This window comes from Salvelinus alpinus, chromosome 19, assembly GCF_045679555.1.
Source record: "Salvelinus alpinus chromosome 19, SLU_Salpinus.1, whole genome shotgun sequence".
Classification (NCBI taxonomy): Eukaryota; Metazoa; Chordata; class Actinopteri; order Salmoniformes; family Salmonidae; genus Salvelinus; species Salvelinus alpinus.
Genome location: NC_092104.1, coordinates 12092924 through 12237102, shown reverse-complemented (window position 1 = coordinate 12237102; position 144179 = coordinate 12092924). Strand labels below are relative to the sequence as shown.

Here is a 144179-nt window from a genome sequence, read left to right as displayed (position 1 = left end):
ACATGATTTTGTTCAAGTGCCAAGCTTGAGTGTGATGTTAAACCAAGCCAGCGATCTACAAAATACTTTCCAGCCAAAGCCTTCAATATGCGACTGACTTAAACTCCCGGCACCGTCTGTGTGTAATAAAGTCGTCTCAGACAGTGGTAAAATATAGATGCTTCTGGAACAATCGGCCTTGTTTACCAAAAGCCCTTGAACCCGAAGGATCAGACATGTTCTGCTATGAATTCTGATGTTCTAAATCCCTGTCCAATAAATTGCCTACATTTTTGTCAAACATCAAAACAACTCCTGTCGATGTGATTTTTTTTTAAAGTAAGTGAGAGAAAAGAGAAAGGGCCTGAGAAAGACATGGAGAACTCAGAGTTTAGTTTATTAATGTCTCTGTGATCATAACAACATACAGGAACTCAAGTTCTTTTGTTCACCTGACCTAGAATTCCTTACAATTCCTTACAATCGACCGCATTATCTACCAAGAGAAATCTCTTCGATTATAATCACAGCCGTGTATATACCCCCCCCCCCCCCCCCCCCCCCCCCCCAAGCAGACACCTCGACGGCCCTGGACTCTATGTAAACTGGAAAGCATAGAGGCTCCATTTATGAGGATCCATTTATTGTAGCTGGGGATTTTAACAAGGCTAATCTGAAAACAAGGCTCCCTAAATTTTATGAGCGCATCAAATGCGTAACCCGGGCTGGCAAAATTCTGGATCATTGCTACTCTAACTTCCACAACGCATACAAAGGCCTCCCTCGCACTCCTTTCGGCAAATCTGACCACGACTCCATTTTGTTGCTCCCAGGCTATAGACAGAAACTAAAACAGGAAACACCCATGCTCAGGTCTGTTCAACGCTAGTCTGACCAATCTGATTCCACGCTCAAGATTGCTTCGACCACTTGGACTGGGATATGTTCCGGATAGCCTCAGACAACAACATTATTGTACATGCTGATTCGGTGAGCAAGTTTATTAGCAAGTGCATCGGTGATGTTGTACCCACGGTGACTATTAAAACCTTCCCCAACCAGAAACCGTAGATTGATGGCAGCATTCGCGCAAAACTGAAAGCTCGAACCACTGCTTTCAATCATGGCAAGGCGACCTGAAATATGACCGAATACAAACAGTGTAGCTATTACCTCCGCAAGTCAATCAAACAAGCTAAGCGACAGTATAGAGACAAAGTAGAGTCTCAATTCAACGGCTCAGACACGAGACGTATGTGGCAGGGTCTACAGTCAATCACAGATTACAAAAGAAAACCAGTCCCGTCGCAGACACCGATGTCTCGCTCCCAGACAAACTAAAGAACTTCTTTACTCGCTTTGAGGACAATACAGTGCCACTGACACGGCCTGCTACCAAAACCTGCGGGCTCTCCTTCACCACAGTCAATGTGAGTAAAACATTAAAACGTGTTAACCCTCGCAAGGCTGCCAGACCAGACGGCATCCCTAGCCGCGTCCTCAGAGCAAGCGCAGACCAGCAAGCTGGTGTGTTTACGGGCATTTTCAATCAATCCCTAAACCAGTCTGCTGTTCCCACATGCTTCAAGAGGGCCACCATTGTTCCTGTTCCCATGAAAGCTAAGGTAACTGACCTAAACAACTATAGCCCTGTAGCACTCACTTCCGTCATCATGAAGTGCTTTGAGAGACTAGTCAAGGATCATATCACCTCCACCCTACCTTACACCCTAGACCCACTCCAATTTGCTTACCACCCCAATAGTTCCATAGACGACGCAATGGCAATCACAATGCACCAGGCCCTAACCCATCTGGACAAGAGGAATACCTAAGTAAGAATGCTGTTCATCGATTACAGCTCAGCACTTAACACCATAGTGCCCTCCAAACTCGTCATTAAGCTCGAGACCCTGGGTCTCGACCCCGCCCTGTGCAACTGGGTCCTGGACTTTCTGAAGGGCGGCCCCCAGGTGGTGAGGGTAGGAAACAACATCTCTACCCCGCTGATCCTCAACAATGGGGCCCCACAAGGGTGCATCCTCAGCCCTCTCCTGTACTCCCTCTTCACACATGACTGTGTGGCCATGCACGCCTCCAACTCAAGTTTGCAGACGACACTACAGTGGTAGGCTTGATTACAAACAGCATCGCGACGGCCTACAGGGAGGAGGTGAGGGCCCTCGGAGTGTGGTATCAGGAAAATAACCTCACACTCAACGTCAACAAAACAAAGGAGATGATCGTGGACTTCAGGAAACAGCAGAGGGAGCACCCCCCTATCCACATCGACTGGACAGTAGTGAAGAAGGTGGAAAGTTTTAAGTTCCTCGGCGTACACATCACGGACAAACTGAAATGGTCCACTCACACAGACAGCGTGGTGAAGGAGGCGCAACAGCACCTCTTCAACCTCAGGAGGCTGAATAAATTTGGCTTGTCACCAAAAACACTCACAAACTTTTACAGATGCACAATCGAGAGCATCCTGTCGGGCTGTATCACCACCTGGTACGGCAACTGCTCCGCCCACAACCGTAAGACTCTCCAGAAGGTAGTGAGGTCTGCACAACGCAAACTACCTGTCCTCCAGGACACCTACACCACCCGATGTCACAGGAAGGCCAAAAAGATCATCAAGGACAACAACCACCCGAGTCACTGCCTGTTCACAGGTGCATCAAAGCTGGGATTGAGAGACTGAAAAACAGCTTCTATCTCAAGGCCATCAGACTGTTAAACAGCCATCACTAACATTGAGTGGCTGCTGCCAACATACTGACTCAAATCTCTAGCCACTTTAATAATAAAAAATTGGATGTAATAAATGTATCACTAGTCACTTCAAAACAATGCCACTTTATATAATGTTTACATACACTACATTACTCATCTCATACTGTCACGCCCTGACCTTAGTTATCTATGTATTCTTTATTATTTTGGTTAGATCAGGGTGTGACGAGGGTGGGTATGCTTGTTTTGTATTGTCTAGGGTTTTTGTATGTATAGGGGTGTTTGTAAGTCTTGGCATATGTAGGTCTATGGTGGCCTGAATTGGTTCCCAATCAGAGGCAGCTGTTTATCATTGTCTCTGATTGGGGATCTTATTTAGGTTGCCATTTTCCCTTTTGGTTTTGTGGGTTCGTATTCTCTCTTTAGTTGCCTGTCTGCACTAGCCATATTAGCTTCAAAGTTCGTTTTGTTATTTTGTTAGTTTTGTTCAGTGTTCATTCTTTAAATAAAGAAGAATGTACTCTTACCACGCTGCGCCTTGGTCTCCTCCCTACGATGGCCGTGACACATACGTATATACTGTTCTCTATACCATCTACTGCATCTTTCATATGCCGTTTGGCCATCCTTCATCCATATATTTATATGTACATATTCTTATTCATTCCTTTACACTTGTCTGTATAAGATAGTTGTTGTGAAATTGTTAGATTACTTGTTAGATATTACTGCACGGTCGGAACTAGAAGCACAAGCATTTCGCCACACTCGCATTAACATCTGCTAACCATGTGTATGTGACCAATAAAATTTGATTTGATTTGATTTGAACAGGTGTATATATATATATATATACTGAGATAATGTGACAGATCATGTGACACTTAGATTGCACACAGGTGGACTTCATTTAACTAATTATGTGACTTCTGAAGGTAATTGGTTGCACCAGATCTGATTAAGAGTCTTCATAGCAAAGGGGGTGAATACATATGCACGCACTACTTTTCAGTTTTTTCACTTCACTAATTTGAACTATTTTGTGTATGTTCATTACATGAAATCCAAATAAAAATCCATTTAAATTACAGGTTGTGAATGCAACAAAATAGGAAAAACGCCAAGGGGGATGAATACTTTTGCAAGGCGCTGTACAGTGCCGTGGTCACTCGCTGAGCGTTGAACACTGACATGCATTTTTTGATGTAGGGCCGGGGCACCACTTTCTTAATTATCCAGCTGGTAGTTAAGAATGCATACAAGAAGATTATCTTTCAGTCAACTTTCAAGCATTGTTCAAATCATCTTACTGAATTATTTTCACCGAAGTCTCATTCGTGAAAGTAAGTTCTTTGAGAGAAGTAGTTTAGTGTAACAGCCAGACTGCATACAATTCCATATCTGGAATGAATAGCAAGGATGTGTTTGTTAGGCTTCATTTCTCGATTAAACCATTGTCGTGTGTGTGAAATCTCGATTTTACCGCTCCTCTGTCCTTTTGCTGGCTAATTAAGTCAGATAAAAGTGGGAAGTAAAAGTGTCAGATTGAGCTGTTAAAAAGTGATTAATAGCTCAAAGCTACAGTTACTGTTTGGGACATCTGCTTGCTTGTTATTGTCTCTAATTAAAATGATAAATAATTAGTCATGTAAATCCATCAGCATATCTTTGGATTTTTCCTGCTACAACAAAATGTGTTGTTGGATTCAAACCACCCCTCTCATCTGCATATATTAGATACACTTGGAATGGAATGTGCCAATAGGATGTTTAGAGTAATTAGAGATGTTTCCACTGGCGAAGCTTTGGCTGCACAAACACCAGAGCCAGAGGTCCAGAGGAGGGTCATACAGCATGTGGGTGTAAGCAAGGCTTTCATTGTAATACTAATCAGGTTCAAGTGGTTGGCCTAGTGCTTGTTATGATTTAGTTCAACAAATTATTAGCTAACATCCAACATGAATTTCAATATTAACATACTGATCTATCCTTTGTAATGTGTGCACTTTAGTTGTTCTGCCCTCACAAGATGCTGCCTTGTACTCAAAGATGGTACTTCAACCTGGACTACTGACACCCAGACCCTCTGAGCAAAAGGCAAGATTTGACCCCCATTTTACCTCGTTACCAGTGAGATACATTTTGTCCTGATTAGCCAGTATTCTATAATATGGGTATAAGGTTTCAACTGAACAGATGGGTGCCAAATGCTCTGACAACAGCAAATAACTTTTTTTTCCAATATCAGGGAACTGCTAATTAACTCAACATCAGAGAACTGCTAACTATGACACCCAAACTTGGGCTTATCCAACAGTTCAGCTGTTTATAGCAGTAAAAAACAAGTTTAGATATGTAAAATATAGTTGCAGTTCCCGTGTGGATATTTAACGATTGTACACTATATAGTTGGTGCCCTGTATGTGTAACATCTGCTCCTGCCACACCATCTACTGCTCGTCCTGTGTCTCCTTGACCTGCAGCCACTCCCCCAGTGCTCTCTCGCTCTCCCGCTCTGTTTGTGTGTGTTTGTGTGGGCAGAGACAGGTGTGCTCGAGTCAGAGCAGATCCCCACCAGCTGCAAGCTGTTCCATAATCAAGACCTCTACAAATACTCAGTCCTGCCACTTCCACACTGCCAGATTGTAATCTTTGCTTAGTCAGTCTACGTTTCTAGCCGTTTGTTACTATTTAGATCCTGTTATCCTGTTGTGCCTGTTTTCCTTACTAGACACGGTTTTCCTCTCTGCTACAGTTCTGCCCGCTCTGACGCTGGTCCCTGTCTCCAGTCCCACATCTCCTCATTCTGCTACTCTGCCCTGGATTCCCCACTCTACTGCTCCCTTGGATTCCCCTCCGGACCTGTTTACCCTGTCCCAACCCCTCTCACTCCAACCTCAGCCTCCGCACCTGGTTTCCTGCAACCCGCCCGAGTTTCCCCTGGCCTGCACTCCATCTTCCCCCTGTGTTTCAATAAATAACTTGATTTCTTCCTCCCAGTCTCCTCGTCTGAGTCTACTCTTTGGGTTTCCCTGTTCCACTCCGCGTAAAAGTATGAGACATACTATGTGACCGACGGGCTTGATTTGGTCTTATGTAGCAAAATTTGAAATATTTTTTTTTACATTGGATAAAAGTAGAGACTAAGAGCTAGACAATTCTATACACCACAGTTAGGGAAAAATGGGAAAGTAATTCTGCTTTGAAAGTTGATAAACTTGTAACCAAAATTTTTTTTTAAAGCATTTGAATGTTTTGGTACCTACTGGAGAGCTCTTCTTTGTCTACACCTATTCAGAATCGTTCACTCCCTTTTAAGCTTTAGCCTCACCCATCTCTTTAAGGATTCACGTGAGGCTATGTACTAAACGACCAAAGATTTCTAGACTAAAGCCTGACTTATACTACAGGTGTGTTCGTACATTTCATCTGGAGTGTCAGAGTGTGCTCTGGGCATTCATAAACTCAGAGCGTTGTCAGATTGGCCATTTGTAAATTCAGAGTGTTTCGCTCTCGGAGCTTTAGAGCGCAAAGTGGACGCTCTGGCCGAAAAGTAGGGTTGATCCGAGTGTTCTGACCTAACAACAGCAGTCAAGCACCCAAACTAACATTGGCTAGCTACTTCCAGACACAAATGAGAGAACAGCTCCCTCTGACCATTTTACTCGCACTAGCAGAGCTGGTTAGGCTGTTTTCATGTTATCCAGAGTGTTGGTGACTGCAACTGTGCTGCTGGCAACAATTTAATTACACTTTTTACTGACTTATTCAACGGGTGTTGAGCATTTCTAAATTCATTAGTTATTCTGCGCTCTGGCACACTCTGAAAGGAGTACTTTGAAATTGGAGTAGATAGCCAGAGCAAATTTACCAGCTACGTCTATCTACCGTTGTTGCAGTGACATCAATATTCTATTGAAATAGTTACTTGATTAGTGGAGTCATTTGTTTAGACATGTAGCTAGCTAAACAATGAACCATAATCCCAACTCAACGTTACTACCCTGCAATAATCTGCAGGTAGCTAACCAAACAGGTTCAATGTTAGCTAGTTAACATTAGGCTATAACTTGCAAAAGCAAATGGCACTGAGATACGAATAATATTACTACACAGATCATACACGTAATGTTAGCTAGCTAACGGTACACTTTAACTAGAAATGAAAATGACTTTCTGACAAAATTAGAAACGTGTAATATCTGAAAATGTAGCTAGCTAGACTCTCTGTTCCATATACATGGATGGACGCTTCTCCCTCTCTGTCATGGATAGCATGGTTGCCCTTAGTTTGAAGATGTAATCCGGGGAGATAGGTGTTTTATACAACAGCCTTCTGTGTGTTCCCTTTTCAACTCCGTCTGCATATTTGCAATCAAATGGCAGAATTTTCTTCATCTCCTTAGCTAGCATACTCTAATTCCACAGATTTTCAAAACTCGGTCCTCCAGAAAGTGGAGAGCAAAACTTATGCTGTTTTACTACGTGATATATAATTTTTTTAAACTGCATTAGAAAGGATTACCTGCACATACTGACCAGCTCACATTATAGACAGAAGCGTGCTTCATGGCAGACCACTCTGAACTCATATCTCAGCATGTCCAGCCCACTCATTATCTTAGCCAATAATGGCTAGTGGGAATGTTGCTCACTTTCTCTATGGCTAAACCAACTAGGCTCGTAATTTAACAATTGTATTTCTATTTACAGATGGCATACAAGTTTGTTATTAATGCACATGAAAATGCACATGTTCTAGAAGGCATTTTGATAGAAATAAAAATACATTCAAATGTCTCTCTTGTGAAGTAGTGACACGCAAAACACGCTTAGTTTCCCAAAATGAGTCATATATTGTAGACTGACTGAAACTGTTGAACTGTTAGATTTCAGCTGGAATCAAAACAGTGTACATGCTGTCCAAAAAAACACTCTCAGATTACGCTTTTTAATCAGATATCCATGCGTTCCCACACAAGCATTAAATGATGGACCAGGATCTCATTGCATTGACGAAGCATTACATTAGAAGTCCCAGTCTAAGTGGATGGCTTGAATATTTCATTATTATTAATTTTCCTGTCTATCTAGAACATACTCTGGTGTTGACTGTCTCATAACAGAGAGGAGATGACTGACCAGACGATGTTCATAAAATCAAAACAAATTTGATAGGTCAGATACACGTGTTTAGCAGATGTTATTGCGGGTGTAGCAAAATGCTTGTGCTTCTAGTTCCGACAGTGCAGCAATATCTAACAAGTAAAATCTAACAATTTCAGAACAAATACCTAATACACACAACCTCCATCAGTACAGTGTAACTTGTGGCTGTGCTGCCTGCAATCAGTATAGTATAGGAGAGGAGAGGTTTATAGATGGATGGTGATGGTGTGGAAAAAGATGGGTCTGCCTACCAAATGGCACCCTATTTACTACATAGCGTACAAAAAAACATGCACCGGATAGGTGCAGTGAAATGTGTTGTTTTATTGGGCCAGGCATAGTAATATGGCGCCACTGGAGCGAATTACGGTTAAGTGGCTTGCTCAAAGGCACATCGGCAGATTTTTCACCTTGTCAGCTCGGGTATCAAATCAAATGTATTGGTCACATACACATATTTAACAGATGTTATTGCGGGTGTAAGGAAATGTACCAAATGCTTGGGTATTCGAACCAGTGACCTTTCTGTTAATGGCCCAACAGTCTAACCTCTAGACAACCTGCCACCATACTATTACTACAAGGCCTGCTACTTTTGATAAGGGCCCATAAGCCTCTGGTCAGAGCTAGTGCACTATATATGGAATAGAGTTCCATTTGGGAGGCATGATGGGTTTGCAAAGCACTTGTTGATGGATGGTCAAACTGACTATCCATCCGAGATCCGACTATGCACTTCCCTTGCTCCATCATGGACGTAACTACTTATAGGATGTGGATGCTTAAGTCAACCTAATATCATGCAATATGTTTGAGTCACTAGCTACAGTTGAAGTCGGATGTTTATATACACCTTAGCCAAAAATATTTAAACTCAGTTTTTCACAATTCCTGATATTTAATCCTAGTAAAAATTCCCTGTTTTAGGTCAGTTAGGATCACCACTTTATTTTAAGAATGTGAAATGTCAGAATAATAGTAGAGAATGATTTATTTCAGTGTTTATTTCTTTCATCACATTCTCAGTGAGTCAGCAGTTTTCATACACTCAATTAGTATTTGGTAGCAATGCCTGTAAATTGATTAACTTGGGTCAAAAGTTTTGGGTAGCCTTCCACAAGCTTCCCACAATAATTTGGGTGAACTTTGGCCCATTCCTCCTGACAGAGCTGGTGTAACTGAGTCAGGATTGTAGGCCTCCATTGCTCGCACACACCTTTTCAGTTGTGCCCACACATTTTCTATGGGATTGAGGTCAGGGCGTTGAGATGGCCACACCAATACCTTGACTTTGTTATCCTTAAGCCATTTTGCTACAACTTTGGAAGTATGCTTGGGGTCATTGTCCATTTGGAAGACCCATTTGCGACCAAGCTTTAACTTCCTGACTGATGTCTTGAGATGTTGCTTCAATATATCCACATAATTGTCCAACCTCATGATGCCATCTATTTTGTGAAGTGCAGTCCCAGTCCCTCATGCAGCAAAGCACCCCCACAACATGATGCTGCTACCCCCATGCTTCACGGTTGGGATGGTGTCCTTCGGCTTGCAAGCCTCCCCCTTCCTCCAGACATAACGATGGTCATTATGGCCAAACAGTTCTATATTTGTTTCATCAGACCAGAGGACATTTCTCAAAAACGTACAATCTTTTTCCCTATGTGTAGTTACAATCCATAGTCTGGCTTTTTTATGGCGGTTTTGGAGCAGTGGCTTCTTCCTTGCTGAGCGGCCTTTCAGGTTATGTCGATATAGGACTCGTTTTACTGTGGATATAGATACTTTTGTACCTGTTTCATCCAGCATCTTCACAAGGTCCTTTGCTGTTGTTCTGAGATTGATTTGCACATTTATCACCAAAGTACGTTCATCTCTAAGAGATAGAAAGCTTCTCATCCTGAGCAGTATGACGGCTGCGTGGTCCCACGGGATTTATACTTGCGTACTATTATTTTTACAGATGAACGTGGTCCCTTCAGGCATTTGGAAATTGCTCCCAAGGATGAACCAGACTTGTGGAGATCTACAATTTTTTTTCCGAGGTCTTGGCTGAGTTATTTAGATTTTCCCATGATGTCAAGCAAAGAGGCACTGAGTTTGAAGGTTGGCCTTGAAATACATCCACAGGTACACCTCCAATTCACTCAAATGATGTCAATTAGCCTATCAGAAGCTTCTAAAGCCATGACATAATTTTCTGGAATTTTCCAAGCTGTTTAAAGGCACAGTCAACTTAGTGTATTTAAACTTCTGACCCACTGGAATTGTGATACAATCAATTTTAAGTGAAATAATCTGTCTGTAAACAATTGTTGGAATTATTACTTGTGTCATGCAAAAAGTAGATGTCCTACCCGACTTGCCAAAACTATAGTTTGTTAACCTGTCTAGCCCCGGGGTTCCGCTAGCGGAACTCCTCCCACATTCCACTGAAAATGGCAGAGCGCGAAATTCAAAAAATATCTTTGAGAAATATTTAACTTTCACACATTAACAAGTCCAATACAGCAAATGAAAGATAAACATCTTGTGAATCCAGTCAACATGTCCGATTTTTTTAATGTTTTACAGCGAAAACACCACGTATATTTATGTTAGCTCACCACCAAATACAAAAAAGCACAGACATTTCTTTCACAGCACAGGTAGCTTGCAGAAAACCAACCAAACTAACCAAGAACCAACCAAACTAACCAAGAAACAACTTCATCAGATGACAGTCTTATAACATGTTACACAATAAATCTATGTTTTGTTCGAAAAATGTGCATATTTGAGCTATAAATCAGTTTTACATTGCAGCTACCATCACAGCTACCGTCACAAATAGCACCGAAGCAGCCAGAGTAATTATAGAGACCAACGTGGAATACCTAAATACTCATCATAAAACATTTCTGAAAAATGCATGGTGTACAGCAAATGAAAGACAAGTATCTTCTGAATCCGGCCAATATTTCAGATTTTTTAAGTGTTTTACAGCGAAAACACAATATAGCATTATATTAGCTTAACACAATAGCCAGAAACACAAGCCATTTACCAGCAGCAAAAGTTAGCGATCGTAACAAACCAGCAAAAGATGAATAATTTTTCACTAACCTTGATAAGCTTTATCAGATCACAGTCCTATAACATCAGGTTATACATACACTTATGTTTTGTTCGAAAATGTGCATATTTAGAGCTGAAATCAGTGGTTATACATTGTGCTAACGTAGCATCCTTTTCCCAGAATGTGTGGATATTTTTCTAAAACTCACCTATTCTGACCAAATAACTATTCATAAACATGACTAAAAAATACATGTTGTATAGGAAATGATAGATACACTAGTTCTTAATGCAATCGCCGTGTTAGAATTCTAAAAATAACTTCATTACGACATCCAGCTTACGTTATAGCGAGAGCGTGCCCAAAATCTGGGCGCTAACTAATAGTACACATGTTCGACAGATATATGAAATAGCATCATAAAATGGGTCCTACTTTTGATGATCTTCCATCAGAATGTTGTACAAGGGGTCCTTTGTCGGGAACAATCGTTGTTTGATTTTAGAATGGCCTTTTTCCCTCGCGAATTAGCAAGCAAAACTAGCCAAGTGGCGCTAAGCTGTCCATCGTCACCAAACGCAAAGAACGCAACACGTCTAAACTCCCGAAAAAATTTCAATAATCTAGTAAAACCATATTGAAAAAACATACTTTACGATGATATCTTCACATTTATCAAATAAAATCAAAGCCGGAGATATAAGACGTCTATAACGATTGCTTTTCAGAAGCCAATACTGGTGACCTTTATGCGCTTCCTGAACAAACGAATTCTGGGGTCATGTCATTCCAAGCTGTCTCTTTTGACCATAGAAAGAGATTGAGACCCCATTTCACCTCTCACAGCCTATTGACATCTAGTGGAAGGTGTATGAAGTGCATGTATAGTCATAAATCTCAAGCAAAATGATAGGGAGGGCCTGGAACAGAGCCTCGATTTGAGATTTTTCACTTTCTGACAGGAAGTTTGCTGCAAAATGAGTTCTGTTTTACTCACAGATATAATTCAAACGGTTTTAGAAACTTGAGAGTGTTTTCTATCCAATAGTAATAATAATATGCATATTGTACGAGCAAGAATAGAGTAAGAGGCCGTTTAAATTGGGCACGATTTTCCCCCAAAGTGTAAATAGCGCCCTCTATCCTCAACAGGTTTTAACAAAAAATTTGTGGAATGGTTGAAAAACGAGTTTTAATGACTCCAACCTAAGTGTATGTAAACCTCCGACTTCAACTGTATTTCTCCAAACACGCAATGTCAGGTTATCATACTGTGTGTAATCTAGCTGTAAACCATATAAGTGCATTTAAGGCCCAATGAATTACATTTTACTTAATGGAAGTGTAAACCAAATTTTGATGTTGTGGTTATAAAAGCTGCAATGGTATTACATTTCTATTGGAGGATAGTTCTAATCAAGAGAGAACTAATGAGAAAGACTATGTTACAGTTATAATCATTAATCATGACACAGCCGATAAGGGAATCATTAGCCATTGTCTTATTTTGACATTTTTAGTGCTTGGATGAGAGTTTTGCCCTTCACCTCTCTTCTCTCCTTTCTTTCAAAATGCCTCTGTCTCTCTCTCTCAGTCACTTTTCACTTTATCTGTCTGCCTACCCTCTCCATCCTCACTCTCTAAACACCCAGCAGGGATGAGATTGGGGAACCTGAGCCAAGAATGTGCGCACAATAGGGTGTGCGGATTGGGGAGAATCAGTCATAGTTACTGGAGTGAACAGTGGGATGGATTGTCCCGTGCCCAGGCACCTGCAGGCCACTGGCCCCGCAATGGTAGGCTTGGCACTGTATATTCCTCTGATAGAATAGAGAATAATAGCCTGTTGCTCTCTGATTGAAAGATGTTTTGTTATTGTGTTATTATGTTATTGTGAGTCAGAAGGTTCTATAAATACTTTATTTTGATGGTGTCTGTATTATTTTGTTTGTTTATACCACAGCATTGTTGAATACTCGTTTCTGATTGGTTGGAATGACATTCTAGACTGGACATTAACACCAGATAACAGGACAGTTGGAAAAGATATCGGGACAGTTGGAAAAGAGGTTGTGAGTGATGAACATGAATTTCTCTGTTCCCTATTGCAGTCATACTGTCAAATACTCCCTCGTTTCTAGGTTGACCAGCTGTTTTAGGCAACTGATATTGTTTTGCTGGCTTGTCATGTTGGCAGTTTTGCTAGCAACGCACTAGTGTCCTGATGAGAAGGTAAACTTTTCGATCTACGCCAGGCAAAATCGGGCATTATTAGCTCATTGTTATGGATGTACTCAACAGCTACTTTGCTGTTATTCTGGCTGCAGAGGTCGTGACTATGTTTAGCCCTAGCTATCTGGTTAGCTAGCAAGTAAGGGATAAGAATGTTGCCAGAGACCATGGCAACAGAACATAAAGAACAAACGACTGGGTAGCGTCAATAAATATGATGAGAAAGTATGAATTCCTTTATATAAATGAAAATATATACCAAAAAATATTGTTTCTACTCGTGTGCTTATAGTATTGTTTTCTTGGGCAACTGTTGTATAAGCAGGATAAACAGCTTAAACAAACGCAACTGAATACACTTTGCTGTTATTCTGGTTGCAGAGGCCATGAATGTGTAGCCATAGCTAGTTGGCTAGCTAGCAGCAAGCAAGGGATAAGAATGTTGCCACTGAGGATGGCAACGGAACATAAAGAACGAACAACTGTGTTGTGTCCAAAAATATTGAACTCATTTCAAGAACGACTGGGTCGCGTCTCTATCAAACAAAAGATTAGATCGTTCTGTACATTACCTTGGAAAGATTAACTCTGCAAAGGGACTCGGCTCCCCCTCTTCCCACTGCGTCGTCCATTTTTGTTGTTGTTGGTAATGTACAGAACGGAGGCGCTTATCCCTTAATTCATCTATACAACTATGTAACAATAAAGTTATCTGACAATGGATTTCCAAAGCCTTTTTGTGATGCCTTTTTGTGGTACTTAAAGGTAGCTTAGTGCGCATATAGTATTTCAATAGTAGAGAATTCTGTAAATCCCACAGCGTGGTAAAAAGAAGTCTATTGACGCAACGTGAGTCAATCTAAATAACATAATAAAAAAATCTCCAGCAAAATCTGTCAATTTAAGCTAGATATACAGTGTCTTCGTAAAGCATTCAGACCCCTTGACTTTTTCCACATTTTGTAATCCACTCCTCAGTAAAAGGCACGTGACAGCCCGCTTGTAGTTTGCCAAAAGGCACCTAAAGACTCTCAGACCATGACAAACAAGATTCTTTGGTCTGATGAAACCAAGATGGAACTCTTTGGCCTGAATGCCAAGCGTCACGTCAGGAGGAAACCTGGCACCATCCCTACGGTGAAGCATGGTGGTGGCAGCATCATGCTGTGGGGATGTTTTTAAGTGGCAGGGACTGGGAGGACTGGTCAGGATGGAGGCAAAGATGAACTGAACAAAGTACAGAGAGATCCTTAATGAAAACCTGCTCCAGAACGCTCAGGACCTCAGACTCTAAGCACACATTCAAGACAACGAAGGAGTTGCTTCGGGACAAGTCTCTGAATGTCCTTGAGTGGCCCAGCCAGGGCCCGGACTTGAACCCGATCTAACATTTCTGGAGAGACCTGCAAATAGCTGTGCAGCAATGCTGCAGAGAAGATTGGGATATTCCCCAAATACAGGTGTGCCAATCTTGTAGCGTCATACACAAGAAGACTTCATGCTGTAATTGCTGCCAAAGGTGCTTCAACAAAGATCTGAGTAAAAGGTCTGAATACCTACAGTATGTAAATATGATATTTCATTTTTTTTGCAAAAATGTATAAAAAACAGTTTGTCGTGTGGTATCGTGTGTAGATCGATGAGGGACAAAACAATGAATCAATTTTAGGATAAGGCTGTAAAGTAACAAAATTTGGAAAATGTCAAGGGGTCTAAAAACTTTCCGAAGGCACTGTATTTGTTTTTTTAGCATGGGCTGCGTCTCAATCCACTGCATCCGTCTAAGCCGGCCTTCAGGATCTGTGGTGGAAGGTGGACGAGGTAGAACGGTGTTTGTCAGACAATGAGCCATCCGGAAAATTGGTTTTCTCACAAAAAGGTTTTGCTCTACGACCCCCACAATTGTCATGGGTATCGTCTGAAGGTAAATGGTACCGCTAAAAAAATTAATGGAAGTACAGTGGCTGCGAAAGTATTCACCCCCCTTGGCATTTTTCCTATTTTGTTGCATTACAAAAAAAATGCTTTTTTTATGGGGGGGTTGTATCATTTCGTTTACACAACATTCCTACCACTTTGAAGATGCAAAATATTTTTTCTTGTGAAACAAACAAGAAATTAGAAAAAGACAGAAAACCTGAGCGTGCATAACTATTCACCCCTCCAAAGTACTTTGAAGAGACACCTTTTGCAGCAATTACAGCTGCAAGTCTTCTGGGGTATGTCTCTATAAGCTTGGCACATCTAGCCACTGGGATTTTTTTCCATTCCTCAAGGCAAAACTGCTCCAGCTCCTTCAAGTTGGATGGGTTCCGCTGGTGTACAGTAATCTTCAAGTCATACCACAGATTCTCAATTGGATTGAGGTCTGGGCTTTGACTAGGCCATTCAAAGAAATGTAAATGTTACCCCTTAAACCACTCAAGTGTTGCTTTAGCAGCATGCTTAGGGTCATTGTCCTGCTGGAAGGTGAACCTCCATCCCAGTCTCAAATCTCTGGAAGACTGAAACAGAGTACCTCAAGACTTTCCCTTTATTTAGCGCCATCCATCAATCCTTCAATTCTGACCAGTTTCCCAGTCCCTGCCAATGAAAAACATCCCCACAGCATGATGCTGCCACCACCATGCTTCACTGTGGGGATGGTGTTGGGTTACACCAGACATAGCATTTTCCTTGATGGCCAAAAAGCTCAATTTTAGTCTCATCTGACCAGAGTACCATCTTCCATATGTTTGGCGAGTCTCCAACATGCCTTTTGGCGAACATACATTTTTTTATAACATATTTTTTTGTAATCCATCCCTGATCTGTACTTCTCCACAACTTTGTCCCTGACCTGTTTGGAGAGCTCCTTGATCTTAATGTGCCACTTGCTTGGTGGTTCCCCTTGCTTAGTGGTGTTGCAGACTCTGGGGCTGTCATTGCCGTCAAAAGAAGTAAACCAAGGTCGCTGGAGGCTCCGGACTGGAGACCGTCGCTGGAGGATTTGTGCCATGACTCCTCACTGGAGGCTTTGTGCCATGGATCATCACTGGAGGCTTCTTGCCATGGATCATCACTGGAGGCTTCGTGCCATGGATCATCACTGGAGGCTTCTGGCCATGGATCATCACTGGAGGCTTCGTGCCATGGATCATCACTGGAGGCTTCTTGCCATGGATCATCACTGGAGGCTTCGTGCCATGGATCATCACTGGAGGCTTCTTGCCATGGATCATCACTGGAGGCTTCTTGCCATGGATCATCACTGGAGGCTTCTTGCCATGGATTATCACTGGAGGCTTCGTGCAATGGATCATCACTGGACGCTTCTTGCCATGGATCATCACTGGAGGCTTCTTGCCATGGATCATCACTGGAGGCTTCGTGCCATGGATCATCACTGGAGGCTTCGTGCCATGGATCATCACTGGAGGCTTCGTGTCAGGGATCATCACTGGAGGCTTCGTGCCATTGATCATCACTGGAGGCTTCTTGCCATGGATCATAACTGGAGTGAGGAGACGTATGGGCAGTCTGGTACGTGGAGCTGCCACAGGGCTCACCAGGCTGGGGAGACATACAGGAGGATTAGTTCTGGGCGCAGGCACAGGCACAGGACTCACCAGGCTGGAGAGACATACAGGAGGCCCTGTCCTTGGCAGAGGCACCGGATACACTGGGCCGTGGAGGCGCACTGGAGGTCTCGAGCTTAGAGCCCGCACAACCCGTCCTGGCTGGGTGGTTATCTTCACCCTGCAAATGCGGGGCGCTGGCACAGGACGCACTGGGCTGTGTAGACGTTCCGGAGACACAGTGCGCAGAGCCGGCGCAGGATATACTGGGCCGAGGAGGCGCACTGGAGGTCTGGAGAGTAGGGCTGGCACAACCCGTCCTGGCTGGATGCTCACCCTAGCCCGGCAGATGTGGGGAGCTGAAATGTGGTGCACCGGGCTAAGAACGCGTACTGGAGACACCGTGCGCTCCACTGCATAACACGGTGCCTGACCAGTACGCGCTCGCCACGGTAAGCACGGGGAGTTGGCTTAGGTCTCCAACCTGACTCTGAAAATATGTTTTGGGGAGTGGCCTCACGGTCTTTAGTGCCAGCCGTGACCCTGTGTAATCCTGGGCCCTCTTTCTCGCTGCCTCCACCTTCCTCTCTGCTTCCAGCTGCTCCCACGGTAGGCGATCCTTTCCCGCCAGGATCTCCTCCCATGTCCAGGATCCTTTGCCATTTAGGATGTCCTCCCATGTCCAGTCCTCCTGAACACGCTGCTCCTCCTTACCACGCTGCTTGGTTCGTTTGTGGTGGGAAGTTCTGTCACGGCCGTCAAAAGAAGTAGACCAAGGTGCAGCGTGGTAAGCGTACATAAAAAGGATCTCTAAGGTCAGGGCGTGACAGGGGCCTTTCAGAACAGGTGTATACATATGCATGCACCACTTTTCCGTTTAATACATTTTTTCCATTTCACTTCACCAATTTGGACTATTTTGTGTATGTCCATTACATGAAATCCAAATACAAATCAATTTAAATTACAGGTTGTAATGCAACAAAATAGGAAAAACACCAAGGGGGATGAATACTTTGCAAGGCACTGTATGGAGGTAGTTTTGTGTCAACAAAAAAAGGGTTAATTATGTGTGTCCCCCCAAAAGGCTTAGACTTTTAGAGACTAACCATAGAGATGTTATTAAATTTCTAGAGGGGCTATGTCATAAACCATCAAAGTTCCATAAAGTCATCTTGGTCAGAGTGTCACGTCTGTTGAAAGGAGCGGACCAAGGTGCAGCGTGAATAGAGTTCCACATACTTTATTACAAAGTGAAACTTAACAAAAACAACAAAGAATCAACGAACGTCCAGTACAGAGTCCAGTACAGAGTCCAGTACAGAGTCCAGTACAGAGTCCAGTACAGAGTCCAGTACAGAGTCCAGTACAGAGTCCAGTACAGAGTCCAGTACAGAGCGCACTAAGGCACTAACTGAAAACAATATCCCACAACGCAGGTGGGAAAAGGACCACACTAAGTATGATCCCCAATTAGAGGCAACGATCATCAGCTGCCTCCAATTGGGAACCATACTCACACCAAAATAGAAATATTATACTAGAACACCCTCTAGTCATGCCCTAGACCCCGAGGGCTCTCTATGGTCAGGGGGTGACACAGAGAGAAATCCAAAACCAGTGTAATTGGAATGAATTGAAGTAGAGGCATAGGTCATGCATTTCCTGCTTTTACGTATGCAGGGGGGAAAAGTAAGGCATGTGATGTATCAGAAATTGTATTCTGTAATTATAGTCAACCTAAAATATTGTCATATAATATCAATACAGTTATTATGGGTTTTATACACATTTTCTGTATAAATAGCCTCTAAAATATATATAAACAGACTATAAATGTCTGTTTACATATATAGCTGTGACGCTATTATATGATACAATATCTGTACTTGTTGCATTTACAACTTGTCTAAGTCCTATCATCAACTGATTTCAGCCAGTGTATTGACTGCATTGTTTGAATGGAATGTTGGCTTATTGGCAGTGAATTATAACAATTAATAGAATAATTCCTCTAAAACTGTCTGGCTAGCTAGTTAACACAGACATAGCGCAGATAAATTCTTCACATTCATTGTTTTATACAATATCTTATCACAGCACTGGCAAACCATAGTTGACCAACTCCCTGACCAACATGGTTGACCTTTGGACCAACATAAGAAGGTTCATGTCCGTTATAGTATTCTAATTTCTAATCCTATGGGTTTAACATTAGCATAGTAAGACCCTGGCTGTCAGGAAGAACTCTATTTTAGAACTCCTTAGCTCCGGAACATGCTCAGCTCCATTAGAGAGTGAAAATTGGAGGCAGGGACGTGTACAGAATTGCACATAACCCCTCTAGCGCCCCAGAAGTACCTCAAGAGCCTAGGCCTGCCATCCCTCCTGGTTGGGGGTAGAGCATGTTATTCCCACGAAGATGCCTCCACAGTATAATACATTAATGTAACACATTACTGTGTTAGAGATGGATTTTTCCCTCCATATCTCCTGGGCGCTGGGGGGCTAATTAAGAAGGATTGGGGGCTAATTGAGAAGGAGGAAAGGCAGACATTTTGAAACAGTTTTTCTCCTTTATGTTGGAAACAGTTCTGTTAGTTTGAATGTTAAACCAAATTATTCATGGGTTACACATTCCGTCACAATATCGTTTTGAGAGTTCATTTTATGCCTGATGCCCAACTGAGCATTCTTCTCAATACATTCTCAATGGGCACTGACTAAAATTCTGTCTAAAGTGCATTACTGTGGCTTGGAAACAAAATTATATTTCAAAAGGAGGCAAATAACTAATTGGAGAACCTTTTGTCATCATTGTTATGTCGCCAGATTGATTTTAGATATAGCATAACTTTAGCTATCTAGCTAATCCTGAAAGGACAGCACCGAAATTTAGCTAGCTAACGTTAGCATTGCTAGCTATTTTTGACAAACTTTGCTGGCCAATGGTAACTATAGCCATCTCTCTGAAATACATTTGAAAACACCATAAGGATGGCAAGTTGTTACCTACTAATTATTTGTCTACTTTACCAATGTCATAATTTTCCAGGCCACTAGAGTACAATTTTGACAAAACAGTAATTAGCCCAACATGCAGAATGACTGGGCACCAGTCACTTTCATACCTGTAGGCCACTAATATGGCGGAGATGTTTTAAGAACGTTCATAACAATGGCATGTAGCAACCGAGTGACGAAGGTGCAAATCCATGAATATGGTCCGTGGTAGAAATTATCTGTCGAGCCAAGTCTGTCATGGTTACATCTCATTATTTTCTGAAAAGTTAATTAGTGTGTATTCTCCCAGTCAAATAAAGTATATCAATATATAAACATTTCTGTTGGTGAAAATGGTTTTTAAAACCACAGTGTTATGGTTTCAGTCCTGCCCTCAGATGTTCTCTCAGGCATCTGGTTCAGAACAGATTGACATTACTGACTGTGTGCTGCCTGCCTGATTAATGGCTGTGTGCTGCCTGCCTGATTAATGACTGTGTGCTGCCTGCCTGATTAATGGCTGTGTGCTGCCTGCCTGATTAATGACTGTGTGCTGCCTGCCTGATTACTCACTGTGTGCTGCCTGCCTGATTAATGGTTGTGTGCTGCCTGCCTGATTAATGACTGTGTGCTGCCTGCCTGATTACTGACTGTATGCTGCCTGCCTGATTAATGACTGTGTGCTGCCTGCCTGATTACTGACTGTGTGCTGCCTGCCTGATTAATGACTGTGTGCTGCCTGCCTGATTACTGACTGTGTGCTGCCTGTCTTATTACTGACTGTGTGCTGCCTGCCTGATTACTGACTGTGTGCTACCTGCCTGATTACTGACTATGTGCTTCCTGCCTGATAACTGACTAAGTGCTGCCTGCCTGATTACTGACTGTGTCCTGCCTGCCTGATTAATGACTATGTGCTGCCTGCCTGATTACTGACTGTGTGCTGCCTGCCTGATTAATGACTGTGTGCTGCCTGCCTGATTACTGACTATGTGCTGTCTGTCTTATTACTGACTGTGTGCTGCCTGTCTTATTACTGACTGTGTGCTGCTGCATGATGAATGACTGTGTGCTGCCTGCCTGATTAATGACTGTGTGCTGCCTGTCTTATTACTGACTGTGTGCTGCCTGTCTTATTACTGACTATGTGCTGTCTGTCTTATTACTGACTGTGTGATGCCTGTCTTATTAATGACGGTGTGCTGCCTGCCTGATTACTGGCTATTTGCTGCCTGCATGATTAATGACTGTGTGCTGCCTGCCTGATTACTGACTGTGTGCTGCCTGTCTTATTACTGACTGTGAGCTGCCTGTCTTATTACTGACTATGTGCTGCCTGTCTTATTACTGACTGTGTGCTGCCTGTCTTATTACTGACTATGTGCTGTCTGTCTTATTACTGACTGTGTGATGCCTGTCTTATTACTGACTGTGTGCTGCTGCATGATTAATGACTGTGTGCTGCCTGCCTGATTACTGGCTATGTGCTGCCTGCCTGGTTACTGACTGTGTACTGCCTGTTTTATTACTGACTGTGTGGTGCCTTTCTTATTACTGACTGTGTGCTTCCTGCCTGATTACTGACTATGTGCTTCCTGTCTTATTACTGACTGTGTGCTTCCTGTCTGATTACTGACTGTGTGCTGCCTGTCTTATTACTGACGGTGTGCTTCCTGCCTGATTATTGACTATGTGCTTCCTGTCTTATTACTGACTGTGTGCTTCCTGTCTGATTACTGACTGTGTGCTGCCTGTCTTATTACTGACGGTGTGCTTCCTGCCTGATTACTGACTGTGTGCTGCCTGCCTGATTAATGACTTTGTGCTGCCTGCCTGATTACTGACTATGTGCTGTCTGTCTTATTACTGACTGTGTGCTGCCTGTCTTATTACTGACTGCGTGCTGCTGCATGATTAATGACTGTGTGCTGCCTGCCTGATTAATGACTGTGTGCTGCCTGTCTTATTACTGACTGTGTGCTGCCTGTCTTATTACTGACTATGTGCTGTCTGTCTTATTACTGACTGTGTGATGCCTGTCTTATTAATGACTGTGTGCTGCCTGCCTGATTACTGGCTATTTGCTGCCTGCATGATTAATGACTGTGTGCTGCCTGCCTGATTACTGACTGTGTGCTGCCTGTCTTATTACTGACTATGTGCTGCCTGTCTTATTACTGACTATGTGCTGCCTGTCTTATTACTGACTGTGTGCTGCCTGTCTTATTACTGACTATGTGCTGTCTGTCTTATTACTGACTGTGTGATGCCTGTCTTATTACTGACTGTGTGCTGCTGCATGATTAATGACTGTGTGCTGCCTGCCTGATTACTGGCTATGTGCTGCCTGCCTGGTTACTGACTGTGTACTGCCTTTCTTATTACTGACTGTGTGCTTCCTGCCTGATTACTGACTATGTGCTTCCTGTCTTATTACTGACTGTGTGCTTCCTGTCTGATTACTGACTGTGTGCTGCCTGTCTTATTACTGACGGTGTGCTTCCTGCCTGATTACTGACTGTGTGCTGCCTGCCTGATTAATGACTGTGTGCTGCCTGCCTGATTACTGACTATGTGCTGCTGACTGTGTGCTGCCTGTCTTATTACTGACTGTGCGCTGCCTGCCTGATTACTGACTGTGTGCTGCCTGCCTGATTACTGACTGTATGCTGCCTGTCTTATTACTGACTGTGTGCTTCCTGCCTCTTCAGGATTTACAGCTGTGAGAATGAGAGCTGCCCAGCTGTACTGATCCCTCTGCTCTCTGGCAGGTACACAGTCATGGGAGAGTAGTGTGTGTGTGTGTGTGTGTGTGTGTGTGTGTGTGTGTGTGTGTGTGTGTGTGTGTGTGTGTGTGTGTGTGTGTGTGTGTGTGTGTGTGTGTGTGTGTGTGTGTGTGTGTGTGTGTGTGTGTGTGTGTGTGTGTGTGTGTGTGTGTGTGTGTGTGTGTGTGTGTGTGTGTGTGTGTGTGTGTGTGCGTATGTGTGCGTATGTGTGCGTATGTGTGCGTATGTGTGTGTGTCCATCCATGTACACACATGTGTGTATGATTTATTATTTTTAATAACGCTTAGGTGGATCATTAGATGTACCAGTACTACTGTGGTCGTTTCATGAGGTGAAAACTGTCAAATCCTATTGGATATCAGCATAATCTACTGCAAAAGCTCTTCAGCCTCGTACTACAGCGTGTCAGTGGTACGCCGTGTCCCAAACTAGTAGGAATGGCTCTGAAATAGTCTATTAATCTAGGGAATTTAGCTAGAGAACAAATTGCCACTCTACATTCCAAAATCCTAACTGATTGAGAAAGGATGATCAGCTCAGCCCTTGATAACTGGTTTATGGGATTACCCCTGTTGGATACTACACCTCCCCTGTGCAATCAGACCAAAAAATGTTACTAGTCATAATTTACTGTACATAGATATTGTACGCATGTAAAGGCTGTCATAACATGGCGACATAAAGACTGCTTTGAAAGATGTGATGGACATTTGATCCTCTTCAAAGTTCCATTCAAGATTCCTTATACAGGGCACCAATATACAATGCCTTTGGAAAGTATTCAGACTACTTGACTTTTTCCACATTTTGTTACGTTAAAGCCTTGTTCTAAAATGTATTCAATTAAACAAAATCCTCACCAGTCTACACACAATACCTTGTAATAACAAAGCGAAAACAGGTTTTAATAAATGCTAGAAAATCTTTTAAAATGTAAAAACAAAAATACCTTATTTACGTAAGTATTCAAACCATTTTCTATGAGACTCGAAATTGAGCTCAGGTGCATCCTGTTTCCATTGATCATCCTTGAGATGTTTCTACAACGTGATGGGAGTCAACCGGTAGTAAATTCAATTGATAGAAAATTATTTGGAAGGCACACACCTTTCTACATAAGGTCCCGCAGTTGATAGTGCATGTCAGAGCAAATACCAAGCCATGAGGTTGAAGGAATTATCCGTAGAGCTCTGACATAGGATTATGTCGAGGCACAGATTGGAACCACTAAGACTCTTCCTAGAGCTGGCCGCCCAGCCAAACTGAGCAGTCGTGGGAGAAGGGCCTTGGTCAGGGAGGTGACCAAGAACCCGATGATCACTCTGACTGAGCTCTAGAGTTCCTCTGTGGAGATGGGAGAACCTTCCAGAAGGACAACCATCTCTGCAGCACTCCACCAATCAGGTCTTTAGAGTAGAGTGCCAGACGGAAGCCACTCCTCAGTAAAAGGCACATGACAGCCCGCAAGGAGTTTGCCAAAAGGCACCTAAAGACTCTCAGAACATGAGATTGTCTGGTCTGATGAAAACAAGCTTGAACTCTTTGGCCTGAATGCTAAGCTTCACGTATGGAGGAAACCTGGCACCATCCCTACGGTGAAGCATGGTGATGGCAGCATCATGTTGTGGCAATGTTTTTCAGTGGCAGGGACTAGGAGACTAGTCAAGATAGGGGAAAGATTAATGGAGCAAAGTCCAGAGAAACCCTTGATGAAAACTTGCTCCAGAGCGCTCAGGACCTCAGAGTGGGGTGAAGGTTCACCTTCCAACAGGACAACAACCCTAAGCACACAGCCAAGACAACGCATGAGTGGCTTCAGAACAAGTCTCTGAATATCCTTGAGTGGCCCAGCGAGAGCCCGGACTTGAACCCAATTGAACATCTCTGGAGAGACCTGAAAATAGCTGTGCAGCGATGCTCCACCTTCAACCTTACAGAGCTTGAGAGGATCTGAAGAGAAGGATGGGAGAAACTCTCCAAATACAGTTGTGCCAAGCTTGTAGCGTCATATCCAAAAAGACTCGAGTCTGAAATCGCTGCCAAAGGTACTACAAAGTACTGCGTAAAGGGTCTGAATTCTTATGTAAATGTGATATTTCAGTTTTGAATTTTGTATAAATTAGCAAACATTTCTTAAAACCTTTTTTGGTTTTGTCATTATTGGGTATTGTGTGTAGATTGTGTGTGTAGATTGATGAGGGAAAACAACTATTTAATACATTTTAGAATGAGGCTGTAACGTAACAACATTTGGAAAAAGTCAAGGGGTCTGAAGGCACTGTATGTAGGGTTAGATTAAAGCAGTGGTTTTCAAATTTCTCTTCTGAGACCCCACGACGTTTCACAATTTTGTTGTAGCCCTGAACTAGCTGATCTGATTCCCCAAATCATGGGCTTTATAATTAGTTGACAAGTTGAATGAGTTGTTCTAGCTCTGGAGCAGTTCAAATCCATGGAATGGCTGGGGGTCCCCGAGGAAAGGTTTGAAAACCCCTGGTTTAGAGTAAGGACTTACCAAATGTGTCCACTGTACCTGGATGCCTCATGGACAATCCTACAGCAACATAAGCCACGTTTATGGTGGTGGTAGTGTTGCTGTTATTGTTGGTGTTGTTGGTGTTGCTGGTGTTGTTGGCGTTGTTGGTGTTGCTATTGTTGGGTTGTTGTTGGTGTTGTTGTTCTTGGTGTTGTTGTTATTGGTGGTGGTGGTGGTGCTGTTTTTATTGTTGTTGGTGTTGTTGGGTTTGCTGTTGTTGGTGGTGGTGCTGTGGTTGTTGGGTTTGCTGTTATTGTTGGTTTTGTTTTTGAGCCACGTTGTTACCTTCTCACCTGTTAGCCACATTGTGAAGGAGACAAGGCTGGTAGTGGTCTCTGATATCACAACGTCTAAAACATTCTGTTAGGAATTTACCCCATGATCCCATTCCTCACGCCATGCCCCTTTAACCCATTAATATCACCTTCCTGTCTTTCTCTCAGCAGTCTGAGAACTGATGAAGGTTAAAGTTACACACTGATCCCAGCAAATATTCACAAACCTGTCAAATGCTCACAAATTATTTAAATGAGGCTGCTTATTCCACTGTGCTGCGCGGACATCAGAAAGGAGAAAGGTGACATTGATGAACCATCTGTTCACCGAGCATCACCCTAGGCAGCCATGCTGATGGACAGAGCCCTGGGCTTTCTGACTCTGGAAAATACCAGCTCAGCAACTTTGGTGTAATAATTATGTACCAACTGTGAAGCCATCGTGTACTGTGCCCCATCTCTCTGGATTACAGAAAGAAAAGTTGAAAGAATATTTTAGGAAGTTTGTGAGCAATTTTGTTTTTGTGGAGGCTGTCGTTTTCTTTGGGACTGCTTTATGCCACCACTGAACCAATCAGGGCCTTTGTGTGTGTGTGTGTGTGTGTGTGTGTGTGTGTGTGTGTGTGTGTGTGTGTGTGTGTGTGTGTGTGTGTGTGTGTGTGTGTGTGTGTGTGTGTGTGTGTGTGTGTGTGTGTGTGTGTGTGTGTGCGTGCGTGCGTGCGTGCGTGCGTGCGTGCGTGCGTGCGTGCGTGCGTGCGTGCGTGCGTGTGTGTGTGTGTGTGTGTGTGCGTGTGTGTCTGTGGTCCTTATGTGTCTGAGGTCCTTTAGCGGTGAGCAGCATAAACTTTCTCATATAAGCCTACGCCCCGGGCCATGAACTCTAATATTTCAATCACATTCAGTGGAGCTTAGAAAAATGTCTTATTACTCATGATCAAAGTGGTTCTGCGAAGGAGATGTGGAGAGTCAAAGAGAATATGCATGGAGAATTGTAGGCAGATCACTTTTATTGAATATTGAAGAATTTTGCTGGACTGCTGATATTAACTGTTGTTGTAAAAGTCCTTGTTACTTTGTCTTTGAAGCAAGCTGAAATTAATTAATTAAAATATGCTAAATATAAGCAAATTAGAAAACATAAACAACAAATAACTGCGAGCATTCCCTAAAAAATGTGAATAAAAATGCAATTCCAAATGACATCGATCAGGGCAGTTATTGCAATATTGAAAATGATCCGTGAAAGCGTTTATTGCTCTTCCAGAAAATGAAACTTTAATGTAACTTAAAGTAAAATGATGGCTCTCCTCTCATGTTAGTGAAAGTTACAATAAATACAAATTTAAGTGGAAATTAAGATATTTCTTTGTGGTTTGTAGCGAACAAAAAAACAAATAAACATTGAACAATATTTTTTACCTTTGCTCATCAAATTTAATTAAACTGTTTACATTTGTCATCTGAACAAATCTAGAAGAGCTACTATGACTACCAAGCTATACCATAACGACCAAGAGCCATTACAGTATGACTGCACATCAGCTGCATGGTGGGTACTGAAAATGAGTTAAATGCTACATTTAGCTATTTTCCTCCTTCCAACACCAGATATCTTCCCTAGCCCTGAGTTATTTTGTGTTCCCAGACAATATTCAAATCAATGTTGCATCCGGACAACTCCTGCTGCAGATGGGGCACTTATAATTTGTTTAATTTCCTTTTCTCCTCACTACGATAAGAGGATCAAACTGTTTCTTGGAAGGAAAAAGGAATCCACTCCTAGTAGATGTCTGAAATGGCACTCTTTTCCCTATATAGGCCCCTATGAACCTGGTCAAAAGCAGTGCCCTGAATAGGGTGCCATTTCTGACACAGCCTTTGACTTTGAGGTGAGGATTTCAGGCGCAGTGGGATCCAGTGCTCTGCTCTGCCATTTGGGACTGTGGCCTCAGCTTGTCACGGCTCTGCTGGAAGACCTTGCAGCCCCAGCAACTGTTTGAGGGCATGATCAGAAGCCAAGACTGATGGAGATTTGGTCGCTTTCAGCGGCCTGTCGGGAGTGGGAACGAGTTGTTGTGAGGGTTTTGTATGTGTGTCTATTTGAATGTGTGTACTATATATGACAAAGAGAAAACAGCACAGTGTGTGTTTATACTGCAGAGGATTACCTATACCGTGTGCATGAAGTGCATTGGCTCCTAACATGTACATGATTGACATTTAGATGCCTCCTTTCAGGGAGGAGATGGACAGGGTGATGGGATTGAGTAGTTTATTCTGCTGATCATCTTGATAAGATTGAACAGGAGAGGATGGACAATCACTAGGCCTTTCACCTTCACCAGCTACAGTGCCTCGAAACTGGGTTCAAATACTATTTGAACTATTTAAAATAATGTGAGCATTTATTTAGCCTGCCTGGACTGCCAGATGGAAGGGATTTAAGTTTCCATGACTATCCAATCCATTCATATTCCTACTGCGCCAGCCAAAGATGTCAGATATTATTTTAACACAGGTTTGCAAATTTAACAATGAGTGGAAAAGCGAGTTAGTCTATTAGAGGGGAGGTAGAAGAAGAGCATGCCTCTTTCTCCTGTTGATTCCCTCTCCAGATTGATATCGCCGTGGCTCTCTTGGGTCCTCTCCTCTTCCTCCTCTCACTCTCTTCTCCTCTTCCTCTCATGTTCCTATCCTCTTCCGCTCCTCCTACTCTCCTCTTCCTCTCCTCTTCCTCTTCCTCTCCTCTTGCTCTCATCTTCCTTTCCTCTTCCTCTCCTCTCTTCCTACTCTCCTCAAGTCTTCCTCTCCTCTCTTCCTACTCTCCTCTCCCTCTCCTCTTCCTCTCCCTCTCCTCTTCCTCTCCTCTCCTTCAATGAAAATTGCCACGTGAGTATTTTTTCTCTGAATATACAGCTAGGTTGTCATATGTGTTGAATCATTTAGTGAAATCATGAGCAATATAGAGATCATGGATTGCAATATACATAAACCTTATTTTGTGTTCCTGTCATTTGCCCTGAGGCATCTTATGCAAGTGTCATACTGCGTTTGAAGTTACTGATAAAGCAAGATCTTTCCGCACGCAAAGCATATGAACAAAGAAACAGTGGTATGGCTATTCCAAATGTTTTTTTATGACCTATTGGTCCGTATATATCTTTTTCAAATAGCTTTCCGAGGTCATACTAAAATAATATTTGGACAGGAGGTGTACGAATAAGTCTGTGTGAATCATTTCATGTCACTTTTAGAGGTAACACCAAAAGCACATTGATGAAAGATGTGTAAGGGCAGGATTCCTCTTTACAGACAAATCAGCTTTGGGGACATTAGACCAGATCAACTCCCCCCACAAAAGTAAAAAGCAGAGAATATAAAAACTTTTTAGGGGTCATATCGAAAGCATTTAGGGCAATCCTGTTGACAAAAGGTGTATGGGTACTCTTTTTAGTCATGTCAGCATTGGTGGCATAAGAGCTGGTGCCCTTAGACCCCCCTACAAAGTACAGAAACGAAAAAGACAAAATATAGTGAAAGGCAGATAGGACATGTGGTCTCCAGGAAGCTTGATGCAGTGCAGTCCTGCTTTAGTAGATTAATGAAATCTGTTTCATGAGCGTATTATGGGGATACCTAGTCAATTGTACAACTGAATGCATTCAATTGAAATATGTCTTCCGCATTTAACCCTGAATTAGAGAGGTGCGGGGGGCTGCCACAATCGACATCCATGGCGATCGCCATCCTCAACATCCTATTGGTTACTGGCCCATCGCGCTAACCACTAGGCTACCTGCCGCCAAGTGAGCTCACGCTGGTCACATACACACACAGCAGAGCAAGCGCGTCACTCACCCGGGCAGCGGGCGCCAGTATCCCGTGGAGGACCGAGAGGAGAAATAACTAAATGCAGAGTACTACCGGGGCTGAAATACCGAGATCAGGCCAGGGTTCACAAAGCACCACAAAATATGAGCCTGCCCTGCCGCTATAGGCCAGGCCCAGATATGAACAGTCCACAGGGCAATTCAGGCAAATGCCAGATGGGCTGGTCCATCTTTAGCCCAGTGGGCCTGTCAATACTGTTTATTGTAAAAAAAAAATGCATAGAATAGTTGTTATCTGGCTAATAATTGGGGCCTCCAGGAAACAAATTAGCTGGAGTAAGGGCCTCGAAGGAAATAAATGGGCCAGTATGTTAGAAATGGGCCGATTTGTGGTCCCAGTCCATCCCTGCCTGGCCTGCCATCTGTTTAGATGGAACTGGGGGAGAAGTTAGGGTCTACTTACTGTACGCTTAGGTGATATGTTATGTGAGTGAGGTGACACTAGCTGCTGTTCACTGTAGATCTCAGGGCCATTTTTTTTACAACATCTGAGGGATCTTTTTAGAGCATTATGGGGCATATATTTTTCACATACCTCATTAAAATAGCATAACAGAATGTTGTTGTACATTTTTATGAGTGTTGATGATGTAATCCCTGTGTTGGCAGTGCAAGAGGAAACCTGCCTCTGCTATTATTTATGTTATGCAATATGTCCTTGTGTCCTTTAGATCATAGATCATCAATGTACATTAAGGTTTCATATGTCTATGTGCGAAGGAATTCAGACACTGCCAAAGGCCTACTATACTTTTGGACATGTATTACATTACATCGTGTTCATGAACAATAGTCTGAAGAAGCAAAATACGATTGAGCAGTTATGAGTGATTCTGTTTGAGGCTGTTGAATTCTGTGTGATTGCGTTACTGGTTATACTGAAGAGCTATACTGAAGACTATACCTCTAAGGCCTAAAAAGAACACATCAATAACCAACCAGTTATATGAAAGGAGACCTTTTATTCATAATATATTCATACTTGTACACAAGTAAAATAAAATGCATATCTATGATTCCATTGCAATCTCTGTAAAACACTTAGCCAGCCTTCTATTAGCCAATGCTACCTGTATCCATACTGTGATGAAAACAGAACTCAAACTGGGGAACAATAAACATTTGTCTTTACTGAAATACGTATAAACATAAAAAACATAACAGTACCCAACAAATGCATCACTTTTTTATAAATAATGGGGGGAGGGGATGAAAATCTATTTTTTAATAAACGTTCTTTGTGTGCGTTCAGCCGGCCCTCGGAATTCATGTTTTTTCCTATTTTTTCAGTGGTCTGTCTCAGCAGTCACTGTTGTTGCAGTAAAAGCTTTTTGAGAGGGAAATAGGAATAAGGAGAGTCTCCAAAGTGGTGTAGCTTAGACACGGTACAATAAAGTACATACAGAACAAACAATTTGGGCACCGATTTATTATATACATTAGATATGATGTGTTCTGTAAAGGCATCCATTTTGTTAAATTGTATTTTAACTTCTTTTGTAGTTTAACTTCAAGGACTTAGTCCTTGTTACCCTGGTAATGTGTCCAAACCTGACATCCTGGTTATCAGTCTCTAGGCTATTATTGGAGGTCAGAGGTCACTGCAGAAAGATTCTATTATTGTCATGAGCATTAATAACAATCTGGGAGTCCCAGCAATGTATATTTAGCATGTGATCTAATCCCAGCCAGGCCCTAAGGTCCTAAGACATGGCCAACGAGAACCAGATCCAGATTATGGACATGAAGAGAGAACTCAGCGCCACCTGCATTGTAGATCCATGGCCTTTGAGACACTGGGCGTCAGATTTTGGCTTTTTAGTGCACTTCTTTTTCTTCCTGGTTGGGGCTGTAGAAGGTTCCAGGTCTTCAATTTGAACCAATGACTGGTCAAGGTTGTTGGACAGGGTCCCCAGTGGCCCGTCGTTGAGACTCTGCTTATTCCGGATGGTCTCGTTTTTCGTTCGCTCCTGCTCTCTGAATTTGGTCTTGGATATGTTCTCCTTCTCCTTGAGGGGGTTGTTGGTGATCTGACGGCTGTTGTAAGATGAGGGGTCAGCGATCGTTTTCCCGGAGATGATAGAGGACTTATCGTTGTCTGGAAGACAACATCTGGGAATTCCATCTCCCAGAGGATTTTCAGTGGAGGGGAATTTTCCGGAACGCGGCTTGGAGCTGAAGAGCTGGGTCTGGATCTGGGGTGTCTCCACACACCCTTCCAGGTCGTTACTCTTCAGCCGTTTCAGGTCCTTCCCGAACAATTCCAAGGGGACGTTACATTCGAGCTCAGAGCTGGAGCCCTTGAAGCGTTTGAACCAGTCCCATAGGGTACTGGCCCGACAGTCACACACCCACTGGTTCCCATTGAGGCGCAGGTATTGCAGGGACACCAGCGGGTCCATGGTCTCCCCGGTCAGCACGGTAAGGTTGTTGTAGAACAGGAACAGCGTGGTCAGCTTCCCCAGGTCGCTGAATGCCCTCGGCTGGACGTAGATGACCCGGTTCTGGTGCAGCAGCAGGCGGTCAAGGTTGATGAGGCCGCGCAGCATGTGGTCCGACACGGTCTTGATCTTGTTGTTGTGCAGGAACAGATAGGTGAGGTTGGCCAGGTCCAGGAAGGTGTCGTTGTGCAGGGCCAGCAGGTTATTGTCCTGCAGGTAGAGGTACTGCAGGGAGAACAGTCCCTGGAACGCTCCGACAGGTAACTCCGACAGGCCGCACCTGTGCAGGTGGAGGGTGTGAAGCTTGGACAGACCCCTGAAGGCTGTGGGGCTGATGATCCTCAGGTTACTGTTGTCCCCAATGTCCAGCTCCTCTAGCCGCTCCAGACCGTAGAAGGCCCCGGCCTCAATGTGGCTGATATTGTTGGAGTACATCCAGAGAACGGTAAGGTTGTGCACGGAGCTGAAGCTGGTGGAGCGGACCACGGTCAGCTTGTTGCTCTGGAGAAATATACGCTGGCTCCGCACAGGGATCTCGGTAGGAATGGAGAACAGTCCTTGCTGCTGGCAGGCCACGGTGGGCCGTGGCTCGCTGTAACACACACATTTGGCCGGGCAGCCATCCACTCCTCGAGGCACCAGGTTTAACCACACAACCAGGAACAGGAGACGCCCCCCTGGAGGGAGGGAGGGAGGGAGGGAGGGAGGGAAAGAGAGAGACAGAAGGGGAAAGAGGGGGAGGGGGAGAAAGAGAGAAAGAGGGTCAGTTTTACAAACTACGTAAAAAATACTTCATCTTCATCAATGTTTCTCCTAGAAGGTTTCTAAATGTGATGTTTGTCATTTTAACACCTCTGCCTATCTCTTGATTGGTTTTTGATTGTTATTTCCTGTAAAGCAAATCAGCAATATTGCTCTCTGGTAGCAATGGTAATCTTCTGCAATCAGACATTGCCCTAAGATATTCAAATTTTTGCATCAGTACATATCCCTTCCCTCAAATCACCAATGCAGTGCTTTCCTTCACATTTACAAATGGCATATATACAGTTTAAGCAACATTCACATTCAAATCCAGTATACCAGGGCCCTCTGAAGGGAAATAGCTCTCTTTTTACTAGTGATGCAGTGTGTCTGTAAAGAGAGAGCATTCGGTGGTTATTTGGCCCTGGGGACCTATTTCCTCCCTGCTATTGACGCAAGCATGAAGCCCCGGGCAATCGAGGAGAGGGGTCCCGAGAAGCTGATTCATTAAATATGGGTGGGTCGATTTTATGCAGAATTAGCCAGCGCTAATAGGTTGGACATAACTAATGGCATCCTAGAGATTTCTGACCTTTTGACATTTATCGTGTCGCGTAAAGATACGTGTAGTGGGGCTTGGTGCTGGTTGCCAGGGTGGAGAGCTGACCTAGGTTCAAATATTGTGTTTGACTGAGCTTGTCTGTTGCAATATACAGTGGCTCGTGAAAGTATTCACCCCCCTTGGCATTTTTCCTATTTTGTTGCCTTACAACCTGGAATTAAAATAGATTTTGGGGGGGATTTGTATCTTTTGATTTACACAACATGCCTACCATGTCGAAGATGCGAAATATTCTCCCCCCAACAATGTTCTATCTCTACCTAACAATAGAACAATGTTCTAGCTCTAACCTAACAATATAACAATGTTATATATATAACCTACAATAGAACAATGTTCTATCACTAACCTAACAATAGAACAATGTTCTATCTCTAACCTAACAATAGAACAATGTTCTAGCTCTAACCTAACAATAGAACAATGTTATATCTTTAACCTAACAGTAGAACAATGTTCTATCTCTAACGTAACAGTAGAACAATGTTCTATATATAACCTAACAATAGAACAATTTTATATCTCTAACCTAACAAAAGATACATGTTCTAGCTCTAACCTAACAATCGAACAATGTTCTATATATAACCTACAATGGAACAATTTCCTAGCTCTAACCTAACACTAGAACAATGTTCTATATATAACCTAACAATAGAACAAGGTTCTATATATAACCTAACAATGGAACAATGTTCTATCTCTAACCTAACAGTAGAACAATGTTCTATCTAACCTACAATAGAACAATGTTCTAGCTCTAACTTAACAATGGAACAATGTTATATATATAACCTACAATGGAACAATGTTCTATCTCTAACCTAACAATGTAACTTTAAGCATCAGCTGTCAGAGCAGCTCACAGATCACTGCACCTGTACATAACCCATCTGTAAATAGCCCATCCAACTACCTCATCCCCATATTGCTATTTATTTTAAAAAATTGCTCCTTTGCACCCCAGTATCTCTACTTGCACAATCATCTTCTGCACATCTATCACTCCAGTGTTTAATTGCTAAATTGTAATTACTTCGCCACTATGGCCGGTTTATTGCCTTACCTCCCTAATCTTACCTCATTTGCACACAATGTATATAGATTTTTTTTCTATTGTGTTATTGACTGTACGTTTGTTTATGTGTAACTCCGTGTTGTTGTTTGTGTCGCACTGCTTTGCTTTATCTTGGCCAGGTTGCAGTTGTAAATGAGAACTTGTTCTCAACTGGCCTACCTGGTTAAATAAAGGGGAAATAAATAAAAAAACATGCAGACACAGTACAGATACAAGTACAGATATTTCACTAATTCATCAAAGGCAGATCAAAGTGTGACAGCAGGCGAGTCCGAATCCAATATGCCATGTCAGGTGGCAGGTGGCAGTGCCAAATATTGCCCAAATCTCAGTGAATCCGACCCTAGCCCCTATCATAAGTGAGGATTTCCATTCCCAGCTGCCACAACCATCACTGGAATCCCAGGCTCTCTGCCGTGACAGGTAGTGAAGTACTGGAAAATGCATGAGTTTTACCCCTCCCGTCCTCTCCATCCCTCTATCTCTTTTCTCCTCTTCTTCCTCCCCTGCCTCCCTCCATTCCCCGTCCCTCTCTCTGCCTCTCCCTCTCAACTCCTCGCTCCCTCTCACTTTTTCTACCACACCCTCTCCCTCCCTCTCCCATCCCTCCATCCTGCCTTCCTGCTGTTCATGCAGCAGTAGCAGCTCATCCCTGGCCCTTGTTAAATGGAGGCTGTGGTGTGGCCTGACAGCAGCCCTCTGTTGCACTTTCCCTCCAACCTCCCTGCTCAACCTTCAGTCAGATATATTCTGCCACCGGAAAGCTGTCAAGAGTTTTCTTCCACTACTCTTTCGTTCTGCATCGCATCACTTTTTTTCTGTTCCCTCCCAGTCACAGCTCCTACTTTCCTAACAATAGCAATTTATATATATATATGTATTTATTTTACCACTGCAGATAGAGCACTCTTTGTATCTACTCACTGTATGTTCACTCACTGTCTTATTTGTTATGTTCATTAACAGGCTACGTCCGCTTTATTTCGGATATCCGGTATTCTGTGCTCCCGGCGTAATTTTATCTTCATTAGCATCTTCTGACACTAAGCAAGTCAGATGTCCTCAGGTTTTTCTTCACCAATTATTTTTCTATATATGGTACTATATCAATTGCCTCGCCATTAGTTCCTGTCAAAACAAATGAACAATCCAAAGCCATTTTGCACTCATCACGTTGACCTCTTTGGACTTTGTTTTTATTGTGCTTACTCTTCTGTGATTAAAGTGCTACTTTTCCCTCTGGTCTTTCAGAATGACCTCTGTTTGATTTGATAGTTCACAGAAGTTCTCTCACCTTCTTCTTTTGGGAATTACACCATGTCTCAAAACATTGTCAACGATGTAAAAGTTTGCACTCACACGCAGTATTGACCTGCTAAGTCTACTAAACTGTACGTCCTGACCTATCTACCGACCTCTGGTTGTTCCCTCACCTGTTACCTTTGGGAGTTTCTCTTATTTATCACAACATTCTTGCTAATAGTTTGCCCTCGCTATTGAGCTGTTGGGTATATCAAACTCTATCTTTCAACTGTTCTGCTCAATTCCAATCAACTTTACAGTGCTGATATACTAATGTAAAATATTTATGTGGCTAAACTGACATAATGAATGCATATACAGTACCAGTCAAAGGTTTGGACACACCCACTCATGCAAGGGTTTTTCTTTATGTTTACTGTTTTCTACATGGTAGAATAATAGTGAAGACATCAAAACTATGAAATAACACACATGGAATCATGTAGTAACAAAAGACATCACCGTGTCTTTGTGAGACGCAGAGTAGGTGAACAGATGATCTCTGCATATGTGTGGTTCCCACCGTGAAGCATGGAGGAGGAGATGTGATTATGTGGGGGTGCTTTGCTGGTGACATTGTCTGTGATTTATATCAAGGCACACTTAACCAGCATGGCTACCACAGCATTCTGCAGCGATACGCCATCCCATCTGGTTGCGCTTAGTGGGACTATCATTCATTTTCCAACAGTACAATGACCCAAAACACACCTCCAGGCTGTGTAAGGGTTATTTGACCAAGAAGCAGAGTGATGGTGCTGCATCAATGACTTGGCCTCCACAATCACCCAACCTCAACCCAATTGAAATGGTTTGGGATGAGTTGGACCGCAGAGTGAAGGAAAAGCAGCCAACAAGTGCTCCTTTAAAACTGTTGGAAAAGCATTCCTCATGAAGCTGGTTGAGAGAATGCCAAGAGTGTGCAAAGCTGTTATCAGGGCAAAGGGTGGCTATTTGAAGAATCTTAGATATAAAACATATTTTGATTTGTTTAACACTTTTTTGGTTACTACTTGATTCCATATGTGTTATTTCATAGTTTTGATTGCATTGTAGAAAATAGTACAAATAGAGTTAAACCCTTGAATGAGTAGGTGTGTCCAAACTTTTGACTGGTACTGTATAACATTGTACTGGTGGAAACAAATAACAAAACATCTATTTATCTTTATCTTATTTTGCCAACTTTGGTTTCAACATGTTATCTCCCCATCTGTTGTGTCTAACTACAGTCCTGACACACCAACAGTCACAAATCCAAATCTCTAGTGTTCCAGTAAACTGGCATCTCTGTCCCTCTTGAAAAGTCCATTATGGTCTAACAACAATCTTAACTCTGTCTAAGATGAGACAAGAACCTCTTTGTCTTGCGGCGGCCAGACTTCCTTCCAAGCTCTTTATAAACTAACGCACATTGACTCAGGCTCTCCTGCATGTTTGAGAAGCACTTTTCCTCACAAAGGCTGAGTGCTAAATGGCAGCCTATTTCCTGTGTAGTGAATGACTTTGGACCAGAGCCATATGGATCCTGGTGAAAAATAGTGAACTATATATAGAACAGGGTGCCATTTGAGACAAAGACTGGCAGACAGACAGGGAGATAGACAGAGAGACAGACAGGGAGACAGACAGGGAGATAGACAGAGGCAGACAGGGAGATAGACAGAAAGGGAGGCAGACAGAGACACAGACAGAGAGACAGACAAAGAGGCAGACAGAGAGACAGACAGGGAGGCAGACAGAGAGGCAGAGAGACAGACATACACAGAGACAGACAAAGAGGCAGACAGAGAGACAGACAGGAAGACAGAACGAGAGGTAGACAGAGAGGTAGACAGAGAGGTAGACAGAGAGACAGACAGGGAGACAGAAAGAGAGCCAGACAGAGAGCCAGACAGAGAGGCAGACAGGGAGGTAGACAGAGAGGCAGACAGGGAGGCAGACAGAGTGGAGGCAGATAGATAGACAGACAGAGAGGCAGACAGAGAGACAGACAGAGGGAAATAAAGAGACAGACAGAGAGACAGACATAGATACAGACAGGGAGGGATACAGAGAGGGACACAGGGAGACAGAGGTAGAGATATGCCCAGACAGTTAACAACCTAGTGATGAATGGCAGACATCAAGGTTGCTCCTCACTCGTCTAATTGTGTTATTTGCCAAAACAAAAAGAACAATGTGGGAGAACAGAAAACACTTGCGATAATAGCAAGGTGTGAGGAGGGTCGAGGAGGACAGAAGTGGGAGCAGCCAGAGAGAGGTGTTTACTTAACGCAGCAGTGCATGACTAGCCTGACACCCTCCCGGCTCATTTGCATACGTCCCTGGCAGTGTGTTTCTGTGTGTGTGTGTGTGTGTGTGTGTGTGTGTGTGTGTGTGTGTGTGTGTATGTGTGTATGTGTGTGTGTGTGTGTGTGTGTGTGTGTGTGTGTGTGTGTGTGTGTGTGTGTGTGTGTGTGTGTGTGTGTGTGTGTGTGTGTGTGTGTGTGTGTGTGTGTGTGTGTGTGTGTGTGTGTGTGTGTGTGTGTGTGTGTGTGTGTGTTTGCGTCTTCACTACTTCACTACTCCAGGCCCATCCGGTGCTTTGTCTCAGCATGATTGAGGCATCCCAATCTGACCCAGCGACCCGGCCAAGTGCCCTGAGAGCACAAAAGGGCATGTAGGGACAGGGGATCCACAGGGTCTGCACTTCGTCACGCAGGCTTTACTTTGAAGAGAAATAGATTGGGCCCAGATGGGTAACATGACAGTGTTTTCCCTTAGCTGAGAGGAGAAGGGAAGAGAAGTCTCTCTAGGAAATGTATCACACAGTTCATCTCAGGGGATGCAATGGCCTCTTTCCACTCACACAGCGTTAGGGATTCTTGTTGCTGTGTGGAATTTAACCTGTTCCAAATATAGTCGAGATCTGTGTACTTTAGGCTGTTTGATTGTTGAAAATGCATTCATGCATACAAATGCAGCCTAAAATCATGTATAAATCAATAAGCCATGTTCTCAAAGCGCTGTCACAAAGTGGTTGTAAACCCAAGTGATTGTGTATGGTGATAAAGTGCATTACAACCATTGCCGGCTGTCATACTAGGACCAACAGCTTTGACTGGTGGCATTTACTCTTTCAAGGGGAATTCACTTAGTATACGGCATAATGGGAAACCGGATTTGAAGAGTTGGTACCGCTCCTAAATGCTTCCCCCTTTAACACGGATGGAACTATAGTTCCTAATGTCTTCCCCCATGAACATATGCAGCGACAGAGCTACAGTTCCTAAATGTTTCCCTGGCATGAACATACACAGAGATAGAACTACAGTTCCTAAATGTTTCCCTGGCATGAACATACACAGAGATAGAACTACAGTTCCTAAATGTTTCCCTGGCATGAACATACACAGAGATAGAACTACAGTTCCTAAATGTTTCCCTGGCATGAACATACACAGAAATAGAACTACAGTTCGTAAATGTTTCCCTGGCATGAACATACACAGAGATAGAACTACAGTTCCTAAATGTTTCCCTGGCATGAACATACACAGAGATAGAACTACAGTTCCTAAATGTTTCCCTGGCATGAACATACACAGAGATAGAACTACAGTTCCTAAATGTTTCCCTGGCATGAACATACACAGAGATAGAACTACAGGTCCTAAATGTTTCCCTGGCATGCACATACACAGAGATAGAACTACAGTTCGTAAATGTTTCCCTGGCATGCACATACACAGAGATAGAACTACAGTTCCTAAATGTTTCCCTGGCATGAACATATGTGACTCATGTCAGGAAAATAGGCGTATGCCACTACTTTACGGGATTGACATTTGAATGTTAACAGGTATGTTTTATCAAAATGCATTTTCCGGCAGCAATGCATTCTGGAACATGCAAACTTTTACGTGCATTAATAACATACCTGTATGCCATCTGTAAATATAAATAAAATTGTTAAATTACGAGCAAAGTTGGTTTAGCCACGGAAAAAAGGCAGGAACCTTCCCGCTAGTCATAATTATCCCGATAACGATACATATCACGATATAGCACATTTTCTGTAAATTCAAAGAAAAAATAGTTTCTATAAAATGACCACATGTAAAGGCCTATTTCTTATTACATTTTGAAATATAGTCAACAAATAAAAGGTACTTAGTCATAATGTACTTAGTCATATTTGATTATTTCTCCTTTCATTTGGAACCTTTGTGCAAATGTTCAATTAAGCATGTAGCAAAAATTAAATATTGATGTATAAGATCTGAAAAGGTAAATAGAAAACAAAATAAGTATGTTATTTTGGCATTAATATGTGTAACATATCAATTTTCATTTGGTACCTTGGGTCGATTGTTAGCACCAACTCACGAAACCCCTGTTTCTCGACCGTGTAAATTGGGGCCATGTCTTTGCAGATGTAAGTTGTAATGGCAGCTGTTATCTCCTTCCATCTTCATGATACTTTGCCATATGATGTGCTGCGGACAAAAGCCTCTTGCAACCTCTGAGTCGGGGGTTTGTTTTGAGCACTTGACTGTACTTTATTGGGTCTCACCCGTAGACTCTCTCCGTACTGTTTCACATGATTCTTGCGTAGGTGGTAAAAGAGGTTAGTGGTGTTTGAGCCTGTTGTCGGGACCGGCCTGCGGCATATTTTGCAGAGGACGATTTTCTGGTCCGTGTCAGACTTTTCATGCCCAAACCACGTCCATGCGACCGAAGTAGCCCATCTTTTAGGTACGAGCTCCGTGTCACCTTGCTCTGTGTCACGTTCACTCTCCTCCATGTTTGTTTGTGTTGTAAATTTCCTTCCACAAGAACGCAAAGCGTCGTCCAATTGATAAAAAATATTGCCGTAAAGAGTGTGATTTGTGACACAACGAAATAAACGAAAGAGCATAATTTGAAACAAAATACATTTTTCTATCGTCACACGATATACAGTATATCATCACATCGCCCAGCCCTAACATGGGCTGCTCAGTATGTGTAGGTAGTCCATTCTAAAGCAGCTATTTTGAAAGATATCATGAAGAGTCGTGTTTTGACATCAGTGGAATGCCCGGTGGAAGCAGAGCATGATAGCTATGAAGATGGAGAAAATTCTGGCGTTTGATTACAAATAATGCGGAGGGAGTCTAAAATAAAACACACAGAAGAAGGCTGTTGTATAAAACTCCTGTCTCCGGAGGATATCTTCAAACTAAGGTCAACCATGGCTTCCATGAAAGAGAGGGAGAAGCGTTCATCCATGTATACGGATAAGAGTATAACTAGCTACATTTTCAGATATTATACATTTCTAATTTAGTCAGAAAGTATTTTCAATAGAAGTTAAAGAGTATGTTAGCTACCTAGCTACCTTTAGCTGGTTGGCTTGCTAGCTAACTTTAAGTATATGATCTGTTTTAGTAATATTAATCGTATGTCAGAGCCATTTGCATTGCTAGTTATAGCGTAATGTTAGCTAGCTAGCTAACATTGAACCTAGTTTGTTAGCTTTAGCTACCAGCAGATTCATGCAAAGTAGTAACCTTATGAGTTGGGATTATGGTTCATTGTTTAGCTAGCTAGCTACATGTCTAATTAGAAGACTCCACTATGCAAGTAACCATTTCACTTTACTGTTTACACCTTCTGTATCCTGTGCATGTGACAAATACCCTTTTTTATTTGATATAATGTGTGTTTATCAGAGACGGTAATGTGAAGAACAAAATGACCTTCACCAAAGTCAAATTAGGATATAACACTAGGCCAACGAGACAGTGTCCAAGTTCTAAACTTCTCCAGTAGAATGCCCTGCTTTTATTTCATCGCACTGACAACTGTAAGCTATTTTCTGTAATTAGCTCGCCATTTACTTGTAAATAATGATCTTGTTGTGAGTTTATTTTCCTGTAATAACGAATTCAAATAAGCTAAAGTTAAGACATTGTCCGCTATATGAGATGGAAATTTTTAACGTTAGCTTGCTAGCTAACAAGCTAGAAAGGAACCAAAACATTGTTTAGAAATATGCTTTTAATTGCCTGGTTTGCTAGAATGACATTTACTAAATTCATTTTTGAACGGATGGGTTGATTGGTGTTAAATACACCAGTTATGCTATCTTGGACCACCAGGCTGCTGATGTCATGCAGCCTGTCGTTGTCATAATGACAACAACAAGTTTGATGTCGGACGACAATAGAATGTTCATGATGTCACTGCGACAACTGTCTACAGACATGTTGATAGACGTAGTATAAACCAGCCTTTAATCTTGGAATCTTCAGTCGTTTAGTACACTACAGTACTCACTCTGTTTAACACATGGCCTCACATGTGAATTCTTAAAGAGATGGGTGGGACTAAGGCTTAAGTGGATGTGAACAATGCTGAATGGGTGTAGACAAAGAAGAGCTCTGCAGTAGGTGTACCAAAACATTCAAGGGCCATTTTTTCAAAAGTGGGGTTACAAGTTTATCAACATTCAAAGCAGAATTACTTTACCATTGTTCCTCAACTGTAGTGTATGATATACCATATTCTAGCTCAGAGTCAACTCTTTTATCTAATATAAAAAACACAATTAAACATTTTGCTACGTAAGACCGAATCGAGCCGGTCGTTCACATACGCAGGGATAGAACTACAGTTCCTAAATGTTTCCCTGACATGAATATATGCAGGTTGAGAACAGGCCATCTAACAGCACATATAGCTATGTGTATCCTGATCAGGCTGTTAAGGGTAAGATCGTTTATAACTAGCTTTGGAGTGGTAGCCCTTGTGGTGTGCGTATTTGTTTGTGTGTGTGTGTGTGTGTGTGTGTGTGTGTGTGTGTGTGTGTGTGTGTGTGTGTGTGTGTGTGTGTGTGTGTGTGTGTGTGTGTGTGTGTGTGTGTGTGTGTGTGTGTGTGTGTGTGTGTGTGTGTGTGTGTGTGTGTGTGTGTGTGTGTGTGCGAGCGCCTGCATTTGCGTTTGTACGTGCATGTATGTGTGAGTGTTTATGTTTGTGTTTGCACTCATGTGTGTTTCTGGGAGAGCCCATGGTCTAGTATGCAGACAAGGACACAATTAGCGGAGCGGCAGAGGGACAGATCAGGTCCTGTCTGCCACACATCTGCCACAACACTCATCTCATCCAGACAGATGGCTCATGAATAACTGAGGAAACCGGAGGTCGGCGGGAGAGAGAGACAAAAGAGAGAAAGAAGGGAGCAACTGTGTGTGTGTGTGTGTGTGTGTGTGTGTGTGTGTGTGTGTGTGTGTGTGTGTGTGTGTGTGTGTGTGTGTGTGTGTGTGTGTGTGTGTGTGTGTGTGTGTGTGTGTGTGTGTGTGTGTGTGTGTGTGTGTGTGTGTGTGTTTGGTTTTACTATCCTTGTGGGGACCAGAAGTCCTCACAAGGATGTTAAAACAAGGGAAATGATATGCGAGAGGTGAGAAGAGAAAACATTAAATAAATACAAGATTGTCAACTACTTGGATTGCTCATCAGTCGTAAAATAGGAAACATGAAACAATTGAACTATCGAGGGACAAAATGTCAGGGCTGAAGTCGGAAAAACATGTAAGAACTAAAAACCTCTCGACCTGGCATTCAACCAACCCTCACTGCAAATTATGATCACTTTGACATGTGATTTGAAGTCTCTTCCATACAGTTCTCTCTCTGCCCCCTCAATCCCACCGGCATTGCCACTTCGCACATTACAGAATGTATCATGCAAGCAATGTGAGATGAAAGTAATGCAGGCCTCAGTCGAGTGCGTGTGTGTGTGTGTGGGGTGGGGGGCTTCCCAATGCACTCTCCAAACCCCAAAGGAGCCAGCATAGAAGAGTCGGCCTATATCATGTGGTTGGACCATAGAGTTCGTAGCCCTTAGCACATCTCTCTACTTTAACAGCAAGCCTCATTCTGCATGGGCCTATTTCTTCAGTAAATGTAATATGCCATGCAGAAGCATGTAAGTATTACCTAAATATAGTTGCACAAATCCTACTGTTTTAGTATAGTTGCCATCTTCCAGATGTGAGTTTTAGGGAGATACTAAGCATTGCTTTTCTTTCTCTGTAAGAGCATAATTCTGGTATTGGCATAATAAATATTATTTTCTTCAGCATACAGTAACTTAAATATACCAGGTAGCAGTACAGAAGATACTGTATTAAGTATTGTTGTCAAGTGTTTGAAATGTATCACCAGGTAACTCTTTAGGGGGATACTGGGCAAAGGTGTTTGTCCATCTCTGTAAAAGCTTCGTTCTGCCTGGTCTATATCACGCAGGCAGAAACACCGAAGCTACATATCGGTAACTGCCAAAATAATGAAAACACTTGAGTAAATAAAGGAACACAAAGTACATTGAAAGCAGGTGCTTCCACACAGGTGTGGTTCCTGAGTTAATTAAGCAATTAACATCCCATTGGACGACAATGTGCCATGGCCGTCTCAGTGACCCGATCTCATCCTGATTTAACACTTTTGGGAGATTCTGGAGCAGCATCTGAGACAGCGTTTTCCACCACCATCAACAAAACACCAAATTATGGAATATCTCATGGAAGAATGGTGTCGCATCCCTCCAATAGTTCCAGACACTTGTAGAATCTATGCCAAGGTGCATTGAAGCTGTTCTGGCTCGTGGTGGCCGAACGCCCTATTAAGACGCTTTAGGTTGTTTCCTTTATTTTGGCAATTACATGTGCGATTATGACACATCAGCTAATGCATTTAGAGTGCTGGCCAGATGTGGAACGTGTCACCAGCAGCTCATAGGGGGCTACTAGGCACAGGTGTTAGTCCTCTTCTATCTGGGGACCACCGTTAATCATCATTTATATGAAGCCATCACATCTTAACCCTTAAAAAAACATACCCCTCCTCCCCAGCCAAAAATGAAATCACTGTCTCGCATTGCAGACTTTTATTAGCAATCAAGCCTCAATTTGAAATCTGTGAGGATGCCAGACCTGCAGGGTTGAGAGAATACATTACCCTGAAATAAACGAGAATGTGGACTAATGATTCACCGCTGTATTATCAGAGTGCCGTACCACCGGTAGTGTTCAATTAGGGCTGTGATAGGATAGCAATGCTAACACCTCTTGATTCAAAGTGTCTCGTGCGAGAGAAAGCCATGACAAGGTTCACTGATTCACTGACAATTGTCACACACGGTGCACACAGTTTGTGTGCATGACTTAGAATACTTAGAATACTTAGACTTAGAATATGGAATGTGTATGCTGCTGCTTTGTTGTTGGTCACAGTTATGCAGTGCAGCCAGCTAGCCCCTAGCCCCCAGACTAGACAACCAAGCAGTCCCAATGAAAGTAGTTAATCAAGCTGATATGAATCACAGTGAGATCTCTAACATTATCTACTCTGTTCAATTCTGACAGGTACATTACGGTACAATTCTAGTGTTCTAGTGTTTGGCACAGTTATGCAGTCAGTTAGAGGTTATTTAGAAATATTTTCTGTCCCAGAACAAACCAACCCAACAGGTCAAATCAAGTTGTTTGTTATGCTGATAGCATCGCATACACCTCCTTGTGTGAAGTGTTTCATCAAGATAGAGAAATAATCATAGACTATTTAGAAATGCTCTCTGTCCCAGACTCAAACAACCAAGAAGCCCAATAAAGTGGCACTTCGTACTGAAAAGAACCACATGCAGACCTCTAATACTATCTACTCTGTCTGCACCACATGGAGACCTCTAATACTATCTACCCTGTCTGCACCACATGCAGACCTCTAATACTATCTACTCTGTCTGCACCACATGCAGACCTCTAATACTATCTACTCTGTCTGCACCACATGCAGACCTCTAATACTATCTACTCTGTCTGCACCACATGCAGACCTCTAATACTATCTACTCTGTCTGCACCACATGGAGACCTCTAATACTATCTACTCTGTCTGCACCACAGGCAGACCTCTAATACTATCTACTCTGTCTGCACCACATGCAGACCTCTAATACTATCTACTCTGTCTGCACCACATGCAGACCTCTAATACTATCTACTCTGTCTGCACCACATGCAGACCTCTAATACTATCTACTCTGTCTGCACCACATGGAGACCTCTAATACTATCTACTCTGTCTGCACCACATGGAGACCTCTAATACTATCTACTCTGTCTGCACCACATGGAGACCTCTAATACTATCTACTCTGTCTGCACCACATGGAGACCTCTAATACTATCTACTCTGTCTGCACCACATGGAGACCTCTAATACTATCTACTCTGTCTGCACCACATGGAGACCTCTAATACTATCTACTCTGTCTGCACCACATGGAGACCTCTAATACTATCTACTCTGTCTGCACCACATGGAGACCTCTAATACTATCTACTCTGTCTGCACCACATGGAGACCTCTAATACTATCTACTCTGTCTGCACCACATGGAGACCTCTAATACTATCTACTCTGTCTGCACCACATGGAGACCTCTAATACTATCTACTCTGTCTGCACCACATGCAGACCTCTAATACTATCTACTCTGTCTGCACCACATGCAGACCTCTAATACTATCTACTCTGTCTGCACCACATGGAGACCTCTAATACTATCTACTCTGTCTGCACCACATGGAGACCTCTAATACTATCTACTCTGTCTGCACCACATGGAGACCTCTAATACTATCTACTCTGTCTGCACCACATGCAGACCTCTAATACTATCTACTCTGTCTGCACCACATGGAGACCTCTAATACTATCTACTCTGTCTGCACCACATGGAGACCTCTAATACTATCTACTCTGTCTGCACCACATGCAGACCTCTAATACTATCTACTCTGTCTGCACCACATGGAGACCTCTAATACTATCTACTCTGTCTGCACCACATGGAGACCTCTAATACTATCTACTCTGTCTGCACCACATGGAGACCTCTAATACTATCTACTCTGTCTGCACCACATGCAGACCTCTAATACTATCTACTCTGTCTGCACCACATGGAGACCTCTAATACTATCTACTCTGTCTGCACCACATGCAGACCTCTAATACTATCTACTCTGTCTGCACCACATGGAGACCTCTAATACTATCTACTCTGTCTGCACCACATGGAGACCTCTAATACTATCTACTCTGTCTGCACCACATGCAGACCTCTAATACTATCTACTCTGTCTGCACCACATGGAGACCTCTAATACTATCTACTCTGTCTGCACCACATGGAGACCTCTAATACTATCTACTCTGTCTGCACCACATGGAGACCTCTAATACTATCTACTCTGTCTGCACCACATGGAGACCTCTAATACTATCTACTCTGTCTGCACCACATGCAGACCTCTAATACTATCTACTCTGTCTGCACCACATGGAGACCTCTAATACTATCTACTCTGTCTGCACCACATGGAGACCTCTAATACTATCTACTCTGTCTGCACCACATGCAGACCTCTAATACTATCTACTCTGTCTGCACCACATGGAGACCTCTAATACTATCTACTCTGTCTGCACTACATGGAGACCTCTAATACTATCTACTCTGTCTGCACCACATGGAGACCTCTAATACTATCTACTCTGTCTGCACCACATGGAGACCTCTATTACTATCTACTCTGTCTGCACCACATGGAGACCTCTAATACTATCTACTCTGTCTGCACCACATGGAGATCTCTAATACTATCTACTCTGTCTGCACCACATGGAGACCTCTAATACTATCTACTCTGTCTGCACCACATGGAGACCTCTAATACTATCTACTCTGTCTGCACCACATGGAGACCTCTAATATTATCTACTCTGTCTGCACCACATGCAGACCTCTAATACTATCTACTCTGTCTGCACCACATGGAGACCTCTAATACTATCTACTCTGTCTGCACCACATGGAGACCTCTAATACTATCTACTCTGTCTGCACCACATGCAGACCTCTAATACTATCTACTCTGTCTGCACCACATGGAGACCTCTAATACTATCTACTCTGTCTGCACCACATGGAGACCTCTAATACTATCTACTCTGTCTGCACCACATGGAGACCTCTAATACTATCTACTCTGTCTGCACCACATGCAGACCTCTAATACTATCTACTCTGTCTGCACCACATGGAGACTTCTAATACTATCTACTCTGTCTGCACCACATGGAGACCTCTAATACTATCTACTCTGTCTGCACCACATGCAGACCTCTAATACTATCTACTCTGTCTGCACCACATGGAGACCTCTAATACTATCTACTCTGTCTGCACCACATGGAGACCTCTAATACTATCTACTCTGTCTGCACCACATGGAGACCTCTAATACTATCTACTCTGTCTGCACCACATGGAGACCTCTAATACTATCTACTCTGTCTGCACCACATGGAGACCTCTAATACTATCTACTCTGTCTGCACCACATGGAGACCTCTAATACTATCTATTCTGTCTGCACCACATGGAGACCTCTAATACTATCTACTCTGTCTGCACCACATGCAGACCTCTAATACTATCTACTCTGTCTGCACCACATGGAGACCTCTAATACTATCTACTCTGTCTGCACCACATGCAGACCTCTAATACTATCTACTCTGTCTGCACCACATGGAGACCTCTAATACTATCTACTCTGTCTGCACCACATGGAGACCTCTAATACTATCTACTCTGTCTGCACCACATGGAGACCTCTAATACTATCTACTCTGTCTGCACCACATGCAGACCTCTAATACTATCTACTCTGTCTGCACCACATGGAGACCTCTAATACTATCTACTCTGTCTGCACCACATGCAGACCTCTAATACTATCTACTCTGTCTGCACCACATGGAGACCTCTAATACTATCTACTCTGTCTGCACCACATGGAGACCTCTAATACTATCTACTCTGTCTGCACCACATGGAGACCTCTAATACTATCTATTCTGTCTGCACCACATGGAGACCTCTAATACTATCTACTCTGTCTGCACCACATGCAGACCTCTAATACTATCTACTCTGTCTGCACCACATGGAGACCTCTAATACTATCTACTCTGTCTGCACCACATGGAGACCTCTAATACTATCTACTCTGTCTGCACCACATGCAGACCTCTAATACTATCTACTCTGTCTGCACCACATGGAGACCTCTAATACTATCTACTCTGTCTGCACCACATGCAGACCTCTAATACTATCTACTCTGTCTGCACCACATGGAGACCTCTAATACTATCTACTCTGTCTGCACCACATGGAGACCTCTAATACTATCTACTCTGTCTACACCACATGGAGACCTCTAATACTATCTACTCTGTCTGCACCACATGGAGACCTCTAATACTATCTACTCTGTCTGCACCACATGCAGACCTCTAATACTATCTACTCTGTCTGCACCACATGGAGACCTCTAATACTATCTACTCTGTCTGCACCACATGCAGACCTCTAATACTATCTACTCTGTCTGCACCACATGGAGACCTCTAATACTATCTACTCTGTCTGCACCACATGCAGACCTCTAATACTATCTACTCTGTCTGCACCACATGGAGACCTCTAATACTATCTACTCTGTCTGCACCACATGGAGACCTCTAATACTATCTACTCTGTCTGCACCACATGCAGACCTCTAATACTATCTACTCTGTCTGCACCACATGGAGACCTCTAATACTATCTACTCTGTCTGCACCACATGCAGACCTCTAATACTATCTACTCTGTCTGCACCACATGGAGACCTCTAATACTATCTACTCTGTCTGCACCACATGGAGACCTCTAATACTATCTACTCTGTCTGCACCACATGCAGACCTCTAATACTATCTACTCTGTCTGCACCACATGGAGACCTCTAATACTATCTACTCTGTCTGCACCACATGGAGACCTCTAATACTATCTACTCTGTCTGCACCACATGCAGCCCTCTAATACTATCTACTCTGTCTGCACCACATGAAGACCTCTAATACTATCTACTCTGTCTGCACCACATGGAGACCTCTAATACTATCTACTCTGTCTGCACCACATGCAGACCTCTAATACTATCTACTCTGTCTGCACCACATGGAGACCTCTAATACTATCTACTCTGTCTGCACCACATGGAGACCTCTAATACTATCTACTCTGTCTGCACCACATGGAGACCTCTAATACTATCTACTCTGTCTGCACCACATGGTGACCTCTAATACTATCTACTCTGTCTGCACCACATGGAGACCTCTAATACTATCTACTCTGTCTGCACCACATGGAGACCTCTAATACTATCTACTCTGTCTGCACCACATGGAGACCTCTAATACTATCTACTCTGTCTGCACCACATGGAGACCTCTAATACTATCTACTCTGTCTGCACCACATGGAGACCTCTAATACTATCTACTCTGTCTGCACCACATGGAGCCCTCTAATACTATCTACTCTGTCTGCACCACATGGAGACCTCTAATACTATCTACTCTGTCTGCACCACATGGAGACCTCTAATACTATCTACTCTGTCTGCACCACATGGAGACCTCTAATACTATCTACTCTGTCTGCACCACATGCAGACCTCTAATACTATCTACTCTGTCTGCACCACATGGAGACCTCTAATACTATCTACTCTGTCTGCACCACATGGAGACCTCTAATACTATCTACTCTGTCTGCACCACATGCAGACCTCTAATACTATCTACTCTGTCTGCACCACATGGAGACCTCTAATAATATCTACTCTGTCTGCACCACATGGAGACCTCTAATACTATCTACTCTGTCTGCAGCACATGGAGACCTCTAATACTATCTACTCTGTCTGCATCACATGCAGACCTCTAATACTATCTACTCTGTCTGCACCACATGGAGACCTCTAATACTATCTACTCTGTCTGCACCACATGGAGACCTCTAATACTATCTACTCTGTCTGCACCAAATGGAGACCTCTAATACTATCTACTCTGTCTGCACCACATGCAGACCTCTAATACTATCTACTCTGTCTGCACCACATGGAGACCTCTAATACTATCTACTCTGTCTGCACCACATGCAGACCTCTAATACTATCTACTCTGTCTGCACCACATGGTGACCTCTAATACTATCTACTCTGTCTGCACCACATGGAGACCTCTAATACTATCTACTCTGTCTGCACCACATGCAGACCTCTAATACTATCTACTCTGTCTGCACCACATGGAGACCTCTAATACTATCTACTCTGTCTGCACCACATGGAGACCTCTAATACTATCTACTCTGTCTGCACCACATGGAGACCTCTAATACTATCTACTCTGTCTGCACCACATGCAGACCTCTAATACTATCTACTCTGTCTGCACCACATGGAGACCTCTAATACTATCTACTCTGTCTGCACCACATGGAGACCTCTAATACTATCTACTCTGTCTGCACCACATGCAGACCTCTAATACTATCTACTCTGTCTGCACCACATGGAGACCTCTAATACTATATACTCTGTCTGCACCACATGGAGACCTCTAATACTATCTACTCTGTCTGCACCACATGCAGACCTCTAATACTATCTACCCTGTCTGCACCACATGGAGACCTCTAATACTAACTACTCTGTCTGCACCACATGGAGACCTCTAATACTATCTACTCTGTCTGCACCACATGGAGACCTCTAATACTATCTACTCTGTCTGCACCACATGCAGACCTCTAATACTATCTACTGTGTCTGCACCACATGGAGACCTCTAATACTATCTACTCTGTCTGCACCACATGGAGACCTCTAATACTATCTACTCTGTCTGCACCACATGGAGATCTCTAATACTATCTTTTCTGTCTGCACCACATGGAGACCTCTAATACTATCTACTCTGTATGCACCACATGGAGACCTCTAATACTATCTACTCTGTCTGCACCACATGGAGACCTCTAATACTATCTACTCTGTCTGCACCACATGGAGACCTCTAATACTATCTACTCTGTCTGCACCACATGGAGACCTCTAATACTATCTACTCTGTCTGCACCACATGGAGACCTCTAATACTATCTACTCTGTCTGCACCACATGGAGACCTCTAATACTATCTACTCTGTCTGCACCACATGCAGACCTCTAATACTATCTACTCTGTCTGCACCACATGGAGACCTCTAATACTATCTACTCTGTCTGCACCACATGCAGACCTCTAATACTATCTACTCTGTCTGCACCACATGGAGACCTCTAATACTATCTACTCTGTCTGCACCACATGGAGACCTCTAATACTATCTACTCTGTCTGCACCACATGCAGACCTCTAATACTATCTACTCTGTCTGCACCACATGGAGACCTCTAATACTATCTACTCTGTCTGCACCACATGCAGACCTCTAACACTATCTACTCTGTCTGCACCACATGGAGACCTCTAATACTATCTACTCTGTCTGCACCACATGGAGACCTCTAATACTATCTACTCTGTCTGCACCACATGCAGACCTCTAATACTATCTACTCTGTCTGCACCACATGGAGACCTCTAATACTATCTACTCTGTCTGCACCACATGGAGACCTCTAATACTATCTACTCTGTCTGCACCACATGCAGCCCTCTAATACTATCTACTCTGTCTGCACCACATGAAGACCTCTAATACTATCTACTCTGTCTGCACCACATGGAGACCTCTAATACTATCTACTCTGTCTGCACCACATGCAGACCTCTAATACTATCTACTCTGTCTGCACCACATGGAGACCTCTAATACTATCTACTCTGTCTGCACCACATGGAGACCTCTAATACTATCTACTCTGTCTGCACCACATGGAGACCTCTAATACTATCTACTCTGTCTGCACCACATGGTGACCTCTAATACTATCTACTCTGTCTGCACCACATGGAGACCTCTAATACTATCTACTCTGTCTGCACCACATGGAGACCTCTAATACTATCTACTCTGTCTGCACCACATGGAGACCTCTAATACTATCTACTCTGTCTGCACCACATGGAGACCTCTAATACTATCTACTCTGTCTGCACCACATGGAGACCTCTAATACTATCTACTCTGTCTGCACCACATGGAGCCCTCTAATACTATCTACTCTGTCTGCACCACATGGAGACCTCTAATACTATCTACTCTGTCTGCACCACATGGAGACCTCTAATACTATCTACTCTGTCTGCACCACATGGAGACCTCTAATACTATCTACTCTGTCTGCACCACATGCAGACCTCTAATACTATCTACTCTGTCTGCACCACATGGGGACCTCTAATACTATCTACTCTGTCTGCACCACATGGAGACCTCTAATACTATCTACTCTGTCTGCACCACATGCAGACCTCTAATACTATCTACTCTGTCTGCACCACATGGAGACCTCTAATAATATCTACTCTGTCTGCACCACATGGAGACCTCTAATACTATCTACTCTGTCTGCAGCACATGGAGACCTCTAATACTATCTACTCTGTCTGCACCACATGCAGACCTCTAATACTATCTACTCTGTCTGCACCACATGGAGACCTCTAATACTATCTACTCTGTCTGCACCACATGGAGACCTCTAATACTATCTACTCTGTCTGCACCACATGGAGACCTCTAATACTATCTACTCTGTCTGCACCACATGCAGACCTCTAATACTATCTACTCTGTCTGCACCACATGGAGACCTCTAATACTATCTACTCTGTCTGCACCACATGCAGACCTCTAATACTATCTACTCTGTCTGCACCACATGGTGACCTCTAATACTATCTACTCTGTCTGCACCACATGGAGACCTCTAATACTATCTACTCTGTCTGCACCACATGCAGACCTCTAATACTATCTACTCTGTCTGCACCACATGGAGACCTCTAATACTATCTACTCTGTCTGCACCACATGGAGACCTCTAATACTATCTACTCTGTCTGCACCACATGGAGACCTCTAATACTATCTACTCTGTCTGCACCACATGCAGACCTTTAATACTATCTACTCTGTCTGCACCACATGGAGACCTCTAATACTATCTACTATGTCTGCACCACATGGAGACCTCTAATACTATCTACTCTGTCTGCACCACATGCAGACCTCTAATACTATCTACTCTGTCTGCACCACATGGAGACCTCTAATACTATATACTCTGTCTGCACCACATGGAGACCTCTAATACTATCTACTCTGTCTGCACCACATGCAGACCTCTAATACTATCTACTCTGTCTGCACCACATGGAGACCTCTAATACTAACTACTCTGTCTGCACCACATGGAGACCTCTAATACTATCTACTCTGTCTGCACCACATGGAGACCTCTAATACTATCTACTCTGTCTGCACCACATGCAGACCTCTAATACTATCTACTGTGTCTGCACCACATGGAGACCTCTAATACTATCTACTCTGTCTGCACCACATGGAGACCTCTAATACTATCTACTCTGTCTGCACCACATGGAGATCTCTAATACTATCTTTTCTGTCTGCACCACATGGAGACCTCTAAAACTATCTACTCTGTCTGCACCACATGGAGACCTCTAATACTATCTACTCTGTCTGCACCACATGGAGACCTCTAATACTATCTACTCTGTCTGCACCACATGGAGACCTCTAATACTATCTACTCTGTCTGCACCACATGGAGACCTCTAATACTATCTACTCTGTCTGCACCACATGGAGACCTCTAATACTATCTACTCTGTCTGCACCACATGGAGACCTCTAATACTATCTACTCTGTCTGCACCACATGCAGACCTCTAATACTATCTACTCTGTCTGCACCACATGGAGACCTCTAATACTATCTACTCTGTCTGCACCACATGGAGACCTCTAATACTATCTACTCTGTCTGCACCACATGGAGACCTCTAATACTATCTACTCTGTCTGCACCACATGGAGACCTCTAATACTATCTACTCTGTCTGCACCACATGGAGACCTCTAATACTATCTACTCTGTCTGCACCACATGGAGACCTCTAATATTATCTACTCTGTCTGCAATCTCTGCATCTGTCTGAAAGGTTCATTACCGTACCATTCTAGTGTTTTGGCACCAAACTGTTTCAGACTGGTATTTGTTTTCTGCTTAACATTTAGAGACTGTTAACAAATGTTTTCTGCCCAGAATAAACAAGCCAGCAGCCCACATTATCTACTCTGTCTGCAATCTCTACATCAACATGACAGGTTAATTATGTCTTTGGCACCATTTTAGACTGGCACTTGTTATTTTCTTCATTGTCTTGGGCATAGTTATGCAGTTAGTTAGCCTATTTAGAAACGGTTTAAGCCGCAGAAGACCAATAAAACAGTTGTTCATGCTTAAAAAGGCATTACAGTCAGACCTTTAACATTATGTACTTCGTCCAGAACACTTTGATAGGATCATTACCGCAAAATTCTAGGGTTTGGCGTTTGGCACCTAGTCGTTTAAGAATGCCACTTCTTGTCTGCTCGTCAACAACAGAGAGGGAAGTCGAGATGGACTCTGTTTGCGGTCGGGTTACAAATTGGAGGACAATAAATCAAACAAGGCACTAACTCTCGACCTACACACTAAATCTCATCCACTTCTTAAGTGTTCAATTTACAGAGCATTGTGAGCGGTAGACGGTGGTAGAATTTCCTGGTTGCAAGCTGCTTCAACTCTTTCTCTGGAGCTCAACGTGATCTTTCAACCCCTTATTTTCTCTTACAGGATGGAAGCATTAAAAGTGTGCAGTACCAGCCATTTTAAAAGTTACAGTTGCACAGAGTTTCAGGCAATTACTGTTCTGTATCCTGGTTTTCAACGTGACAGGCTGAAATCTGAACTGTGAATGGTTTGAGACACACCACTATCGACGCCTCTCTTATCTATTTAATGTGTCATGTAACCGCTCGCTGTCTGCTCTGGTTCTGCCAGCTCTGCACTTTGGTGGAGGGCTGCGTTACTTTAGCTGACTAAGCAGGGATGCGACAAACGTCTCATCCACAATCATCTCAGGCTTAGCCAGATTGGGACAGGCCCGAAAGGTACGATTCAACTGATGAACCCAGATGAAGTACGTCAGCAAAGCCTAACAAACGGCTAATCCTCCTGCGATGGCTATAGTGTCATACTGGGGTTCAACTTAGAAGCCACATGAATAACTCGAAAGCACAAATAAAATGAACACACACACCGAGTTCCATATGGTTTAGAAACCTGCAGCTTCCACCAGCATCTGCCATTCCAACCTCCACATGCAAGGCAGAGAATGAATGATACAAACGTTTGTTCAATTTAAAGAGTTTTGCTATTCCCCAGCCAGTCAGCGATAGATTCATTGGACTTAGAAGCATGCAATGCTGTAAAAAAGACAAATGAACCTAGCTTTGTTAGATCCAGCAATCTACATGGAGTTGATTGAAATGTGTGCGTGTCTGTGTTCATGAGTGTGTATGTACATGTGTGATGTTTCACCCTCAAGGTAGCAGTAGCACTTGGTCTTGCATCGTACATACAGTAGAATACAACACAATGCTACCATGCCGATCGCTAGGAGGCTTGCTTTACATACCACACAATGGCATGCAGTTGACAGATGGTCTGCCTTGTTTTTGAAAAAGGAACTGAACTGAAGTGACATCTTAGATTCCTTTGTCCTGTCTCTGTGCTCTGGTATTTTATAGGTCAATTCAATTTCTTCCAACACTGTATTTTTATTTATTTATTTATTTCACCTTTATTTAACCAGGTAGGCAAGTTGAGAACAAGTTCTCATTTACAATTGCGACCTGGCCAAGATAAAGCAAAGCAGTTTGACACATACAACAACACAGAGTTACACATGGAGTAAAACAAACATCCATCAATAATACAGTAGAAAAAAAAATAAGTATATACAATGTGAGCAAATGAGGTGAGATAAGGGAGGTAAAGGCACAAAAAAAGGCCATGGTGGCGAAGTAAATAGAATATAGCAAGTAAAACACTGGAATGGTAGATTTGCAGTGGAAGAATGTGCAAAGTAAAGATAGAAATAATGGGGATACTCTGTATGTGCTACTCTGCTTTGTTAGGAGTGTAATGGACAGGCACACAAACTGGATGAATGGGACAGATGGATTGCATAGTGTAGGTGTAGGGATTGATTTACAAGGTTACAAGCTCTTGAGGTGTGTGTGTGTATGTGTGTGTACCCGTGTGTACATATTTTTGTATGAGAATGTTGTTGTTGACATACCGACTCTGCAATAGTTATGGTACTTCAAGTACTGCTATAGCGATGGTATGACAAGTCACTATCCTGCCACCTCAGCCTACAGTAGAGATCCTCATCTCTTCTACAGCATTAGAACCAACAAGGCTCAACTCACATTTGTATTTACATTTTTTAGTTAACCTTTATTTAACTAGGCAAGTCAGTTAAGAACAAATTCTTATTTACAATGATGGCCTACCTCGGCCAAACCCTAACCCGGACGACGCTGGGTCAGTTGTGCGCCACCAACCATAGCCGGTTGTGATACAGCCTGGAATTGAACCAGGGTCTGTAGATACAGTGCCTTAGACCGCTGCGCCATTCGGGAGCCCAAACATAACAAACGTGTTTACTCATGTGGCATCTCAATTGATATCCTTTAGCTATCCGTTGCCTAACACAATGGATATGTAATATGGTTGCACAGCCCAACTGGAGTCCCATCACCAATGCGGATGGCTAACTATGCAGCTTTAAAGGCGCAATCTGTGATTTTCATATACATTTTTGGTATTTTAAATATACCCATTGATTCTTGAAGAATAACACCTATACAGTAAATGCTTCATGAGATGAGGTCAACGTTAGTGGACAGCAAACATCCCTTAATAATCGTAGTATGGATATACAGTGCATTTGGGAAAGTATTCAGACCTTAACTTTTTCAACATTTTGTTACATTACAGCCTTATTCTAAAATGGATTCAAATTAGTATTTTTTTCTCATCAATCTACACACAAAACCCCATAATGACAAAGTAAAAACAGGTTTGTAGAAATGAATGCAGGAGGAGTGATTCCCACAAGGCTTAGCCCCAGCGGATACAGTAAGCTCCCATCACAGATCTCTACTTATTCTGACCATCTATTTCCGATCCTCAAGCAGCACCCTTGAGGCACGTTGACCTGGAAAAGACAGTCCCTCTCTCTACTTTCATCTCTGCAAGCTAACGCATTAGGACCAACCATACAGTAGGCCTTAGTTCTGTTCTGTGATTCTGTCCAATAATATCAGAACTGTTCTCCTCTCTGCTGTACTGTGGTGTTTTCTGAAAAATATTTCCATACTCAAAGATGTTTCCACCCAAGATGATTTGTGAAATTTAAACTTAAATTTCTACTAATATAATGTCAGGCCATATACTGTAGTGTAACGGCAGTCCTCCTCCTCTTCATCTGAAGAGGAGGAGTATTGAGGGAACCAAGGCGCAGCGTAGTGTGATGACATATTGATTTATTAAATAAACAAAACAGACAAAGACGAAAACGAACTATACTTGATAATGATACAAAATAACAAAACGAAAGTAGACAGACCTGAACGACGAACATACATAAACACGAGAACGCACGAACAGGGAAAAACAGCCTACATGAAATGAACAAACCGTAACAGTCCCGTATGGTGCGACAAACACTGACACAGGAGACAACCACCCACAAACAAACCTTGTGAACAGCCTACCTAAATATGACTCTCAATTAGAGGAACGCCAAACACCTGCCTCCAATTGAGAGCCATACCAGGCAACCCTAAACCAACATAGAAACAGACAACATAGAATGCCCACCCAAACTCATGTCCTGACCAACTAACACACAAAACTAAACAGAAAACAGGTCAGGAACGTGACATGTAGGCCCAGTAATAAGAGAACTGTTCTCTCCATTACTGTGGTATTTTCCAACGGTTTCTCTTTTCAAAATAGCAATGTCAAACAGATACATTTACTGCTTAGTGCCTGTAAATCCAATTTGCGTTTGCTCCATTCTGAACTGTGTGTGTGTGGGTGGATAGCTGACATCACGGGGGCACACATTCTCATATCTACTCTTAAGGCTCCACATATTTCCACATATTTCAACATATCGCCATTTACAGTGCCCTCTGGAATAATTTGGTCAGTGAAGCATTTTCTCTTCTTTGGCTCTAAACTCCAACAGTTTGGATTTGAAATCAAGCAATGAGGTTAAAGTGCAAACTGTCAGCGTTAAATTGTGGGTATCGGGTGAACCGTTTAGAAATTACAGCACTTTTTTGTACATATTCTCCCATTTCAGGGGAGCAGAAGTATTGTACTACAAATGCACTTATCTGTATTAAAGTAGTAACAAGATTAGTATTTTGTACAATGTTCATAGCACACAATGACTACATGAAGCTTGTGACGCCAAACTTGTTGGATGCATTTGCTGTTTGATTTGTTTGAGTTTCAGATTATTACTATAGAATGGAAATGAAAGGTAAATAATGTATTATTATAGAATAGAAATTAATGGTAAATAATGTATTATTATAGAATAGAAATTAATGGTAAATAATATATTGTGTCTTTTTCGAGTCACGTTTATAGTAAATAAGAATAAAATATGTTTATAAAGACATCTACATTCGTTATGTCTCCTCCCGTTCTCCCGCTCTGGCGTTTCACGTCACCGGTCTACTAACCACCGGTCCTGGCAACCCATCTTTACGCATACCTGGCAACCATCATTACGCACACCTGGCAACCATCATTACGCATTTATCTCGCACTCTGTTTTGTCAATCATCTGGTAGCATTGATTGTGTTTCTATGTCAACGCTTCTCCTGTTTTCTATCATCTGTGTTCGTTATCATTATACTCACTAATCGCACCTGCTTCCTGACTCACTGCGTCTATGTTACAACATTAATGTGGATGCTACCATGATTACGGATAATCCTGAATGAATTGTAAAAAGTGATTAGTGAGAAAGTTACAGATGCACAAATATCATACCCCCAAGACATGCTAACTTCTAACCATTACAGTATAACAGGGGAGGTTGTCATTTTTGGGGAGTTGTGATATTTGTGCGTATTTATTCAGGATTATCTGTAATCATGGTAGTACCCACATTCATGTAGAAGTGTTTAGAAACATACTCTATTCTCATTTACAATAAAAGTGACTCCAAAACGACACAATACATTACTTACCATTCATTTATATTGGGCACAAAATAATCTGAACCACAACCAAAACAAAAAGGAAATGGAGATTCTTTATCCTCAAATTCTGGGCTCATCTTTACCAGGCTAAAACTATTTTGAGGAAGTGATGAAAAAGGGACCATCTTGGGATGTAGTGAGAAAAGGAGAAGAAAAGAGGAGAAATCCCCCCCCTTTGTGCTGAAATATGACAGTATGACAGGCGGGAAGACAAGGGTTGTAAGTCCCAGACTTGAATTCGATCAGTCCTGCTCTGTTCTGCTCTGAATTCCTTCCAGAGCAGGATGCCTTCATGTGGACGTACTGTACGTCACAGTCGCCATCTGCTCCTCTGTTTGATGTTTGCTGCTGTTGACACACTGCATAGCATCAAGCTGGCCTATCTGGCCTATCTGGCATAGCATCAAGTTGGCCTATCTGCCCTATCTGGCATAGCATCAAGCTGGCCTATCTGGCCTATCTGGCATAGCATCAAGTTGGCCTATCTGGCTTATCTGGCATAGCATCAAGCTGGCCTATCTGGCATAGCATCAAGTTGGCCTATCTGGCCTGCATCAAGCTGGCCTATCTGGCCTATCTGGCATAGCATCAAGTTGGCCTATCTGGCCTATCTGGCATAGCATCAAGTTGGCCTAGCTGGCCTATCTGGCCTATCTGGCATAGCATCAAGCTGGCCTAGCTGGCAAACGGTGCTGGGAACAAGACCCCATTTGTACCGGGACTAGTGCTGGGGACTCTTCAGCGAATGATGCAATCCTAACATCTCCTCGGTCCTTCACAGTAGGGACACAGGGGGGCACTTAGGAGGGAAGAGAGGGGACGGAATGGGCGGCAATCTGCACCACAGATTCTGATTCAATTTTTTTTTGTGAGGGCTGTAATAATGACCGCCTTTGGCCCCCATGCAGTGTGCATTTTGAGCCAGGGATTTTTGGGGGAACGCTCCCCACAAAACACACAGAGAGAGAGAGAGAGAGAACTGGGCTGGTTTAATGAGCCCACTTCAGAGGTTCTGTTGTAGCGAACAGAGCTGAGCGGTCGGTCTCCTTTAGAAGGATGAAGAGAGAAAGACGTGCATTATTTACCAGCTGTCTCTTTATCGCCACGCCCCGTACAGACAAAGAGCCCTGCTGCAGGAAAATAGATTTTCTGCAGAGGAGACTGTATGATAAGGAGGGTGAGAGAGAAAGAGACCTGATCTGCTGTCTCTGCCTCCTAATCTGCTGTCTCCTCTGTCTCCTAATCTGCTGTCCCCTCTGTCTCCTATTCTGCTGTCTCCTCTGTCTCCTGATCTGCTGTCTCCTCTGTCTCCTGATCTGCTGTCTCCTCTGTCTCCTGATCTGCTGTCTCCTCTGTCTCCTAATCTGCTGTCTCCTCTGTCTCCTCTGTCTCCTGATCTGCTGTCTCCTCTGTCTCCTGATCTGCTGTCTCCTCTGTCTCCTAATCTGCTGTCCCCTCTGTCTCCTATTCTGCTGTCTCCTCTGTCTCCTGATCTGCTGTCTCCTCTGTCTCCTGATCTGCTGTCTCCTCTGTCTCCTGATCTGCTGTCTCCTCTGTCTCCTGATCTGCTGTCTCATCTGCCTCCTAATCTGCTGTCCCCTCTGTCTCCTATTCTGCTGTCTCCTCTGTCTCCTGATCTGCTGTCTCATCTGCTGTCCCCTCTGTCTCCTATTCTGCTGTCTCCTCTGTCTCCTAATCTGCTGTCTCATCTGCTGTCTCCTCTGTCTCCTGATCTGCTGTCTCCTCTGTCTCCTAATCTGCTGTCTCCTCTGTCTCCTGATCTGCTGTCTCCTCTGTCTCCTGATCTGCTGTCTCCTCTGTCTCCTAATCTGCTGTCTCATCTGCTGTCCCCTCTGTCTCCTATTCTGCTGTCTCCTCTGTCTCCTAATCTGCTGTCTCATCTGCTGTCTCCTCTGTCTCCTGATCTGCTGTCTCCTCTGTCTCCTAATCTGCTGTCTCCTGACAAGGCAGATAAATGTGTTCTTTACATCTGAGCCCTCCATGGATCAGTCACCTTTTTCATTCCAAAGGTGGACTCCTGGCCATTCGCACATCCTAGATGGGAAGCCATCATCCCTCCACCTCTCTTTTTCGCCAGTGTGAAGGATGAGCCCAGACCCAGGGTGACGCCACATCTCCCCCCTCTATCCACCTATGCCCCCTGGGCTGCATTCAGCGAGATAGAGGAGGGAAGGAGGGAGGGAGAGAAGGGACAGTGAGGGGTGCGGAAAGGAAAGGCAGTTTGGAGAAGCTTGTCGAGAGGGGTGGCTATCTGATAAGGGCAGGATCCGATGGCAGCGAGAAGGCAAGGAGCGTCTGTGTCGCACCGTGGCTCCCCACATCCGTCACGACACACCTCAACTTGTCGCAAGTGAAGTCTGAACATGCCGTGGCGAGATGAGCTGGGAGGATAAACATGTCAGCGACTCCGCTGGCATCCTTCTGAGACTTCTCCAAAGCTTTTCTTTTCTTTCACTATGGCCCCCCTCAGGTCTGATCTAGGATCAGGACCCCCTGTGCATTCTATCTCATTAATTATTCAACTCCAACTATGAAATGCTTTCTGAATACTGGCCCAGGTGTTTGTCCCTGTTCCAAACAAACAGTATACAGTACTGTAACCATGTGCCAGGGTACTGTAGGACGCCCCAGATGATATACAGCACTTGCTGCTGCTATGGAGCCTGGGTAATGAGTCACTCTACCCCTGGAGAAAAACAATTGTGTATTTTTAAACTGCATCCTTCAGCTGTTCTTTACTCCCAGGAGCAGTGCCTAGCTGCCTGCCTGTTAGATCTTGGTTGGCTGTGAAATTAATGAAATTTTCAGCAGTTGGCGCTAATGGGCATACTGGACCCACTCCTGGTCCAACCAATGGACCTGTTGCTGAGAACTCAACTCTAAACACATCACAATGGGCATGAGATTGCATGTATGAGTTCTAGAAGTGACATGTGTCGAAAGCACTGTACTGTAAGTGGTTAGGACAAAACGTCAGAGAATTTAGAGTGCTGATAATGGAGGTTCCAATATTAGTACAGTAAACATGTATGTGAGCGAGTACTTTCCCTAAGCAATGGTTCAATGGGTAGGGGGGCATATGAATCCAATTCCAAAGTCATTACAACTGTCATCTGACTTCTGAATTCAATACTTTCAAGTTAATTTCACCCCACACTGCTCTTTCTGGCAATCGTCAGCATTTGACATTGTTTGACTGAGTATCTGTGTATGCTCATGCTTGCATGCCTGTGTACCTGTGTGCATGCATGAAATATGAAGCAGCAGCCAGCCAGCAGAGGCGAGAGACACACAGAGCAACAAAGCCCACTTGATCTCCCCTCATAAACAAAGCTGTGCTCTGCAGCTGAGGATTCTGCTTACAGAGGCTGTCTGCGTTCCCGCCTCATCACTTGAGCAGACATCACCTGACAGCAGGGATTTCCATCATTCTGCTGAGCTTCAAACACAGCGGTTCCCACTGGGCAAAAACTGGTTGAATCAAAAAAACATCTCCGTCATTTCAACCCCCAAAATCATTGTGATGATGTTGCATCAACGTGGAAAACGTACATAATCAACTTAAGGGCATTTAGTATTCTTTTCATTCTTCTTTTATCTTAAGCATTTGACATTTGTTGTTGATTTCACGTTGAATTCACGTTAGTTGACAACTTAACCAAATGTAAATCAAAACTAGACGTTAAACTGACAGCTGTGGGTTGCTACTTTACACATGAGCGTGCACGCACACATACACACAGACACCAGTGCCCACTGCCAGTGCTACAAGCCCCTGTCACGATGATGTGAACGCTCCAGTTCTAGAGTTTTCACAGGTTCCCTAATGCAAACAATACTTCATTGGGACTCGCTGAAATAGATAATGTGTACCCCCTCATCAAATCCTCATTAGCAAGCCTTTCTTAATGACCAATATGGGTATTCTTATTTATGCACAGTTTTCTTTGCAGGAAATGGCTTTTTAACAGAATCAGGGACAATAGCAGGGCGATATACAACAGTCACTTGATAAGCGTTAGAGAACAATCACAATGCCTTTCTACGTCTATGTATGAAAAGAGCGACCTTGCAGTACAGCATCATGGTTGGTTTCCATAGTTCCATTAGCTATATGGAGGGAGTTGTTGGTGATATACGCTATTCAGCTGGATAAGATATGAATCCCTACAGTATCCCATTCAACTTTAGGACTGAAACGAGCTCTGTACAGTATCTTTGGCTAACAATAGAACATAATGTTTCCCATCCCCTTTCTACATTCATTATCTTCAGTGGATGTTTGTCAATGCAAACTGCCTGTTGTACGACAAAGAATAAAGATGGTATATCATCAATTACAGTGTATAAGTGAACAGCCAAATAACAAAAAACAAACACTTAAAATATGTATTTTTTATAGGCACAAAATGGCTTCAAAACAGATAGCCAGCGCTACAAACAACATAAATGTTTAGATCATTTATACCTACTCATTCAACTTCTTTTATCTTACTAGCCTGCTGCTAGCATTAATATCTCACAGTCGCCAATGAAACCAACAACTGTTAAACACAATTTCATGCCAGCTAAATGTTTGGAGTTGATGTCTTCATCTATCAAAACAACTGAGATGAAAATATACTACAGTAGGTCTTTGTCACTTAACAAATGCCAAAGTCTATACTTTAAAAATATGCTACTGCTTTGTCACTTCAGAAATGCCATAGCCTATACTTTTTAATCAGTTTGAGGACCTGTGTAGCCTCGATACATAAAGGAGCTTGACAAGCACATTATGATTAATGATGCATTACCCTCTGGGTCTGAATAAGAGCTCAATTAGCCGCCAGGGCTAGGAGGGCTAAAAGCTTGTCATTAGCTCCACAGGCTAATCCCATGTCTTTTGTTACACTTGGTAACCGCAGGGGGTTAGAAAGAAAACATGTGCAACATCTGTTAAATACATAGCCTGGTAACTGCTTTTATGAACAACTATTCAACAACATAACAACATACTGTTCGTAGCACAATCCTTGTAGTTGCCATTTGTGTGATGGTGACTGTGTGACATGACTTACCCATATTACCCATCTACCATTGCTCTCCTCTCTTGCCCTTGGTGGCTGCCCGCCTGTGACAACAATCACTGAGAGAAATTAAATTAAACTATTTTAAGTTAAATTAGTTCCTCCATGATGTTAATATTTGATGGAGGCTGGGCCTTCCTGGCCTCCTGAGAGGAATCAGCCATGCTTAATCCACACTCCTTCTCCCTGGAGTCTTTCCGCACTGCTTTAAGTGATAGAAGACTTGTATCTTCTCCTCATCAGGCACAACAGGGAATGGCCGGTGGCTGAATACTTCATATACTTCATACAGTGTCTCAAATGGCACCTTCTTGCCTACATCATGCACTCATTTTGATTAGTGCCCATAGGGAATAGGGTGCCATATGGGACACAACCATAGCTACAGTAGTCTGCACCAGTTATACAAGGACAGCTAGTACATCACATCACAGAACACCAACAATACAGCACAGTTGAGTACAGTTTGTGCTGTTCTCTCTAGTGAGGACCATGCCCTCATGGGAAAACATGGCTTGCCATCTGCTCTACCTGCCTCAGTGGAAACAACAGACAGAAAGAAAGACAGAGAGACCGAGAGAGAGGGAGAAGAGAGAGAGACTGACAAAGACTTAGACAGAGAGAGAGAGAGAGGAAGACAGATAGACGCAGAGAGAGGGAGCACCACTCCAGAACAGATTGCAGAGGCAGTGGCACAGGTACAAGGCAACTAGCTAAATGCAGGATGAAAAGAGCCGTCAGAGTGAGAGGATTTGATCAGGGGGGCTGGGCTGACACTGTAGACCCATGACTGATGCATATTGCGGCAGGCACAGAAAATGAGCCACTGTGCAATGGGGGAGAGAGCAGAGGAATCAGCTACGATAGAAAATGTAGACGTGAGGAGAGACACTAGAATCATGTCCACACGACTCGCCTCAATCAGAATACTAAGTAGCCCACTGATATTTTTAATAGATTAAGATTAATGTGGGCCAACTGACTCACACAGCCGCGCATGCATTCACGCACACACACATGCACGCATGTAAGCATACTCACACACCCCCTCACCCACCACCCCAAACACACACACACACCCACACCCTCACCCACTCACACACACACACACACACACCCTCCCTCACACACTCACCACCCCAAACACACACTACATAGATAGCATGCAAGTATTACGAGACGGTGGAAGAGATCCAAACGTCTCAATGTGTCATGGAGTAAAGTTGTGTGAGAAAAGCTCAAGCTTGCCCCCTAGTGGTCATCCCAGTCCCACCAGACCAACTCTAACATGGTCTCTGCTCCACAGGGACTTCTTAGATGTCCTTCTTCTGATTGGGTGGGCTTGCTGTTACTACTTTATAATGAAATACTCTAAGCACATCTCTGATAAAAAGCCCTATTAAGCATTTTGTCCTGTACAGACCTAAATCCCCACTCTCCAAACTCCTATATCGGTTAACATTGATTACGATTTCATATGAGACTCCATTCCATGTTTGTAGTATAGTTAATACGTCCTCCATGGCAGTAGTACAAGATGTCTGAGAGCCACTGTGACTATGTGATCACACTCTCTGTGCCTTGGTCTCTGTAGCTCGTCTGAAACATGCCTTTCTGTCAGAAGGAAGGAGTGTGTGCGTGCATGCGTGCGTGCGTGTGTGTGTGTAAAGGAGGAGGGGCAGAGATGTCCAAAAGCTCATTATATGGTCTGCAATGAATCCATTAGAAACGGTATTCATTGAACTCATGATTTGATTCTGCTTGACATATCTCTACGAATATGTTTCTGCAGTAAATGGGGCAATCAACAGCACTAACACACACACACACACACACACACACACACACACACACACACACACACACACACACACACACACACACACACACACACACACACACACACACACACACACACACACACACACACACACACACACACACACACACACACACACACACACACACACACACACACACACAAACACACACACACATACACACACAGAGAGAGAGAGAGGCATGTGTGCACACACACTCAAACACAAATGTTCTGGCATCATAAGGTATACTAGGAAGACAGAGGGAGCTAGGCTGCAGTATTTAACAACAGAAGAAAGATACAACCTGTCAAGAGAGGTGTTGCTTATACATTTACATTTACATTTAAGTCATTTAGCAGACGCTCTTATCCAGAGCGACTTACAAATTGGTGCATTCACCTTATGATATCCAGTGGAACAACCACTTTACAATAGTGCATCTAACTCTTTTAAGGGGGGGGGGTTAGAAGGATTACTTTATCCTATCCTAGGTATTCCTTAAAGAGGTGGGGTTTCAGGTGTCTCCGGAAGGTGGTGATTGACTCCGCTGACCTGGCGTCGTGAGGGAGTTTGTTCCACCATTGGGGTGCCAGAGCAGCGAACAGTTTTGACTGGGCTGAGCGGGAACTGTACTTCCTCAGAGGTAGGGAGGTCGAGCAGGCCAGAGGTGGATGAACGCAGTGCCCTTGTTTGGGTGTAGGGCCTGATCAGAGCCTGAAGGTACGGAGGTGCCGTTCCCCTCACAGCTCCGTAGGCAAGCACCATGGTCTTGTAGCGGATGCGAGCTTCAACTGGAAGCCAGTGGAGAGAGCGGAGGAGCGGGGTGACGTGAGAGAACTTGGGAAGGTTGAACACCAGACGGGCTGCGGCGTTCTGGATGAGTTGTAGGGGTTTAATGGCACAGGCAGGGAGCCCAGCCAACAGCGAGTTGCAGTAATCCAGACGGGAGATGACAAGTGCCTGGATTAGGACCTGCGCCGCTTCCTGTGTGAGGCAGGGTCGTACTCTGCGAATGTTGTAGAGCATGAACCTACAGGAACGGGTCACCGCCTTGATGTTAGTTGAGAACAGTGTATGGTACCATACACTAAAAGTGTATGGTAATTTATTGCCCAGCAGCTTGCATTAAGTCAAGAGGTAGATGAATCCTATGACAAATACAATTAAAAGGATCCCAAAAAAGTGATCTACTGTATCAAGAAGGAACACTTTGAAAATCCTCCATAGTTCAACAACACATTAAAATAGTGCTATATGGTTCTTTGCCACAAGGCAAGTGAAACCGGACCACAAACCAATGCCAGAGGATGAGCTTTACATCACACACATGATACAGTGCTACATGATACAGTGCTACATGATACAGTGCTACATACAGTGCTACATGATACAGTGCTACATGATACAGTGCTACATACAGTGCTACATACAGTGCTACATGATACAGTGCTACATGATACAGTGCTACATACAGTGCTACATGATACAGTGCTAGATGATACAGTGCTACATGATACAGTGCTACATGATACAGTGCTACATGATACAGTGCTACATACAGTGCTACATGATACAGTGCTACATGATACAGTGCTACATGATACAGTGCTAAATGATACAGTGCTTTATGTGTTGTGAACATATACAATAGCAACACAAGAGGCGGATGGCATTCATTCAAATCTTCTGCAACCTTCATTTCCTTGCTCTGGCATCACCTGTCACTATGATGTGATGTGGGAGTTTAGGGAATCTCACCCTCACATCCCATCCCTCTATGGAGAATCTCTACCTCACATACTATCGATCTGTGGAATATAGGGGATCACCTCGCCCTCACGTCCCATTCATTTGAGGAATATAGGGGATCACCTCGCCATCACGTCCCATCCATCTGTGGAATATAGGGGACCATCTCGCCCTCATGCCCCATCCATCTGTAGAATATAGGGGACCACCTCGCCATCACGTCCCATCCATCTGTGGAATATAGGGGACCACCTCACCATCACGTCCCATCCATCTGTGAAATATAGGGGACCACCTAGCCATCACGTCCCATCCATCTGTAGAATATAGGGGACCACCTCGCCATCACGTCCCATCCATCTGTGGAATATAGGGGACCACCTCGCCCTCACACCCCATCCACCTTTGGAATATAGGGGACCACCACGCCCTCACGTCCCATCCACCTTTGGAATATAGGGGACCACCTCGCCCTCACGCCCCATCCATCTGTGGAATATAGGGGACCACCTCACCCTCACGCCCCATCCATCTGTGAAATATAGGGGATCACCTCGTCCTCACGTCCCATCCATCTTTGGAATATAGGGGACCACCTCGCCCTCACACCCCATGCATCTGTGGAATATAGGGGACCACCTTGCCCTCACGTCCCATTCATCTGTGAAATTCAGGGGACTACCTCACCCTCACACCCCATCCATATGTGGAATAAATATAAGGAATTCTTGCTGACCCTCATGTAATGGACGGTAATCCGAGGGGATAAGGTAAACACGGCTTGTCTCAACCATCAGCAGTATGTACGGCCATGGTCTCTTTATTTAAGGATCCAGGCTAGCAGATAGCTGACAGCACAAATCCCAGCAGTCAATGGACTGAATATAAAACAGCATCGAACCACATCGTCCGACCGTTAAATGTGGAAGGAATGTCTTCTCTGCTGCCAATGAATGTTTATGATTGTCAATAGAGGGTGTCATTAGATATAATAAATCCCTGAAATCTACAGTTGAAGTCGGAAGTTTACATACACCTTAGCCAAAAACATTTAAACTCAGTTTTACACAATTCCTTTCATTTAATCAGAGTTAAAATTCCTTGTCTTAGGTCAGTTAGGATCACCACTTTATTTTAAGAATGTAAAATGTCAGAATAATAGTAGAGATAATGATTTATTTCAGCTTTTATTTCTTTCATCACATTCCCAGTGGGTCAGAAGTTTACATACACTCAATTAGTATGGTAGCATTGCCTTTAAATTGTTTAACTTGGGTCAAACGCTTCGGGTAGCCTTCCACAAGCTTCCCACAATAAATTGTGTGAATTTTGGCCCATTCGTCCTAACAGAGCTGGTGTAACTGAGTCAGGTTTTTCAGGCCTCCTTGCTCGCACATGCTTTTTCAGTTCTGCCCACACATTTTCTATGGGATTTAGGTCAGGGCTTTGTGATGGCCACTCCAATACCTTGACTTTGTTGTCCTTAAGCTATTTTGCCACAACTTTCGAAGTATGCTTGTTTCTGTCCAAGGTGGCTTAGCCCAAGGTGGCTTAGTCCAAGGTGGCTTAGCAGTTCAGACGTCTTTTTCCGTATTGTCGTGTCGTGTCCTGTATATATATATACAGTGGGGAGAACAAGTATTTGATACACTGCCGATTTTGCAGGTTTTCCTACTTACAAAGCATGTAGAGGTCTGTAATTTTTATCATAGGTACACTTCAACTGTGAGAGACGGAATCTAAAACAAAAATCCAGAAAATCACATTGTATGATTTTTAAATAATTAATTTGCATTTTATTGCATGACATAAGTATTTGATCACCTACCAACCAGTAAGAATTCCGGCTCTCACAGACCTGTTAGTTTTTCTTTAAGAAGCCCTCCTGTTCTCCACTCATTACCTGTATTAACTGCACCTGTTTGAACTCGTTACCTGTATAAAAGACACCTGTCCACACACTCAATCAAACAGATTCCAACCTCTCCACAATGGCCAAGACCAGAGAGCTGTGTAAGGACATCAGGGATAAAATTGTAGACCTGCACAAGGCTGGGATGGGCTACAGGACAATAGGCAAGCAGCTTGGTGAGAAGGAAACAACTGTTGGCGCAATTATTAGAAAATGGAAGAAGTTCAAGATGACGGTCAATCACCCTCGGTCTGGGGCTCCATGCAAGATTTCACCTCGTGGGGCATCAATGATCATGAGGAAGGTGAGGGATCAGCCCAGAACTACACGGCAGGACCTGGTCAATGACCTGAAGAGAGCTGGGACCACAGTCTCAAAGAAAACCATTAGTAACACACTACGCCGTCATGGATTAAAATCCTGCAGCGCACGCAAGGTCCCCCTGCTTAAGCCAGTGCATGTCCAGGCCTGTCTGAAGTTTGCCAATGACCATCTGGATGATCCAGAGGAGGAATGGGAGAAGGTCATGTGGTCTGATGAGACAAAAATAGAGCTTTTTGGTCTAACTCCACTCGCCGTGTTTGGAGGAAGAAGAAGTATGAGTACAACCCCAAGAACACCATCCCAACCGTGAAGCATGGAGGTGGAAACATCATTCTTTGGGGATGCTTTTCTGCAAAGGGGACAGGACGACTGCACCGTATTGAGAGGAGGATGGATGGGGCCATGTATCGCGAGATCTTGGCCAACAACCTCCTTCCCTCAGTAAGAGCATTGAAGATGGGTCGTGGCTGGGTCTTCCAGCATGACAACGACACAAAGCACACAGCCATGGCAACTAAGGAGTGGCTCCGTAAGAAGCATCTCAAGGTCCTGGAGTGGCCTAGCCAGTCTCCAGACCTGAACCCAATAGAAAATCTTTGGAGGGAGCTGAAACTCCGTATTGCCCAGCGACAGCCCCGAAACCTGAAGGATCTGGAGAAGATCTGTAGGGAGGAGTGGGCCAAAATCCCTGCTGCAGTGTGTGCAAACCTAGTCAAGAACTACAGGAAACGTATGATCTCTGTAATTGCAAACAAAGGTTTCTGTACCAAATATTAAGTTCTGCTTTTCTGATGTATCAAATACTTATGTCATGCAATAAAATGCAAATTAATTACTTAAAAATCATACAATGTGATTTTCTGGATTTTTGTTTTAGATTCCGTCTCTCATAGTTGAAGTGTACCTATGATAAAAATTACAGACCTCTACATGCTTTGTAAGTAGGAAAACCTGCAAAATCGGCAGTGTATCAAATACTTGTTCTCCCCACTGTATTTACACCTTTTCTTCGCATATCTTTTATTTATTTTATTATCCAAGAACTCAACTACAAAAGCTTTCCTGCAAAAGCTTTCCTGCAACCCGCTTCACCAATTACAAAAAGTATTATTTACCTCAATCTGAAAATCCATCGTGGAAGCTAGCCAGGGGCTAATTCAGAAGCTAGCCTGAAAGCTAACCAGAAGCTACTCCGATAGCTAGCCAGAAGCTAATCTGTAGCTGCCCCGAAATTAGCCGGTTTGCTGGCTAGCGTTGGTGTTTCAGCTGCCCACGTTTTGTGGTCATCAGCTATTCCTTTAGCTCGATAATCTACCGGCACTTTTGTGCAACGCGACTCGGACCGGAGCATTCCGGGACTTTTTTCTCTCAGTTTCCCCGGATTCCAGCCGCAGGCTCTGGACACTTGCACCTTGATTTCGCAGCTAGCTAGCTGCATACCGTGTGACTATTGGCTTACGTCGACCCCGGAGCAAACTCAAATCATGCTGGAGCTAGCCAGCTGAGGAGTTCCATCACCATCCGGACCCGTTTCTTTTGTTGCTGCTGCAGATACGGAACCCCACCGGGCCTTCACGACTGACTGCCGCGACTGACTGCCGACGTTATCTGCCCGAGGGATTTATCCAACCGGCACCTCCGTCCCGACGTTACCTGAACGCTCATCTGAGGCCCGCTAATCGTTAGCTGTCTTATCGGCTGCTATCTGAACAAAACCCCACTACACGGAACCTACCGACGGAAACGCACGAGGTATCTACAAACAGACCTCCATCCTATGCTGCTACCGATAGCCATATACCCGGCCAGCTGTCTGGATCGCCACGACCCCAACCAACCTCTACTCACTGGACCCTTATTGATCACTCGATTAAGCATGCCTCTCCTTAATGTAAATATGCCTTGTCCATTGCTGTTCTGGTTAGTGTTTATTGGCTTATTTCACTGTAGAGATTCTAGCCCTGCTCTCTATACCATATCCAACCTCTCAGTTCCACCACCCACATATGCGATGACATCACCTGGTTTCAATGATGTTTCTAGAGACAAGATCTCTCTCATCATCACTCAATACCTAGGTTTACCTCCACTGTATTCACATCCTACCATACCTTTGTCTGTACATTATTCCTTTAAACTATTTTATCGCCCCCAGAAACTTCCTTTTACTCTCTGCTCTAGTAGCTCTAGGCGACCAATTCTCATAGCTTTTAGCCGTACCCTTATCCTACTCCTCCTCTGTTCCTCTGGTGATGTAGAGGTGAATCCAGGCCCTGCAGTACCTGGCTCCACTCCTATTCCCCAGGCGCTCTCTTTTGATGACTTCTGTAACCGTAATAGCCTTGGCTTCATGCATGTTAACATTAGAAGCCTCCTCCCTAAGTTTGTTTTGTTCACTGCTTTAGCACACTCTACCAACCCGGATGTTTTAGCCGTGTCTGAATCCTGGCTTAGAAAGACCACCAAAAATTCAGACATTTTCATCCCCAATTACAAGATTTTCAGACAAGATAGAACGGCCAAAGGGGGCGGTGTTGCAATCTACTGCAAAGACTGCCTGCAGAGTTCTGTTATACTATCCAGGTCTGTTCCCAAACAATTTGAACTTCTACTTTTAAAAATCCACCTCTCTAAAAACAAGTCTCTCACCGTTGCCGCCTGCTATAGACCACCCTCTGCCCCCAGCTGTGCTCTGGACACTATATGTGAACTGATTGCCCCCCATCTATCTTCAGAGCTCGTGCTGCTAGGCGACCTAAATTTGAACATGCTCAACACCCCAACCACCCTACAATCTAAGCTTGATGCCCTCAATCTCACACAAATTATCAATGAACCTACCAGGTACCACCCCAATTCCGTAAACACGGGTACCCTCATAGATATCATCCTAACAAACTTGCCCTCCAAATACACCTCTGCTGTTTTCAACCAAGATCTCAGCGATCACTGCCTCATTGCCTGCATCCGTAATGGGTCAGCGGTCAAACGACCTCCACTCATCACTGTCAAACGCTCCCTGAAACACTTCAGCGAGCAGGCCTTTCTAATCGACCTGGCCGGGGTATCCTGGAAGGATATTGATCTCATCCCGTCAGTAGAGGATGCCTGGTCATTTTTTAAAAATGCCTTCCTCACCATCTTGAATAAGCATGCCCCATTCAAGAAATTTAGAACCAGGAACAGATATAGCCCTTGGTTCTCTCCTGACCTGACTGCCCTTAACCAACAGAAAAACATCCTATGGCGTTCTGCATTAGCATCGAACAGCCCCCGTGATATGCAACTTTTCAGGGAAGCCAGAAACCAATATACACAGGCAGTTAGAACAGCCAAGGCTAGCTTTTTCAAGCAGAAATTTGCTTCCTGCAACACAAATTCAAAAAAGTTCTGGGACACCGTAAAGTCCATGGAGAATAAGAACACCTCCTCCCAGCTTCCAACCGCTCTGAAGATAGGAAACACTGTCACCACCGACAAATCCACTATAATTGAGAATTTCAATAAGCATTTTTCTACGGCTGGCCATGCTTTCCACCTGGCTACCCCTACCCCGGACAACAGCACTGCCCTCCCCTCTGCTACTCGCCCAAGCCTTCCCCATTTCTCTTTCTCCCAAATACAGTCAGCTGATGTTCTTAATGAGCTGCAAAATCTGGACCCTTACAAATCAGCCGGGCTAGATAATCTGGACCCTTTCTTTCTAAAACTATCTGCTGAAATTGTTGCCACCCCTATTACTAGCCTCTTCAACCTCTCTTTCGTGTCGTCTGAGATCCCCAAAGATTGGAAAGCAGCTGCGGTTATCCCCCTCTTCAAAGGGGGGGACACCCTTGACCCTAACTGCTACAGACCTATATCTATCCTACCCTGCCTTTCTAAGGTCTTCGAAAGCCAAGTCAACAAACAGATTACCGACCATTTCGAATCACACCACACCTTCTCCGCTATGCAATCTGGTTTCAGAGCTGGTCATGGGTGCACCTCAGCCACGCTCAAGGTCATAAACGATATCGTAACCGCCATCGATAGGAAACAATACTGTGCAGCCGTATTCATTGACCTGGCCAAGGCTTTTGACTCTGTCAATCACCACATCCTCATTGGCAGACTCGACAGCCTTGGTTTCTCTAATGATTGCCTCGCCTGGTTCACCAACTACTTCTCTGATCGAGTTCAGTGTGTCAAATCGGAGGGTCTGTTGTCCGGGCCTCTGGCAGTCTCTATGGGGGTGCCACAGGGTTCAATTCTTGGACCGACTCTCTTCTCTGTTTACATCAATGATGTCGCTCTTGCTGCTGGTGATTCTCTGATCCACCTCTACGCAGACGACACTATTCTGTATACTTCTGGCCCTTCTCTTGACACTGTGTTAACAACCCTCCAGGCGAGCTTCAATGCCATACAACTCTCCTTCCGTGGCCTCCAACTGCTCTTAAATACAAGTAAAACCAAATGCATGCTCTTCAACCGATCGCTGCCTGCTCCTGCCCGCCTGTCCAACATCACTACTTTGGACGGCTCTGACTTAGAATATGTGGACAACTACAAATACCTAGGTGTCTGGTTAGACTGTAAACTCTCCTTCCAGACCCACATCAAACATCTCCAATCCAAAGTCAAATCTAGAATTGGCTTCCTATTCCGCAACAAAGCATCCTTTACTCATGCTGCCAAACATACCCTTGTAAAACTGACCATCCTACCAATCCTCGACTTCGGTGATGTCATTTACAAAATAGCCTCCAAAACCCTACTCAATAAATTGGATGCAGTCTATCACAGTGCCATCCGTTTTGTCACCAAAGCCCCATATACTACCCACCACTGCGACCTGTACACTCTCGTTGGCTGGCCCTCGCTTCATACTCGTCGCCAAACCCACTGGTTCCAGGTCATCTACAAGACCCTGCTAGGTAAAGTCCCCCCTTATCTCAGCTCGCTGGTCACCATAGCAGCACCTACCTGTAGCACGCGCTCCAGCAGGTATATCTCTCTAGTCACCCCCAAAACCAATTCTTCCTTTGGACGCCTCTCCTTCCAGTTCTCTGCTGCCAATGACTGGAACGAACTACAAAAATCTCTGAAACTGGAAACACCTATCTCCCTCACTAGCTTTAAGCACCAGCTGTCAGAGCAGCTCATAGATTACTGCACCTGTACATAACCCATCTACAATTTAGCCCAAACAACTACCTCTTTACCTACTGTATTTATTTATTAATTTATTTTGCTCCTTTGCACCCCATTATTTCTGTCTCTACTTTGCACTTTCTTCCACTGCAAACCAACCATTCCAGTGTTTTTTAGTTTTTATTTTACTTGCTGTGTTGTACTCACTTCGCCTCCATGGCCTTTTTATATTTTTATTTATTTATACATATATTTGTTTGCCTTCACCTCCCTTATCTCACCTCACTTGCTCACATTGTATATAGACTTATTTTTTTTCATCTGTATTATTGACTATATGTTTGTTTTACTCCATGTGTAACTATGTGTTGTTGTATGTGTCGAACTGCTTTGCTTTATCTTGGCCAGGTCGCAATTGTAAATGAGAACGTGTTCTCAATTTGCCTACCTGGTTAAATAAAGGTTAAATAAAATAAAATAAATAAATAAATATGCTTGTGGTCATTGTCCATTTGGAAGACCCATTTGCAACCAAGCTTTAACTTCCTTGAATAATGTCTTGAGATGTTGCTTCAATATATCCACATAATTTTCCTACCTCATGATGGCATCTATTTTGTGAAGTGCACCAGCCCCTCCTGCAGCAAAGCACCCCCACAACATGATGCTGCCACCCCGTGCTTCACGGTTGGGATGGTGTTCTTCGGCTTACAAACCTCCGCTTTTTTCCTCCTAACATAACGATGGTCATTATGGCCAAACAGTTATATTTTTGTTTCATCAGACTAGAGGACATTTCTCCAAAAAGTACCATCTTTGTCCCCATGTGCAGTTGCGAACCGCAGTCTGGCTTTTTTATGGCGGTTGTGAAGCAGTGGATTCTTCCTTGCTGAGCGGCCATTCAGGTTATGTCGATATACAACTCGTTTTACTGTAGATACTTTTGTACCTGTTTCCTCCAGCACTTTTCGCACCGAAGTATGTTTTATTTATTTATTTTTATTTCACATTTATTTAACCAGGTAGGCTAGTTGAGCACAAGATCTCATTTGCAACTGCGACCTGGCCAAGATAAAGCATAGCAATTCGACACATACAACAACACAGAGTTACACATGGAATAAACAAAACATACAGTCAATAATACAGTAGAAAAATAAATCTATATACAATGTGAGCAAATGAGGTGAGATAAGGGAGGTGAAGGCGAAAAAAAGGCCATGGTGGCGAGGTAAATACAATAGAGCAAGTAAAACACTGGAATGGTTGATTTGCAGTGGAAGAATGTGTAAAGTAGAAATAGAAATAATGGGGTGCAAAGGAGCAAAACAAATAAATAAATAAATACTGTAGGGGAAGAGGTAGTTGTTTGGGCTAAATTATAGATAGGCTATGTACAGTTGCAGTAATCTGTGAGCTGCTCTAACAGCTGGTGCTTAAAGCTAGTGAGGGAGATAAGTGTTTCCAGCTTCAGAGATTTTTGCAGTTCGTTCCAGTCATTGGCAGCAGAGAACTGGAAGGAAAGACGACCAAAGGAGGAATTGGCTTTGGGGGTGACCAGTGAGATATACCTGCTGGAGCGCGTGCTACGAGTGTGTTCTGCTATGGTGACCAGTGATCTGAGATAAGGCGGGGCTTTACCTAGCAGAGACTTGTAGATAACATGTAGCCAGTGGGTTTGGCGACGAGTATGAAGCGAGGGCAAACCAACGCGAGCGTACAGGACGCAATGGTGGGAGGTGTATGGGGGTTTGGTGACAAAACAGATGGCACGGTGATAGACTGCATCCAGTTTGATGAGTAGAGTGTTGGAGGCTATTTTATAGATGACATCACCGTAGTCGAGGATCGGTAGGATGGTCAGTTTTACGAGGGTATGTTTGGCAGCATGAGTGAAGGATGCTTTGTTGCGATATAGGAAGCCAATTCTAGATTTATTTTGGATTGGAGATGCTTAATGTGAGTCTGGAAGGAGAGTTTACAGTCTAACCAGACACCTAGGTATTTGTAGTTGTCCACGTATTCTAAGTCAGAGCCGTCCAGAGTAGTGATGCTGGGCGGGCGAGCAGGTGCAGGCAGTGATCGGTTGAATAGCATGCATTTAGTTTTACTTGAGTTTAAGAGCAGTTGGAAGCCACTGAAGGAGAGTTGTATGACATTGAAGCTCGTCTGGAGGTTAGTTAAAACTTCTCTGCGCTACAGATCCCTTTAGCGGTATCATTTTCCTAAACACCAGCTGAATTGCAGGGCGCAAAATATTACTAACAATATTTATAATCATGCAATCACAAGTGAAATATACCAAAACACAGCTTAGCTTGTTGTTAATCCACCTATCGTGTCAGATTTTGAAAATATGCTTTGCAGCGAAAGCAATCCAAGCTTTGTGAGTGTATCAATCAATGCTACAACAGCTAGCCCCAAATTAGCATGGTCACGAAAGTCAGAAAAACAATAAAATTAATCGCTTACCTTTGACAATCTTCGGATGTTTGCACTCACGAGACTCCCAGTTACACCACAAATGTTATTTTTGTTCGATAAATATTACTTTTATAACAAAAAAACGCCATTTGGGTTGCGCGTTATGTTCAGAAAACCAAAGACTCGTTCCGGTCGACGAAAATTCCAAAAAGTATCCGTAATGTTCGTAGAAACATGTCAAATGTTTTTTATAATCAATCCTCAGGTTGTTTTTAACAAACATAATCGATAATATTTCAACCGGAACGTAACCTATTCAATAAAAGAGAAAAAGAATATGGAGAGCTACCCCTCTCGCGAGCAGGAACTAATCAGAGGACACCTGACTAGTTTTGAAAAATCTCGCTCATTTTTCAAAATAAAAGCCTGAAACTATGTCTAAAGCCTGGTCACAGCCTGAGGAAGCCATTGGAAAATTATTCTGGTTGATACCCCTTTAAATGGAAGAAAGACGGGCCAGGAAACACAGATTATTTTTTAAAGAAATCACTTCCGGGTTAGATTTTCTCAGGTTTTCGCCTGCAGAATCAGTTTTGTTATACTCACAGACAATATTTTGACAGTTTAGGAAACTTTGGAGTGTTTTCTATCCTGATCTGTAAATTATATGCATATCCTACGATCTGGACCTGAGAAATAAAATAGTCCGTTTACCTTGGGAACGTTATTTAAAAAAAACAAAAAATCTGACCCCTAGCGTCAAGAGGTTTTAACACAGTGTCCAAAGAGGGGCCAGAAGTATACAGAATGGTGTCGTCTGCGTAGAGGTGGATCAGAGAATCACCAGCAGCAAGACGTTCATCTCTAGGAGACAGAACGTGTCTCCTTCCTGAGCGGTATGACGGCTGCATGGTCCCATTGTGTTTATACTTGCGTGCTATTGTTTGTACAGATGAACGTGGTACATTCAGGCATTTAGAAATTGCTCCCAAGGATGAACTAGACTCGTGGAGGTCTACAATTTTTATTCTGAGGTCTTAGTTGATTTATTTTGATTTTCCCACGATGTCAAAATCAAATCAAATCAAATCAAATCAAATTTTATTAGTCACATACACATGGTTAGCAGATGTTAATGCGAGTGTAGCGAAATGCTTGTGCTTCTAGTTCCGACAATGCAGTAATAACCAACAAGTAATCTAACCTAACAATTCCACAACTACTACCTTACACACACACACAAGTGTAAAGGGATAAAGAATATGTACATAAAGATATATGAATGAGTGGTGGTACAGAACGGCATGGCAGATGCAGTAGATGGTATAGAGTACGGTATATACATATGAGATGAGTACTGTAGGGTATGTAAACATAAAGTGGCATAGTTTAAAGTGGCTAGTGGTACATGTATTACATAAAGATGGCAAGATGCAGTAGATGATATAGAGTACAGTATATACATATGAGATGGGTAATGTAGGGTATGTAAACATTATATTAAGTGGCATTGTTTAAAGTGGCTAGTGGTACATTTTTACATAATTTCCATCAATTCCCATTTTTAAAGTGGCTGGAGTTGAGTCAGTATGTTGGCAGCGGCCGCTAAATGTTAGTGGTGGCTGTTTAACAGTCTGATGGCCTTGAGATAGAAGCTGTTTTTCAGTCTCTCGGTCCCTGCTTTGATGCACCTGTACTGACCTCGCCTTCTGGATGATAGCGGGGTGAACAGGCAGTGGCTTGGGTGGTTGTTGTCCTTGATGATCTTTATGGCCTTCCTGTGACATCGGGTGGTGTAGGTGTCCTGGAGGGCAGGTAGTTTGCCCCTGGTGATGCGTTCTGCAGACCTCACTACCCTCTGGAGAGCCTTACGGTTGTGGGCGGAGCAGTTGCCGTACCAGGCGGTGATACAGCCCGACAGGATGCTCTCGATTGTGCATCTGTAGAAGTTTGTGAGTGCTTTTGGTGACAAGCCGAATTTCTTCAGCCTCCTGAGGTTGAAGAGGCGCTGCTGCGCCTTCTTCACAACGCTGTCTGTGTGGGTGGACCAATTCAGTTTGTCCGTGATGTGTACACCGAGGAACTTTCCACCTTCTCCACTACTGACCCGTCGATGTGGATAGGGGGGTGCTCCCTCTGCTGTTTCCTGAAGTCCACAATCATCTCCTTTGTTTTGTTGACGTTGAGTGTGAGGTTATTTTCCTGACACCACACTCCGAGGGCCCTCACCTCCTCCCTGTAGGCCGTCTCGTCGTTGTTGGTAATCAAGCCTACCACTGTAGTGTCATCCGCAAACTTGATGATTGAGTTGGAGGCGTGCATGGCCACGCAGTCGTGGGTGAACAGGGAGTACAGGAGAGGGCTCAGAACGCACCCTTGTGGGGCCCCAGTGTTGAGGATCAGCGGGGTGGAGATGTTGTTACCTACCCTCACCACCTGGGGGCGGCCCGTCAGGAAGTCCAGGACCCAGTTGCACAGGGCAGGGTCGAGACCCAGGGTCTCGAGCTTGATGACGAGTTTGGAGGGTACTATGTTGTTAAATGCTGAGCTGTAATCGATGAACAGCATTCTCACATGGGTATTCCTCTTGTCCAGATGGGTTAGGGCAGTGTGCAGTGTGGTTGCGATTGCGTCGTCTGTGGACCTATTGGGTCGGTAAGCAAATTGGAGTGGGTCTAGGGTGTCCGGTAGGGTGGAGGTGATATGGTCCTTGACTAGTCTCTCAAAGCACTTCATGATGACGGAAGTGAGTGCTATGGGGCGGTAGTCGTTTAGCTCAGTTACCTTAGCTTTCTTGGGAACAGGAACAATGGTGGCCCTCTTGAAGCATGTGGGAACAGCAGACTGGGATAAGGATTGATTGAATATGTCCGTAAACACACCAGCCAGCTGGTCTGCGCATGCTCTGAGGACGCGGCTGGGAATGCCGTCTGGGCCTGCAGCCTTGCGAGGGTTAACACGTTTAAATGTTTTACTCACCTCGGCTGCAGTGAAGGAGAGCCCGCAGGTTTTGGTAGGGGGCCGTGTCAGTGGCACTGTATTGTCCTCAAAGCGGGCAAAAAAGTTGTTTAGCCTGTCTGGGAGCAAGACATCCTGGTCCGCGACGGGGCTGGTTTTCTTTTTGTAATCCGTGATTGACTGTAGACCCTGCCACATACCTCTTGTGTCTGAGCTGTTGAATTGCGACTCGATTTTGTCTCTGTACTGGGACTTAGCCTGTTTGATTGCCTTGCGGAGAGAATAGCTACACTGTTTGTATTCGGTCATGCTTCCGGTCACCTTGCCCTGGTTAAAAGCAGTGGTTCGCGCTTTCAGTTTCACGCGAATGCTGCCGTCAATCCACGGTTTCTGGTTTGGGAATGTTTTTATCGTTGCTGTGGGTACGACATCGTCAATGCACTTCCTAATGAACTCGCTCACCGAATCAGCATATTCGTCAATATTGTTGTTGGACGCGATGCGGAACATATTCCAATCCGCGTGATCGAAGCAGTCTTGAAGCGTGGATTCAGATTGGTCGGACCAGCGTTGAACAGACCTGAGCGCGGGAGCTTGTTGTTTGAGTTTCTGTTTGTAGGCTGGAATCAACAAAATGGAGTCGTGGTCAGCTTTTCCGAAAGGGGGGCGGGGGAGGGCCTTATATGCGTCGCGGAAATTAGTATAACAATGATCTAGGGTTTTTCCAGCCCTGGTAGCACAATCGATATGCTGATAGAATTTAGGGAGTTTTGTTTTTAGATTAGCCTTGTTAAAATCCCCAGCTACGATGAATGCAGCCTCAGGGTGTGTGGTTTCCAGTTTACAAAGAGTCAGATAAAGTTCGTTCAGGGCCATCGATGTGTCTGCTTGGGGGGGAATATATACGGCTGTGATTATGATTGAAGAGAATTCCCTTGGTAGATAATGCGGTCGACATTTGATTGTGAGGAGTTCTAGATCAGGTGAACAGAATGACTTGAGTTCCTGTGTGTCAAGCAAAGAGGCACTGAGTATGAAGGTAGGCCTTGAAATACATCCAGAGATACACCTCCAATTGACTCAAATAATGTCAATTAGCCTATCAGAAGCTCCTAAAGCCATGAAATCATTTTCTGGAATTTTCCAAGCTGTTTAAAGGCACAGTCAACATAGTGTATGTAAACTTCTGACCCACTGGAATTGTGATACAGTGAATTATAAGTGAAATAATCTGTCTGTAAACAATTGTTGGAGATTTGACTTGTGTCATGCACAAAGTAGATGTCCTAACCGACTTGCCGAAACTATAGTTTGTTAACAAGACATTTGTGCAGTGGTTGAAAAATGTGTTTTAATGACTCCAACCTAAGTGTATGTAAACTTCCGACTTCAACTGTAGGTATTACAGACTCGGTCAGGGAGTGGTTGAAAATGTCAGTGAAGACACTTGCCAGTTGGTCCGCACATGCTCTGAGTACACTCTTGGTAATCCGTCTGGCCACGCGGCCTTGTGAATGTTGACCTGTGTAAAGATCTTGCTCACATTGGCTACAGAGAGCGTGATCCCACAGTCGTTCGGAACAGCTGGTGCACTCATGCATGTTTCAGTGTTGCTTGCCTCCAAGCTTGCATAAAAGGCATTTAGCTCGTCTGGTAGGCTCGTGTCATTGGGCAGCTTGCGGCTGGGTTTCCCTTTTTAGTTCATAATAGTTTGCAAGCCCTGCCACATGTAGTGATTCCTATGTTGATGATGTAACGAATATTTGCTGGTCTGTGGTGTGTAATGAGGAGTAACCAGACGCTGCACTTGACACATTTATGAAACTACTTATTCCAGTTACTAATAAGCACGCACCCGTTACGAAAATGACTGTACATTTTTTTTTAAATCCTCTTGGATTGATGAGGAATTGAAAAAATGTGTGGTTGAGAGGGATGAGGCAAAATGTATGGCAGTTAAGTCTGGCAGCCCAACTGATTGGCAAATGTACTGCAAATTAAGAAATCATGTGACTAAACTAAATAAAATAAAATAAATAACTACACTATGAAACAAAGATAAATTATATAAAGAATGATAGTAAAAAGCTTTGGGGCACCTTAAATGAAATTTTGGGGAAAAAAGCCAACTCGGCTCCTTCATTCATTGAATCAGATGGCTCATTCATCACAAAGTCCAATGATATTGCAAACTACATTAATTACTTTTTCATTGGCAAGATTAGAAAACTTAGGGATGACATGCCAGCAACAAACGCTGACACTACACATCCAAGTATATTGGACCAAATCATGAAAGACAAGAAATGTACTTTTGAATTCCGTAAAGTCAGTGTGGAAGAGGTGACATTTTTTGTGTTGTCAATCAACAATGACAAGCCACCGGGATCTGACAATCTGGATGGAAAATTACTGAGGATAATAGCCGAAGATATTGCCACTCCTATTTGCCACATCTTCAATTTAAGCCTACTAGAGAGTGTGTGCCCTCAGGCCTGGAGGGAAGCTAAAGTCATTCCGTTACCCAAGAATAGTAAAGCCCCCTTTACTGGCTCAAATAGCCGACCAATCAGCCTGTTATCAACCCTTAGTAAACTTCTGGAAAAAATTGCGTTTGACCAGATACAATGCTATTTCACAGTAAACAAATTGACAACAGACTTTCAGCATGCTTATAGGGAATGACACTCAACAAGCACAGCACTTAGACAAATGACTGATGATTGGCTGAGAGAAATTGAGGATAAAATGATTGTGGAGGCTGTCTTGTTAGACTTCAGTGCAGCTTTTGACATTATCGACCATAGTCTGCTGCTGTAAAAACGTATGGGTTATGGCTTTACATCCCCTGCTATAATGTGGATAAAGAGTTACTTGTCTAACAAAACACAAAGAGTGTTTTTTAATGGAAGCTTCCTCAAATATAATCCAGTTAGAATCAGGAATTCCCCAGGGTAGCTGTTTAGGCCCCTTTCTTTTTAAAATGTTTACTAACTACATGCCACTGACTTTCAGTAAAGCCAGAGTGTCTATGTATGTGGATGACTCAACACTATACACGTCAGCTACTACAGCGACTGAAATGACTGCAACACTCAACAAAGAGCTGCAGTTAGTTTCAGAGTGAGTGGCAAGGAATAAGTTAGCCCTAAATATTTCTAAAACTAAAAGCATTGTATTTGGAACAAAACACTCAAAACCAAATCTTGTAATAAATAATGTGGAAATTGAGCAAGTTGAGATGACTAAACTGCTTGGAGTAACACTAGATTGTAAACTGTCATGGTCAAAACATGTTGATGTAGTAGTAGCTAAGATGGGGAGAAGTCTGTCTATAATAAAGCGATGCTCTGCCTTCTTAACAACACTATCAACATGGCAGGTCCTACAGGCCCTAGTTTTGTCGCACCTTCACTACTGTTCAGTCCTATGGTCAGGTGCCACAAAAAAGGACTTAGGAAAATTGCAATTGGCTCAGAACAGGGCAGCACGGCTGGCCCTTGGATGTACACAGAGAGCTAATATTAATAATATGCATATCATTCTCTCCTGGCTGAAAGTGGAGGAGAGATTGACTTTATCACTACTTTTATTTTTGAGAGGTATTGACATGTTGAATGCACCGAGCTGTCTGTCTAAACTACTGGCACACAGCTCGGACACCCATGCATACCCCACAAGACATGCCACAAGAGGTCTCTTCACAGTCCCCAAGTCCAGAACATACTATGGTAGGCACACAGTACTACATAGAGCCCTGACTACATGGAACTCTATTCCACATCAAGTAACTGACACAAGCAGTAAAATTAGATTAAAAAAATAGATAAAAACACACCTTATGGAACAGCGGGGACTGTGAAGCAACACAAACATTGGCACACACACACACACACGATAACATACGCACTATACATACGCATGGATTTAGAACTGTAGATATGTGGTAGTGGTGGAATAGGGGCCTGAGGGCACACAGTGTGGGAAATCTGTGAATGGATTGTAATGTTTTTTTGCATTAACTGCCTTAATTTTGCTGGACCCCAGGAAGCGCAGCTCCTGCTTTTGCAGCAGCTAATGGGGATCCATAATAAATACAAATACAAATACATTCGACGAGCGTCAGAGCCGGTGTGGTAGGATTCAATCTTAGTCCTGTATTGACGCTTTGCATGTTTGATGGTTCGTCTAAGGGCACAACAGGATTTCTTATTACCATACGGATTAGTGTCCCGCTCCTTGAAAGTGCAGTTCTAGCCTTTAGCTCGATGCAGATGTTGCCTGTAATCCATGGCTTCTGGTTAGGATATGTACGCACAGTCACTGTGGAGACGACGTCCTCGATGCACTTATTGATAGAGCCGGTGACTGAGGTCGTATACTCCTTAATGCCATTGGATGAATCCCGGAACATATTCCAGTCTGTGCTAGCAAAACAGTCCTGTAGCGTAGCATCCACCTCATCTGAACAATCATCTGACCAATCATAGATACAAGAGGGAAAATAGAAAACATTCACTAAAATGGTGATATTTAGTAGAGTTAGGGACTTGACGAGTTGGGGACTATTTGGCATAATTGGAGACTTGAAGTTGGTACTCAGCCTACAGTGAATTAATGACAAGTCTGATATTTGGTATCTGAGCCTGAAGTTGGACTGCTGTGCAAGTCTGCCATGTTCCACCGCAGTCCCCAAGCAGTGCAGCGCACATGCCTTACAGCAGGAAATCACCACCACTTTGGAGAATTGGCTGTCAGACCTTGGCTCAAAGTCAAAGTTTATCTCTCAGAGGCCAAGTCTTGGCAGGGGCTGAGAATAGCTACAGTTTTTGCAACAGGAGCCTTAGTTGTTTGTTTCTTCATTCAATTGATTGGATTCATGTGGTTTGACGAGAGGCTTACTTCCCTTCTTTGCCAAATACTTCCCTTGTTTCCGCAGGTCTAATGGGGTAGAACATGTTTCGGGACAGTATTTCTTATCAGAAACAACAAGGGCCCAGAATTCTTCCCTGGTCAGGTCATGTAATCACGAAAAAATTGAAATCTTTGCAAGATTCTTATTTCTGGTATAAGGAATTATTATTCTCTCATTCTAAATCACAAGAGTTTCTTGTCAGGAAAACCTGCTGGCGCTAAATCATTTTCCAAGTTTTTAAAGTTTCTTAGTTGAGGTATAACAAATTGTCATAATTTCATTCTAAAGCACTGTTAGGTTCTAAACAAAGAGAGTCCTACCTTGTCAGTGACTGAAACCAGACTGTTGCCCGTTGCCTCTCTCAATAGGATCCATGAGATTTAACAATAGCATGTTCTGACAGAATGTTCTCTAAACGTTTTGCACTCCCTTTCTCACTCAGTAACTTTCCATACATCTAGTTCTCATCCACCTTCCATTGACCCCAACATATACATTCATTATACATCTATAAATTGTAGTATGGAATCCAACAGTTCAATGTGGAAAAAGTAGTGATTAATGGATATGAATCAGAACCCAGAGGTCTGATTGGCACCTAGCTCAGAGTCCCACACCTAAACTTCAAGACTTCTCCTAGCTAACTTTAAGACTTCTCCTATAGATAACTTTATGACTTCTCCTAACTAACTTTAAGACTTCTTCTAGCTAACAGTAAGACTTGTCCTAGCTAACTTTAAGACTTCTTCTAGCTAAAACATTTAGACTTCTCCTAGCTAACTTTAAGACTTCTTCTAGCTAACATTAAGACTTCTAGCTAACTTTAAGACCTCCTAGCTAAATGTAAGACTTCTCCTAGCTAACTTTAAGACCTCCTAGATAACTTTAAGACTTATTCTAGATAACTTTAAGACTTCTCCTATCTATCTCGCCTCCATCATGATTTAATAAGACATGATAAGACAACTCTGACTGACAATCCTGATACACCAACCAATTATCTTAACATTTCTGCTTCCCTTAGCATAACAAATTGGTTGTCCTAACCACGGCACCACTACAGAATGTACTGAGGATAAAAAGAGGAAAGAAAGAGGATAAAAAGGAGGGGGTAAACATATATTTGTGAAAAGAGAATCCATTTGACCTATTCGTTTTCATGGATTTCATCCCCAGACAACATTAGACTACATCCATCAGACAACAGTAGACTACATCCATCAGACAACAGTAGACTACATCCATCAGACAACAGTAGACTACATCCATCAGACAACAGTAATACATCCATCAGACAACAGTAGACTACATCCATCAGACAACAGTAGACTACATCCATCAGACAACAGTAGACCAGATCCATCAGACAACAGTAGACTACATCTATCAGACAACAGTAGACTACATCCATCAGACAACAGTAGACTACATCCATCAGACAACAGTAGACTACATCCATCAGACAACAGTAGACTACATCCATCAGACAACAGTAGACTACATCCATCAGACAACAGTAGACTACATCCATCAGACAACAGTAGACTACATCCATCAGACAACAGTAGACTACATCCATCAGACAACAGTAGACTACATCCATCAGACAACAGTAGACTACATCCATCAGACAACAGTAGACTACATCCATCAGACAACAGTAGACTACATCTATCAGACAACAGTAGACTACATCCATCAGACAACAGTAGACTACATCCATCAGACAACAGTAATACATCCATCAGACAACAGTAGACTACATCCATCAGACAACAGTAGACTACATCTATCAGACAACAGTAGACTACATCCATCAGACAACAGTAGACTACATCCATCAGACAACAGTAGACTACATCCATCAGACAACAGTAGACTACATCCATCAGACAACAGTAGACTACATCCATCAGACAACAGTAGACTACATCCATCAGACAACAGTAGACTACATCCATCAGACAACAGTAAGTAGACTACATCCATCAGACAACAGTAGACTACATCCATCAGACAACAGTAGACTACATCCATCAGACAACAGTAGTACATCCATCAGACAACAGTAGACTACATCCATCAGACAACAGTAGACTACATCCATCAGACAACAGTAGACTACATCCATCAGACAACAGTAGACTACATCCATCAGACAACAGTAGACTACATCCATCAGACAACAGTAGACTACATCCATCAGACAACAGTAGACTACATCCATCAGACAACAGTAGACTACATCCATCAGACAACAGTAGACTACATCCATCAGACAACAGTAGACTACATCCATCAGACAACAGTAGACTACATCCATCAGACAACAGTAGACTACATCTATCAGACAACAGTAGACTACATCCATCAGACAACAGTAGACTACATCCATCAGACAACAGTAATACATCTATCAGACAACAGTAGACTACATCCATCAGACAACAGTAGACTACATCTATCAGACAACAGTAGACTACATCCATCAGACAACAGTAGACTACATCCATCAGACAACAGTAGACTACATCCATCAGACAACAGTAGACTACATCCATCAGACAACAGTAGACTACATCCATCAGACAACAGTAGACTACATCCATCAGACAACAGTAGACTACATCCATCAGACAACAGTAAGTAGACTACATCCATCAGACAACAGTAGACTACATCCATCAGACAACAGTAGACTACATCCATCAGACAACAGTAGTACATCCATCAGACAACAGTAGACTACATCCATCAGACAACAGTAGACTACATCCATCAGACAACAGTAGACTACATTCATCAGACAACAGTAGACTACATCCATCAGACAACAGTAGACTACATCCATCAGACAACAGTAGACTACATCCATCAGACAACAGTAGACTACATCCATCAGACAACAGTAGACTACATCCATCAGACAACAGTAGACTACATCCATCAGACAACAGTAGACTACATCCATCAGACAACAGTAGACTACATCCATCAGACAACAGTAGACTGCATCCATCAGACAACAGTAGACTACATCCATCAGACAACAGTAGACTACATCCATCAGACAACAGTAGACTACATCCATCAGACAACAGTAGACTACATCCATCAGACAACAGTAGACTACATCTATCAGACAACAGTAATACATATATCAGACAACAGTAATACATCCATCAGACAACAGTAATACATCCATCAGACAACAGTAGACTACATCTATCAGACAACAGTAGACTACATCCATCAGACAACAGTAGACTACATCCATCAGACAACAGTAGACTACATCCATCAGACAACAGTAATACATCCATCAGACAACAGTAGACTACATCCATCAGACAACAGTAGACTACATCTATCAGACAACAGTAGACTACATCCATCAGACAACAGTAGACTACATCCATCAGACAACAGTAGTACATCCATCAGACAACAGTAGACTACATCCATCAGACAACAGTAGACTACATCCATCATACAACAGTAGACTACATCCATCAGACAACAGTAGACTACATCCATCAGACAACAGTAGACTACATCCATCAGACAACAGTAGACTACATCCATCAGACAACAGTAGACTACATCCATGTATCACAACAAGGGTTGTTTATTAGACAGGCTCCGCTCTAGAAGACCAATTTACATAGTAGCCTACCAGACTTTAAGGTCATTAACATGTCTGCACGCAACACACAGACAAGCAGACAGAATGACCAAACAACAGAGAGAGACTGAACGACAGGATTCAATCTAGCAACCTTTCAGTTACTGGCCCAATGCTCTAACCACTACCTGCCGCCCCGATAGAGATAGACAGACAGGCAGGCAGACAGACAGAGAGAATGAACAACAGAGTGCCAGACAGATAGACAGAGAGACAGACTGAACAACAGACAGACAGAAAGACAGACAGACAGACTGAACGATAGAGAGATAGACAAACAGACCGAACGACAGAGAGAGACAGACAGACAGACAGACAGACAGACAGACAGGGATCAAATCATATGGAAACAAATAGGATGAGCAACTGCCCTTTACAGTTAAAGTGCCCCATTACACAAGGTTACTATCGACCTTATGCGGCAGGCTGATGCTGCTCTACCATTGAGCAAACATGGCTTAGTGGGGGGAAAGCAAAGCTAGCTATCACATTATTGGGAGGAAAAAAGGGACTTTAGGGATTAAAGTTGTTCTTTTTTTAATTGAATATCAGAACATGGGAACAGGCTGGGATAAATAAACAAAAGCAATGAAATCCTCTTGTCCCTTTTGAATATTACATATCATCGTGTCTGCTTGTGTTTAAAACAGATTTCTTTGTTTTGTTTGGTGGCTGTTGTGAGTGTATGTGAGTGTGCCTGACAAGGGATTTAGTCCTTTGAATGCTTGTTTCCAATATAAGATGACCAGGTGGACCATATCGGGAGAGAAGGAGAAAGAGAACGGAGATAGAGAGTGAAGGGAGAGAGAGAGAGAGGGAAAAAAAGGGAGAGAGAGATAAAAAGGGAGAGCAAGAGAGATTGAAGGGAGAGAAAGAGAAGGGAGAGAAAGAGAGAGAGAGAAGGGGGAGAGAGAGAAGGGAGAGAGAGAGAAAGAGAGAAGGGAGAGAGAGAAGGGAGAGAGCAAGGTATTAAGCATGCACAGGGATACAGGGAGACTAGCAATAGAGTAACATAAAGAGAAACTGAATAGAAATAGGTACTCTTAAACACCCACCGCAGTCAAAAACATGTGTTTTATATATATTTCTACACTATGAGGTTGGAATAATACTGTGAAATTGTGAAAATTATGATAATGCCCTTTTAGTGTAAGAGCTGTTTGAAAAGGCTGCCTGAAATTTGTCTGTTTTGGTGGGATGGAGTTTTGGCCTGCCTGGTGACAGCAGTTACTAGACCAACAAGAAAGAGAGTTCTAAACCTCTCTGCCAATAACAAGTAGTTTTCAATTGTTCCCTCCCCACTCAGACCACTCCCAGACAGTCCTACTGTTGCTAAATTCTTGCTTGAGAAAATGCTCTTTGCTAAGAAGCAATTTTTCTTTCCATTAGACCATTTTAATTGAAAACAATCACATTAAGGTACTTAATTGTTACCCAGAAATTATTTGATATTGAAATCAAAACAGCTGCATTGGACCTTTAACAAAATGACCTTGTTCACACTGGAGTATTTGCCTTTAAGCCTGTGTAAATGTCAGTTGGAATTGAACACCACCATGCAGAATGACGTGATGAATCTCAGACAGTCTCTCTCCTCTCTCTTTAAGACTCAGATCTTATCAGGAGGACAGAGGACTTAAAGTCAACGTATGCTTAAAGGTGTAACAAATCAACACTTTGAAGATGAAGGCGTGGGCTTCTTTTGTGTGTCAGTTCCACATTCCCAACGGGAGTCAGCCAGGCCTGCTACTTCAGTTCAGTCCCGTAGAAGACCCAGTCCCCCAAACCTGAGAAGATAAGATATCTGCTTTTCTCTTCAGAAGAAAGGTATCTGAGCTGCTTAAAAAGATAAGGTGACATCATTCCGCCAGACCTCAACGGTCAGTCTGGTCAGCAGCTCAGATAACAACCTGGATGGAGCCGTGCTGCTGGAGTGGTGACTGGCAGCTCCTTGAGAAGGCAGCCTAAGAAGGTAACTGGAGAAATTAGCTGTCGCTCATGTTTGGGGAGAGGTTGAAATGGTCCTCATATACACTCCAAGCACATTGGCCATTCAATTCTTAAGCTGCCCGAAGAGAGATAGTGAGTGATAAAACTATGGTAAAATGTAAAACTTATCTGTTTGTGTATTCTTCAGCATTTCCTTTGCAGCTATATTGATTTCTCAAGCAATAGACACAATATCCAAACATATTTAGAAACAATGAATCATTTTCTGTTGTGAGGTTCACTGAGAACCTAATGCTCCTTTCGCAGACTTCTAACTTTACTGGCCCCTCTGTATTATCAGAAGCCATTACCATGGCAACATACATCTGAGGGATTACAAAATGGAGGGCACCAAAGTACAGCAGTAGGGATCCAAACCAACGGAAGCTCCAGTGACTAGGGCAACATCAGAGAGGTAGTGAATCACGGCAGCAAGTGTTTTGTGATTTGGTAACCGTTGAACCCAACATGTCCGAGAGTTATTTCAGAACGGTGCGGTGCTCCTGAAAGTCTTATGTGAATTTGCTTCAGTATGTTTATTGGTGTGGTTTGACTCACTTGACTCATTCCTTTTAGGTCCTAGTGGAGCAGAGGCCCAAATGCATCTCAAGAATTTGAGTTTTACGTAGTCAAAATTTTAAAGCAGAACAACTAAGCAGGGCAATAACACGCTCCTTGGCGTCATCAGTTTTGTTTTGATTTCACCTCACAGTAGCGAAAGCCAATTTGAGTGGCTACTTTTCATTCATCATGCCATTCTAATTACCCTGAAGTCAATTAGCCGAGCCAATAAGTTGTGTTAGCGATCACCCTTAGTAAATCATAGGCTAATATCCTCATGGCATGCTGTAACGTCTATCAAGATGACAGGCAATGGCGGGCAGGTATATGACATGAATGAAGGGAACAGATTGGAGCAGAGCCACAGATATATGTAAAAATGTACTGTCCATATATAGCTCTGGATTGGAGGCTTCTTAAAAACGGAGAGAGTGTACCAAGGAGTATGTAGTGTATGTAAAAGGGCATGTAGGAGGTATAGATCTGTTGAAAGAGAACTTCTTTGGTTGAAGACGTGAAGACTGGGTTTGAAGAGGAGAGATGAAAGCAGGTGGAGAATGCTGTGGAGTGTATCAGTATTCACATACTCCTCCATCTCTCTCTTTCTCTCTCTCTCATCCCCCATTCCTTTTCAGAAGTGTTTCTATCTTCTCTCTGTCTTCAATCTCTCTCTCTCTCTCTACCTCCTCCTCTCTCTATCTCTCTTTCCCTTTCTTTTCTCTCGCATAGTACATAGGACCACTTCACATCATAATGCACCTCCAGGATTATTTTTTGTTGTTGTTGACTTCACTGTTTGGTGCATCTTAAACATGGAATATGAGGTGACAGAAAAGTTTGGTAGGAAAGAGAGGGAGGCAGGGAGGGTTGAATGGTTGAAGTTCACTTTGAAAACCTGGAAAACTTACTCTGACTGACTGTGTGCGGCTGAGTCCCATATGGGAGTATTGTGCCTCGCCTATTGTAGCTAGAGACATGGTTGAAATGTACTCAACATTGAAAGAAAGGAAACAAAAACAGTTGGCTGGAAAACTTTAAAAGAATGGCTACAGTGATGAAATATACATGGGGTTCTGCTACTGGGCAGGGAATGAGAGAGAGAGGCGTTTGTCTGTTTGGTGAAGAGGATGAGATGTGTGTTGCTGTGTAAGGGGCGGAAGTTGGATCCACCAAAATAGATGATATTCCCATCTCCCTGATGCTGTGGGAGGGAGGCACGAAAACAACGTACCGCTGTTTGTGTTTTCACACATTTAGAGTTTTGCTTTTCACGCTCCTCCCCTCTTAGATTCATGCCACTTTGAGTTCCTACCCTAACAGCCCTCCCATGGCAGCTCAACCCACTGAACTGAACTGAACTGAGGCAGACAGACAGGCCACCTTTCTCAGCCTGACTGTTGCCGCTTACAGTGAATATGTGTGTTATTAGCACGATAGTGGTACAATGACGTATTTTTTCCCACTCCCTCTCTTTTTTCATTCTTTATGTGTCTGATATTTTTAGGCCGTTTTATTCTCACAGAATTTTTATTTGGGCATTATTGAAATGAACAGAAGATAAAAGGGATCCGGCGCTATGTTAATATCTCTTTGAAGATGCAGTAAAATTGGCAGTAGAATCCCTGGCCCTTTTGCTCTCCTCCTGTATTCAATACGTTGAGTAGAGAGGAGGAAAGATACTGCAGACTCAGCGAGGCAACACAGCTTCCCATGGCTCTATCGCGCTCTCTCTCTCTCTCTCTCTCTCTCTCTCTCTCTCTCTCTCTCTCTCTCTCTCTCTCTCTCTCTCTCTCTCTCTCTCTCTCTCTCTCTCTCTCTCTCTCTCTCTCTCTCTCTCTCTCTCTCTCTCTCTCTCTCTCTCTCTCTCTCTCTCTCTCTCTCTCTCTCTCTCAATTCAATTTCAATTCAAGGGGCTTTATTGGCATGGGAAACATGTGTTAACATTGCCAAAGCAAGTGAGGTAGATAATACACAAAAGTGAAATAAACAATACAAATTAACAGTAAACATTACACATACAGAAGTTTCAAAACAAGAAAGACATTACAAATGTCATATTATATATATACAGTGTTGTAACAATGTACAAATGGTTAAAGCACACAAGTTAAAATAAATAAGCATAAATATGGGTTGTATTTACAATGGTGTTTGTTCTTCACTGGTTGCCCTTTTCTTGTGGCAACAGGTCACAAATCTTGCTGCTGTGATGGCACACTGTGGAATTTCACCCAGTAGATATGGGAGTTTATCAAAATTGGATTTGTTTTCAAATTCTTTGTGGATCTGTGTAATCTGAGGGAAATATGTCTCTCTAATATGGTCATACATTGGGCAGGAGGTTAGGAAGTGCAGCTCAGTTTCCACCTCATTTTGTGGGCAGTGAGCACATAGCCTGTCTTCTCTTGAGAGCCATGTCTGCCTACGGAGGCCTTTCTCAATAGCAAGGCTATGCTCACTGAGTCTGTACATAGTCAAAGCTTTCCTTAAGTTTGGGTCAGTCACAGTGGTCAGGTATTCTGCCACTGTGTACTCTCTGTTTAGGGCCAAATAGCATTCTAGTTTGCTCTGTTTTTTTGTTAATTCTTTCCAATGTGTCAAGTAATTATCATTTTGTTTTCTCATGATTTGGTTGGGTCTAATTGTGCTGTTGTCCTGGGGCTCTGTGGGGTGTGTTTGTGTTTGTGAACAGAGCCCTAGGACCAGCTTGCTTAGGGGACTCTTCTCCAGGTTCATCTCTCTGTAGGTGATGGCTTTGTTATGGAAGGTTTGGGAATCGCTTCCTTTTAGGTGGTTGTAGAATTTAACGGCTCTTTTCTGGATTTTGATAATTAGTGGGTATCGGCCTAATTCTGCTCTGCATGCATTATTTGGTGTTCTACGTTGTACACGGAGGATATTTTTGCAGAATTCTGCATGCAGAGTCTCAATTTGGTGTTTGTCCCATTTTGTGAAATCTTGGTTGGTGAGCGGACCCCAGACCTCACAACCATAAAGGGCAATGGGCTCTATGACTGATTCAAGTATTTTTAGCCAGATCCTAATTGGTATGTTGAAATTTATGTTCCTTTTGATGGCATAGAATGCCCTTCTTGCCTTGTCTCTCAGATCGTTCACAGCTTTGTGGAAGTTACCTGTGGTGCTGATGTTTAGGCCGAGGTTTGTATAGTTTTTTGTGTGCTCTAGGGCAACGGTGTCTAGATGGAATTTGTGGTCCTGGTGACTGGACCTTTTTTGGAACACCATTATTTTGGTCTTACTGAGATTTACTGTCAGGGCCCAGGTCTGACAGAATCTGTGCAGAAGATCTAGGTGCTGCTGTAGGCCCTCCTTGGTTGGTGACAGAAGCACCAGATCATCAGCAAACAGTAGACATTTGACTTCGGATTCTAGTAGGGTGAGGCCGGGTGCTGCAGACTGTTCTCTCTCTCTCTCTCTCTCTCTCTCTCTCTCTCTCTCTCTCTCTCTCTCTCTCTCTCTCTCTCTCTCTCTCTCTCTCTCTCTCTCTCTCTCTCTCTCTCTCTCTCTCTCTCTCTCTCTCTCTCTCTCTCCCTCCCTCCCTCCCTCCCTCCCTGTCTCTCTCTCTCTCAATTACATTTCAATTTAAGGGCTTTATTGGCATGGGAAACCTATGTTTACATTGCCAAAACAAGTGAAATAGAAATTAACAATAAAAAATGTACAGTAAACATTACACTTACGAAACTTCCAAAATAATAAAGCCGTTTGCAATGTCATATTATGTATATATACAGTGTTTTAATGATGTGCAAATAGTTAAAGTTCAAAAGGGAAAATAAATAAACATAAAAATAGGTTGTATTTACAATGGTGTATGTTTTTCACCGGTTGCCCTTTTCTTGTGGCATCAGGTCACAAATCTTGCTGCTGTGATGGCACACTGGTATTTCACCCAATAGATATCGGTTCTGTGTAATCTGAGGGAAATCACCACCTGGATTTGATGTAGCAAAATTTGAAGTGGTGTTTTATGCATTGGATAAAGGTAGAGCTACAAACGGGTATATCATACACTGCAGTTGAGGTACAATGGGAAAGTAATTCTGCTTTGAAAGTTGATAAACTTGTAAACTCACTTTTGAGAAAATGGCCTTTGACTGTTTGGTATCTAGTGAAGAGCTCCTCTTTGTCTACACCCATTCAGCATCGTTCACACCCTCTTAAGCTTTAGCCCCACCCATTTCGTAGCGTTCAGAGCGCACACTTGACTCTCTGGACGATTATTTATTTATTTATAACATGAAAACAGCCTAACCAGCTATGCTGGCAACAATTTCATTACTTTTTAATGTCTAAGTTTACTGATATTCAACGGGTGATTTACACTTTAGATTAAGACATGTAGCTAGCTAGCTAGCTAGGTAAACAATGAACCTAGCTAGGTACACAACGTGTAAGATCACACACGTCATGTAATGTTAGCTAACGAGCCAGCCAGCTAACATTTGCTAGTTAAACAACAATGAACATAGTTCCAAATCATGTTGTTACTACCCTGCATGAATCTGCTGGGAGCTAACCAACCAAGTACAATGTTAGCTAGCTAAAATGAGGCTCTAACTAGCAAAGCAAACAGTTCTGGGATACGAATAAGAACGTCATACAAGTAACATTAGCTAGGGAGCCAGCCAGCTAACGTTAGCTAGCTAGCTAACAGGTTCATATCTCTGCATGTCTGGCAGACATATCAGTGTGGATGACGGATCACCACCTCAAGCTGAACCTCGGCAAGACGGAGCTGCTCTTCCTCCCGGGTAAGGACTGCCCGTTCCATGATCTCGCCATCACGGTTGACAACTCCATTGTGTCCTCCTCCCAGAGTGCTAAGAACCTTGGCGTGATCCTGGACAACACCCTGTCGTTCTCAACTAACATCAAGGCGGTGACCCGTTCCTGTAGGTTCATGCTCTACAACATTCGCAGAGTACGACCCTGCCTCACGCAGGAAGCGGCGCAGGTCCTAATCCAGGCACTTGTCATCTCCCGTCTGGATTACTGCAACTCGCTGTTGGCTGGGCTCCCTGCCTGTGCCATTAAACCCCTACAACTCATCCAGAACGCCGCAGCCCGTCTGGTGTTCAACTTTCCCAAGTTCTCTCACGTCACCCCGCTCCTCCGCTCTCTCCACTGGCTTCCAGTTGAAGCTCGCATCCGCTACAAGACCATGGTGCTTGCCTACGGAGCTGTGAGGGGAACGGCACCTCCGTACCTTCAGGCTCTGATCAGGCCCTACACCCAAACAAGGGCACTGCGTTCATCCACCTCTGGCCTGCTCGCCTCCCTACCTCTGAGGAAGTACAGTTCCCGCTCAGCCCAGTCAAAACTGTTCGCTGCTCTGGCACCCCAATGGTGGAACAAACTCCCTCACGACGCCAGGTCAGCGGAGTCAATCACCACCTTCCGGAGACACCTGAAACCCCACCTCTTTAAGGAATACCTAGGATAGGATAAAGTAATCCTTCTAACCCCCCCCCCCCCCCTTAAAAGAGTTAGATGCACTATTGTAAAGTGGTTGTTCCACTGGATATCATAAGGTGAATGCACCAATTTGTAAGTCGCTCTGGATAAGAGCGTCTGCTAAATGACTTAAATGTAAATGTAAATGTACAGTTTAGCTTGAAATTAACCACTTTCTCTCAAAATTAGAAACGTGTAATGTCTGAAAATGTAGCTAGCTAGAGTATCTAACCCACATACATCATCATGTATCATCATGCATTACGGACACAAGTAATTCTTCGAACAATTGTTTACAGACAGATTATTTCACTTATAATTCACTGTATCACAATTCCAGTGGGTCAGAAGTGTACATACACTAAGTTGTGCATTGAAACAGCTTGGAAAATTCCAGAAAATGATCTCATGACTTTAGAAGCTTCTGATAGGCTAATTGACATAATTTAAGTCAATTGAAGGTGTACCTGTGGATGTATTTCAAGGCCTACCTTCAAACTCAGTGCCTCTTTGCATGACATCATGGCAAAATCAAAAGAAATCAGCCAAACCCAATTGTAGACCTCCACAAGTCTGGTTCATCCTTGAGAGCAATTTCCAAATGCCTGAAGGTACCATGTTCATCTGTACAAACAATAGCACGCAAGTATAAACACCATGGGACCACGCAGCCATCATACTGCTCAGGAAGGAGACGCGTTCTGTCTCCTAGAGATGAACGTACTTTGGTGCGAGAAGTGCAAATCCATCCCAGAACGACAAGAAAGGACCTTGTGAAGATGCTGGAGAAAACAGTTACAAAAGTATCTATAGCCACAGTAAAACGAGTCCTATATCGGCATAACCTGAAAGGCCGCCCAGCAAGGAAGAAGCCACTGCTCCAAAACAGCCATAAAAAAGCCAGACTATGGTTTGCAACTGTGCATGGGGACAAACATGGTATTTTTTGGAGAAACGTCCTCTGGTCTTTGAAACCAAAATAGAACTGTTTGGCCATAATGACCATCGTTATGTTTGGAAGAAAAAGGGGGAGGCTTGCAAGCCGAAGAACACCATCCCAACCGTGAAGCACGGGGGTAGCAGCATCATGTTGTGGGGGTGCTTTGCTGCAGGAGGTCTGCTGCACTTCACAAAGTAGATGGCATTATGAGGTAGGAAAGAAAATTATGTGGATATATTGAAGCAACATCTCAAGACATCAGTCAGGAAGTTAAAGCTTGGTTGCAAATGGGACTTCCAAATGGACAATGACCCCAAGCATTCTTCCAAAGTTGTGGCAAAATGGCTTAAGGATAACAAAGTCAAGGTATTGGTGTGGCCATCACAAAGCCCTGACCTCAATCCCATAGAAAATTTGTGGGCAGAACTGAAAAAGCGTGTGCGAGCAAGGATGCCTACAAACCTGACTCAGTTACACCAGCTCTGTTAGGACGAATGGGCCAAAATTCACCCAATTTATTGTGGGAAGCTTGTGGAAGGCTACCCGAAACGTTCTGACCCTGTCACGCCCTTTATGTCGCTTTTTATGTCTCTATTTTGGTTTGGTCAGGGTGTGATTTGGGTGGGCATTCTATGTTCATTTTCTATGTTTTGTATTTCTTTATGTTTGGCCGGGTGTGGTTCTCAATCAGAGGCAGCTGTCTATCGTTGTCTCTGATTGAGAACCATACTTAGGTAGCTTTTTCCCACATGGTTTTTGTGGGTAGTTATTTTCTGTTTAGTGTTTTCTGCACCTGGCAGGACTGTTTCGGTTTAGTTTCTCACTTTGTTGTTTTGTTCTAGTGTTCAGTGTGAATAAATATCATGAACACTTACCACGCTGCGCTTTGGTCCGGTCCTTCCTCATGTAACGATGACTGTTACAGACCCACTGGGAATGTGATGAAAGAAATAAACGCTGAAATAAATCATTCTCTCTACTATTTTTCTGACATTTCACATTCTTAAAATAAAGTGGTGATCCTAACTGACCTAAGACAGGGAATTTTTGCTAGGGTTAAATGTCAGAAATTGTGAAAAACGGAGTTTAAATGTATTTGGCTAAGGTGTATGTAAACTTCCGACTTCAACTGTATATTGTAGACCAAGCCTCTCTCCTCTCTCGGCATGCCCAGCCCACTAATTGTCTCAGCCAATCATGGCTAGTGGGATGGTTGCCAACTTTTTTTGTGGCTTAACCAAGGCATTACCAAGGTATACCATATATGTTCCAGAAGGCATTTCTGCCAAAAAATAAAAAACATTCAAATGGTTCTCCTGTGAAGTCGTGACTTGCGACTTACGCCTTGTTTCCTGAAACGGGTCACATTTGTCCCTAATATGGTTATACATTTGGCAGGAGGTTAGGACGTGCATCTCAGTTTCCACTTCATTTTGTGGGCAGTGTGCACATAGCCTGTTTTCTCTTGAGAGTCAGGTCTGCCTACAGCGGCCTCTCTCAATGGCAAGGCCATACTCACTGAGTCTGTATATATTTAAAGCTTCCCTTAATTTTGGGTACGTCATAGTGGTCAGGTATTCTGCCACTGTGTACTCTCTGTTTTTGGCCAAATAGCGTTTCAGTTTGCTCTGTTTTCTTTCCAACGTTTCAAGTAATTATATTTTAGTTTTCTCTTGATTTGCTTGTGTTGAATTGTGTTGCTGTCCTGGGGCTCTGTGGGGTCTGTTTGTGAACAGAGCCCCAGGACCAGCTTGCTTAGGGGACTCTTCTCTAAATTAATCTCTCTGTAGGTGATGGCTTTGTTATGGAAGGTTTTGGATTCACTTCCTTTTAGCTATCTGTAGAATTTAACAGCTCTTTTCTGGATTTTGATAATTAGCGGGTATCTGCCTAATCCTGCTCTGCTTGCATTATTTGGTGTTTTACATTACACACAGAGGATGTTTTTGCAGAATTCTGCATGCGGAGTCTCAATTTGGTGTTTGTCCCATTTTGTGAATTATTGGTTGGTGAGCAGACACCAGACCTCACAAACCTAAAGGGCAATGGGTTCTATGACTGATTCAAGTATTTTTAGCCAGATCCTAATCGGGATGTAATATTTTATTTTCCTTTTTATGGCATATTAGGCCCTTCTTGCCAGCTTTGTGGTGCTGATGCTATCAGTTGCGCTGATGTTCTAGGGCAACGGTATCTACATAGAATTTGTATTTGTGGTTCTGGCAACTAGACCTTTTCAGATCACCATTATTTTTGTCTCACTGAGATTTACTGTCAGGCCCCAGGTCTGACAGAATCTGTGCAGAAGATCTAGGTGCTGCTGTAGGCCCTGCTTGGTTACGAACAGAAGCACCAGATCATCAGCAAACAGTAGACATTTGACTTCAGATTCTAGTAGGGTGAGGCCAGGTGCTGCAGACTGTTCTAGTGCCCTTGCCAATTCATTGATATATATGTTGAAAAGGGTGGGGCTCAAGCTGCATCCCTGTCTCACCTCACGGCCCTGTGGGAAAGGGGAAAGGGAAAGAGGGATAGGATACCTAGTCAGTTGTACAACTGAATGCATTCAACTGAAATGTGTCTTCCACATTTAACCCAACCCCTCTGAATCAAAGAGGTGCGGGGGGCTGCCTTAATCGATAGCCACACCATCTTAATAAATATGTGTGTTTTTGCCAATTTTAAATGCGCACTTTTTGTTTGTGAACATGGATTTTATTATGTCGTATGTTTTTCCCCTAACACTGCTTTCCATTCATTTGTATAGCAGACCCTCATGCCAAATTGAGTCAAAAGCTTTTTTGAAGTCCACAAAGCATGAGAAGACATTGCCTTTGTTTTAGTTTGTTTGTTTGTCAAACAGGGTGAATAGGTGGTCTGTCGTACGGTAATTTGGTAAAAAGCCAATTTGACATTTGCTCAGTACATTGTTTTCACTTAGGAAATGTACATGTCTGCTCTCTCTCTTCCACGTGTTGTATTTATTCTTCAGAATGTTGTTTTGTCTTGTCACCTCATTGTTCTTTCGGTCTTAATCTCTAAAACCCAGATAAGAAGTCTCAGAAAACAATCAGACATCTGGAGTTCATGGATGGTTCAACAGATGTTCTAAATACACATCCTCCCATGCGGTGTGACGTTCTGCTACCAGTTTAAATTGAACAAATTGAAAACGGCCAAATCTCTGCTTCGTGTGAACCATGTTTCTCGAATAAGCTCTCTCTATCTCTCTCTTAGTCATTAGCTAATTGCTTTATGGACGCCTCAACTTTGTGTCATTACAGAGTTGGGCAACAGAGAGACAGGGAGAGAGAGAGAGAGAGAGAGAGAGAGAGAGAGAGTGAGAGATATGCATGCCTGATTTTTCAAGAATCCTCAAGTAGAGCTTAAAATTAAAGTGTGGGAACCCCTCCAGAGCTTTCTCCTCCTCCTCGGTTTTGCTCCAAATGGCACCCTATTCGCTACAGTGTGTACTACTTTTGACCAGAGCCCTATCTTTATAGGGAATAGGGTGCCATTTGGTACGCATCCTGTTTCTCTATCAGCGCTCAGAAGCCCAGTCCGTCATCCATCTCCTCCACTCTGAGAGAGAGCTGTTGAACCAACCAACGTGGCATCGCATCCCGCTGAGACGTTAATACTCAGTTAATTACTCTCATCTTGACCTGGAACTAAAAGGAGACACTGTGTTTCCATGATCTAGCGTAGAAAACGCATTAGCTCACGCTCTCTTTAATAGCTTTAATTAGCCATTAACGGCAGCCGGTTTGCCGCTAAGTGACCGATGAGTCAATATGGTAACATGTTTCTAATATGTATAGCTATGGCCCTCAATGTTTGTCTAAAGAGATGCATTGGGATTGGGTTTTGTATGGAGATGGCGGTGATAATATGCCAGATGAATCTATCCAATTTTAACAAATGAATATCCTATCCTGTAAACAGGCAGCGAGGCAGCAACTCAGACAGGCCATATCAAATGATTACGCTGACCTAGTATCAGTTTTCCTTTTCAGATCATAATGAATAAAACAGCGGGGACCTGATCCTAGATCAGCACTCATACGCTGAGACACTTTGTGAATAAGTGCCCAGAACTTTTTGCTCTTGCTTCAGCAAAAAACTATTTCAGAGCATGATGGTGTTGATAGCAGAACCTTCACTGCTCTAGCTATCATAAGTAATGTAGTTTCTAGTCTATAATTTATCAATTTTCCGGATGATGGCCGGCCCAGTCAGTGGTGAACTCTATTCACACTGGATGATGGAGCTAATGGGTACTGATGGTTTTTAATGTAGAGTGATATTCCACTCAATACAGGCCAGCACCACTGATATTATAACTGGGTTGGGCCTCTGAAACTGTTTCAGGGAAAAGCAACAAGCGTTGACTTATGGGAAATGAAAGCAGCACTTTTCAATCTCTGCTTCTGCCCTTCCGCCTGTTTGAATCCTTAAGCTAGGCGAAACATCTGTCGATGTGCCCTTGAGCAAGGCACATAGCCCTAATTGCTCCTGTAAGTCGCTCTGGATAAGACCATCTGCTAAATTACTATAAGTGTAAAAGTCTAAACCTAATAATAAACCGAACAGTGACTCATAGCACCTTTATCACACAGAGGAGGGTGTAGCTTTCATTGTGTTTCTCCTGAGGAGTCAACACATGAAAACACCTCTTTCTATCATGGTGTTTTTCCTGACACACAGGAGCAGTGGGAGATGCCAACATGATGCCTATGGTATTTACTGTGTATCTCCTTCTGACAATATGCTCTCTCTACTCTACCTCCTAAACCATGTGTGAGTCAGTGTGCAGGCGTACATGCATGCCTGTGGAAGTAAACGAAGGGAGAAAAACACTGTGAGAGGGAGGGACAAGAGGAGGTCCATGCATGCCTGTGGAAGTAAACGAAGGGAGAAAAACACTGTGAGAGGGAGGGACAAGAGGAGGTCCATGCATGCCTGTGGAAGTAAACGAAGGGAGAAAAACACTGTGAGAGGGAGGGACAAGAGGAGGTCCATGCATGCTGTCTATCCTGGCTCACATTGCTCTGTGTTGTAGAACGGTGTGCCGCATGGTGGGAATCGCTTCACAGTAACTCAATATGGAGAGAGAGAAAACATAACCTGTCAATTATCTATGTTCCACAAGTGTGATTAGGTTGGGCATTCTATGTGTTATATTTCTTTGTTTTTGGCCGAGTGTGGTTCCCAATCAGAGGCAGCTGTCTATCGTTGTCTCTGATTGGGAATCATACTTAGGCAGCCTTTTTCCCACCTGTGTTTTGTGGGTAGTTATTTTCTGTTTAGTGTCTGCACCTTACAGAACTGTTTCGTTTCTCACTTTGTTATTTTGCTTGAGTGTTTTTGGTGAATAAATTATCATGAATACGTACCACGCTGCGCTTTGGTCCACTTCTTCAGACGAGCGTTACAACAAGACCAAGCATCTCTCAGAACAGAGAAGAAAGATCAGCAGTAGTGTAAGGCTAGCTGAATAACTACCATAATAAGTACAACAGCCTTAACATCGGATCTCACCTAATAATAGTCTGCGTGAATTATATATAGTAGAATTAAGTTGATTACTTAAATTATGAAAAAAGGTAGTCAGATGTTAAAGCACTGGTCATTTACTTTGAATAAGCCAAATCTGAAGTCATATCTGCAATGATTTCATTGGTTTCCGGGAATCCAGAATGTTTAGGGGACCCTACCATCCAACAGCATTAATGATGTATCATAAGAATTCATTTCCAACTATTTATTGTTTTCCTGACATTTGGAGCATTATTTACTGGGAGCGCTTGTCTTTCTCAGTCAAGTTAATTGCTGTGATGATTGGATTAACTCGAAACATGAACAGACAAGTCAACAGGCAAAACCCAAGTTCCGATTTTGATTAGCAGTATGAATAACTGAGCCACCCAGACATCTCCTCTGAATCTCTGCTCTCATTAGATCGATTCTTCCAGCGTCACCATCACACACAGACCTCAAAATGAAGAATAAACTAAATAATCCCACACAGCATGTCATGAAGCACAAACACACACACACACACACTCACACACACACACACACACACACAAACACACAGTAGGCCTATACAGTGGACCATAAGTCCATACACACACACACACACACACACACACACACACACACACACACACACACACACACACACACACACACACACACACACACACACACACACACACACACACACACACACACACACACACACACACACACACACACACACACACACACACACACACACACACACACACACACACACACACACACACATGCACACACATGCAGGTACACACGAACACACACACATGGAAATGACTTAAAACGGACACACATGACGATGTCATAATCGTGTTCCGACAAAGCTGTTGAACTGGACCAGGGTTCATCATGACCCAGGCTTCAGGTCAGGAAGTCCTGGCCATTGGTTCCCATGCAGAGAGCAAAGCTGAAATGATGTTAATACAACCAGCTGCTTTGCCCTGCCCTGTTGGAAGTGATGTTGGATGTGATCTGACTCTGGCCAGGCCATGGATGGGATCAATGGGTGAGGTTAGGTCAATGTGAAAACAGCACACACACACACACACGCACGCACGCACGAACACACACACACACACACACTATCTTATCTGATGAGGGAAAAGCCATAGCTCTGGTTGCATGCTCTCCTGCCAGCCAAGCCAGGCCATCAAGGCAGGCCTCCTACTGAAAAGGATCCATGTTCAATCCTCTATGATCCCCCTTAGTCCCCGCCCCTCCCCCTGAGCACACCAGATTACTGATATCATTATAATGGACGGTCTGGCAGAGTGGCTGCGGTCACATTTAATTTGGCATGTCCTGATATCTACACTAGATAATCAGCCTTTACACCTGAGGGAGGGAGGGAGGCAGAGGGAGAGAGAGAGAGTGTATCCAAAAGACCTAGAGAGGTAGAGAGACAGAGAAGGATGGAGAGAGCGCGTTGAGTGAGAGAGACAGTGAAGGAGAGAAAGAGAGAAAGGTAGCATGAGGGAGAGAGAGAAGAGAGAGTATTATTCAGCATACACACCGTAGGGGCAAAGGGAGTCTGGCTGCACTTGTCAGATTTACATTCTAATGAGAGTAACCTACTTTAGGCTTCTCAGAAGACGCTCAGTAGAAACTGATTCACTTGGACATCTCTCAACACTGAGGAAACATTTAAAGGTACAATCTGCAAAATAATAAACCAAGTGGAAGGGCTGCCATTTGGCTGAAAAACTAGTTATGGATTTGCTTCCTTATATAATGCATATTTTTCGTATATCCAACACCGAGATCCTATAAATATGTAATTCTATGGGTATCAGTATTACACAAACATATGATTTCCTATGTGATGACTGGGCTGAATGTACTGTATTACTGATGACATAATCTCACTTCATTCATTATACTTCAATACTATGATTTGATCAATACACAATCAGTATTGAGTCATCCCTACTGAGGTCAGTAGAATTCAAACTATCGTGTTTGTCAATGTGAGGGAAAAGTTCCTATCAACTGCACCAAGATTCCTTCTCTTGCAGGCTGCTCTCTTGCAGAAACGTATTGGATATATAGGCTATTTTAACTATACAAGGTGCATTTCATTTACCACTTTATCCGTAGTGGCATTGTTGAGAAGAAGTGTCACAGAACTTCTAGCATTACATTTAGTTTGTGCATTTAGTAAACTCCATCTTCACCATTCTCCATCTAAACTATTCCTCCATGCCCTTGGAAAGAGTTTTATTGAAGACATTCAGCCCAGCTAAAGAAAGTTATTTATCAGTTGGTGGAAATGTGAATTCTTGTGTGAAAGATACTGGCATCTATGTTTTGCTGTTGCTCCCTCCCGCAGAATGGGCTTTCAGTCCTACAACAGATACATTTCCCCAGAGCAGCAGAGTGACGGCCTGAAATGCTATTTCCTTTGAAGGGCTTACCATACATATTTCAACTGTGCACTACCAACAACGCTCAGGGAGCAGAAAACACATCGCCAATCTCCTCCACTGCACTGCAATGTGATTCTATTCATCCAAGCTGAGCATCTATCCATTGTTCTATCAATCTATTTACAGTGTTTCTCTGTATCTCTCTTTCCACTCATCTGTCAGAGTTTAGGTCTAGAGACTTGAAAGCTACCTTTTTGAAAGTGTGACAGAAGAAATCAGCATACAGAAATGTATTTGTTCTTCACAAGAAAAAAATATATACTATATATGCAGTGATACATGCAAGTCAAGAAGCCCTTTTAAAGTGATCTTTTGAACTTAATTTTGAATGAAGATGAATAGAACTCAGAACAGGAAGGTTCTAATAATGAATAGAATAGAACCACTAGAAAAGTGCAGAGTTCTTCGAACAAAGATCACAGGATTGTAAAAGAAAAGATTCACCATCGGTCTCTTTATTTTCCAGTTGCAACTCATGCAAAATAGACGAGGTAGATCAGAGGAATTCAGAGAGAGACCAACGTTTTCGCTCAATACTAATGAGATGAACACTGCCAGAAATATATCTATGAATATCTATCTTTCTGGAGAGAAAAAAATAACTGTTTGAGTTCTTTCCCTTAATCAATTTCCTATCAGATCTAGGCTAATCATCACTTCACGGCCTTCTTGTTGCTGGAAACATCTCAGCTAATAAAACATATCCAACATCCAAAGACTCAGAGCTGCCTGAGCTGCAAAACCTGTCGAAGCAGGTCAACTCTGATATTAGAAATGGACATTCTTTCCAGCTGACCACTAATACTCAGTCATTAACATATTATTCCATCATAACAAACTGAGATTGACACATATAAACCAGCATCGGTATCGGGAACATATCTCAGTTATGACTGATCAATAAACATGATTGATCAGATATGAAGGGCACCATATACTATGTCTGGGGGCTCTGTCTGGATCAAACATCGCTGTAGAACAGGGGTGTTCAAACCCAGGCCTTTAGGTCTACATTAATGCTTCTTTTATTTCCTCCCTGGTAGTTGATTGATTGTAATTATTTTTATTGAACTAGAGTTCACTCACTAGGACGTACACCACTGGCAAAGACTAAACCTAGCAGTGTTACAGACCTCAAGGCCTGGATTTGAGCACTCTGCTGTAGTTTGTGGGGTCTGATTACACCATAGTTACTTTCACCTCTTTACAAATAATCTAGGATTGGTTCTACCTAACCTCTGTCTTAACCTCCACCATTGTGATCTAAAGTACCAGGCCAGTATGGCTACAGTAAAGGCAAGAGAATATACACAGACTGACTAGAGAAGGATCAGCGCTAGGCTACGTGCTGACTGAGTTATCAGCGTGACAAAGGCTCTGTTCAACCGTCTAATTTAAGAACTGCTTCTTCTCTGCCTAATTAACAATTTACTAGGCCATCAGTCAGCCCCTCCATTGTGGCATAATCAGCGTCAGAAACCGAACCGATCGCACCGGCGCTCTGAAATGCAACCTTTCATGAGAAGTACATACACCAGGACATGCAGCATTCAGTCACCATAAGGTTGACTTGTCATTGTGTTGGATGTGCTCGTGCCATAACATTAACCCTATGTGTCAGATGAACTGGTCCCAATAGGCCTGGTTAACTAACTCTGTGTCAGATAGGGTTAACTTCCTGGACATGGTACGGTACTAGATAACATTAACCCTCAGTGTCAGATAGGGTTAACTTCATGGACATGGTACGGTACTAGATAGCATTAACCCTCAGTGTCAGATAGGGTTAACTTCATGGACATGGTACGGTACTAGATAACATTAACCCTCAGCGTCAGATAGGGTTAACTTCATGGACATGGTACGGTACTAGATAGCCTTAACCCTCAGTGTCAGATAGGGTTAACTTCATGGACATGGTACGGTACTGGATAGCATTAACCATCTGTGTCAGATAGGGTTAACTTCATGGACATGGTACGGTACTAGATAGCATTAACCCTCAGTGTCAGATAGGGTTAACTTCATGGACATGGTACGGTACTAGATAGCATTAACCCTCAGTGTCAGATAGGGTTAACTTCATGGACATGGTACAGTACTAGATAGCATTAACTAGCTGTGTCAGATAGGGTTAACTTCATAGACATGGTACGGTACTAGATAGCATTAACCCTCAGTGTCAGATAGGGTTAACTTCATGGACATGGTACGGTACTAGATAGCATTAACCCTCAGTGTCAGATAGGGTTAACTTCATGGACATGGTACGGTACTAGATAGCATTAACCCTCAGTGTCAGATAGGGTTAACTTCCTGGACATGGTACGGTTCTAGATAGCATTAACTAGCTGTGTCAGATAGGGTTAACTTCATGGACATGGTACGGTACTAGATAGCATTAACCCTCAGTGTCAGATAGGGTTAACTTCCTGGACATGGTACGGTACTAGATAGCATTAACTAGCTGTGTCAGATAGGGTTAACTTCCTGGACATGGTACGGTTCTAGATAGCATTAACTAGCTGTGTCAGATAGGGTTAACTTCATAGACATGGTACGGTTCTAGATAGCATTAACTAGCTGTGTCAGATAGGGTTAACTTCATAGACATGGTACAGTACTAGATAGCATTAACTAGCTGTGTCAGATAGGGTTAACTTCCTGGACATGGTACAGTACTAGATAGCATTAACTAGCTGTGTCAGATAGGGTTAACTTCATGGACATGGTACGGTTCTAGATAGCATTAACCCTCTGTGTCAGATAGGGTTAACTTCCTGGACATGGTACGGTTCTAGATAGCATTAACTAGCTGTGTCAGATAGGGTTAACTTCATGGACATGGTACGGTTCTAGATAGCATTAACCCTCTGTGTCAGATAGGGTTAACTTCCTGGACATGGTACGGTACTAGATAGCATTAACTAGCTGTGTTAGATAGGGTTAACTTCATGGACATGGTACGGTACTAGATAGCATTAACTAGCTGTGTCAGATAGGGTTAACTTCCTGGACATGGTACGGTACTAGATAGCATTAACTAGCTGTGTTAGGTTGGACCCAGACAGATTAAACCACACAAGTTACATGGTATACACCGGAACATGGAGCAGTCATTCCATATGGGCCTGTTTGACTTCAAGTTGAAAGTTTCAATGCTTATTTGTCACATACACAGGATACAGCAGGTGTAAAACAGTACAGTATATACAGGGTGAATTGACTTGACATGGAACCTGTCAGATAGGGTTCACATGGTACTATACTGTGTGTGCCTTGTGCCAGTACACATGACTCAGCATTACCTCTCTGTGTCAGATAGACATGCACTGGTCGGTCCTGATAGGGCTGGTTATCCTTGACTTTACATTGTGCGTGCCTCATGCCAGTAGAGAACACACTATTAACCCAGTGTGGCAGATAGCGTTGATTTAGTTGACATGGTACTCCACTGTAACTAGCTCATGCCAGTACCGATAACATCGTATTAACTATGTGTATCAGATGTCAGATAGGCCTGTGCTCTGCTGAAGCCCCTGAGAGTGGCTGTGCGTGTGGGGAAAATGAGATGGTCAGGCCAATCAATTAGATAGCTCACAGAGCCATCCACCTATGTATAAACGCATGCTAAAGAGTTAAATGGTTATATCTGATAGAACAATACAGCGAGAGGAGCATCAGATTCAAAAGATGTGATCAATACTGGAGATCAGGGGTGCAACTTTCACTGGGGACAGGGGGACATGCCATATTCTGAAATTGCATTTTCTTCCCCCCCCCAGTGTTATCATTGGAATGTGATACAAAATGAGGCAACGGGTGTGCTTTAGGACCATGCGGACGGCTCCTAGCAGTAGGGTAGGTTGTTAGGAGTGTTTATCCGACTGAAAAAAAAAAAAAAAAAAAAAAGGATGTAACTTTTAAAACCAAAGTTGCACCCCTGCTGGAGGTAGTGGATTGCCCATGGGGTGTCCGTGTGGTTAGTCTGTTTGTTGGCTGTATGGTGTATCATATCTAAACGGAGCATTTGTTCTGCATACAGCTCCACATATAGTATGTCCCTTGCATGTGATGTGAGTCCTAATATTGCACAATGTTACTGTTGGTGAGGTTTTGACCTTGGATGCCACGCGTAGGCTTCTTTAAACGATTACGATACCGCTTCTGTCAGAGTGGAGTTTTTAAGCACACTATAATAATAAATGTGCCACCAGTGTTGTGTAACTGAATTTTCAGCCCGGTGATTGGACAGGATATTGGCCTTACCCAGAAGAAACAGCCAAAGCTCATATTGTATGACCTACGTCGGTCAGTCGAAGGAGGCACATCATTTCTCATAGGCTGTAGCATCCTGGAAATTCTAATTCTAGTTGTCCCTTACAAATTTTAAATTCCAACAGTCAGGCGTTAACCCGAGAGAGGTGATTAGGACCCTATAACCCAGAGAGGGGATTAGAACCCTATAACCCAGAGAGGGTATTTGTCACGCCCTGACTTTAGTGGGTAGTTGTCCTTGTTAGTTGCCTGGATGCACTACGTTGGCTTCACATGTTGTTTTGATATTTATTGTTTTTGTTGGCGACATCGTTAAATAAATAAGTATGTACGCTCAAAACGCTGTGCCTTGGTCCACTCCTTTAAACGGCCGTGACAGAACTACCCACCAAAAAAGGACCAAGCAGCGTGGGATCCAGGAGCAGTGCAATCTGGACTCATGGACATGGGAGGACATTCTAGACGGCAAGGGATCTTACACATGGGAGGAGATCCTGCCTCCCATGGGAACAGGTGGAGGCAGCCAGGAGAGCGGAGGCAGCAGGAAAAGGGAACCGGCGTTACGAGGGAACACGGCTGGCAAGGAAGCCAGAGAGGCAGCCCCTCCCCCCAAAATTTGGGGGGGCACACGGGGAGCGTGGCTGAGTCAGGTAGGAGACCTGAGCCAACTCCCCGTGCTTACCGTGGCAGGCGTCGTATTGGTCAGGCACCGGTTAATGCGGTGGAGCGTACGGTGTTCCCAGTACGCGCTCTTAGCCCGGTGCGCTACATCCCAGCTCCCCGCATCTGCCGGGCTAGGGTGAGGATCCAGCCAGGGCGGTTGGTGCCAGCCCTGCTCTCCAGACAGCCAGTGAGTCTCCTCGGGCCAGGATATCCTGCGTTGGCTCTGCGCACTGTGTCTCCCGTGTGTCTGCACAGCCCAGTGCGTCCTGTGCCTGCGTCCCGCAAGTGCCGGGGTAAAATCACCATCCAGCCAGGACGGGTTGTGCAGGTCCTTAGTTCGAGACCTCCAGTGCGCCTCCACGGCCCGGTCTATCCTGTGCCTCATCCGAGGACCAGGCTGTCTCTCCGTCTCCTCCCTCCAGGTTCGCCCGTCTGTCCTGAGCTGCCACAGCCGCCCGTCTGTCCTGAACTGCCAGAGCCGCCCATCTGTCCTGAGCTGCCAGAGCCGCCCGTTTGTCCTGAGCTAACAGAGCCGCCCGTCTGTCCTGAGCTGCCAGAGCCGCCCGTCTGTCAGGAGCTGCCAGAGCCGCCCGTCAGTCAGGAGCTGCCAGAGCCGCCCGTCAGTCAGGAGCTGCCAGAGCCGCCCGTCAGTCAGGAGCTGCCAGAGCCGCCCGTCAGTCAGGAGCTGCCAGAGCCGCCCGTCAGTCAGGAGCTGCCAGAGCCGCCCGCCAGTCCAGAGCTGCCAGAGCCGCCCGCCAGTCCGGAGCTGCCAGAGCCTCCCTCCTGCCCGGAGCTGCCAGAGCCTCCCTCCTGCCCGGAGCTGCCAGAGTCTCCCTCCTGCCCGGAGCTGCCAGAGTCTCCCTCCTGCCCGGGGCCCGCGTCCCTCACCAGAGCCGCCACCGCGGGGAGATGCCCACTAAGACCCTCCCATATAGGTTTAGGTTTGCGGCCGGGAGTCCGCACCTTTGTGGGGGGGTACTGTCACGCCCTGACTTTAGTTATATTTGGTTTCTTTATTATTTGGTTAGGTCAGGGTGTGACAAGGGTGGTTTGTTTAGTTTTTGTATTGTCTATGCGTTTTTGTCTTGTCTAGGGTTTTTGTTATCTATGGGGATTTTGTATTGTCTAGGGGTAATTAGGTTGACGGTGGCCTGGATGGGTTCCCAATCAGAGACAGCTGTTTATCGTTGTCTCTGATTGGGGAGCCTATTTAGGTTGCCATTTTCCAAGTTGGTTTTGTGGGTAGTTGTCCTTGTTAGTTGCCTGGATGCACTACGTTGGCTTCACGTGTCGCTCAAAACGCTGCGCCTTGGTCCACTCCTTTAAACGGCCGTGACAGTATTAGAACCCTATTACTCAGAGAGGGGATTAGAACCCTATTCCCAGAGTGGGGATTAGAACCCTATAACCCAGAGAGGGGATTCGAACCCTATAACCCAGAGAGGGGATTAGAACCCTATAACCCAGAGAGGGGATTAGAACCCTATAATCCAGAGAGGGGATTAGAACCATAGAACCCAGAGAGGGGATTAGGACCCTATAACCCAGAGAGGGGATTAGAACCCTATAACCCAGAGAGGGGATTAGAACCCTATAACCCAGAGAGGGGATTAGGACCCTATAACCCAGAGAGGGGATTAGAACCCTATAACCCAGAGAGGGGATTAGAACCCTATAGCCCAGAGAGGGGATTAGAACCCAATAGCCCAGAGAGGGGATTAGAACCCGATAACCCAGAGAGCGGATTAGAACCCTATAACCCAGAGAGGGGAATAGAACCCTATAACCCAGAGAGGGGATTAGAACCCTATAACCCAAAAAGGGGATTAGAACCCTATAATCCAGAGAAGGGATTAGAACCTGATAACCCAAAAAGGGGATTAGAACCCTATAACCCAAAAAGGGGATTAGAACCCTATAATCTGCATGAGTTTCAGATTCTATTTACTCAGTTCAACCTTTGGTTTTTCTTCCACATAAACAAATATAATTTTCTTTGTTTATCCTCTTAGTCTCTGTCTACTGATTAGTAATGGCGGGTTTGGAAGACATGGGCTAACCTACAGGATGGTTCTGGGGCCTCTCTCTCTCTCTGTGTAAACAACACTGCGATTCATGAGGGCTAGCCTGCTGAGCCAATTAAAAGGGTTCCCCTGAAGAACTGGGGCTCATTAGGATTCACTGAACATTGACTGTGTCGCAAATGGAACCCTATTCCCTATATAGTGCACTACTTTTGACCAGGGCCTATAGTGCAGTATATAGGGAATAGAGTACCATTTGGGATGCAACCAGTACCCTTCAGATTACCAATCTATGGAGACTTTCTGCCAATGCAATCGAAAACTAGACACTAACTACGACCTCCTGCACATGTCTAGGACCAAGGGTATTCCCTATGGGAGGATATCATCTTGCTGGCCATTTAGGCACATGGGAAGAAGGAGGTCTCTGCTGTCGAATGTGATTCTGTTACTCAAGATTTAGGTCACGTTTAAAGACACTTGACTTTAAGACACACCCCAATGAAGAACGAACTACATCAATGTACAATCGTTGGGAAATTGCCACCCGCTGCCTTTAAGCATTCGTTGTCACTGTGTGTTTTGTCTATTATAGCACAGGAGATTGGTGGCACCTGCATTGGGGAGGATGGGCTAGTGGTAATGGCTGGAGAGGATTCAGTGGAATGTTATCAAATACATCAAACACATGGGTTCCATTGTTTCCATGTGTTTGACGCCATTCCATTGGCTCCGTTACAGACATTATTATGAGCCTTCCTACCCTCAGCAGCCTCCACTGTATTATAGCCATCAGAGACTTTGGAGAAGGATTCACTCTGATGGTATCAATTTAAGAGCTATAAAACCTGTTGAATACCGTACTTGAAAAAATAAAAGTTGAATACTTGTTGTTACCTTGCTTTACAGCAAAGGTGCACAAACACAAGGGCAAGCTGAAGAGAAGAAAATACAAGGTTTAAAAAGGCTTCTAAAGTTTGTAATTTCCACTTTAAAATGATAGACTTGATTTGCCCTAATGACAAATGCATCAACCCCTACAAAAAATCCATGAATTATAATCTACATAATAATTCACATTACCCGTTGCTGCAGGATTATTTTCCTGCTGTAGCAAACCGGCTCAAATTAAGTTCCTACATCTGTATATTCCTATAGCTACTGTAGAAGACTCACTTCCCACTGGGCAAAGACATCACCAGATCAACCTTCAATTCATTAAAACATTAATTCAATTTGAAATCAACCAAATCTTGAAACCTGGTTTAAATAGAGACAAGCTATGGGCGTTGATAATGTCTAGCAAATTAAATTTAAAAACGTACTTTGATGCAACGTGATAGAATGTGATTACGTTTAAAAATACTCTGGTGAAATAGCGTGGGAAGAAACTCAACCAATCTTTTCCAGCTGCGGCCAGTCTGGTCTTTTTTATATAGCATACAGTCACTTTTCCGGGCTAAAGTGTTGTGTTTCCTTACTCCAACTGTAATTGGGTCTCGGGTTGCGTATCAGCTTAATGCCAAAACATATGTTGTGTTGAAGACAATCCTGTTGACTGCAATTGACTCCTGGGAGGTTTATCTCAAACCTCACGGGAAGAGTTCTGCCTCTGTTTCATTGGCCGTATGCCAGTCACGGCCAATCCAGTTTAGCCTTGCTGCCTTATCTGAAGAACCTCAATTAGAGCATCCTGGGTAGGAGCACACACATGCAACACCTTTTCTCAGCACTATATTGATCCACATGGGACTGCATTGCATGGTGGGGAAATGGTGGAGGCAACTTGTTTGTTTTCTCTCTCTCTCTCTCTCTCTCTCTCTCTCTCTCTCTCTCTCTGTCTCTCTTTTTCTATCTCTGTCTCTCTTTCTCTTTCTCTCTCTCTCTCTCTCTTGCTCTCTCTCTTGTTCTCTCTCTCTTGTTCTCTCTCTCTCGTTCTCTGTCTCTCGTTCTCTGTCTCTCTCTTTCTTTCTCTCTCCCTCTTGTTCTTTCTCTCTCTGTCTCTCGCTCGCTCTCTGTCTCTCTCTCTCTGTCTTTCTCTCTCTATCTCTGTCTCTCTTGTTCTCTCTCTGTCTCTATGTCTCTCAACCACATTGTTCATAATATGCACCCTCCAAAGCTTTAAGATGCTTGACTAATACATTGGCAGAATGTATTGTCATCTAATAGGAAAACATTGAGGAGAATTCACTCACATAGAATTTGAGCTAGGTAATAATAATCTCTCTCACGTTCTCATACACACCTCTCATGCACACCTCTCATACACACCTCTCATACACACCTCTCTCGCAGCTTCCCTTGTCTCTCCTTCTTTCCGTCCAGGCTCTCTATCGCTGTAACCTCTCTCTCTGACTCTATCTGACTCTCAAACGCGGCCATACATACACAAACCAATTTTTTTTTCTAAATCCCTTTTAGACTACAGCAGCTGCCATGTCTCATTGTGAATGTATACCTATGTGATGTTTGATCATACCTAATGCAGCTTATATGCTAATCAAACTTTGTTATTCATGTTTCTGTGCAATCTTTTTTTCAGCTCTAATATTCCAAACAATTAATCCTGCTTCCTCATAACTGGTCACTTCAAGCAGCCTATTTACAAAGATAGTGCACAAAGTCAGCAAAATGTATATTTTCCTTGCACAGTGTTGCCAAAACACAGTGTTGCCAAAATAATTACTAATTGAAAAAAGCCCTCATTGTTTGGTTTCAAAGCTCATGAAACGAAAGCATTCAGCTCCATATAATGGTTTTATCCATTTGTTTGTCTTCTATTGGCTTTGCTTGACAGGAATTAAAGAAAGACTCCCCAGAGCAACAGCTCAAATCAATTCAAATCAATGTTTCTTAGTCGTCTACACAGATTTTCAAATGTTATCAAGGTGCAGTGAAATTCTTGTCTTTTTATCTCCAACATTGCAATAATACCTAGAAAGAATGACTAAAACAGATAATACACAGATAATCCAGAAAAAGTACAACATTAAGAAAATTAAGAAAAATCAGAAAGAGCAATGTCAGAGATCAGAATTTAAATGTACTGTATATACACATAATGGTGTTATTCCAGGAGAGGTGTCTGATATTTGATCATATGCTGTCTGAATGAGAAATGGCATACATTAAACCTGCTTTAGCTGTGACAGTTCAATAAACACACGACATGACAGCCTTATTTATGAATCTATTCAATGTAGGCCTAATGGGTTTTGAGGTATACAAATTACAACAGCACAACCCCACTGAAATATCAGCAGACATTGTCTGGCGTTTCTTTAAACGTACTACTAGATCACAACAGAAAGTGAATGATGAATGAACCTTAGCTCATAGAACACTGGAGAGCATTCCAAGTTCCATGCCAATGAAATGGGATGGGATACAAATGAATTAGCATTAGTTGTGGGTATATCAAACGGAATAAACAAATAAATGCCTGTTTGATTTGTAGTTGTGGAATACAAACACACGGTTGTCGTCTACTGTAATCTGCTGCTTTCCTCCTATAATCCTCTGTTTTTAGTAATGAACAACATGAGGCCATAGGAGTGTACACGACATATTGCGTAAGCAGAGTGGGCTTGAATGTCTGTCTGTCTGTGTGCGTGTGTGCGTGTGCATGTGCGTGAAGTTATGATATGCCCCCCCTCGCTCGACACACACACCATCCAGTCATTACATGATTCATTTTACTGCTACATGATCACCAACACACATGTGGATCTCTCCCGACCACATTCATTAAGAATCACCTTCCCTCTAAACCCTAGTGCCCTCTGTTGTCACACTGGTTACAGACATAGCCCAGGCCACCACTAAACCATTCATTATGGGTAAAGCAGTTGGAAAAGAGCGATATAATCCGACTGGCATGCGCATTAAAGCAGGCCATCTGCAGACTTCATCAAAGAGCAGCTCCTAATGGCCATGGCACAAACCGACAAAATAGAAGATACGGGCGAGGCGCGAGGTTGCTAAATCCGCTCAGGCATATTGTTATTCCAAACTGTGTGTATATATACTGAAGCAACTGTCCCTTGGCCAGATAGTCTAGTGGTAGAATGTCATATCTATATAATCATTATTGATAACCTCAAAGTCAATCATGGTGTGAGGTTGTGTTTTACGGTAATCAATTAATGATGAATAGCCAACATGAGATATAGACCTACTAATTACCCCCCCAATGTTCATATTCAACGTTATTGATCCAATACTGTCAGGGCTAGATTAACATATATTATTCTATTTTATAAATATATTGTTATATGAAGGTAAGAGTAGCGCAAATATAATGAGAACTTTCTTTCACAAAGCACTTAGTCAAATTGCATTATGTTCACCAAGTCGAAATCCATTGAGAAATGTTTTCTCTTAGTCCAAATCATCCAAACAACCTTCCGTTGATTTCTAGGGGTTCCGCGCGCTCTCCTCCAAGTTACCTTCTCAAGGTAGTAGCATGCAGAGGGCAATGACGTTGCTCGATTTCGATGTTATTGGTGTGTCCTAATTTACCATCACGTACCTGTATCATTATAGTCAATGCAACCTATAATCAACTTTATGGGATGTTGCCTGTGTACTTACCCTCAACAAGACTGGTCTTCATGATTTTTGAATAAATCCAGTAGTTGAATAAATCCAGCAGATGAAGCCTGTTTGCGGAGACTGTATATCCGCTCTTTAGTTGCAATCGATAGATAATTGCAAATCCAGGGCACGGTGTTGTCACGGACCTCCCAGTCACGGTTACATTCAAACTTTAGCCGGAGGTTTTCCTGCTGAAGCCGACTGGAGAACAAGGTCTCCGGCTGGAACGGCGCACAGTCATTTGGGCCAGTGGGAGCGAGACAAGAAGTGTATAGTATCCAAACTCAACCAACACACAACGTAGGCTACGGGAGCGCAGAGCGTAGAACAACACCCCAAAAGGACGCACCAACAATCAACAAAAAAACACACAACGAGCACTAAGTTCCAAAATTGGGAAAGTATAAAAGAGACAGAAAAAATCAGAAAGGAATCCATGGACAGGCTACTGATGTACACATCCTGTCTGATTTCTAACTGGCTGTATTCGGAAGTACATCTATATGTGTTTGGATATTGGCCGCACTGCCCTGCGCTGTACAACATGGGTTTGCATGGGGGTCGCATAAAAAGAGAGGGTGGGGCGGTGTGAGAGAGAGAGGGGGGGAGGGAAAGAGAATTCAAAGATGAATGTTTTATGGGTCTGGATCAGGGACTGCGCGCTAATGAATGTTTTAGAAGATACGGGTGGTTTGACGTGCGGGGAATCTATTTGGGATCAAACATGCTCAAGCACGCACATGCATACGAAAATACACAACAAAATACACTGTGCAGGTGAACCGCTAGCCTACTTATGGGACAAGGCATAATGGTGGGGAAGGGGCAACGCAGTTCTGACCGACAGGCATTATAAGCGGAAAAGGGATATTGGAGAAGCAGCATTTGCCTGAACATGATTTTAATTTCCTTCCTTTAAATATACAAGCTTTTGTTATTACATTAAAATGTAGTACACAATTCTAGTCTGATAGAAATCTCCCAAATCTTCATCACCGTTTAGCATTCACCAAATTAATCATCAAGGTAAAATGGAGACCGTAGCTTATTGTCTTATCAATTTGCGCACCGTCATTGGGTTACAATTACACGTCGGTAGTAGGGTACACAGGAGTGTACAAAAAGCTTGAGGGGATCATGCGAAACGTTTGAGTGGATGCGCCCATTACACCTATTTGATGTAATAAAGACTGCAGTTAAAAAGTGATTGAATATTAAGCTCCATTGATGCATGCATGCTGCGGAGACTGATTGGACCAAGAGAGAACAAATTCCCTTCGCTGTGCACTCTGCAGGTGTACTGAAACCCAAGGGAATTACATCAGTACCGCCCGCGCCGTTATTTCTAAGTACCATGCGCCTCCTAGCGGTAGGACAATGTGTAGTTGCAACATGGTAAGGTTATGTCCTTTCAGCCCATGCACAGCACCAGCGCAGCTTCAGTGGTGAAAATGCTCTCACCATGTAGCAGCCTCGGCTACTCTTGTGGCAACAAAGTGGATCCAGTGCAATTGAAGCTTCAGATGTCATAGTAACATACATGCCATTTTTTAGTACCCTTTCTGCTATCCATTTGTTAATGGAGACCAAATGCAGTAGAAGATACAAAGGACATGATGAAATATGAATGCAATTGAGCAATCATCTCCTGAAGCCTGTGGGCTAGCACTCTGCAAACAGTCATTTTAGTTTACACTTCCGACATTGTAATTAACTTACAGTTCCCTCCGTAATTATTGGGACAGTGAAGCATTTTTTATTCATTTGGCTCTTTGCTCCAAAAGTTTGGATTTGAAATCAAACAATGTCTATGAGTTTACGCGCAGACTGTCAGCTTTAAATTGGGGGTATTTTCATTCATATCTGGTGAACCTTTTAGAAATTACAGCAGTTTTTGTACATTGTCACCTATTTTAGGGTAGCAAAAGTATTGGGACAAATTCACTTATACTGTATGTGTATTAAAGTAGTAAAAAGTTAAGAATTTGGTCCCATAGTCCTAGCATGTTATGACCACAGCAAGCTTGTGACTACACATTTGTTGGATGCATTTGTTGTTTGCTTTGTTTGTGTTTCAGATCATTTTGTGACCAATAGAAATGAATGGTAAATAATGTATTGTGTCATTTTGGAGTCACTTTTATTGTATATAAGAATATAATATTGTAACGACCCGGTATTGTGTTCTGTGTTTGTGGGTGTGTTATGGTTCTCATGGCTACTAGCAGGGGTTAAATATGTCAGGACAGATGGAAAGGTTGGGGGGGTATGATGGGTAATCCCGCGGGATTTGGAAATGCATAAATAGGGATTACTGTCTCATCTTTCTTTTTCTGTTAGGGGGCCTTGATCTGTTCCTATGAGAGTGACCCTTAACTCGACAGGGTAACATTGTGTACGTTCGGCATTTAGCGGCGTGGGCTGTGGCCGGAACAATAGCCCAGTTTAGGAATAAACCTGTGTTCTGACCTGCACACCTAGAGTCCGTCTCTTTTCCAGTTATGACCCAGCCGGGTCATTACAATATGTTTCTAAACACTTCTAGATGAATGGGGATACTACCAGGATTACAGATAACCCTGAATGATCATACCTCCCCAAAAAATGCTAACCTCCCCTGTTATTGAAATAGTGAGAAGTTAGCATGTCTTAGGGGTATGATATTTGTGCATCTGTAATGTTCTCACTAATCACTATTCACAATTCATTCAGGATTATCTGTAATCATGGTAGCATCCACATTAAAGTAGAAGTGTTAAGAAGCATATTCTATTCTTATTTACTATTAAAGTGACTCCAAAATGACGCAATGCATTATTTACCATTAATTTCTATTGGGCACAAAATAATCTGAAACACAACCAAAACAAACAGCAAATGCATCCAACAAATATGTAGAGTCACAAGCTTGATATAAGCACTTTTTACAACTTTAATACAGATAAGTGAATTTGTCCCAATACTGTTGCTCCCCCAAAATGAGGGGACTATGTACAAACAGTGGTGTAATTTCTAAGCGGTTCACCAAATACGGATGAAAATACCCTTAAATTAAAGATGACAGTCTGCATTTTATCCTCACCCTTAACCTTAATCCATATTTCTGAAGTATAGAGAGCCGTGTATCACTTAGTCACATTTCACAGGTGAAACAGCACTCCACAATACAATTCATGGTGTATTTTAAGCAACAGCCACTAAACCAACTGAAGCAATTCAGGAATACTATATCAGCCAGATCATAAAATTATGGATTGATTGTTGAATAAAATTGGGTAGATTGGGTTTAACCCTGGTTTACAGTCACCTTTGCTATTGAATGACACTAATTTAATTCCCTGCAGAGCCTTCCCTGAATCTCTTTACAATAGAGGCCGGATGGGTCGGCAGTTGACATTGTAACATACACAACCTTCGTAACCAGGAAGGTCAAAGGTGATATGTTGTACAAAAGCAAGGAGAGACTTTAACCTCTGTTTCCACTTATACCTGTGTCTCAATTCAATAAAACATGCATTGTTTTTTTTACAATAGCTGTTTTTCCCATCGTAAATTAAAATCCCAGACTGGTTCTGGGTAGCTACTATGAAAACCTACTTATACCCTACAAGGCAGACTCCCTTCACATGTAGATCATTTCCATTTTCTGAATAATTAGTGTTTATATGTGCAGTAGTTTGTAAATAAATACACTGCGTAAACATGCCTGTGGCCTAGGTTACTCTTTCCTATTATGTCAATACGTCTGTGTGTGGGTGGGGATATACTATTACTGATCACACTACTTCCACTCACCTTATTATCAAATCTAATCAAATTGTATTTGTCACATGCTTGGTAAACAACAGGTGTGGACTAACAGTGAAATGTTTACTTATCGACCCTTCCCAACAATGCAGAGAGAAAGAAAATAAAGGAATAATAGAAAATAAATAAGATGTAATAATAAAGGTAATAATGAATACACAAGTAACGATAACTTGGCTATATACAAGGGGTACCAGAACTGAGTCGATGGGCAGGGGTATAAGGTAATTGAGGTAGATACGTACATATTTATTTAAAAAAATGTACCCCTTTTTCTCCCCAGTTTCGTGGTATCCAATTGGTGGTTAAAGTCTTGTCTCATCCTCAACTCCCGTACGGACTAGGGAGAGGCGAAGGTCGAGAGCCCTGCGTCCTCCGAAACACAACCGAACCAAGCTGCACTGCTTCTTGACACAATGCCCACTTAACCCGGAAGCCAGCTGCACCAATGTGTCAGAGGAAACACCGCACCCCTGGCGACCGTGTCAGCGTGCACTGCGCCCGGCCCGTCACAGGAGTTGCTAGTGCGCGATGTGACAAGGACATCCCTGCTGGCCAAACCCTCCCCTAACCCGGACGACGCTGGGCCAATTGTGCGCTTCCCCATGGGTCTCCCGGTCGCAGCCGGCTGCGACAGAGCCTGACCTCGAACACAGAATCTCTAGTGGCACAGCTAGCACTGCGATGCAGTGCCTTAGACCACTGTGCCACTTGGGAGGCCCGTATATATGTACATATAACTTGGTTTAAAGTGACTAGGCAACAGGATAGATAATAAACAGTGGCAGCAGCGTATGTGATGAGTCCAAAAAGTTAGTGCAAAAAGGATAGCTATTTGGTTAACTACAGTATATAGAAGACAGAGAGAGAGAGAGACAGAGAGACAGAGAGAGAGAGAAGACAGATAGATAGAGGACAGAGAGAGAGCAAGAGAGAAGACAGAGAGAGGAGAGAGAGAGAGAAAGAGAGAGAGTGCGCGAGAGAGAGAGAGAGAGAGAGAGAGAGAGAGAGAGAGAGAGAGAGAGAGAGAGAGAGAGAGAGAGAGAGAGAGAGAGAGAGAGAGAGAGAGAGAGAGAGAGAGAGAGAGAGAGAGAGAGAGAAAATAAATATTATTGTCCTTTAAAACAAAGTGACAGTCTCAAGGAATGTAGCCTTGTGAGCCGATAATGTATGACTTCACCACCGGTGAGGATGCCATGACATGTTTGCAAATCCCCTCCTCCAAAAAGTTGTGGCCGTCAGGCGTCATCTAATTTCTTGTCTACCTCCCAAATTGCACCCTATTCCCTACCGAGTGCACTACCTTTGACCAGACCGTTATGGGCCCCTGATCAAAAGTACTGTACTGCATAGGAAAAGGGTGCCATTTGGGACCCTTTTCCTGCCGGTCGCCAGCCGCACTCAAGTACATACAGCGGACGACTGCATCTTAATTTATGAGTCCGAAATGTCAATCCAATCCACACTGTCACAATGTTTTAGAGGGGCAATCTAATTAAAACAGCAAATGGAAAGGGGGGGGGGGGGGGTCAGTGTACGTACAGCTTAATGTGAATAAGTCCACGTTGCCTTTATTCCAATGAGTTGATGAGGTTCTGGACAGAGTGTAAAAGCAATTCCAACACTGCTTTTGTCTTCTACAGACCAGCGAGGGAAAATGAGCTGTCAGGAGGATCTTAATGACAACAGGGGTTCGTCTGCTGGGGCACTGGTGATATATGACGAGCTGTGCACCCCGAATGTATGTACTTTTGACCCGGGGTCTGGTAAAATGTAGCGCGCTACATAGGGAATAGGGCGCCATTTGTGATGCACTCATAGTCTCATCTTAATGAAGACACAATGGTAGGGTGAGTGTCCTACAAGTTTTTTTTAAATTGACAGAAAAGATTTGATGTCTCACATTGATATTGTGATCCTAACAGCTGCTGTTGAGAGAAGGATTGGAAGGAGGACATCTTGATTGGCTTGCATGGCTTCAAAGCAATGTAGAGTGTTTCGTTATGGAGCCTGGTATGTAATCAATTCAGGGTACCTTGTAAAAGATTGATATCAACTGAATGAACAGCCATAATTAATTTAAGATGATTCCAGTGATTTTGATGGAGGTGGGGAACAACACCTTCCAAATACAACTCATCTCCACTGCATACTAGCTAGTACCACTGCACAGGATAATTTATTAGACTAATTATTACAATTTGGACAGAAATAAGGCTAGTACTGCTCATGTCATTTATTTAATGATATCCCTCCAGTGGTAATACCCTCAAACTTTCTCTCCTACCAAAGGAAGTATTTTATCTGATCCAGCTCTTATGCTTGATCCTTCTGGTTGCTGATGAAAGCATAGTACAGAACCAGAGCTATCTGCTTTGAAACTCCAACAGCTTGACCCCACTCATTCCATTCCAGTCATGAATTAAATCTTTTTAGATTCTGTCCCTAACGTTCATTCATATGGTGATGATGCTCACCTGCAGTAATGTACAGTCTCTTATTCTACGGACCAGTCTATAGACTCCAACCTCTCCCACAATATACCTGTGTCACTCTCAGTCCTGCAGTATCATTGTTTGAGTCTCAAATGGCACACTACGGGACCTGGTCAAAAGTAGGGAACTATATAGGAAATAGGGTGCAATTTGGAATGGATATTTATGAAAATCCACTACAGTGGTAATGTGAGTATCTTGGAGAGTAGAGACTGTAGGCAACAACACATCCGCCCCACTGACCCTCAAAACGGGGGCCCCTCCGGGGTGTGTGCTTAGTCCCCTCCTGCACTCCCCTCCTGTTCACCCACAACTGTGTGGCCTCGCACGACTCCAACACCATTATTAAGTTTGCTGACGACACTACGGTGGTAGCCTGATCACCGACGATGATGAAACAGCCTATAGGGAGGAGGTCAGAAACCTGGCAATGGGGTGCCAGGACAACAACCTCTCCCTCAACGTGATCAAGACAAAGGAGCCGAGCACACTCCCATCCACATCAATGGGGCTGTAGTGAAGCGGGTCTAGAGCTTCAAGTTCCTCTGTGTCCACCACTAAGGATGTATCACGGTCCACACATACCAACACAGTCGTGAAGAGGGCACGACAACGCCTCTTCCCCCTCAGGAAGCTGAACAGACTTGGCATGGGCCCTCAGATCCTCAAAAGTTCTACAGCTGCACCATTGAGAGCATCTTACCTAATGCATCACCACTTGGTTTGGCAACTGATTCGCATCTGACGTCAAGGCACTACAGAGGGTTGTGTGTACGGCCCGGTACATCACTGGGGCCAAACTCCCATGCACCCAGGACCTTTATATCAGGCGGTGTCAGAGGACAGCCCTAAAAATTGTCAAAGACTCCAGCCCCCCAAGTCATAGACTGTTCTCTCTGTTACTGCAAGGCAAGCGGTACCGATGCATCAAGTCTGAAACCAGCAGGACACAGAATAGGTTCTATCCCAGAGTCATAAGACTGTTAAATACAGTATCTATCTATCTATCTATCTATCTATCTATCTATCTATCTATCTATCTATCTATCTATCTATCTATCTATCTATCTATCTATCTATCTATCTCTCTCTCTCTCTCTCTCTCTCTCTCTCTCTCTCTCTCTCTCTCTCTCTCTCTCTCTCTCTCTCTCTCTCTCTCTCTCTCTCTCTCTCTCTCTCTCTCTCTCTCTCTCTCTCTCTCTCTCTCTCTCTCTCTCTCTCTCTCTCTCTCTCTCTCTCTCTCTCTCTCTCTCTCTCTCTCTCTCTCTCTCTCTCAATTCAATTCAATTCAAGGGGCTTTATTGGCATGGGAAACATGTGTTAACATTGCCAAAGCAAGTGAGGTAGATAATATACAAAAGTCAAATAAACAATAAAAATGAACAGTAAACATTACACATACAGAAGTTTCAAAACAATAAAGACATTACAAATGTCATATTATATATATGCAGTGTTGTAACAATGTACAAATGGTTAAAGCACACAAGTTAAAATAAATAAACATAAATATGGGTTGTATTTACAATGGTGTTTGTTCTTCACTGGTTGCCCTTTTCTTGTGGCAACAGGTCACAAATCAAAGCTGTGATGGCACACTGTGGAATTTCACCCAGTAGATATGGGAGTTTATCAAAATTGGATTTGTTTTCGAATTCTTTGTGGATCTGTGTAATCTGAGGGAAATATGTCTCTCTAATATGGTCATACATTGGGCAGGAGGTTAGGAAGTGCAGCTCAGTTTCCACCTCATTTTGTGGGCAGTGAGCACATAGCCTGTCTTCTCTTGAGAGCCATGTCTGCCTACGGCGGCCTTTCTCAATAGCAAGGCTATGCTCACTGAGTCTGTACATAGTCAAAGCTTTCCTTAGGTTTGGGTCAGTCACAGTGGTTAGGTATTCTGCCACTGTATACTCTCTGTTTAGGGCCAAATAGCATTCTAGTTTGCTCTGTTTTTTTGTTAATTCTTTCCAATGTGTCAAGTAATTATCTTTTTGTTTTCTCATGATTTGGTTGGGTCTAATTGTGCTGTTGTCCTGGGGCTCTGTGGGGTGTGTTTGTGTTTGTGAACAGAGCCCTAGGACCAGCTTGCTTAGGGGACTCTTCTCCAGGTTCATCTCTCTGTAGGTGATGGCTTTGTTATGGAAGGTTTGGGAATCGCTTCCTTTTAGGTGGTTGTAGAATTTAACGGCTCTTTTCTGGATTTTGATAATTAGTGGGTATCGGCCTAATTCTGCTCTGCATGCATTATTTGGTGTTCTACGTTGTACACGGAGGATATTTTTGCAGAAATCTGCATGCAGAGTCTCAATCTGGTGTTTGTCCCATTTTGTGAAATCTTGGTTGGTGAGCGGACCCCAGACCTCACAACCATAAAGGGCAATGGGCTCTATGACTGATTCAAGTATTTTTAGCCAGATCCTAATTGGTATGTTGAAATTTATGTTCCTTTTGATGGCATAGAATGCCCTTCTTGCCTTGTCTCTCAGATCGTTCACAGCTTTGTGGAAGTTACCTGTGGCGTTGATGTTTAGGCCAAGGTATGTATCGTTTTTTGTGTGCTCTAGGGCAACAGTGTCTAGATGGAATTTGTGGTCCTGGCGACTGGACCTTTTTTGGAACACCATTATTTTGGTCTTACTGAGATTTACTGTCAGGGCCCAGGTCTGACAGAATCTGTGCAGAAGATCTAGGTGCTGCTCTAGGCCCTCCTTGTTTGGTGACAGAAGCACCAGATCATCAGCAAACAGTAGACATTTGACTTCGGATTCTAGTAGGGTGAGGCCGGGTGCTGCAGACTGTTCTAGTGCCCGCGCCAATTCGTTGATATATATGTTGAAGAGGGTGGGGCTTAAGCTGCATCCCTGTCTCACCCCACGACCCCGTGTGAAGAAATGTGTGTGTTTTTTGCCAATTCTCTCTCTCTCTCTCTCTCTCTGTCTGTGTGTCTCTCTCAATTCAATTCAATCTCTCTCTGTCTGTGTGTCTCTCTATATCTCTCTCTGTCTGTGTGTCTCTCTATATCTCTATCTGTCTGTGTGTCTCTCTCTCTCTATCTGTCTCTCTCTCTATCTATCTGTCTCTCTCTCTGTCTCTCTGTCTCTCTGTCTCTCTGTCTCTCTGTCTCTCTATCTCTCTCTCTCTCTCTCTCTCTCTCTCTCTCTCTCTCTCTCTCTCTCTGTCTCTGTCTCTGTCTCTGTCTCTGTCTCTCTATGTCTCTCTCTCTCTGTCTCTCTCTCTATCTGTCTCTCTCTCTCTGTCTCTCTATGTCTCTCTCTCTCTCTCTCTCTCTCTCTCTCTCTCTCTCTCTCTCTCTCTCTCTCTCTCTCTCTCTCTCAATTCAATTCAAGGGGCTTTATTGGCATGGGAAACATGTGTTAACATTGCCAAAGCAAGTGAGGTAGGTAATATACAAAAGTCAAATAAACAATAAAAATGAACAGTAAACATTACACATACAGAAGTTTCAAAACAATAAAGACATTACAAATGTCATATTATATATATGCAGTGTTGTAACAATGTACAAATGGTTAAAGCACACAAGTTAAAATAAATAAACATAAATATGGGTTGTATTTACAGTGGTGTTTGTTCTTCACTGGTTGCCCTTTTCTTGTGGCAACAGGTCACAAATCTTGCTGCTGTGATGGCACACTGTGGAATTTCACCCAGTAGATATCTCTCTCTCTCTCTCTCTCTCTCTCTCTCTCTCTCTCTCTCTCTCGTCGGAGTGCATGCTGGGAGTGAGTCGTCAAGCAGGAGTGATTGTGAGAGCGAATGGAATTTATTTTCACTCTATTGGGTTTTGGTATGTATATATATATTGATTAGTTTAGTTGTTTTAAGGGTATCTTGTTTAATTATCACTAAGCACGTATAAGGGTGGTGGGATCGTTGAGGTTGGTTTTTTCGCGAGGGCACGACCAGCGGGTGGGGCTGGTTGCAATGGCCACTCGCGGGAGTGAGGAGTTTGAAAAACTTAGTCGGAGGCATGGAGTAAAGATTCCTGCTGCGGCCGGGTGTTCAGTGGAAGAATGTAGCTTGGCTGTGGGTGCTATCATTGGGTATGATAGCATCAAATCAGCCTCAAGGATGAATAGCGCTGTAGTGATATTCTTAGATTCCATTGAAAAGGTGAATAAAATAGTTGAGAGGGGTGTTGTGTTGCGGGAGACACAGACGCCGGTATTTCCGCTTATGAATCCGGCGAAAAAAGTGATACTTTCTAACGTGCCACCATTTGTTAGAGTTGAAGTCTTGGAGCGGGAGTTATCTCGCCATGGTCAAATCGTATCTACAATAAAGAAGGTTCTTTTTGGATGAAATCTCCGTTGTTGAAACATGTCGTGTCTCATAGGAGACAAGTGCATATGATTTTTAAAAAGGACGGAGATGAACTGAATTTAGCGTTCAGTTTTAAGATTGATGGATTTGATTATGTATTCTACGCTTCTACTGAATCAATGAAATGCTTTGGCTGTGGAAAAGAGGGGCATTTGGTGCGTAGTTGTCACGAGAATGAGCGCGCTGAGCCAGGTAGTAACTCTAGTGCTGGTGCAACTAACGCACCACCGCGAAGGGATGAACATGCTAAGGGTGCAGGGGAAGGGAGAAGGTGGGCAGATGTGGTTGGAAATGTAGGAGAGGAAGGCGTTGTGGATACGGGGGCAATTGTGGTAGATCAGAACAAAGAGGGAGGGGAAACAGTCGGTGAGATTGCGACTGCCGTCGCTGAGGTGGTGCTGGAAAATGAAATTGGAGGTCAAGAGGAGATTGAAATAACGGAAAAGGAAGCAGATGTTTTCAAAATACCGAGGAGTAAAAGGAAGAATTTAAGGGGTGGTGAAGGGTCTAATTCTAAGAGAAAGGTAGAGATTGATAAATCAGTTGAAGATGAACAAGTTGTAGAGATGGTGGAGTTTTCTTCTGGGGAGGATAGCGAGAGTGAGTCATCTGACGCGTCACAACAATATAGCGAGATAAATGGGGTGGAAGGGAGGTATGGGATTGAGAAGATACGTCAATTTCTGAAGTTGACAAAAGGGAAGAAATATATGCAGGATTACAATGTAACTGATTTTTTCCCTGAAAGTGAATTGTTTATTGAATCAGCAAAGTTTCTGATGTCAAAAATTACAGGGGGAGGTTTAAAAAGCCCTGAAATTGCTAGACTCAAGAAAGTGGTCACGAGAGTGATAAGTGATGTACATTCTAAAGAAAATGAAAGAGTTCAGTTGCAGTTTTAACTCTGTAAAGAGATGTGGTGGCTGTATCTTCCTCTGTATATTTTTTTCATCCATGAGCAGTTTTAAGATTTCTTCTTTAAAACTTCTTGCCACTAGGGGGGTGCCATTTCGACATAGTCCAGATTCGTCTCCAAATTAAACTGCCTCGTACTCAATTCTTGCTCGTACAATATGCATATTATTATTAGTATTGGATAGAAAACACTCTCTAGTTTCTAAAACCGTTTGAATTATGTCTGTGGGTGAAACAGAACTCGACTTAGAGCGATTTTCCTATGTGTATGTCAGAATTCAGAATTGTACTGGCTGCTCTGAGACCTGTGTATTAATTTCAATCAATCAATTTTATTTTATATAGCCCTTCGTACATCAGCTAATATCTCGAAGTGCTGTACAGACACCCAGCCTAAAACCCCAAACAGCTAGTAATGCAGGTGTAGAAGCACGGTGGCTAGGAAAAACTCCCTAGAAAGGCCAAAACCTAGGAAGAAACCTAGAGAGGAACCAGGCTATGAGGGGTGGCCAGTCCTCTTCTGGCTGTGCCGGGTGGAGATTATAACAGAACTATGCCAAGATGTTCAAAAATGTTCATAAGTGACAAGCATGGTCAAATAATAATCATGAATAATTTTCAGTTGGCTTTTCATAGCCGATCATCAAGAGTTGAAAAACAACAGGTCTGGGACAGGTAGCGGTTCCATAACCGCAGGCAGAACAGCTGAAACTGGAATAGCAGCAAGGCCAGGCGGACTGGGGACAGCAAGGAGTCACCACGGGCGGCAGTCCCGACGCATGGTCCTAGGGCCCAGGTCCTCCGAGAGAAAGAAAGAGAGAAGGAGAAAATTAGAGAGAGCCAAGATTTTCAAAATTTCCATAAATGACAAGCATGGTCAAATAATAATCAGGAATAAATCTCAGTTGGCTTTTCATAGCCGATCATTAAGAGTTGAAAACAGCAGGTCTGGGACAGGTAGGGGTTCCATAACCGCAGGCAGAACAGTTGAAACTGGAATAGCAGCAGGAATAGCAGCAAGGCCAGGCGGACTGGGGACAGCAAGGAGTCACCACGGCCGGTAGTCCCGACGTATGGTCCTAGGGCTCAGGTCCTCCGAGAGAAAGAAAGAGAGAAGGAGAAAATTAGAGAGAGCCAAGATTTTCAAAATGTTCATAAATGACAAGCATGGTCAAATAATAATCAGGAATAAATCTCAGTTGGCTTTTCATAGCCGATCATTAAGAGTTGAAAACAGCAGGTCTGGGACAGGTAGGGGTTCCTTAACCACAGGCAGAACAGTTGAAACTGGAATAGCAGCAAGGCCAGGCGGACTGGGGACAGCAAGGTGTCATCATGCCCGGTAGTCCTGACGTATGGTCCTAGGGCTCAGGTTCTCAGAGAGAAAGAGAGAACGAGAGAATTAGAGAGAGCATACTTAAAATTCACACAGGACACTGGATAAGACAGGAGAAGTACTCCAGGTAACCAACTGACCCTAGCCCCCCGACACAAACTACTGCAGCATAAATACTGGAGGCTGAGACAGGAGCGGTCAGGAGACACTGTGGCCCCATCCGAAGAAACCCCCGGACAGGGCCAAATAGGAAGGATATAACCCCACCCACTTTGCCAAAGCACAGCCCCCGCACCACTAGAGGGTAATCCTCAACCACCAACTTACAATCCTGAGACAAGGCCGAGTATAGCCCACAAAGGTCTCCACCACAGCACAAACCAAGGGGGGGCGCCAACCCAGACAGGAAGATCACGTCAGTAACTCAACCCACTCAAGTGACGCACCCCTCCTAGGGACGGCATGAAAGAGCACCAGCAAGCCAGTGACTCAGCCCCTGTAACAGGGTTAGAGGCAGAGAATCCCAGTGGAGAGAGGGGATTTGCCTGTCCTCTATTGGTTGAGATGCACTGCATACGCCTTTCCCTGGGTGTCAGCGAATAGGGAGACTTGAAATGGAGTCTCTGTGTAATTCCCAAAGTTTATAAATTGATTGGAATCACGGTGGCCATTCTTTGGGATCTGCGCTCGGGCGCGAAGAGGAGCTTTGCATATCGTTGTGGAAGCTCTGGTTTTAGCTCCTTAGATAATTCCGGTCATGTTTTTGTTCGATATAAGCTTTAAAGACATCATAATCTTGTTATTTTGAACCGAATTATTTCAGTTTATATCAGTTCATTGCGATTTTCTGGCATTTCTTTGTGACGCACTTTCAAGAGTTGGACACTTTCCCTGTACATGCCGAACGTTAGTGGCCATTTCGACAGGACAAGAGGACATCTTTCGACCAAAAGACGATTAGACCGGAGAAAGGACACATTGCCCAATATTCTGATGGAAGCTCAGCTAATACTAAGAACTATTTATGCTGATAAATCGTTGTTCTGTTGAAAAATGGTAAACGCATAAGCTGCCATTTTTTTGGGGGTAGCTTCGCTTTGGCGCAACTTGTATTGCGCAGTAAGGTTAATTTTAAAAATGTAATTCAGCGATTGCATTAAGAACTAATTTGTCTTTCAAATGCTGTCCACGCTGTATTTTTTAGTCAAGTTTATGATTATTTAATGATTAGACTAAGTCACTCTCTAAGATGGCTCCCGACATTTTCTGCCCAGTTTAGCTACTTTTCTCATTGTATAACCACGATTTGTGATGCTAAATATGCACATTTTCGAACAAACTCTATATGCATTGTGTAATATGATGTTATAGGACTGTCATCTGAAGAATTCTGAGAAGGTTAGTGAAAAAATTAATATATTTTGGTGGCGATAACGTTATCATCCCTTTTGCACTGATTCAATGCTGGGGTGATGTTAGCTCATGTGGTATGCTAATATAACGATATATTGTGTTTTCGCTGTAAAACACTTAGAAAATCTGAAATATTGTCTGGATTCACAAGATCTGTGTCTTTCGATTGCTGTAGGCTGTGTATTTTTCTGAAATGTTTTAGGATGAGTATTTTGGTAATTGACGTCGGTCTCTGTAATTATTCCGGCTGCTTCCAACGCTATTTCAGATTGCAGCTGCAATGTACAACTGTGATTTATACCTGAAAAATGCACATTTTTCAAAAAATATATATCCTATACCATAAATATGTTATCAGACTGTCATCTTATGAAGTTGTTTCTTGGTTAGTGGCTATATATATCTTTATTTAGTCGAATTAGTGATAGCTACTGATGCAGGAAAAAAATGGTGGAGAAAAAAAGTTGTGTCTTTTGCTATCGTGGTTAGCTAATAGATTTACATATTGTGTCTTCCCTGTAAAACACTTAGAAAATCTGAAATATTGTCTGGATTCACAAGATCTGTGTCTTTCGATTGCTGTAGGCTGTGTATTTTTCTGAAATGTTTTAGGATGAGTATTTTGGTAATTGACGTCGGTCTCTGTAATTATTCCGGCTGCTTCCAACGCTATTTCAGATTGCAGCTGCAATGTACAACTGTGATTTATACCTGAAAAATTCACATTTTTCAAAAAAAAAATATCCTATACCATAAATATGTTATCAGACTGTCATCTTATGAAGTTGTTTCTTGGTTACTGGCTATATATATCTTTATTTAGTCGAATTAGTGATAGCTACTGATGCAGGAAAAAAATGGTGGACAAAAAAAAGTTGTGTCTTTTGCTATGGTGGTTAGCTAATAGAAATACATATTTTGTCTTCCCTGTAAAACATTAAAAAAATCGGAAATGATGGCTGGATTCATAAGATCTGTATCTTTCATTTGGTGTCTTGGACTTGTGATTTCATGAACATTTGATTATATGATATCCCTGTGGCTTTAGGCTAGGCTATGCTAGTCAGCTTTTTTGATGGGGGGATCCCGGATCCGGGTTTGTGACTCTATAAAGGTTAAACGTAAATGGGGCAAGAGATGGTAAAAAAAGAGCTATGGTGTATGAGTTAATTAGGGGAAAGGGAAGTGACATAAATTTTCTACAAGAAACGCATAGTAATTTGGAAAATGAAGTTATGTGGCAAAAGGAGTGGGGGGGGGACAGTGGTGTGTAGTCATAAAAACTCAAAAAGTGGGGGTGTGGCTATCTTGTTCTCAAAAGGGTTTTTGCCTTTGTCTTATGAGGTTGAAGAGGTAGTTGAGGGGAGGTTATTAAAAGTTAGAGCAAGGTATGAAAACATCACTATGTGTCTGATAAATGTATATGCCCCAGTGGTGACAGTTGAGAGGGTATGTTTTTTAGAGACATTATCAAATACCAGTTAGAAATGTAACAATGAAGATTATTTATTTATTGCTGGGGATTTTAACTGCACAGTCAGCGATTTAGATAGAAATCACCAAGAACCTCATATAGCCTCAAGGACTTTTTTAAAACGCCTCATTGTAACACATGAACTGTGTGATATTTGGCGGAGTCAACATGGAGGAACAAGGCAGTACACCTGGGCGCATGTGAGAGAGAACATCATCTCTATGGCCAGGTTAGATAGGTTTTATTGTTTTGAGCATCAATCTCAGGTCTGTAAATCAAGTGTGATAACCCCAGTGGGATTTTCTGATCATTGTTTAATAACAGAGGTGGTGTTCATTAACGATGTAAAACCCAAAAGCGCATACTGGCATTTTAATATAACTTTATTGAGTGATGCTCACTTCAGGAAATTTTTCAGTTTTTTCTGGGAGAGGTGGAGGTCTCAAAATACCAGTTTTGTATCCCTTCAACAGTGGTGGGATATAGGGAAAATTCAGATTCAACAATTCTGTAATCAATACACGAGGAATGTCACCAAGGATATCACCAGATCAATGAAAGCCCTAGAGTTTGAAATAGTGGAACTCATGACGATGGTTGAGACCACAGGAGATCGAGGCCATACTCAGGCCCTCAAGAGGAGAAAAGCTGCATTGGCAGACCTGCTGGGTATCAGAGCACAGGGGGCATTGGTGAGAAGTAAGTTTCAGGGAATATCTGAAATGGATGCCTCATCCAAATTTTTCTTTGGTTTAGAGAAAAAGAATGGACAAAGAAAAATTATTCATTGTCTCAAATCAGCTGTTGGACAAGAGCTCACTAGCCCTAGTGAAATTAGAAAGAGGGCAGTAGAGTTCTATGCTGAGCTCTACAAGTGTGAGTACAAAGAGGATAAAACAGTGACACAGCAGTTCTTTGATGGGCTCCCAAAGGTGGCTGCAGAAGCTCAGGTTGAGCTTGAGCAACCATTGTCTTTGCAGGATTTATACACTGCATTAAAAGGCATGGAAAATGGAAGGGCACCAGGCATTGATGGGCTTCCCGTTGACTTTTTTAAGTCTTTTTGGGTTATGTTGGGAGAGGATTGGCTAGCAGTAGTTAATGATAGTTTAACCGGAGGGTTACTACCAATAAGCTGCAGAAGGGCTGTCCTCACCCTATTGCCCAAAAAGGGTGACCCTAGGGAGGTGAAGAACTGGAGGCCGGTGGCTTTATTGTGCACTGATTATAAGATATTGTCAAAGGCTTTGTCCAACAGGCTGAGGGAGGTGATGGGGCAAATCATACATACGGACCAGTCCTACTGTGTTCCTGGCAGGCAGATAGGGGATAACATTTCTCTGATTCGTGATTTTTTGGACGTCTCTAGGGCTATTGGGTTGGATGCTGGTCTAATTTCAATTGATCAGGAAAAGGCATTTGACCGAGTTGAACATCAATATTTATGGCACACGCTTGAGGCGTTTGGGTTCAGCTCTGGTTTTATTGCCATGATAAAGGTGATATATGGTGACATTGAAAGTGTATTGAAAGTTAACGGTGGTTTGAGTGCTCCTTTTAAAGTGTGTAGAGGTATTAGGCAGGGATGTTCTTTGTCAGGAATGTTGTATGCAATTGCTATAGAGCCACTACTAAATAGCATTAGAAGTCGCATTGCAGGGGTGTACCTTTCAGAGGATATTCCTCCTATTCGTCTCTCAGCCTATGCTGATGATGTAGTTGTGTTAGTGAAAAATCAAGCGGAGGTGGATAGTTTGAGTCTAATGGTTGATCGTTTTAGGGGAATATCCTCTGCAAAGGTAAATTGGGAAAAGAGTTGTGCTTTACAGATTGGAGAATGGGCTGGAGGGATCATGGCTTTGCCAGGGGGGCTAGAATGGTGTAAGGGAGGTTTTAAGTATCTTGGAGTGTACCTAGGAGATGAGGGGACTATGGAAAAAAATTGGAGTGGGGTGGTTGAAATGGTGGAAGGGAGGATGAGGAGATGGCGTTGGTTACTATCTCGTATGTCATATAGGGGGCGCACTATTATAGTTAACAATGTGATTGCCTCTACACTGTGGCATCGGTTGTCAGTTTTAGAACCACCATCTGGCCTTCTGGCTAAGATACAGGCAATTATTGTGGATTTCTTTTGGGATAAATATCACTGGGTTCCACAAAGTGTTTTGTATTTGTCAAAAGAGGAGGGGGGACAAGGTCTTGTACATCTTGCTAGTAGGGCTGCTGCTTTCCGGTTTCAGTTTATTCAAAGGTTGCTTTATGGACCGGAAAATGTGGTGTGGAGAGGGGTGGCAGGTCTTGTATTACAGAGGGTTGGAGGATTAGGTTTAAAGAAGGCTTTATTTCTGGTTGATAGTAGCCAGATTTCTAGGGAGGGAGTACCTCCGTTTTACAGAGGCCTTCTCAGAGTGTGGAGCATAATGAAGGTGTCAAGACGAAGTTCAGCGGAGTCAGTGCATTGGCTGTTGGAGGAACCTCTGGTGTATGGGGCAAGACTGGATTGTACAACTGCAGCTGTTCCACATTTCTCCAAGATTCTGGTGAAGGGCAAAATCATCACCTTAAAACAGTTAATGGCCATGGCTGGGCCCGCCTTAATGGATGGAAGAAGGGTGGCTGAACATTTGGGGATGAGGTCGGAAAGGATTGTCGAACAAATGCTGGGGAGCTGCAGGAAGGCTCTGTCAGCGGAAGAGTGGGGTATGCTTAGTAGTCACAAGAAGAAGGTACAAGATGAAGACGTCTCATTTCCAAGACTAGGGATTACACCAAATATCCCAGAGTCAGAAAGAAAGGCGTTATTGCTGGATTTGAGAGGGTTGGAGGAGGTGGGTTTGGATGAGGTGAATGGGAAGGATTTGTATAGGGGGTGTGTCAAGGTGTTGAATAAAGATAAATTGAAAAATAGAAAAGACACTCCATGGAGGGTAAAATTGGGCATTGATGACAAGGTAAAGCCAGAATGGAGAGCACTGTACAAGCCACCGTTACAAAAGGGTACTGGTGATATGCAATGGAGGGTATTACATGGTATCATTGCAGTTAATGCTTTTGTATCTGTTATTAACTCAGATGTTAGAGATGGATGTCCTTTTTGTAATATAAGAGAAACCATTTTTCACTGTTTTATGGAGTGTGAGAGGATAAAACCTCTATTGGAAATGCTGGAATCTTTGTTTAAAGCTGTAGGGGAGTTTTTCAATAACACTGTTTTTATTTTGGGGTTTCGATATAGTAAGCAACAGAAAAGAAAATGTCAAATGTTAAATTTTATTTTGGGACAAGCTAAGATGTCAATTTTTCTGAGTAGGAAACATAAGATAGAAACGGGATATGGGCAGGATGTAAGATGTGTTTTTAAAGGATTAGTGAAAGCAAGAATAAAAGTAGATTTTGAGTTCTTCTCAGCTGTAAAAGATCTCATAGTGTTTGAGGAGAAGTGGGCATACGAAGGAGCGCTTTGTTTTGTAGAGGAGGGGAAATTATTTTTTGCTGATGAAATAAGTTGAATGTATATGTTATGTATTTATTTTTTTGTTTAGGAATTACATTTGTTATTTCATTTCTGAAAAGGCAGTGTGTCATTATTTATGTTAACACTTGAGTATAAAATAAAGGTTTTATAAAAACTCAAACTCTCTCTCTATCTGTCTCTTTATCTCTCTCTCTCTCTATCTGTCTCTCTCTCTCTCTCTCTCTCTCTCTCTCTCTCTCTCTCTCTCTCTATCTCTCTCTCTCTATCTCTCTCTCTCTCTCTCTGTCTGTGTGTCTCTCTATCTCTCTATCTGTCTCTCTCTATCTATCTATCTGTCTCTCTCTCTCTCTATCTATCTATCTATCTATCTATCTATCTATCTATCTATCTATCTATCTATCTATCTATCTATCTATCTATCTGTCTCTCTCTATCTGTCTTTCTCTCTGTCTCTCAATTCAATTCAATTCAATTTCAATTCAATTCAATTCAAGGGGCTTTATTGGCATGGGAAACATGTGTTAACATTGCCAAAGCAAGTGAGGTAGATAATATACAAAAGTGAAATAAACAATACAAATTAACAGTAAACATTACACATACAGAAGTTTCAAAACAAAAAAGACATTAGAAATGTCATATTATATATATACAGTGTTGTAACAATGTACAAATGGTTAAAGCACACAAGTTAAAATAAATAAGCATAAATATGGGTTGTATTTACAATGGTGTTTGTTCTTCACTGGTTGCCCTTTTCTTGTGGCAACAGGTCACAAATCTTGCTGCTGTGATGGCACACTGTGGAATTTCATCCAGTAGATATGGGAGTTTATCAAAATTGGATTTGTTTTCGAATTCTTTGTGGATCTGTGTAATCTGAGGGAAATATGTCTCTATAATATGGTCATACATTGGGCAGGAGGTTAGGAAGTGCAGCTCAGTTTCCACCTCATTTTGTGGGCAGTGAGCACATAGCCTGTCTTCTCTTGAGAGCCATGTCTGCCTACGGAGGCCTTTCTCAATAGCAAGGCTATGCTCACTGAGTCTGTACATAGTCAAAGCTTTCCTTAAGTTTGGGTCAGTCACAGTGGTCAGGTATTCTGCCACTGTGTACTCTCTGTTTAGGGCCAAATAGCATTCTAGTTTGCTCTGTTTTTTTGTTAATTCTTTCCAATGTGTCAAGTAATTATCATTTTGTTTTCTCATGATTTGGTTGGGTCTAATTGTGCTGTTGTCCTGGGGCTCTGTGGGGTGTGTTTGTGTTTGTGAACAGAGCCCTAGGACCAGCTTGCTTAGGGGACTCTTCTCCAGGTTCATCTCTCTGTAGGTGATGGCTTTGTTATGGAAGGTTTGGGAATCGCTTCCTTTTAGGTGGTTGTAGAATTTAACGGCTCTTTTCTGGATTTTGATAATTAGTGGGTATCGGCCTAATTCTGCTCTGCATGCATTATTTGGTGTTCTACGTTGTACACGGAGGATATTTTTGCAGAATTCTGCATGCAGAGTCTCAATTTGGTGTTTGTCCCATTTTGTGAAATCTTGGTTGGTGAGCGGACCCCAGACCTCACAACCATAAAGGGCAATGGGCTCTATGACTGATTCAAGTATTTTTAGCCAGATCCTAATTGGTATGTTGAAATTTATGTTCCTTTTGATGGCATAGAATGCCCTTCTTGCCTTGTCTCTCAGATCGTTCACAGCTTTGTGGAAGTTACCTGTGGTGCTGATGTTTAGGCCGAGGTTTGTATAGTTTTTTGTGTGCTCTAGGGCAACGGTGTCTAGATGGAATTTGTGGTCCTGGTGACTGGACCTTTTTTGGAACACCATTATTTTGGTCTTACTGAGATTTACTGTCAGGGCCCAGGTCTGACAGAATCTGTGCAGAAGATCTAGGTGCTGCTGTAGGCCCTCCTTGGTTGGTGACAGAAGCACCAGATCATCAGCAAACAGTAGACATTTGACTTCGGATTCTAGTAGGGTGAGGCCGGGTGCTGCAGACTGTTCTAGTGCCCGCGCCAATTCGTTGATATATATGTTGAAGAGGGTGGGGCTTAAGCTGCATCCCTGTCTCACCCCACAACCCCGTGGGAAGAAATGTGTGTGTTTTTTGCCAATTTTAACCGCACACTTGTTGTTTGTGTACATGGATTTTATAATGTCGTATGTTTTACCCCCAACACCACTTTCCATCAATTTGTATAGCAGACCCTCATGCCAAATTGAGTCGAAGGCTTTTTTGAAATCAACAAAGCATGAGAAGACTTTGCCTTTGTTTTGGTTTGTTTGGTTGTCAATTAGGGTGTGTAGGGTGAATACATGGTCTGTTGTAAAAAGCCAATTTGACATTTGCTCAGTACATTGTTTTCATTGAGGAAATGTACGAGTCTGCTGTTAATGATAATGCAGAGTATTTTCCCAAGGTTACTGTTGACGCATATTCCACGGTAGTTATTGGGGTCAAATTTGTCTCCACTTTTGTGGATTGGGGTGATCAGTCCTTGGTTCCAAATATTGGGGAAGATGCCAGAGCTAAGGACGATGTTAAAGAGTTTTAATATAGCCAATTGGAATTTGTTGTCTGTATATTTGATCATTTCATTAAGGATACCATCAACACCACAGGCCTTTTTGGGTTGGAGGGTTTTTATTTTGTCCTGTAACTCATTCAAGGTAATTGGAGAATCCAGTGGGTTCTGGTAGTCTTTAATAGTTGATTCTAGGATTTGTATTTGATCATGTATATGTTTTTGCTCTTTATTCTTTGTTATAGAGCCAAAAAGATTGGAGAAGTGGTTTACCCATACATCTCCATTTTGGATAGATAATTCTTCATGTTGTTGTTTGTTTAGTGTTTTCCAATTTTCCCAGAATTGGTTAGAGTCTATGGATTCTTCAATTACATTGAGCTGATTTCTGACGTGCTGTTCCTTCTTTTTCCGTAGTATATTTCTGTATTGTTTTAGTGATTCACCATAGTGAAGGCGTAGACTCAGGTTTTCCGGGTCTCTATGTTTTTGGTTGGACAGGTTTCTCAATTTATTTCTTAGATTTTTGCATTCTTTATCAAACCATTTGTCATTGTTGTTCATTTTCTTCGGTTTTCTATTTGAGATTTTTAGATTTGATAGGGAAGCTGAGAGGTCAAATATACTGTTAAGATTTTCTACTGCCAAGTTTACACCTTCACTATTGCAGTGGAACGTTTTACCCAGGAAGTTGTCTAAAAGGGATTGAATTTGCTGTTGCCTAATTGTTTTTTGGTAGGTTTCCAAACTGCATTCCTTCCATCTATAGCATTTCTTAATGTTACTCAGTTCCTTTGGCTTTGATGCCTCATGATTGAGTATTGCTCTGTTCAAGTAGACTGTGATTTTGCTGTGGTCTGATAGGGGTGTCAGTGGGCTGACTGTGAACGCTCTGAGAGACTCTGGGTTGAGGTCAGTGATAGAGTAGTCTACAGTGCTACTGCCAAGAGATGAGCTATAGGAGTACCTATCATAGGAGTCCCCTCGAAGCCTACCATTGACTATGTACATACCCAGCGTGCGACAGAGCTGCAGGAGTTGTGACCCGTTTTTGTTGGTTATGTTGTCATAGTTGTGCCTAGGTGGGCATATGGGGGAGGGAATGCTGTCACCTGCAGGCAGGTGTTTGTCCCCCTGTGTGCTGAGGGTGTCAGGTTCTTGTCCAGTTCTGGCATTTAGGTCGCCACAGACTAATACATGTCCCTGGGCCTGGAAATTATTGATTTCCCCCTCCAGGATGGAGAAGCTGTCTACATTAAAGTATGGGGATTCTAGTGGGGGGATACATTTTTCTCTGTTAAGATAATTTCCTTTTGAATTTCTAGCCAAATGTAAAATGTTCCTGTTTTGATGAATTTAATGGAGTGAGTTAGGTCTGCTCTATACCAAATTAGCATTCCCCCTGAGTCCCTTCCCTGTTTCACACCTGGTAGTTTGGTGGATGGGACTACCAGCTCTCTGTAACCTAGAGGGCAACCAGTGGGTCCGTCTCCTCTATACCATGTTTCTTGCAGGATGACAATGTCTGCATTACCGATTTCTTTGGTGAAGTCCGGGTTCCTGCTCTTTAGGCCAAAGGCAGATGACCTCAGACCTTGGATATTCCAGGATGATATAGTGAAGGCTTTTTGTTCCATAAAGTGTCCAATGTTGTTGGTCGTGGTTTGGCCTCAGGCCAGTAAGTGTGAGCAGAGCCTGCTGAGCATCTGGTACATGCCGTTGGCTTGGGCGAGTGTAAGAGTGGGGGTTGGGCCTGTTTGCCCGCTCACTACCTGGGCGTATGTGTGACTTCCATGTTGATGCCCTCTTTGCGGGGGTGGGGTGCATGGGGTGGGCAGGAGTGGCATGGGTCTGATCTGAGGGGGCCTAAATTGGGTGTGGGCATGGTTGATGTGGGGGGGTGTTGATTGGTTGGGTTGGGGGTGTGGATGTGTCTGGGGGTGCTGTGGTCTGGATGTAAGTCCTCTTGGCGTGGGTCCTCTATGTGTAGGTCCAGGGGGGGGGGGGGGTCCTGGAGGTCTTGGAGGGTGTCTCGCTGGTCTGGGTGGGGTGTCTATTGATCTGTTGCTCCTGTGTGAAGTGTTGGGGCTGCGTTTGAGAGCGATGTCCTTTAGAGTCCGGGCAAAGGTGGGCACTGCTGCCTTGTAGAGGTGGACCTGGTCATAGAGGCTGTTCAAGTCCAGGGTGGAGTGGTGGGCCAGAAAAACATTTGGTTTTGAGGCACAGTCACGGGAAATGCTTGCGTTTACCCGCTGTATTGTAGCAGGGTGGAAGTCTTTTCGTGGTAGCAGGGTGGAGATAACCACTTGTGCGTTGGGGAAAGTAGAAGAAGCTTTTTCAATCACTCCCTTCAGTGCTGTGGCCACCCTTTCCTGCTGTGCTCTCAGGTCGTTTGTGCCTGTGTGTATTATTATGTGGCTAGGTGAGCCTAGTTTGTCCTCAGACAGAAGGTCTAGGGTGCGCTGGGTGTTTGGACACCAGAGTTTAGACACACTGTGTTTGGGAGAAGAAAAAAAAAAGTATTCTATATATTTCCCATTTGAGTCCATAAGGAGGACAATCTGTGTCTTGTGTTTGTCCTCAGTGGGTGTGGGGGGGTTGTCAGGAGGGCTATCAGGGTGGCTGACAGGGGGGGTGCTCAGAGGGGGTGAGAGCTGCTGGGCTTGGGGTTTTTCTTTTGTCTGTTCTGCTGTGATGTCGACTCTATGGTCAGGGTCTGGTGTGGACTGTTCTGCTCTCTCTCTATCTCTCTATCTCTCTCTATCTGTCTCTGTCTCTCTCTCTATCTGTCTCTCTATCTCGCTCTCTCTCTATCTGTCTCTCTCTCTCTATCTGTCTCTCTCTCTCTCTCTCTCTCTCTCTCTCTCTCTCTCTCTCTCTCTCTCTCTCATTGCTCTCATTCTTGATTGTTTGGAGTCTAATACCGCCTCCTCGGTAGATAAGGACAATTAAATGTCGTCTCCAAATGGAATGAGGTAATTTGCTTCACTTCATTCACTGTTATCTCTTCAATCCTCCCCTCAGTCTCCATGGCACTAGCAAACGTAATGTTTCCCCTCACCATTAGCTCTCACAAACGGCTTACAACAAGTTATGATTGTAATTATTTTATGATATGTAGGTATTTCTTACAGAAGACACGTTTATATGACCAATAATGGATTTATTATGAGTTGATAATTATTACTATTACTACTGTGAATTAGTGTTCACAGTACTGGAGCAAGTCTATTGGCAGATAGATGTTTACGTTTCCCTCAACATAACCTTTAGTAGTGTGTTTGGTAACCTGACTTTATTCAAATAGTATTTTCAATGGCATATATAATCATTAAAAACAGAAGGTAAAAAGCAACAATACATCATGTAATATCCTAAATTGATGGGAACAGAAGGAAAATAAATAGAGTGAGTTTCTGGAAGTCCACAGTGCTCACTAATCCAAGATAACGTGTGTATGCCGGTGTTAATCTCATCATAGTTTACATTTAAGTAGGATTATCAGATTATTCATTTTTATCGTTTTCTATCTGGATGTTTCTGTCACATTGTCTAGACATAATTATACAAGATCAAAGGTATTACGACTCCTAGTCCCTACAGATGCTGAATAAAGGCACAATGCTCTAATGTTAATGCAATGTTTCTTACCTCTGAAGTATTGTCACACTATCCCAAGCAGTTAGGTTTCAGTTCATCGTTTCTGTTTGTCCAAAGTTAATTTGAGCCCTGTAGACCACACAGCGATTGCAAAACAACTGTTATTTATTGATATCCTTTCAAATTCTCAGAGGCAAATATTGAAAGTAATATGCAAGCTATATATCCCACAAAAGGGATTACAATAAATGTTAAAATCATAATGAGATATGTATTTGTCGTTGTATTGCAACATCAATACAAGTACCTCACACGAGTGTATCGTATACTGTGGTGAGGACGAGAGATGTACAGCAGAGATATACAGCAGAGAAATACAGCAGAGATATACAGCAGAGAAATACAGCAGAGATATACAGCAGAGATATACAGCAGAGAAATACAGCAAAGATATACAGCAGAGATATACAGCAGAGAAATACAGCAGAGATATACAGCAGAGATAT

At 43.2% G+C, this 144179-nt stretch overlaps 1 protein-coding gene across 1 annotated transcript; it reads right to left on the bottom strand.

Annotated features, from left to right (window-relative positions):
* Positions 1 to 30164: 30164 nt before the first annotated feature.
* Positions 30165 to 118816, bottom strand: rtn4r (reticulon 4 receptor). The gene is made up of 2 exons (XM_071352335.1): positions 118278 to 118816; positions 30165 to 32340 (listed from the first exon to the last, which is right to left on the bottom strand). Exons 1-2 carry the CDS (start codon positions 118297 to 118299, stop codon positions 30926 to 30928), a joined length of 1437 nt encoding a protein of 478 aa, XP_071208436.1. The 5' UTR covers positions 118300 to 118816; the 3' UTR covers positions 30165 to 30925.
* Positions 118817 to 144179: the final 25363 nt, after the last annotated feature.

Excerpts from the sequence above, each read along its gene's own strand:
- rtn4r (XM_071352335.1), bottom strand. The coding sequence starts at position 118,299 with ATGAAGACCAGTCTTGTTGAGG. Across the intron at positions 32,341-118,277 it reads GAAGACCAGTCTTGTTGAGG|GGGGGCGTCTCCTGTTCCTG; the intron begins GTAAGTACACAG and ends CCCTCCCTCCAG.